Below are 144,179 nucleotides of genomic sequence, written 5' to 3'. Positions count from 1 at the left end.
AGGCTCCCCACATGGTGTCAACCGGAAATACATCTAGCTGACGACAGCACCAACATATTAGTAGTTAGTGTAGACGTTCAATGTTTTTCTTGTTGTAGTTTGTGTTTCTTTTCTTTCTTCTCTTGTGTTTCTTTTCTTCTGTTCCTCCATAACACCTTACTGTTCGCTGCTTTGTCATAATAAACGAGGTATGTTGAATGATCACAATGGGAGTATGTCAGACTCTCAATGTGAAACATTAAAACTGTTCAGACCATCCGGGCACTTAGACTTCCATTTCCCCGTGTCAAACAGCTGAACAGGACAGATTTAAAAAAACAACAACAAAAAAACAAATGGATTGGCCGTCTATCGCCATCAATGACGCTTAAACATGACAACCCCCGAACGGCGTCATGCTTATGTAACCTTTAGTCGCATACGTTATTGTCCAAACTAAGGTCAGACCTTACGGACCACTCTGTTGATTGACCCCGCTCCTATTGATTAGTTTGCCGATCAATCATTACATCACAGCGACGCGGCAACTAAACTGCATACATGTTCTTATGTCGGCAATCAGTCAGTCACGAGAATGATGTTTCATAAAATAGTCGGAAATTGTTTTTTTTTTGATGGTGCAAAAAGCTACAGCTTAATTGATATTGGGTTATGCATTATACTGTACTTTGATGAACGCACCATAAATAGTCAGGTTTTGTACAAAAATGCACTGGTATTAGTAGTATTGCAATGATTAATCGATTAATTTGATTAATTCTTTTAGAAAAAATATTATTATTAAATTTTGCTGCGTCGAGTATTCGTTTAATTAAAGTGGCGTTGTAATAGTTTGTTTTGAAAGTGTTTGCATTTGGTTTTATTGACTTTGGGTGGATACACTGCCCTCTAGTGGCAACAGTGAATATTACATAACTCATTTCACATGGCTGGATCCAGCTGCTCCTTGTTAAGACCAACATAAGCTAAGTTTTTGTTTGAACTAATGTTTTTTATTGCATTCGTAATTTAGTTTATAGGTATATTTTGCCGTTTTTTTTGTGGGAGTATGTGTTTGAACCATTTTTTTTAAAGAGCATTATAAAAAATTTTTTTTTTTGTATTTTATAGCATTTAAGCTAGCAGACTTTTGCTATGTAAGTTAGCTAATTGTTCTTTTGTTGTACTTGGATCTTCATTTATTTTTATTTTTTATAGCGTTTGTGGTTCACCTTAGGTATTTAAATTTTGCTAGTTCCTTTTCCGATTACTGGATTTTTCGGACTAACTAGTTCATCGATTAATCAACTACTAAAATTAATTGATAGCTGCAGCCCGAGTAAGTAGTGAAATTGTGCTTTCCCCCCTTTTTTGCACTAAAAGTACAAATGTTTTTAAATAATTATTATATGCCACAATTGCTGAATATAATCAAGCAGAATTTTGCACCAAAATGCCCTGTAATCAGTGCAAATGTAAGTTATTATTTATATTTGTATTTTTCCCAAAATGCACTCACAAGTAGAATAAAATTTTTAAAAAATTGTGACGTTTTCTCCAGTCTTTGACTGTATTTTTAATTAATAACACAGTGGCATGAAAAAGTATCTGAACCCTTTGGAATTTCTCACATTTCTGCATAAAATAACCATCAAATGTGATCTGATCTTTGTCAAAATCACACAGATGAAAAAACTGCTGAAGTAAAACCACCCAAACATTTATAGGTTTTCATATTTTAATGAGGATAGTATGCAAACAATGACAGAAGGAGGAAAAGTAAGTAAGTGAACCATCACATTTAATATTTTGTGCCCCAACCCCCCCCCCCCTTGGGCAGCAATAACTTCAACCAGAGGGTCCTGTAGCTGCAGATCAGTGTGGCACATCGATCAGGGCTAATCCTGGCCCATTCTTCTCTACAAAACTGATGTAGTTCAGTCCGATTTCTAGGATGTCTGGCATGAATCGCTGTTTTTAGGTTATGCCACAGCAGCTCAAAGTGGTTCAAGTTTGGACTTTGACCTGGCGGCTCCAGAACGTGTATTTTGTACTTCTGAAACCATTCTGAAGTTGATTTACTTCTGTGTTTTCAATCATTGTCTTGTTGTAGCATCTATCCTCTTTTTAGCTTCAACTGTTTGACAGACGGCCTCAGGTTTTCCTGCAAAACATCCTGATAAACTTTTGAATTCATTCTTCCATTAAAGATTGCAAGTTGTCCAGGCCCTGAGGTAGCAAAACAGTCCCAAATCATGATGCTCCCTCCACCATGCTTCACGGTGGGGATGAGTTGTTGATGTTGGTGAGCTGTTCCATTGTTCCTCCAACCATGACGATGTGTGTTACTCCCAAACAATTCAACTTTGGTTTCATCAGTCCACAAAATATTTCGCCAAAACTTCTGTGGCGTGACCAAGTGCCTTTTTGCAAATATTAAACGAGCAACAATGTTTTTTTTTAAACAGCAGTGGCTTCCTCCGTGGAGTACTCCCATGCACACCGGTATTGGCCATAGTTTTACTTATAGTTGATGTGTGCACAGAGATATTGGACTGTGCCAGTGATTTCTAAAAGTCTTTAGCAGACACTCTAGGGTTCCTTTTTACCTCTCTGGGTATTCTGCGCTAAATTCTTGGCGTCATCTTTGGTGGACGGCCGCTCCTTGGGAGAGAAGCAACAGTGCCAATCTCTCTACATTTGTAGACAACTTCTCTGACTGTTGATTAATCAACATCCAGACTTTTAGAGATGGTTTTGTATCCTTTCCCAGCTTTAAACAAATCAACAATCTTTGATCGCAGGTTTTCAGACAGCTGTTTTGACCGAGCCATGATGCACATCAGACAATGCTTCTCATCTAGACATTTCTTACCAGGTGTGTGTTTTATAGTGGGCAGGGCAGCTTTAAACCACTCATCAGTGATTGGGCACACACCTGACTTAAAATTTTTGGTAAAAATTAGTTTCAATTGCTCTTTAAGTCTCCTTCGGCAGAGGGTTCACTTACTAATTTTTCCCGCTTCTTTCATTGTTTGCATGCTGTCCTCATTAAAATATGAAAACCTATAAATGTTTGGGTGGTTTTAGTTAAAGCAGACACTTTTTTTCATCTGTGTGATTTTGACAAAGATCAGATCATATTTGATGTGGATTTTATGCAGAAATGTAAGAAATTCCAAAAGGTTTATATACTTTTTCATACCAATGTTCACTTGCTGAACATATTTAGGAATTTGCACAAAAATTCACTGTCAAAAAAAAGAAACAACATTCAGTTGCTGGGTTAAAAAAAAAGGAAAAAAAAAAAACTAATTCTAAAATTAGTCCCAAAAAAATGGTAAAGAGTAAGTCATTTTTAGTAATTGTATTTTTGATAAGATGAATTTGAGCTAAATTCATTCCTTCATTCCGTCCATTGAAGCAGACTCCCCCTGGCCGCTGGCGTCGTTGTTTGGGTAAAATATTAACCAGGCTTTGATGCTTATTAATTGCCCCCCCCATGGCCACCCCCCCACCGACGGAGTAATTGAGATGCTCTGTGAAGAGCGTCCCTATGGCGACGCTGACAGGCTGTCCCCTTGGTGACAGCCTCGCACCTACTGAGGAGGCCAAGAAGGAGCGGGGCGCAAAACAAAGTCTCACTGAAATCATTTCAAAGGCGCTCATGTTACAATGCAATTTTTGGGCATATGAAATTTCTTTTTTTTTAATGTTAGACGTCAACAACGTATTAAAAAAAAAAAATTAAAAAAAAAAAAGGAGGGGGGTGTATCAATAACCGTTTTATAATCGAATCGGAGCCTCTGAATCGTAATCATAATCGAATCGTTAGGTGCCCAAAGATTCCCAGCTCTAATAACCAGACAGTAACTAATAGTTTGGTAAAATTAAAAAATATAGATAGGTAAGTATGATATTTTTTCACGTGAACGTATCTCATAAGTATTACTTAACCTTAATTAACCATTACTGAATGTTTTTTGGACCCTTATTGTAAAGTGTAGCACATGTGTCCCTTAACTAAAAATTATAAATCCTAAATTAACAAACCCTAACTCTAAACCCTAAACCATAACCCTAACCCTATTTAGGCTTATATATATTTTTAATTTTACCAAACCATTAGTTACTGTCTGGTTATGCATTAACTAATGCATTTCCTAATGCATTAACTAATTCATTAGCTAATGCATTAACTCATGTTCATTAATATATTAATAAATGTTAGCTAAGCAATTAGATTAATTATTGTAATGTTCCTTAAACATTAGTTACTGTCTAAAAATGCATTAACAAATTAAGGGACCCTTATTGTAAAGTGTTACCAAATAAGTATTTGAACACTAAGCTCTTTTGCAAGTTCTCCCACTTAGAAATCGTAGAGGGGTCTGAAATTTTCATCGTAGGTGCATGTCCACTGTGAGACAGATAATCTTGCAGGAAAAATCCAGAAATCACAATGTATGATTTTTTTGGTGATGCAGCTGCAAATAAGTATTTGAACACCTGAGAAAACAAAAGTGGTACCTCGACAAACGATCGCTTCGACACACGATCTTTTCGACATCCGACGTAAAATTTGACTCGCCATTTGTTTCTACATCCGACGAAAAGCTCGAAATACGACGGCATGGCAGCACCGCAGACGAATGCACGACGGATTTTCTTGTATGACAAATCGACACAGGTTTCAAAAAAAGGTTGTTACAGGTGGTGAAACAAGGAAAAAGTTGACGCTTACCTTCTAAATGAAAATGCAAATGATTGAAAAATATGAGCGTGGGCTGGGCGTCCGTGAAATGGCTAAACAATAAATCTCCACAGTCCTCCTCCGACCATCGTTCGCCAGTCTTTATAAATTAAGCTGACAATTCTTATTGTGGTAACATCTCCATATAAATTGCCAGATTCGCCACGTTTTTATCATTTATTTCACAACTTATTCAAGACAAAACACCTACTGTGTGCTGCAATTGATGGTGTTCTCAAGAAAACATTAAAAGTGAAAGTGAAACTCTCAAGCTCACCGCTCTCTGTCTCTGGCACGTCAGCCCCGCGGTGCGTTCAGGTAGCACATAAAACGTCCGCCACATTATAACCCGATTCATTACATTTTTATTTATAATTTATTTGTTTTGCTATGTGTAATTGCAATTTGTAATAGTACCAGCAGTATTTATTAGGGATTTAATGTAGGTTTTTGAGCTATGGAACGAATTAATGGAATTATAATATATTCCTATTGGAAAATCCTGCTCGACATACGACCATTTCGACTTACAAACAAGGTCCTGGAACGGATTAACTTCGTATGTAGAGGTACCACTGTATTATTATTTTGTACAGTAGCTTTTGTTTGCAATTACAGAGGTCAAACGTTTCCTGTAGTTTTTCACCAGGTTTCTGGGCTGTCGCTGAGAAACGCGGAGTTTGAGCTTCCTCCAAAGGTGTTGTATGTGGTTTAGGTATATGAAGTAGCTTACACACTAAATGCTGCTCCTCATTTACCCACTAAAAGGCAGCAGCACTCTAAGCAACATTACCCCGTGTGACCCTTTACTCCCAATTTTCAAAAACGGCGACAATCAGCAACAACAACAAAACAGTGACTGCGACGGATCAGTGGATAAGGATAGGTGAAAATTGGACTATTTATTCACTAAAACAGGGGTTCCCAACCTATTCCACTAAGGCACACTGTGGGTGCAGGATTTCATTCTTACCAAACAAGATGACAACACTTTTTCCCCAATCTGGTGTTTTACAAGTGCAATCAGTTGATTGCAGTCAGGTGTGGCTTGTTTTAGCAGAAGCCTCATTGGTTCAACTGTCTCTGCTGGATCGGCTGGAACAAAAACCAGGACCCACAGTGTGCCTTGAGGACTGGGTTGAAAACCCCTGCACTAAAATACACAACAACTGTGTCTGCCTCATTTGCAAAGAGACAGTCGCTGTTTTTAAAGAGTTTAACGTGAGGCGATATTACCAAACAAGACACGCTGACATGTGCAACAAGATTACAGGGATAATGCGTAGCGAGAAATTGAAGCAACTAGAAGCTAGTTTAATTTTACAGCAGCAGTATTTCGCAAGAGCACAAGAGTCGAAGGAGCACGCCATAAAGGCTAGTTGCGAGATTGTTGAAATTATTAATTAAAAATAATAATAAAGCAAATGTGACACACAGAATGGCTTGCTAAAATTTGCTTAAATATATCGTTCTACGTAAAGGACGCCAGCCAAGGTCGGACCCCCAAATTTTTACCACACCAAATCTGGCCCCCTTTGCAAAAAGTTTGGACACCCCTGCCTTAGAGTCTCAACACAAACTCCCATTCAAACTGTAAATTGTCTTACAAGAGGGTGTGTTTTAAAATTGGACTTTTCCTTCATTGTTACTTACAACACGCCTCAAGTTAAACAATGAAGGTAATTGAAAAAGTGACATTTATCCGATTAATCGTTCTATTAATAGGGCGATTCATCGATTATAAAAATAAACGTTAGTTGTAGCCCTAAATCAGTCACTACTAAAACCAAATGCCAAATTAGAAAACATCACACGATGATATACTACAGGGGTGTCCAAACTTTTTGCAAAGGGGGCCAGATTTGGTGTGGTAAAAATGTGGAGAACCGACCTTGGCTGACGTCCTTTATGTAAAACAATGTATTTAAGGAATTGCTTGCAAGCCATTCTGTGTGTCACATTTGCTTTATTTATTTATTTTTTAGTGCTGAAACTTTTTAGTACTGAAACGATGAATCAATTAACTCCAGTATTCGATAAATGAAAAAAAAGATTCGAATTAAATTTTGCTGTTTCGAGTATTCGTTTAATTAAAGTGATACACTGCCCTCTAGCCTGCCTCATTTCTCATGGCTGAATCCAACTGCTCCATGTTAAAACCAACATAATTTTTTCATGCATTTTTTAAAAAATGCATTCGTAATTTAGTTTATTGGTATATTTAGCAGTTTTTTTTTTTTTTTTTGTCGGAATATGTGTCTGAACGATTTGTCAAGAGCATTGTAAAAAAAAAAAGAAAAAACGTTAGTGTTTTATAGCATTTAAGCTAGCAGACATTTGCTATGTAAGTTAGCCATTGTTCTTTTGTCAATCCTTAGTTATCTTTTATACAGTTTGAGGCTCAGCTCAGGTATTTTAATTTTTCATGTTCGATTATTCGAACTAACTAGTTCATCGATTAATCAACTACTAAAATAATCAATAGCTGCGGCCCTAATTTTTAAAAATTAATAATTTCAACAATCTCACAACTAGCCTTTGTGGCGTTCTTTCGACTCTCGGGCTCTTGCGAAATATTGCTGTTATATGTAATGTAATAATGCTGCTGTAAAATTAAACTAGCTTCAAGTTGCTTCAATTTCTCGTTTCTTCCCTGTAATCTTTTCGTACATGTCAGCGTGTCTTGTTTGGTAATATCGCCTAACATTGAACTATTTAAAAACAGCGCACTGTCTCTTTGCAAATGAAGCAGACACAGCTGTTGTGGATTTTAGTGAAGAAATAGTCCAATTTCCACCTATCCCTGAAGCATTGGCCGTCGCAGTCAACAGTTTTTGTTGATTGTCGCCATTTTAGGAAATTGGGAGTAAATGGTCACACGGGGTAATGAGCTTAGAGTGCTGCTTCCTTTTAGTGGGTAAATGAGGAGCAGCATTTAGTGTGTAAGCTACTTCATATGCTGGTAGCAGTAATGCTGACCAATATATTAAGTCTATGCGGGCCAGATGTTAATGATTATTATGACAGAGGCTGGGGGCCGGATGAAATTTGACCGAGGGCCGCATTTGGCCCCCGGGCCGGACTTTGGACATGTCTGATATACTAGGTACCAGGTACTAACAAAACCATGTATTACCAATGAAGGCACTACCAAAATCAGCTATCAAATGAAGTTATATTAAAATGCAACGAAAATACTTCATAAAATCAGATTTTAAATCCATTACTACAAGAACCCATTACCAATCCAGACACTACGTTCCAAAACAGGTGCTACCAAAATCAGGCGTCAAATTGGCTACTTACAAAACCAGCTACTATGGTTACTAAAACCAGATGCTTTAATTTCTTTAATTTTTTCCCCTCACTTTTTCCCCTGGCAACATCTTGCACCCACGTCTTGTGGTGTATTTGCTGTCATCGGGATTACACGGTAGCACTTAAAAGAGTGTGCGTGTGTGTAGGAGGCTGAAACCAGCCAAAAATCTTAGCATGTCCAAAAAACGGGGAATTGTGTTGCTGCCTCGTTCACAATTTTCTTGCAATATCGTCGTGGTTTGTAGTCACTTTAGTTGGAAAAGAAGAAGTAGCGCTTTACTCTGACTCGCAGGTGTTAACATATTGCGGCTTCATATGAGTATGTTGGTTCCGGGTGCTAGTTTCTTCCTCTTTACTATCATCGTGTCAACACTTGAACGCACCACTGTTTCCATCACAGTGTCTTGTTAACCTTGTCAGGGTGAACTGCTTGACTGCCACTGACAATATTGTATGTCCAAGTTATTTAAATTAAACGTCTCTGAAGACAATGCTTAAAATGGTTTATTTCTCTATGGGCACAGGTGTCAAACTGGCGGCTCAAGGGCCCAGAACTGGCCTCCCATATCATTTTGTGTAGCCGGCAAAAGTAATTCTTGTGCATCGACTTCCATTTTTTTCCGATAAATAAAAATTTATATACATTTTTTGTAGTGCAGAAATCGAAGAATATTGAAAGTTTTCTTCACAAAATATATTTAAAAAATAAATTTCAAAAATTAAAATATAAATGCCGTTTTCTTTTGTTTTATTTGGAAAATTCTTGTGCATCGACTTCCATTTTTTTCGATAAATAACAATTTATATGCATTTTTTGTAATGCAGAAATCGAAGAATATTGAAAGTTTTCTTCACAAAATATATTTAAAAAATAAATTTCAAAAATTAAAATATAAATGCCGTTTTCTTTTGTTTTATTTGGAAAATTCTTGTGCATCGACTTCCATTTTTTTCAATAAATAAAAATTTATATACATTTTTTGTAATGCAGAAATCGAAGAATATTGAAAGTTTTCTTCACAAAATATATTAAAAAAATAAATTTCAAAAATTAAAATATAAATGCCGTTTTCTTTTGTTTTATTTGGAAAATTCTTGTGCATCGACTTCCGTTTTTTTCGGTAAAATAAAATTTATAAAAAAAATTTTGTAGTGCAGAAATCGAAAAATATTGAAAGTTTTCTTCACAAAATATATTTACGATATAAATTTCAAAAATTAAAATATAAATGCCGTTTTCTTTTGTTTTATTTTGAAAATTCTTGTGCATTGACTTCCATTGTTTTTGGTAAAATAACATACATTTTTTGTACTGCAGAAATCGAAGAATATTGAAAGTTTTCTTCACAAAATATATTTAAAAAATACATTTCAAAAATTAAAAGATCAATGCCGTTTTCTTTTGTTTTATTTTTGAAAAAAAAAAGAAAGAAAAAAAAAAAAAATTAAATACCGTAATTTTCGGACTATAAGCCGCTACTTTTTTCCTTCATTTTGAATCCTGCACCTTATAGTCCGGTGCGACTTATTTGTTGATTTATTTGGTTAATAGGTCACACTATAATTGACAGCGGTGTCATATGACCGTCATAATTATGACATGACACTATCATGGGCATTACTGAATGCTTATGACAGATGTCATCAAGTGTCATCCGTCAAATTACGTCACTAATTCCATTTAAGTCCAGCTCGGATCTTTTATGTCCATTCAAAAGTGAGATAATTTGCCAGATAACTAGGGTTGTTCCGATCATGTTTTTTTGCTCCCGATCCGATTGTTTTAGTTTGAGTATCTGCCGATCCCGATATTTCCTGATCCGATTGCTTTTTTTTTGCTTCCGATTCAATTCCAATCATTCCCGATAATTTTTCCCGATCATATACATTTTGGCAATGCATTAAGAAAAAAATGAATAAAACTCGGACGAATATATACATTCAACATGCAGTCCATAAGTCCTGTATTTGTTTATTATGACAATAAATCCTCAAGATGGCTTTTACATCATTAACATTCTTTCTGTGAGAGGGATCCACGGATAGAACGACTTGTAATTCTTAAAGGATAAATGTGACTTTGTATATTGTGACTAAATATTGCCATCTAGTGTATTTGTTGAGCTTTCAGTAAATGATACTGCAGCCATTTAACTTCTGCCCAAATGCATGACTGGAAGTGCAACCATGACTGTGCGTAGGGGCACCAATTGATATATCTTCTCTGCGTTGGGAAAGAACATAGAGTGTTAAGAAAATGATCAACTATTACCTTTCTGCCCCACATTGCCTCCCACGTAATTTTTAATTGCTGAGAGAGGTATTGTAAGGCTTTAGCCACATAAAAATGGCTCCAAAGGCTGTCAAAATTCTCTCTACTCATTATACGCTGCCTTTTACCGCTATCTATAGGTAAAACGGCGTCCTTATAGATTGAACACGACAATGCGTGAATGGGTCGTGCAGCGCATGTGTTAATTATTTAACGTGATTAATTAAAAAAAAATTATTACCGCCGATAACGCAATAAATTTGATCGCCCTACTTTAAGCTAAAACTACTCTGGGTGAGTGTAAGACATTTTGTCTGGAAGGTTAAATATTATTAGAAAACGATTTAAATAAAAAAAATTTTTTTAAAAAGGCATGTCCGATATTTTTTTGCCTATTCCGATACTTTGAAAATGACGAGATCGGACCCGATCGATCGGCATCCCAATCGATCGGGACATCTTTACAGATAACACTAAATGACATCAGTTATAAGCATTCATTAACCCTCATGACAGTGCCATATCATAATTATGATGGTTTTATGACAGTTTTAAGGCACCACTGTCAAATAAAGTGTTACCAAATAGCATAACTAGCTATTAAAGAAACAGCTGGAACAGTAACTCAAGAAATAATTAGCACAAAACATGAATTTTGTTATTTACACCTGTAGCGTTGCAATGCATGCTAGGAGGCATGTTGGACGACAACAGTATTGACAGCAGGTGGCAGCAGAGGTTGAGTGCCTCCCCCAAGGGAGCAGTGATGGCGAAATGAAGCTTCTTGATGCAGTGAAGCTTTGCAGCCAGTTGGTTCAAAGCTTCATGGTGGTTCATTTGGTCTAATGACAGTCGTATGATGCCGCTGTCAAATAATGTTACCGGTTAATATTGTGACCGCACACGAGTTAGGCCTGGCCAGGAAGCAGCTTGAGACACCAATGTGTCCAACCAAACAGTTCTTTAATCAGCAAAACCAGCGGGTTTCCCCAAAAGAAAAAGGCCCAAATGTGGCACAAACAGTAACAAAGCAAACAATCAACTAAAATGTCTCAAAAATGGCAACTTAGGTCTGTTCTCATCAAAATACTCAAAATGTCTTACAAGTGGCAACTTAGGTCTTTTCTCAAAATACTTTCTTCCAAGTCTCTCTGTCAATCTCCTTACGCCTCCCCTTTTGCTTCATCTGGTCGTCTTTTATCTTGTCCTCCAGGCCAGCTGCAATTAGGTGGCTTAAGCAGCCACACCTGGCTGCGTTGTGCGGCATGCTGGGAATTGTAGTCTTTAGGCTGGCGGCCATTTTGACTTGATTCTTCTGCTCTGGAAAAGGAATGTAACGGCCCTCCACTACCTGTCCCCGCCTGATGTCACAATATCTTTTGGTGTAAATATCCCATAATACAGTGAGGACAGCTGCGGTTTATAGTCCAGTGGGCCTTATTGATGAACAAATGTCGTTTTCGTGTCAAATTTGTTGGGTGGTGGCCTATAGTCAGGTGCGGCTTATAGTGCGAAAATTACGGTAAGTAAAAAGTCAACAATCATCCCCATTTTTCCCCATTTTATTAAATCTAAAAATGCAAATATATAACATTATATATGAATATTTCTTTTTTAAATTAAAAATGCAAAAAAAAAAAAATCATTTTCACAAAATATATAAAAAAAAAAAAAAACATTTGAAAAATAAAAAAAAAATAGTTACCTGTTTTTCCTGTGTGTGCGTGTTTTTTTTAATGGCCCAATTTAAGAAACAAATGAAAATATAATTGTTACTGTTTTCCCTGTATTTGTTTTTTTTATTACAAAATGTAAATATGTAACAGATAAAAATATGAATTATGAATATGAAGTTTTACTGCGTCCATCATCGCTAACATGTACCGCATTGTAAAAGTTCACCGTAAGATATTCTTGTGATTTTCAAGCTAAGGTCAGTCGTATCACTCTCAACATTAAGGTGACCTCTTCTTCTCCTCGACGGTCATTTGAGCCGCGGCCTTATCTAGCACGCCTAATCAGAGCTCCCAAATGCGTCTCTGCTTCACTCTTGTTTAGCCACACTGCGCAGCTCCTATTACATTATTAGCCGTCTATGATGTTGCATTAAGAATGCATGAGGCTCATGCTGCCTCACAACACGTAGCTTCTCTGATGCGCTTGCATCAGAAAGTGTGGAAAGCATTGGAATGACCTGGATTTCACAATGTGGAATGTGGATTCTCACATTTGTGTGGTTTTAGTGTGCGTTGTGCACGTTAATTCTTGTTTATGTGTAATTTCATCTGTTCTTGTATGTTTGTATATATACTGTACGTATGTTTGTCGTCATCTAGTTTTTATCAATGAAAACTTAGACAAATTTTGTCTAATTTTAGTCGACAATTACTCAAAATGCGTCTATAAACTTCAAAGGTTTTAGGCAGTGAAAGAATAAACAAACAAACACAAGATTTCCAACAATTTTGAATGAACATTGACAGCTGAGCGTATAACTGTAGAGTCTAAAAGGATATCACCATCTTTGTGATGATAATATACACTCAGAAGGAAAACAGTACATTATTTTCATTTAATTAAACTCAGGAACGCAAACAATTTAAGACGACACTCGCCACGCTGAATGCTAACGCGAACACTATGCTAACACTACAAGTTACATTTAGTGTATGATGATCACTGAATACTAGGGCTGCAGCTATCGATTATTTTAGTAGTCGATTAATCGATGGACTAATTAGTTCGAATAATCGAGTAATCGGATAAGGAACATCTAAAATTGAGATACCTGAGCTGAGCCTCAAACGGTATAAAAAAAAATCAAATAAATAAATGAGGATCTAAGTACAACTAAAGAACAACTGGCTAACTTAATAGCAAAAGTCCGCTAGCTTAAATGCTATAAAATGCTAACTTAAATTTTTTTTTAACAGTGCTCTAAACCAGGGGTCCCCAACCTATTCCACAAAGTTCCACTGTGGGTGCAGGATTTCATTCCTACCAAACAAGATGACAACAATTTTTTTCCAATCCGGTGTTTTACAAGTGCAATCAGTTGATTGCAGTCAGGTGTGGCTTGTTTTAGCAGAAGCCTCATTGGTTCAACTGTCTCTGCTGGATCAGCTGGAACAAAAACCAGGACCCACAGTGGGCCTTGAGGACTGGGTTGGAGACCCCTGCTCTAAACGGTTGGTTCAAACACATATTCCCACAAAAAAACGACTTTATATACCTACAAACTAAATTATGAATGCATTAAAAAAAAAACATTAGCTCAAATGAAAACTTCGCTTATGTTGGTCTTAACAGGGAGCAGCTGGATTCAGCCATGTGAAATGAGTTATGTCATATTCAATGTTGCCACTAGAGGGCAGTGTATCCACCCAAATCAATAAAACTAAATGCAAACAATTTCAAAACAAACCATTACAACGCCACTTTAATTAAACGAATACTCGAAGCAGCAAAATTTTAATTCAAATCTTTTTTCTAATCGAATTACTTGAGTTAATTAATCGTTGGAGCACTACTCAATACAGACCTTCAAATTCTAAAGCAACATGGCATATCTAACCAAAATAATAAAACAAAACCTACCAAGTAGCACCTGATATGTGTTTCACAAAAGTCTGGAGCCTGGAGAGGACACGTGTTTATTCACCGGCCGGAAAGTAAGGGTGTGTGTATGGTGCAGCACGTCACATGAGTGACACGACCAAACACTGCTATGATGCGTGCTAACTAGACATACGATAAGAAAATCTCACACATTGTGAACGGAAACTATGGCCGAATTTCATCTCGTCAGACGAAATCTGGCATCTATCTCGTGATGTTTTAGTCTCCAAAGACATGTTTTTAGCTCGTCATCGTCATGAATAAAATTGGTCATTGATGAAAAATTTTCGTTATCGTCATCGTTGACGAAAACAACGCTGGTCAACATATACTAGCTAGCGCAGCCCTAAAAAGCTGGAGATGCTCATCAATTATGGCTGTGATGTGACAACCAGAATTACTGAAAAAAAGTGGGTGTTCCCTGTTGAATAACAATGAAATGGCAAAAAACAGCCAGATTTATTTGCAAAATTCATTCTATACAGTTGTTGTCAAAAGTTTACATACACTTGTGAAGAACATAATGTCATGGCTCTCTTGAGTTTCCAGTTATTTCTACAACTCTTGATTTTTCTCCGCTAGAGTGATTGGAACAGATACTTCTTTGTCACAAAAAACATTCATGAAGGTTGGTTCTTTTATGACTTTATTATGGGTTAACAGAAAAAGTGATCAAATCTGCTGGGTCAAAAATATACATACATTGATCTGAAAAAGCGAATCATTGACTTGAACAAGTCAAGAAAGTCACTTGGAGCCATTTCAAAGCAGCTGCAGGTCCCAAGAGCAACAGTGCAAACAATTTTTTGTAAGTATAAAGTGCATGGCACTGTTTTGTCACTGCCACGATCAGGAAGAAAACGCAAGCTATCACCTGCTGCTGAGAGAAAATTGGTCAGGAGGGTGAAGATTCAACCGAGAATCACCAAAAAGCAGATCTGCCAAGAATTAGAAGCTGCTGGAACACAGGTGTCAGTGTCCACAGTCAAGCATGTTTTGCATCTCCATGGACTGAGAGGCTGCCGTGCAAGAATGAAGCCCTTGCTCCAAAAGCGGCACCTTAAGGCTCGACTGAAGTTTGCTGCTAATCACATGGACAAAGATAAGACCTTCTGGAGGAAAGTTCTGTGGTCAGACGAAACAAAAATCGAGCTGTTTGGCCACAATGCCCAGCAATATGTTTGGAGGAGAAAAGGTGAGGCCTTTAACTCCAAGTACACCATGCCTACCGTCAAGCACGGTGGTGGTAGTATTATGCTGTGGGGCTGTTTTGCTGCCAATGGAACTGGTGCTTTACAGACAGTAAATGGGATAAGGAAGAAGGAGGATTACCTTCAAATTCTTCAAGATAACCTAACGTCATCAGCCCGAAGATTGGGTCTTGGGCGCAGTTGGGTGTTTCAACAGGACAATGACCCCAAACACACATCAAAAGTGGTAATGGAATGGCTAAATCAGGCTACAATTAAGGTTTTGGAATGGCCTTCCCAAAGTCCTGACTTAAACCCCATTGAGAACTTGTGGACAACGCTGAAGAAACAAGTCCATGTCAGAAAGCCATCAAATTTAACTGAACTGCACCAATTCTGTCAAGAGGAGTGGTCAAAGATTCGACCAGAAGCTTGCCAGAAGCTTGTGGATGGCTACCAAAAGCGCCTAATTGAAGTGAAAATGGCCAAGGGACATGTTACCAAATATTAGCGCTGCTGTATGTATATTTTTGACCCAGCAGATTTGATCACTTTTTTTCTGTTCACCCATAATAAAGTCATAAAAGAACCAAACTTCATGAATGTTTTTGTGACAAAGAAGTATCTGTTCCAATCACTCTATCAGAGAAAAATCAGAGTTGTAGAAATAACTGGAAACTCAAGAGAGCCATGACATTATGTTCTGTATGTAAACTTTTGACCACAACTGTACGTGTAAAATTACATTGGTGCAGTTGCATTTTTTGACATGGTCACCATTTTATAGCACCTTTAAGTACACAAAACCTATCCTCTCATGTTATTTTAGCTCAGAAATTTAAGCACGGCGCACAAACCTAATCATTCAAGCTAGATTGACTAATTTAATCAAGTTCACAATATTAACCTGATAAAATCATTTCGGAATATTCAAAACAAGTGATCTAAGAGAACTAAATAATTTGTGTTATGGCTATCTAAAAGCTTAACTAGCATGATTAATAGGATTTTTTTCTTGTGTTTTTTTTTTTTTTTACAGTGTCCATGTGTGTAGTCATGTGTGAATATATTCTCTATCCACGTGTGTATTTTCATGTCGGCGGTATTGTTAGTGTGTTTGTCGGCATCTCGCAAAACAAATACTAACTGGCTGGCACGCATACACGAGCAGGCGAGCGCGCCGGTCGCGGCCAAACGTGTCATGTGACAGATGGATGTGGGAGGCGGCTTGTCAACGAGACTAAACGTTCCTCCGGGGGCCGCCGTCTGAGTGGGGGGGCCAGCCGGCCAGCCACTAGCACACGATTGATACAATGCGCGCTTTGAGTGGCCTGTCTGCAGCGCATATGGCGCGTTTGTGTGTGTGTTGGTGTTTGCGTGACACAGTGTTAAAATGGAGAGGAAAAATCAAGCAATTCATGTATTTGCTACCATTGACGGCGATGGACGTCCAATCCTATGATGGCCTCCAGCCCCTTCCAGTTCAAAATGGATCGGACATCCATCGCCGGGATTTGTGGGGATTTTATGGGTAAAACACAGTAATATAACAAGGGTCGTAATGCAGAAATAGCAGACATCAAGGAGTGGTCGAGATTTTCTTTTTCAAATATTTACCCTTCTAAACTTCAATTTTTCTTTATTTGGATCAGTTATCTAAAATATCGGGGAAAATGCGACATCAACCAAAAAAAAAAAAAAAACAAAAAAAAAACTAAGCGATAGTTATGAGGTAGATTGCCATTTACAGACACTTTTTTTCATTGTGACGTAGTTTGTTTAAAAGTTTAAAATATGCGAGTCGATAATTTTATAAAGTCATTTTTTAACAACTAAATATTAGACTTCATTAATGATTGTTGGCTAAAAATGATACATTTTGAATAATAAATATAATTACCTTCTTTTTATGGCTGGGTTGAAGCAAAAGTGGTTGCAAGGTGTCAGTAAACGGGGGTCTCCAGGGTAAAACGGCCAAACTAAAAATAGTCCGGGGGCATAATGCACCATGAAACTGCTATTGCAGCATATAGACATATTGTTCTATCAAACACAACAGTTCTTTTGGCTTAAGATACAGCAGTTTATTTTAAAGAGTGGTGCAAGAGCAGAAAGTGCTTTTTCAGCCTTATCTGTGTTTTCCGCCGTATATAAACAAAAATTAATACGAATATTAACTCCCTCCCAGTTTAAACTGGATTCAACGTCAGTGGCAGCTAATCAGTTAATTTGAGTTCATAACTTAATTTATTTGTACATGCCCCCGAAAAAATAGTATTTTCATAAACATTTTCAATCATTTTTCAAGAAACGCCTAATACTGTATTGTAGAGATGTCCCGATCGATCGGGTCCGATCACGACATATGTCATAATATATATATATATATATTTTCATTAAATCGTTTTCTAATTGTATTTAACGTTACAGACATAATATGTTACACTCATACAGTCTTTAGGCTTAATGTAGGGATATCAAATTTATCCCGATAACGGCGGTAATAATTTTTTAAAAAAATGTATCATGTTAAAATATTTCACGCAATTAATGCATGCGTTGCACGACCCACTCACGCATTGTCACGCTCAATCTGTAATGGCGCTATTTTACCTGTATAGAGAGATAAAAGGCAGCGTAATATGAGTAGAGTGAATTTTGGCAGCCTTTGGAGCCTTTTTTTAATTGCCTAAAGTCTTACAATCCCTCTCCCTATTATTAGACATATCATGGGAAGCTATGTGGGGAAGCAAGGTGGCAATTGATCATTATCTTAACACCTTATGGTATTTCCCAACGCAGAGAAGATATATCAATTGGTAAGACTACGCACAGTCATGGTTCCACTTCCCATCATGCATTGGGGCATGGCTACAGTATCATTTACTGAAAGCTCAACAAATACACTAGATGGCAATATTTAGTCACAATATACAAAGTCACAAGTCTTTCTATCCGTGGATCCCTCTCACAGAAAGAATGTTAATAATGTAAACGCCATCTTGAGGATTTATTGTCATAATAAACAAATACAGTACTGTATGTTGAATGTACAGTATATATTCGTCCGAGTTTTATTCATTTTTTTCTTAATGCATTGCCAAAATGTAGTATATGATCGGGAAAAATTATCGGGAATGATTGGAATTTAATCGGGAGCAAAAAAAAGCAATCGGATCGGGAAATATCGGGATCAGCAGATACTCAAACTAAAACGATCGGGATCGGATCGGGAGCAAAAAAAAAACATGATCGGAACAACCCTACTGTATTGTGATCTGAGAAAAATGAATCTCCCAAATTTATCACACATTTGACTACTTTTTCCATTCTCGAGTAGAAAGCAGTTGAAAAGTGCTAGCTTTTACAAAATGAATCCACTTCTCCCTCGGAACCTCTCATGTCAAATCACACAGTGGGCGGAGCTCTAAAATGCTGCATCACTACCATCTGCTGGCAATTGTACAGCAGTAAAATTGTTTCCAAACTTGAAATTCGCAGTGAAGCAGCGTCAGACCCTCCATGTGAAAACATATAATTGTCCATTATACTTGTCAATGACAGTAAATGAGTGAAACAAGTAAAATATCACTGTTTTCTATTGTGCAACTGATAGACTCATGGGTTTGTGAAGGTCTCCTCCTGCTTGTATTTGCTTCCTAATTAGACTAAGAAGATTAATGAGGCCAACAAGATTCTTCAGGCCTCTCTTACCAACGTTTGTAGTCAGGCCAAGGACTGTGTTTCAATGTGTGTGAGTTTGTGTCTCAACTAAAGAACATGATGTCAGCTGAGGCCTCCAGCACCCTCACGTGCGACTTCTTCATAGCTGCTTAGCGTGAAAACTGGAGTCTTGTTTTCGTCTGTTGAAGATGATTGTGTACTCTTTGTGTGTGTAGCAGAGGTGGGTAGTAACGTGTTGCATGTACTCCATTACATTTACTTGAGTAACTTTTTGAGAAAAATTTACTTCTAAGAGTAGTTTTACTAAGACATACTTTTTACTTGAGTTGATGTGTGAAGAAAAAACGCCACTCTTACTCCGCGACTTTGGGCTACTCAAGAGTTGTTACATTTTTCCTCTCTATTCTACATATCAATTTTTTTTTCTTTGCCAGTGATGCCAAGAGTTGCTCAACCATAGACTTCATAATGATATTGACAGGACACTGGGTGCGGGGCCGATTAATAGAGCTTTTCCGGTGAAAATTCTTGTGAAAAATGCTTATATCCCTGAGTTCTTTACAGATATGGATGTAAAACAGTCTCGATTCTTGGTTAAAAGGAAAAACAAAACTTGCAGTTAGCATTTCTTTTACGTAAATATCTCGAAGTACGATGCTAGTCTGTGAGTCAATGTGGCGGCCGCCATTTGTAAACAGAGGTTTTCCGGTGAAAATTCTTGTGAATAAATGCTTAAATCCCTGAATTCTGTATTGATATTGACATAAAACAGTTTCGATTGTTGGTTAAAAGCAAAAAAATGTGCAGTTAGCATTTATGTTACGTAAATATGTCGAAGCATGATGCTAGCCTGTCACTCAATGTGGCGGCCGCCATTTGTAAACAGAGCTTTTCCGGTGAAAATTCTTATGAATAAATGCTTAAATCCCTGAATTCTTTATAGATGTGGACGTAAAACAGTCTCGATGCTTGGTTAAAAGCTAAAAAAAAAAAAAATGCAGTTAGCATTTATTTTACGTAAATATGTCGAAGTACCATGCTAGCCTGTCAGTCAATGTGGCGGCCGCCATATGTAAACAGAGCTTTTCCGGTAAAAGTTCTTGGGAAAAAATGCTTAAATCCCTGAATTCTTTATAGATATGGATATCAAACAGTCTAGATTCTTGGTTAAAAGCAAAAAAAAAAACAAAAAAAAAAAAAACGTGCAGTTAGCATTTATTTTACGTAAATATCTCAAAGAACGATGCTAGTCTGTCAGTCAATGTGGCGGCCGCCATTTGTAATCAGAGGTTTTCCGGTGAAAATTCTTTTGAATAAATGCTTAAATCCCTGAATTCTTTATAGATGTGGACGTAAAACAGTCTCGATGCTTGGTTAAAAGCAAAAAAAAAAAGTGCAGTTAGCATTTATTTTACGTAAATATGTCGAAGTACCATGCTAGTCTGTCAGTCAATGTGGCCCACCTTATCTAACCAGAGCTTTTCCGGTGAAAATTCTCGTGAATAAATGCTTAAATCCCTGAATTCTTAATAGATATGGATGTAAAACAGTCTTGATTCTTGGTGAAAAAAAAAATAAAAAATTGTGCAGTTAGCATTTATGTCACGTAAATATGTCAAAGAATAATGCATGGCTCATCCTTACCGTTAAGCATGGTGGAGGGAGCATCATGATTTGGGGCTGTTTTGCTGCCTCAGGGCCTGGACAACTTGCAATCATGATTGGAATAATGAATTCAAAAAGTTTTGCAGGAAAACCTAAGGCCTTCTGTCAGACAGTTGAAGCTAAAAACAGGATGGATGCTGCAACAAGACAATGATCCAAAACACAGAAGTAAATCAACTTCAGAATGGTTTCAGAAGAACAAAATACACTTTCTGGAGTGGCCAAGTCAAAGTCCAGACTTGAACCCTATTGAGATGCTTTGGCATGACCTCAAGACAGCGATTCATGCCAGACATCCCAGGAATCTGACTGAACTACAGCAGTTTTGTAGAGAAGAATGGGCCAAGATTAGTCCTGAGCGATGTTCCAGACTGATCTGCAGCTACAGGAAGCGTCTGGTTGAAGTTATTGCTGCCAAAGGGGGGGGCACAAAATATTAAATGTGACGACTCACATATTTTCACCCTTCTGTCGTTGTTTGCATCAAGACAATTCTTACCAGGTGTATGTTTTATAGTAGGCAGAGCAGCCTTAAACCACTCATCAGTGTTTGGACGCACACGTGACTGAAATCGTTTGGTAAAAATTGGTTTCAATTACTCTTTAAAGAGCATACGACAGGAGAAAAAAGTCTTAAATAGCATTATTATGTGAATTAGAATTATATTTTGAGACAATTCGACTATACACAACAATTTAGCAAAGCGCAGATAACAAGAAATTAGTCTTCTTAATCTGCCGGTTAGCCACGCTTACCATTATAGGGCTCTAGCATCCCCAACAGGTGGATGACGTCAGCGGAGTCACGATTTCATCTGATTTAGTATGCAGCCCATTGAGGGGGAATTATTCAGAACGAGGAACTCGCGACGAAGAGAGCCGCAAAATGTCATTGTTTCAGTTTCTGTACTCCAATATTTTTACAGGATATTCTTTTTATCCAAGTATTTTTCCCCAATAGCTAAATAAATGGCTTGAGAAGGACCAGTCAGCCCGTCGAGGAGGAGCTATTCATAACGAGGAAAACACGATGAAGACAGCTGCAAAATGTCATTGTTTCTGTCTCTTTACTTCAGTATTTTTACAGGATATTCTTTTTATCCAAGTATTTTCCCCAATTGCTAAATAAATGGCATGGTCATGACAAATAACAGTCTTGTGCTAAATGGAATATGAAATAATAAAAATGCACTTATTCAGGACTACATGGCAAAATTACTCCATAATGGTCAAAACTGTCGACTTCACCTTTACTGTCGCACCTCCCGAACGATATTTTATGACACCTAAATCGGTCATATGTCGTTTCCCTTCCCCGGATTCGGAGAATGTAAACAAACCAAGAGGCGTGACAGCTAGCCGACATGCTAACCCGAACCGAGTGATGTTTCAAAGTCTTTGAAGCGGAAAATCGCACATAACTAGCCCGGATTATTTGACATGATGACTGGGTTTGTCGAATGTCTTTGCGGATCGGCAAACCGCCCGGCGGAGAGCAATTTACAGTTCGTTCCCCGGAGGAGGGCGGCTGCAGTTGTTGTGCAGCTAACGTGCAGCTAATGTGCTTGAGGAGAGCTTTTTACATGCCTATCAATGATCAAACATAAGTAGTCCTTTATTTAAAGAAAGTTTGTAGTGTTTACTTTGTAATCGCTGTATTAATATTTGACATAATACAAAACAAGATGTTTACTCACTTCCTCGTAAGTCCAATGGTCCCACAGTAGAAGGTATAGATGTCGATCGATCGGGTCCGATCACGTCATTTTCAAAGTATCGGAATCGGCAAAAAAGTATCGGCCATACCTTTTTTAATATATATATATATATATATATATATATATATATATATATATATATATATATATATTTTAATTAAATCGTTTTCTAATTGTATTTAATGTCACAGACATAATATGTTACACTCATCCAGAGTCTTTAGTTTAGGCTTAAGGTAGGGTTATTAAATTTATCCTGATAACGGCGGCAATTAATTTGTTAAAAAATGTGTCACGTTAAAATATTTAACGCAGTTAATGCATGCGCTGCATGACCCTCTCACTCATTGTCGCGCTCAATCTGTAATGACGCCGTTTTACCTATATAGAGAGATAAAAGGCAGCGCAAAATGAATAGAGTTAACTTTGGCAGCCTTTGGAGCCTTTTATTCATTGGCTAAAGCCTTGCAATCCCTCTCTCTATGATTAGAAAAATCATGGGAAGCAATTTGGGGAAGCAATTTGGGGAAGCAAGGTGGCAATTAATCATTGTCTTAACGCCTTATGTTATTTCCCAAAGCAGAGAAGATCTAGCAATTGTTAGCACGTTGCACAGTCATGGTTCCACTTCCCATCATGCATTTGGGATGGCCACAGTATCATTTACTGAAAGCTCAACAAATACACTAGATGGCAATATTTAGTCACAATATACAAAGTCACAAGTCTTTCTATCCGTGGATCCCTCTCACAGAAAGAATGTTAATAATGTAAATGCCATCTTGAGGATTTATTGTCATAATAAACAAATACAGTACTTATGTACTGTATGTTGAATGTATATATCCGAGTTTTATTCATTTTTTTCTTAATGCATTGCCAAAATGTATATGATCGGGAAAAAGTATCTGGAATGATTGGAATTGAATCAGGAGCAAAAAAAAAAGCAATCGGATCGGGAAAAATCGGGATCGGCAGATACTCAAACTAAAACGATCGGGATCGGATCGGGGGCAAAAAAACATGATCGGAACAACCCTAGTAGTAGGGCTTGGCCAATATCCACGGTGAATGGGAACCTTTTGTAACTCTAAAAAGGCGCACACTTCTCTCCCTCATAAAGCAAGATTTTTCTGCAGCCGTTTGGCTGGCGTGATGCGAAAAATAAACGTATTAATCCGCAAAATCAGCTGAATCCTTCGTCCTCATACACAACAGTACACTGTATAGTGAAGAGGACGTCTTCTACCGTACACGTCAAAGCGCCCCCCTCCTTAATGCAAGACCGAAGCCGGAAGTCACTCATTTTCATGGCGCGGGATTAAAAAAAACTAAAAAAATATAGCGATCGCTTCCACACACACCCAAGCGGTCCATATCATTCAGGAGCATAAAATACCGCGTGTATTATGAAATAAACATGCTTTTTCGTGTCTCATGCACTTTAAGTAATTGAGGAATAATTGAAATCAATTTTTACCAAACGCAGAGGGCAGAGGGTTCACCTCCTTCTCTCATTTTTTGCACACTATCCTCATTAAAATATGAAAAAAAACTATAAATGTTTGGGTGTTTTTAGTTAAAACACAGATTTTTCATCTGTGTGATTTTGACGAAGAGCAGATCACATTTGATGCTGCTTTTATGCAAAAATGTGAGAAATTTCAAAAGGTTCAGATACTTTTTCATACCACTGTATATGTATATGGCAGAAAACACTCAGGTGACTTGAAGTTCCACTCTGAGACCCTCAATTTGGCCAACTTTCAAAATTGTCCGAAATGCATGTGTGATACATCATTGGAAAGCTTAAAATCTAAATTTTCTGGGGGAACAAAAATTTTGAACAGGAAGGCATTTAAAAAAAAAAAAAAAAAAATTAAACAGCAAAACCCTAATTGGAGGCGAGAACACGCGAGAGCAGAATTAAAGACGCCAGGATTTTAACGAGATATTATCGCGTACTTACCTTGTTTCGATCCAAAAACTCCATGTAGCATGTACAGTGCCTTGCAAAAGTATTCGGCCCCCTTGAACCTTGCAACCTTTCGCCACATTTCAGGCTTCAAACATAAAGATATAAAATTTTAATTTTTTTGTCAAGAATCAACAACAAGTGGGACACAATCGTGAAGTGGAACAAAATTTATTGGATAATTTAAACTTTTTTAACAAATAAAAAACTGAAAAGTGGGGCGTGCAATATTATTCGGCCCCCTTGCGTTAATACTTTGTAGCGCCACCTTTTGCTCCAAATACAGCTGCAAGTCGCTTGGGGTATGTTTCTATCAGTTTTGCACATCGAGAGACTGACATTCTTGCCCATTCTTCCTTGCAAAACAGCTCGAGCTCAGTGAGGTTGGATGGAGAGTGTTTGTGAACAGCGGTCTTCAGCTCTTTCCACAGATTCTCGATTGGATTCAGGTCTGGACTTTGACTTGGCCATTCTAACACCTGGATACGTTTATTTTTGAACCATTCCATTGTAGATTTGGCTTTATGTTTTGGATCATTGTCCTGTTGGAAGATAAATCTCCGTCCCAGTCTCAGGTCTTGTGCAGATACCAACAGGTTTTCTTCCAGAATGTTCCTGTATTTGGCTGCATCCATCTTCCCGTCAATTTTAACCATCTTCCCTGTCCCTGCTGAAGAAAAGCAGGCCCAAACCATGATGCTGCCACCACCATGTTTGACAGTGGGGATGGTGTGTTCAGGGTGATGAGCTGTGTTGCTTTTACGCCAAACATATCGTTTTGCATTGTGGCCAAAAAGTTCAATTTTGGTTTCATCTGACCAGAGCACCTTCTTCCACATGTTTGGTGTGTCTCCCAGGTGGCTTGTGGCAAACTTTAAACGAGACTTTTCATGGATATCTTTGAGAAATGGCTTTCTTCTTGCCACTCTTCCATAAAGGCCAGATTTGTGCAGTGTACGACTGATTGTTGTCCAATGGACAGACTCTCCCACCTCAGCTGTAGATCTCTGCAGTTCATCCAGAGTGATCATGGGCCTCTTGGCTGCATCTCTGATCAGTTTTCTCCTTGTTTGAGAAGAAGGTTTGGAAGCAGGACGGCCGGGTCTTGGTAGATTTGCAGTGGTCTGATGCTCCTTCCATTTCAATATGATGGCTTGCACAGTGCTCCTTGAGATGTTTAAAGCTTGGGAAATCTTTTTGTATCCAAAACCGGCTTTAAACTTCTCCACAACAGTATCTCGGACCTGCCTGGTGTGTTCCTTGGTTTTCATAATGCTCTCTGCACTTTAAACAGAACCCTGAGACTATCACAGAGCAGGTGCATTTATACGGAGACTTGATTACACACAGGTGGATTCTATTTATCATCATCGGTCATTTAGGACAACATTGGATCATTCAGAGATCCTCACTTAACTTCTGGAGTGAGTTTGCTGCACTGAAAGTAAAAGGGCCGAATAATATTGCACGCCCCACTTTTCAGTTTTTTATTTGTTAAAAAAGTTTAAATTATCCAATAAATGTTGTTCCACTTCACGATTGTGTCTCACTTGTTGTTGATTCTTGACAAAAAAATTAAATTTCATATCTTTATGTTTGAAGCCTGAAATGTGGCGAAAGGTTGCAAGATTCAAGGGGGCCGAATACTTTTGCAAGGCACTGTATCACTGAGAGTCAAGACACAGCTGTGAATGGCCACAGCCGGATTTTTTTTTTATTTTATGGGTGAAACATGGTGATATAACAAAGGGTCGCGATGCATAAATCGCAGACAACAAGGAGTGGTTTAGATTTTCTTTTTCATATAGTTACCCTTTTAAACATTTTTTTTTTTTTGTTTGGATCAATTATTTATCATCTAACATATCGGGGAAAATGCAACCGTAACAAAAAAAAATACAATTAAGCGATAGTAATGAGGTTGATATCCGTGACTTTTTTTACAGACGCCAAATTTTTCATTGTGACGTAATCCGTTTAAAAGTTTAAAATATGTGAGTGAATAATTCTTTAGTCTTTTCTTTTTTTTTTAAACTAAAATTTAGACATCAATTAATGATGCTAAGCTAAAAATGACAGACATTTTGAATAATAAATATAATTCTTTTTGTGGCTAGATTGAAACAAAAGCGGTTGCGCGACGTCTGTAAACGGGGGTTTTCAGGGTAAAACGGAAAAATTAAAAATAGTTCGGGGGCTTCATGCGCCATGAATGTGCTATTGCAGCATATAGACATATTTTTCTATCAAACGCAACAGTTGTTTTGGCTTAAAATACAGCAGTTTCTTTTACAGAGGGGTGCAAGAGCAGAAACTGCTTTTTCAGTCTTGTCTGTGTTTTCCGCCATATTTAAAAAACAAAACAGGGAAAAATAGTATTCTTTTTTTTAAATGCTCTAATTAAAATAAGCATTCATTAAAATCATAAATCATAAAAAAAATAAAAAAAAAAAAAAAAAACCTGCAGAATTAAAAAAAAAAAAAAAAAAAAAAAAAGTACACACACACGACACAAAATCATGTGATGGGCTGAATCTGTCCCTTTGGTTTGGCACCTGTGAAAATCTTCCACTACAAATTTGCTTTTGACCTGCCGTCTGTACAGATATTCAACATTTCATCGGCAAAAACACTTTCTTCGACGATTGGCGAGAATTCCCGAGCCAACAAGAACCTGAAGGCATCACACCAAATTCTGCTTGATACCCGCCGCGTTACGCAAGAAGCCGCGTTGAAGGATTAGCGTGTGGACGAAAAAAATCCCAATCCTAATAGTGTGGATGCTAATGTATAAAAATGAAATCTAAAAAAAAAACAAAACCTGATAATCGTATCGCTGATTTTTTTAAAAAAAAATTGCCACTAAAAATCGGGACGTACCATGGTGCGCCAGTGTGATATAAATATGAATTTTTTGCTGTCTCATATTTGTTCGCCTGTCGGATGCGCGAGTCGGCCCGCTTGCGTAAGAGGATCTGCGGCCGTTCCCGGAGCTTAACCAAAGATTTTTTTTTTTTTTTTTTAAATTCACCCTCTCGTTTCTCATGCCCCGCCCCCTCTCCCAACTCTAATCTGTGTAATTGCATGTGTATTGTAAGGGGATGATGTCATAAGGGCTTGAATAATTCGGTCAGATGCTGTCTTTTATAACGTTTGGGGTCTTAATCTCTCCTGTTAATCGCACACTCAAGCGCTCTGGCTTGATTTAGTGTTTTTAGATGAAAAGCTGTTTTGAAAGCAACCATTGACGGCGATAGACGTCCGATCTGTTTTGACTGGGAGGGCTGGCAGCGAATAATCGCTGCCAGCCTCTCCCAGTCAAAACAGATCGGACATCTATCGTTAATGGCAGCCAGTGTTAATGTTAACAAAGAGTCCTGTTCTACATCTATCTAAAATAACACATCTACTAATTTTTTTCCTCCTTCTTCTTTTGTCCAGATTGACTTAGAGCCTGAGGGGAAGGTCTACGTGGTGATCGATCTGTCTGGATCTTCCACTGAAGGTGAGACACTTAACACACACACACACAAAGGTGCACTATCTAGGAGGGAAGATGCTTTAAAAAACCTGAGAAAAATCTATTTTTCCTGTTTTTTTTCCCGTGAAATATTAGTTTCGCATCATTTTGTTAGTCAGCAAATTATTTACCGTATCGGCCCGAATATAAGACGGCCCTGATTATAAAACGACCCCTTCTTTTTCAAGACTCAAGTTTGGAAAAAAGACTTTTTGAACACCAAATTAATTTTTATACAGAAAATAATTACAGTACATCTGAAACAAATGATTATAACAGTATATTTGAGAGAAAAGCATGTTATTTTGCGTCAGTCAAATCCTAATATCTGAACATTTAGATATGTAAACTAAAGTGCAATCACAATGAAATGTAAATAAACCAATCTATTGTGATAAAACAACAAAATTGCAATAACTGCATTAACCATCAAAGTGAAGTCGAACTGTAGTCTTGAAACAAATCTGAATAAGGAAAAACATTGCAATAAAATAATGCAAACTGGTTAAACTTGAGAGTAGCTGAGCTCTGTCATGACAGAACATCGCTTTAATGATACAGTGCTCTCCGTAATTATTGGATTTATAAGAATTATGTGTTTTTTAGCTTCTAATATTTTTTTTCTAAATAATATGGGACCTTAATAGAAAAAAAGAGAAAAATCCAACCTTCAATACAAGTGCATATATTCAGTGGGGAAAAAATCCCACATAAAGAAATAATTATTTGACATCAAATAATGTGTGTCACAATTATTAGCACCCCTGGTGTTGATACTTTGTACAACCCCCTTTTGCCAACAAAACAGCACCTAATCTTGTCCTATTATGTTTCACAAGATTGGAAAAGACAGAAAGAGGGATCTTCAGCCATTCCTCTTTGCAGAATCTCTCTAAATCATCCAGAGACCTGGGTCCTCTCCTCTGTACTCTTCTCTTTAGCTCACCCCACAGGTTTTCAATGGGGTTGAGGTCTGGGGACTGAGATGGCCATGGGAGGAGCTTGATTTTGTGTCTGGTGAACCATTTCTGTGTAGATTTGGCCATATGTTTCGGGTCATTGTCTTGCTGAAATGCCCAGTGACGACCCAGCTTCAGCTTTCGGGCAGAGGGCAACAGATTTTGATTTTAAAATTCCTGGTATTTCAAAGCATTCATGATGTCATTCATGATGTCAGTCGGGAAAAAAATTGACATGTATATACAGTTTCATTGCAAATCAGTATTATGGTGATCATACGAAATGTTCTTTTTTTCTGTGCACCTATGAGGTAAATATCGCTGCCATGAAGCCTCCATACAATGACAGTTCTCTCCCCTCGCACTGCCGTCACGCGACCGTAGCTTAGCTTTTGCTTGCCTCGTAGCTACCCGCGAAAGTGTTTTAAACTACTGTAAATTTGATAGTATGTCATTATATGTAGTCCCGAGTCTGTTGAGAAAAGTAGTACACTAAACCATGCTCGCTAGGTTTGTGTGGTGTTTTTGTCTGTTTGAGCAGCATTTGATAGGCTCCACATTAACAAATATGTGACAAAGTCATTTCCTTTCATTTTTTGACTCGTTCACCGCGTTACTGCAAAGTCAAGTTAGCAGCAAGCTAGGTCAGGAACCGGAGGACCGAGTCACTGAGCGGGAAGTGACGTAACTCAGTCTTGCCCTCCTGCCTGCACGCTGGCTGCTTATTGGCTACACGTGGAAGTGAGTGACAGACGCCCTGATTCGGTTTCCGCTCCCCACCCTGCCCGCGATGAGGCTGGCGTCTGATTGGTTGTGTGCGATGTCAGAAGACGCTGCCGCTTGCTCAACGCCCTCCCACGCAGCGAACAAGCCCCAACTTCATAGAACGAATCAGTGCAGATGGTGATTAGTTCGGTCTCGTTCACCCAAACAATTCGTTCAAAAAGAACGAATCGGTCGCGACCGATACAACACTATTAGACACACACGACACACACGTCACGGCCGATGAAACCTTGATAAATGCGCTTTCTTGGAAGTTGGGACACTCGAAAAATGGGTCTCGCGCCTCCAATAGCTAAGCTAAATGAAATCTCGATGTACGTTTGTGTGGAACTGTGTTCACCACAACCACAAAAAAACGATTCCTTTCGCCGAAACTATTAAAGGGTATTACAATCTCTACTACTCCTTAAAACAAGACTTGGTGTTTCCTTGAGCAACTGGTGGAATCGATCGAGAGCCAGCCAAGTGGGCGGAGTTCTCGTGAAGACGAAGCCGAACGAAGTGGCTTCCAGCTGGGTTAAATTCGCGGGAAAAAAGTGACAAAAAGAGGCTGTGCTATAAACGTATTGTACTAAACCACAACAAATGGACATGTATGCATTTAAAGAGCATATGACACGAGAAAAAAAGTCTTAAATGGCATTATTATGTGAATTAGAATCATATTTTGAGACGATTCGACTATATACAACAATTTAGCAAAGCACAGATGACGAGAAATTAGTCTTTTAATCTGCCGGTTAGCCACGCCTACCATTATAGGGCTTTAGCGTCCCCAACAGGTGGATGACGTCAGCGGTAGACTGGGCTCATCAGTTTTACTATTTAGCCCATTGAGGGGGAATTATTCAGAACGAGGAAAACGCGACGAAGAGAGCCGCAAAATGTCATTGTTTCAGTCTCTCTACTCCAATATTTTTACAGGATATTCTGTTAATCCAAGTATTTTTCCCCAATAGCTATATAAATGGCTTGAGAAGGACCAGTCAGCCCGTCAAGGGGGAACTATTCACAACGAGGAAAACGCGACGAAAAGAGCGGCAAAATGTCAGTGTTTCTGTCTCTTTTCTTCAATATTTTACAGGATATTCTTTTTATCCAAGTATTTTCCCCAATTGCTAAATAAATGGCATGGTCATGACAAATAACAGTCTTGTGCTGAATGGAATATGAAATAATAAAAATGCATTTATTCAGGACGACATGGCAAAATTACTCCATAATGGTCAAAACTGTCGACTTCACCTTTACTGTCGCACCTCCCGAACGAAATTTTATGACACCTAAATCGGACATATGTCATTTCCCTTCCCCGGCTTCGGAGAATGTAAAAAGTGCAGCTAACGTGCTGCTGCTAATGAGCATTAGAAGAGCTTTTTACATGCCTATCAATGATCAAACATAAGTAGTCCTTTATTTAAAGAAAGTTTGTAGTGTTTACTTTGTAATCGCTGTATTCGTATTTGACATAATACAAAACAAGATGTTTACTCACTTCCTCGTAAGTCCAATGGTCCCACAGTAGCAGGGCTTGGCCAATATCCACGGTGAATGGGAACCTTTTGAAACTCCAAAAAGGCGCATACGCCTCTCCCTCATACAGAATGATTTTTCTGCAGCCGTTTGGCTGGCGTGATGCGAAAAATAAACGTATTAATCCGCAAAATCAGCTGAATCCTTCGTCCTCATACACAACAGTACACTGTAGCGTGAAGAGGACGTCTTCTACCGTACACGTCACAGCGCCCTCCTCCTCAATGCAAGACCGAAGGCGGAAGTCACTCATTTTCATGGCGCGGGATTCAAAAAACTAAATAAAAATAGCGATCGCTTCCACGCACATCCAAGCGGTCCATATCATTCAGGGGCATAAAATATCGCGTGTATTATGAAATAAACATGCTTTTTCGTGTCACAGGCACTTTAAATACTACTTTATTTGGAAACTGTTGGCTTGATCAAACTAAAATACTCGTGCATGGGCTCAAATGCGCTGCACTAGATGTGACGCTGGACATCAGTGGAAAGCAAATTAAGAACACGCGTTTAGCAGCAATGAAGAAAATTTATTTTATTTTCCTTCTTTTAATAATTTATTTATTTCTTCGATACTTTAATATACTTCTAAATTGTGGACATGTTGGCTGTAGGACAGTAGTGTTAGCGAGACAGAGTGTTTTAATTATGTCATTACAAGAGAACTATGGTTCCTTACACTATTCAGTGGTAAACTATTGGTCTTTTAACCGAATATCGAAAACGCAACTTTAGCTATTTTCGGCCAAAGGTTTTCTGCACCGAATTTTCTGTCACATCTCTAGTCATAACCTTTTACTTTTAATATATTTCCTACATTTTTTCCCCTTAAATTGTAGTTCAGCACTGTTTCGTCATACCTGGGCAAATAAAGTTTCATTTTACTTATTTTATTTACTGTATTTTTCGGACTTGAAGTCGCAACCGAGTATACAGTGCCTTGCAAAAGTATTCGGCCCCCTTGAATCTTGCAACCTTTCGCCACATTTCAGGCTTCAAACATAAAGATATGAAATTTAATTTTTTTGTCAAGAATCAACAACAAGTGGGACACAATCGTGAAGTGGAACAACATTTATTGGATAATTTAAAGTTTTTTAACAAATAAAAAACTGAAAAGTGGGGCGTGCAGTATTATTCGGCCCCTTTACTTTCAGTGCAGCAAACTCACTCCAGAAGTTCAGTGAGGATCTCTGAATGATCCAATGTTGTCCTAAATGACCGATGATGATAAATAGAATCCACCTGTGTGTAATCAAGTCTCCGTATAAATGCACCTGCTCTGTGATAGTCTCAGGGTTCTGTTTAAAGTGCAGAGAGCATTATGAAAACCAAGGAACACACCAGGCAGGTCCGAGATACTGTTGTGGAGAAGTTTAAAGCCGGATTTGGATACAAAAAGATTTCCCAAGCTTTAAACATCTCAAGGAGCACTGTGCAAGCCATCATATTGAAATGGAAGGAGCATCAGACCACTGCAACTCTACCAAGACCCGGCCGTCCTTCCAAACTTTCTTCTCAAACAAGGAGAAAACTGATCAGAGATGCAGCCAAGAGGCCCATGATCACTCTGGATGAACTTTAGAGATCTACAGCTGAGGTGGGAGAGTCTGTCCATAGGACAACAATCAGTCGTACACTGCACAAATCTGGCCTTTATGGAAGAGTGGCAAGAAGAAAGCCATTTCTCAAAGATATCCATAAAAAGTCTCGTTTAAAGTTTGCCACAAGCCACCTGGGAGACACACCAAACATGTGGAAGAAGGTGCTCTGGTCAGATGAAACCAAAATTGAACTTTTTGGCCACAATGCAAAACGATATGTTTGGCGTAAAAGCAACACAGCTCATCACCTTGAACACACCATCCCCACTGTCAAACATGGTGGTGGCAGCATCATGGTTTGGGCCTGCTTTTCTTCAGCAGGGACAGGGAAGATGGTTAAAATTGACGGGAAGATGGATGCAGCCAAATACAGGAACATTCTGGAAGAAAACCTGTTGGTATCTGCACAAGACCTGAGACTGGGACGGAGATTTATCTTCCAACAGGGCAATGATCCAAAACATAAAGCCAAATCTACAATGGAATGGTTCAAAAATAAACGTATCCAGGTGTTAGAATGGCCAAGTCAAAGTCCAGACCTGAATCCAATTGAGAATCTGTGGAAAGAGCTGAAGACCGCTGTTCACAAACACTCTCCATCCAACCTCACTGAGCTCGAACTGTTTTGCAAGGAAGAATGGGCAAGAATGTCAGTCTCTCGATGTGCAAAACTGATAGAAACATACCCCAAGCGACTTGCAGCTGTAATTGGAGCAAAAGGTGGCGCTACAAAGTATTAACGCAAGGGGGCCGAATAATATTGCACGCCCCACTTTTCAGTTTTTTTATTTGTTAAAAAAGTTTAAATTATCCAATAAATTTTGTTCCACTTCACGATTGTGTCCCACTTGTTGTTGATTCTTGACAAAAAATTAAAATTTTATATCTTTATGTTTGAAGCCTGAAATGTGGCGAAAGGTTGCAAGGTTCAAGGGGGCCGAATACTTTTGCAAGGCACTGTAAGTCGCACCAGCCAAAAAAATGCACAATGAAGTGGGAAAAAAACATAAGTCGCACTGGAGTATAACCCGAATTTTGGGGAGGTCATTTTATTTGATCAGAGACCAAGCACAAACATTAAAGTCGTAATAAATGGGAGAACAAAGTGCTAAATTGATATCTGTTGACATATGAAGAGTTATTCAGATAAAGACAATAGAGCTGTCCCGACTAGTCGACATAGTCGATGTCATCGATGACGTAAATCCGTCGACGAGCACAACATCCCGTCGGCGGTGAATGAAGGGTTAAAAAAATATAGGCGTGGAAAGTTCAGAATGTCGGACGCTCTGTATGCAAGCGGGGAAAGTGGTACAAAGCCAAAAAAGCGCACCAGAGTGTCCAAAACAATGACTTATTTCAAAGAAACAAAGGAGGGTACACTCTTGTGTCCTGTCTCTTCAATGCCAAGCTTGGCTGCACGTCGGCCGTGAATAAACACCTCAAGCGCCGTCACCCAGTTAGTAAGTCCATCTAACTAACGACATGTTTTATTGATGTTTCTAAGCCTGTCGCGATATGCAATGAGTCCATTTATCGCACGGCAAATAAAAATGAGGGCGGAAATTTTCATGGCTGCCTTTTATCGCTGCGCACTTGCGTGCATACATTGGTGCGTGCGTGCTGATGGCATATGAGACTCCAGTTCCTTTCTCTTATCAACACGTTGTAGAATTAAAGTTCAGACATACAAAATAAGAAAACATATCTACAGTGGGGAGAACAAGTATTTGATACACTTTCAATGGGTCAATGAATAATTATTATAAAACTATTATATATAGTATTATACTATAATATTAATGCTAGGTGTTTTTTAAGAATTGTTTTGAATCATGTTGGAAAGGCGAAGTCAGTGTTCTGAATCTCTTTACATTCCATTCTTTTGCACTAGTTAATTCCATCAGCATTTGTTCAACTCATTGTTTATTTGTGATTTATTATTGTTATTTACGTGTTTATTTGTACTTTAATAAATAATTTAAGTGTTCCAATATGTTTTTGTGAATTGATAAGCGTCAACAAAAATTTCATTGCTAAATTAGTAAAAAAAAAAAAATTTTTTTTAAATTATTGGATTAGTCGACTAATCGTAAAAATAGTCGGCTGACTAATCGGGAGAAAATTAGTCATTTGGGACAGCCCTAAAAGACAAAAAAAAAAAAAAACTCTCGATCTCACTCCAAATCACGACCGAATCCATTCAAATCTTCATCTTCAGTATCACTTTTGAGCAGCTGCACCAACTCGAAGTAGAACGTACGCCTCGAGTATAACTATCAAAATATAAATCGCAGACCCCGCCGAGGGGGGGGAAAGTGCGATTTATAGTCCGGAAAATACGGTAGTTGTTTTTTATTTAAATTTGGTGTTTGTTTTGTTTTGATATCAATGTATTTGATTATCTTATTTAGATGATTTCAAGAAATTTGCATTGAGTTTACCATTAAATGTTACAGTATCATTTCTTAAGAGTGCTCTCAATATTTTATCGAATATAATTACATTATTCCTACTTCTTTTAATTTGTAGCAAGTTCCGAATTTAGTAGCAGTAAAATGAGTTTAAAGTGTGGTGCGAGTACATAGAACATGGAAGTACTACAAAGTAGTCAGCGTTTTTTTTTAATGGAGGGTTGGACGTCTATTTCAGTCAACGACGCTCAAACGTGCTAACTCTGTAATGCAAGAAGAGTGCAGATGGTCAGATTAGGTCAGATTATTCTCTTCCCGCAAGAAAATGATGGAGACACTTGCGCACACATGAACTCTGGAAGTTCAAGGGTGGGCGTGGCGGAACAGCGAGGTCACGGTACGAGTGACCAATCAGCACTGAGACGCGTCGGTCCCTCAGACGCTTATCCTTAGCTCAATCTCACCTGCTATTTTAAGAAGCTCCTCCCTCTGTGTCCCGTCGTCACGGAGACTCTGCCATCCATACGCATGCACACGCTCCCGCTGGAAGGCAGCACGTCTATTTATAAGCGGGGGAGGGGGTGGAGGGCACACAGGTGCCGACGCCTCTTTTATCAAGAGGGGGTAAAAGGTGGCCGAGTGAAGGAAAGTTGCTTTTGTCCATGGAGGAAAGATGATACGTTTTAATTCGGGTTATGACAGCATGACGTGGAGTGCCACTTATGTCTACTTCATTTTTTATGGCCCGACTTCAATTAAACATACAGTAGGCTGACCTTTCCAGTATTTAATGTTGTCTATCTATAGTTCCTATCCTGTATTGCGTTCCTTTGTAGCAATCTTGGGTTGCCTGGTCTATAGGGATAGCACCAACTTTGTTAGTTTAATGGTTTATTTTTGACCGAAAGCTTGAAACTGAACACAACTACTGTAAACCGTAGCCAACGCCAACAAAAACGAAAACAAACTGCCTCCGTGCTCCAGCCGACTCGTCCACCCCTCCATCTCTCACCAGTCAGTCAGGTGTTGTGTTTACGGACAGCATTTAAAACACTACACATCAATATTCCTACCTGAATCATACATGCAACCTGATTCGTTAAAATTAGGGCTGTCAAATTTATCGCGTTAACGGGCGTTAATTAATTTTTAAAATTAATCACGTTGAAATATTTGACGCAATTAATGCATGCACGGAACAACCCCTTCATACGTTGCCTCAAACCGTTTACAATGACGCCATTTTAGCACTTTGGGAGCGAAAAGGCAGAGAAATGCGAGTGGACACAGGCATTCATTACCAACGTTTTTCTTAACATGCTTAATTGAACACAACGCAGAACATATTGTATACCATTTGCATCCACTTCTGACAGTCATGGTTCCCCAGCTTCCCATCATGCATTTGGGCGAAGTAGGAAACGATCTTTTTCTTAACACGCTTAATTGAACACAATGCAGAACATATTATATACAATTTGCAGCCACTATTGACAATCATGTTTGCACAACTTCCCAACCTGCATTTGGGTGTAGCAGGAGACAATCTTTTTCTTAACACGCTTAATTGAACATAACGCATAACGTACCGTATACCATTTGCAGCCACCACTGACAGTCATGGTTGCCCAACTTCCCATCATGCATTTGGGCAGAACAGTTAAGTCGCTACAGTATCATTTAGTGAAAGCACAACAAAAATAATATTCCTATCCTTCAAAAAAATAATGTTCACAATAAGGAAAGCGCTCAATGCAAAGAGAACTGGCATTCCCAATACACATAAAACTTACTCAGACTTTGCCTTGGCTAGATCTCTAATTAATTTAAAACTCGCCATTGACACCTTGTGGTGCATTTTCAATCACTACCTTACTTACTATCTTTCCATTCCAACAATAATTTACAGAAAAATATGGCATATTTTAGAGATGGTTTGAATTGCGATGAATTACGATTAATTTTTAAGCTGCAATTAACTCAATTAAAAATTTTAATCGTTTGACAGCCCTAGTTAAAATATTTTAGATTTTTTATTGACGTAAATTCGGACTTAACGGTGAACTCCGACTCGCGCAAAATTCGGGTTTCCTCGCCACGCTAGGAACGGAACTCATTCATCACTCAAGATCCCACTGTACTTCTAAGAATACTTGTTTTTAAATTAGCCCTAATATTATTTTAATAGTTATTATTTTAATAATAATGGTGGCAGCCCGAGTATACATATACGGTTGCTCTAAAGTGCGTCTGTCGCCAAGACGCTCCGTTTCCGCTGTTGTTAAGCCTCATCAACCTTTTTTGTCTTCACTTATGTGTGTCAGTGAGTGTGTGTCCCGGACAGATGGATGATGTATTATGTAAAACAAAAGTGATCCCACTGATGGCCTGTTTAGCTTGTTTAGCTGTCTCCACCCTCTCGCCAGCATCTCTCTCTCCCCCACACACATACAAACCAACTGCACCACAATGTAATCTTGTCTCTCCATTCTAGTGGATCAATTGGTTAACAACCTTGAAGTGATTACATTTCGGTACACATACATATAAAATTAAAGAATAATAAAAGAATGTTTTCATTTTTTTCTCCCAAAAAAATGTAAATAAAAAATGTGAAAGAAAATGAAAAGAGATTATTTACTGTTTCTTCCTTTTTAAATGAAAAAGAAACAAAAAAAAAATAATGGGAAAAAATGTGAATAGATAGAAATAAGAAAAACCAAAATGAACATTTAAAAAAAAAAATCCCCTTTTTAATGCTAAACGTATTTAAAGCAACACTAGGTAACTTTTCAAACTTTATAAAATCATTTTCAGTATTTTCGCGCAAATGTGGCAGAGCAACAAAAGAAAAAAAAAATTGTCTTAGGAAAAAAAAGGCAGGCTACCAGGATATACAGAATAAACATTGGCCCGTCTTTCACTCACTGTCGTGACGCTGACGAGTACGGGTGTGTGTGTGGGGGGGGGGTGTTAGCCACATTAAGCCACACGGCTGCTAACCGTCATATGCTATTATTTAGCCAGTAATGGATTCATTACCTTGTTACTAGGGTTGTTCCGATCATGTTTTTTTGCTCCCAATCCGATCCCGATCGTTTTAGTTTGAGTATCTGCCGATCCCGATATTCCCCGATCCGATTGCTTTTTTTTCTTCTCCCGATTCAATTCCAATCATTCCTGATAATTTTTCCCGATCATATACATTTTGGCAATGCATTCAGAAAAAAGTGAATAAAACTCGGACGAATATATACATTCAACATACAGTACATAATTGGTGGATAGACTGCCCTCTGGTCTTCCTCATTTTACATGGCCAAATCCAGATGCTCCTTGTTAAGACCAACATAAGCTAGGTTTTTGTTTGAGCTAGTTTTTTTCCGATGCATTCGTAATTTAGTTTAAAGGTATATTTTGTGGGAATATGTGTCTGAACCATTTGTTAAGAGCGTTGTTAAAAAAAAAAAAAAAAAAAAAAGTTAGTATTTTATAGTATTTAAACTAGCGGACTTTTGCTGTTTAAGTTTGGCAATTTTTCTTTTGTTGTACATAGATCTTTTTTTTTTTTTTTTTTTGATACCGTTTGAGGTTCAGGTATTTTAATTTTTTTATGTTCTGTATCCGATTACCGTAATTTCCCGAATATAAGGCGCACCTGTGTATAATGCGCACCCCAAATTTACTTGTAAAATCTAGGGAAAATTATTGTACCCGTTTATAACGCGCACCCTAATTTTAGCACCAATAAATAGAAGAATACAAGAAAACAGAGCTTGTGTACAGATACAGAGATGTCATTTTACTGACTGGTGAAACACAGCTCAAGCATAGCACATTGGTAGTTCAAAACATTAACGTGAACTGACAATATTTACGGTAATAATATGATTTGACAACTTCTCCAACTTACCAGAATCTAGGAGAAAACAAAACAGATATGACTTTTCTTATAAAGGCTGCTGTATAACTTGCTCGTTTCCTCATGATGAATAAATGTTTCTTCCATGGATTGATACGGTAAAATGAAAGTGAGAACGTAAGTCGGAAATCCGTGAGAGCTCATAGCTGTCAGCACGACACTAGTAACAAAAGGAACTATTGTTATTTGGGTTTGAGTTTCCCGAGGGACCGATATAGTTGACGGACACAGGAAGTGTGTGTCCTTACATTTGTTATAGTCCGAATTGCGGAGCTGCAATAAACGTCGACTCAAATGAGTTCAAGGTTAACACAGACGAAATCATTTGGCCGATTACTGTAGAGTGAAGTATTACCGAAACAAAACGGTGACGTCACGTACCGTAATGGTCGGCAACGGGTGGGCGCATACGTTTCTTCAACACAACGTGGCCGTGTCCATGAAAAAAATCGGTTTATATATATATGTAATACATATATATTTCTGTCTCCATCCATGTACCCGTTTATAATGCGCACCATGAGTTTACCAGTTGATTTTGGAGGGAAAAAAGTGCGTGTTATATTCGGGAAATTACGGTACTCGATTATTCGAACTAACTAGTTCATCGATTAATCGACGACTAAAATAATCGATAGCTGCAGCCCTAATCGCCTTATCGTGAGGTAATCCAGGGGTCCCCAAGCTTTTTTGCACCACGGACCAGTGTGATTTGGGTCTTTTTTTCACGGACCGGTGTCCTGTCAAATTTATAAAACCGTATAAAATTTTGCTCCCAAAGCTTTTGTGGCGGTGAAAAAAAACCCTCTTTTATATTCAGTTAGACTCTCAATGTTATCCAATGGTGCTAAAAAACTATTTACATCATAAACATACATGTGCAACACGGAAATGGCGTAAATGAATGCTTAACGACACAGCGAAGTCGTTAAGTTAGAGGGCTACTTGCAGTTGTTGTGTGCACCTAACATGGCAAACGTAAGTTAATATTCCTTTCTTTAAAGAAAGTTTGTAGTGTGTACTTTGGAATCGCTGCATTCGCGGTCCTTTTTAACGTTACACACATGCCAACTTTGTCAGAACACCGGCAATGTGCGGCAGAAAAATACAGCAAATATAAAATAGCATTTGTTTTTAGCCCCGTCGTGTTAAGTGCAGGGAAAAAATACAACTCACCCGCTGAAACAGGCCTGAGTTTGTTTCGGTGAGACGTCACGAGATGGTCCCGAGATAGGAGAGTGAGAGAAGCTAGCATCTCAAATACACGATTTTGGAAATTGTAGCACAGTTTTCAGCGCGCTCCTAGTGATGTCAGGATATTCCGAAATGACATTAATCCAGAACTTCGGGAGAGTTGTTGTCTCAAATGTACATTTAAGTCGCCGTGATTTGCGATCTCTACAAGCTGATATTCCTGTTCCGCAGACATGCTCGAATAACTCGGATTATTCACATACGGGTCACGAATTCACTCCTTCGCAGTTCGTGGGTCTTTAGTGATTGGGAAGTAGCATAAATTTTGTTTTCTTCGAGGTTGTAGGCACATCTTCTGGCTCGTCAGGTTCCCTTTTCCCCGTAAAAAGTCCAAATTGTCCAAAGACGTCCGTTATTCAGTCATTCTAGTGTGGGGGCTAATTATTTCCGGGAAGAAATGTGATTGGCGACGACCTACGTCATACGTTATTATCGAGTCCAAGCGCGCATAGATATACAAAACGAGATTTAGTGCTAACAGCCCAATCAATGCATTTCTATGACGACCGCCTATCCTGTAGTTGTATATCTAGAGTAGACATGGATATTGGTGTGTTAAGCGGCACAGGTCAAAGTCAATTGGCCAGAATGCAGTCGTTAATAAATTATTTATTAATTCTGCGTGGCCCGGTACCAAATGCGCCACGGACCGGTACCGGTCCGCGGCCCGGTCGTTGGGGACCCCTGAGGTAATCAATATCGTGAGTTGTATCGCAAATCTTATCGTGAGGTACCCAGAGGGTCCCACCTCGACTCCATACATGAATCATGTTGGAAGAAAGCGTAAAAACAGCGCAAAGCCTGAAGACTGAGCACGTCCCTCGATAGCTCTCCTGTAATTGAGCTCAGGAGGAGTAAGCACATCTCCACCTTACCCGCCGGAGAAGCAAAGAAGGACGCTGGGAATTGCGCGGCGTGTGTGGGAAGAGCGGGTGCGGAGGCGGTTTTCTCTCGTCTTAAGGTCGCCCTCCGAAAGCGCTCGCCTCTTCCGGGGAAGCCGAGCGGCCGCCCGGCTCGTGAGGAGGAGTCGTTTTTATTTCAACGCGCCGTCCTCGCTTGTGCCAGCGCCCACACGTCGAGGTATAAATAGCGGCCATCTTAAGCTAGCGGTGGGCTGCGCATTAGCGACTTGGGCCTTCAAAAACCTCTTGCTGTAAAATAATGTAGAAAGGATGCACATGACTAGAAGCTACACAAACTCGACTCAATTGAATGTCAGAAAAATAATTTTTCTGGAGGAATTGCATTTGATGCTTTGCTCCGTGGGTCACTTCTTTTTAATTTTTGGTCATTATTGGGCAGAGGTGGGTAGTAACAAGCTACATTTACTCGAGTAACTTTTTGAGAAAAATCTACTTCCTACATCATACTTTTTACTTGAGTAGATTTGTGAAACTCTACTCTTACTCTGCTACTTTGTGCTTCACTTAGAGTTGTTACTAGGGCTTTCAAACGATTAAAATTTTTAATCGAGTTAATTACAGCTTAAAAATTAATTAATCGTAATTAATTGCAATTCAAACCATCTCTAAAATATGCCATATTTTTCTGTAAATTATTGTTGGAATGGAAAGATAAGACACAAGATGGATATATACATTCAACATACGGTACATAAGGACTGTATTTGTTTATTATAACAATAAATCAACAAGATGGCATTAACATTATTAACATTCTGTTAAAGCGATCCATGGATAGAAAGACTTGTAGTTCTTAAAAGAAAAATGTTAGTACAAGTTATAGAAATTTTATATTAAAACCCTTGTTAATGTTTTCGTTTTAATAAAATTTGTAAAATTTTCAATCGAAAAATAAACTAGTAGCCCGCCATTGTTGATGTCAATAATTACTTACACAATGCTCATAGGTGCTGAAGCCTATAAAATCAGTCGCACCCAAGTGCCAGCAGAGCGTTTCACTGTACCGTCATTTAAATGTGTCTGAGCGGGGCATCTGCGTTAATTGCGTCAAATATTTTAACGTGATTAATTTAAAAAATTCATTAATGCCCGTTAACGCGATAATTTTGACAGCCCTAGTTGTTAATTTTTTTTCCTTTATTCTACATCTTAGATTTTACTATGTTTTGCCAGAGATGTTCACAGTGGCTCTACCAGTTTCACCAATGAGAGGTCGCAACAATAATCACATTACTGACTCCATTATACCAATCAGATGTAATAATACAGTCACATGACATATACAGTTGGAAGTCCTATGATCACGCTGGCCATTTCAATCACGTGGTGTCTTTAAAGTAGTGCTGCAACGATTAATCGATCAACTCGAGTATTCGATTAGGGAAAAAAAGGTTCGAATTAAATTTTGCTGCTTCGAGTACTCGTTTAATTAAAGTGGCGTTTGTAATGGTTTGTTTTGAAAGTGTTTGCATTTAGTTTTATTCATTTGATACACTGCCCTCCTTTCACATGGCTGAATCCAGCTGCTCCCTGTTAAGACCAACATAAGCTAAGTTTTTGTTTGAGCTCATTTAAAAAAAAATGCGTTCGTAAAATAGTTTCTAAGTATATTAAGCCGTTTTTTTTGGGGGGGGGGGGGAATATGTGTCTGAACCATTTGTTTAGAGCATTTAAAAAAAAAAGAGCGTTTTATAGCATTTAAGTTAGCGGATTTTTGCTATGTAAGATAGCCAATTGTTCTTTTGTTGTACATAAATCCTCATTTTTTATTTATTTTTTTTATACCGTTTGAGGCTCAGTTTAGGTATTTTAATTTATGTTCCTTATCCTATTACTCGATTAGTGGAACAAACTACTAAAATATTCAATAGCTGCAGCCCTACTTTAATGCACCACCCCCCCCCCAAAAAACCCCAACCTATTTTACTCGAAAGTGCAGATTTCGAGCTTTCTCCTAGTTTTTATTTGGCACCGAAAGACCACAGAAAACCGGAGAAAAGATCATTTTAATTTCATAAGAAATATGTTTTCTCAACGAGAGGGCACTCATGCTCTTTGGGTGATGTTTAATTTCTGTAGATTTTTGAAGTCATAATCCAATGATGTTTGTGTATTTTTGCAGTTATGTCATAGGTTATAGTACAGTATAATAATAGTTCATATACAGATAGTCCGTTAATGTTAGGTTACGACGGACCCGACTTGCGCGATTTCGACTTTAAGAAGCCTGCGTCTCGTTTTTTTTTAACTTTGGCTTTTGTTTTGAGATGCATGCTTTTATATTGGCGCAGGAAGTGTGGAGCAAGTTGTACTTCTGCACTAGAGCATTTAACCCGCCCACCCCACACACGGCAGTGACGGCACACGCACACATGAGGAAGCAGCCGAGTTAAGAGGTGACAGCCTGCGCGCACATTTGTTGCTTGTGAAGCATCAAGAGGCGATGGCTGTGTACAAACCCTTTTTGTACTGTTTAAATCGTTGACGAATATTAGGGGTGAGTTTATGTGACTTTAAAAATAAAACGTTTTATGACGTGCTGACGCTAACTGATACATGCTAATCGTTGTTAATGCTGTATCAGCAGCTACTTGTAAACAGAAATTTGAATTGCCTTTATTGAAGATAACACTGATTTAATTTGATTGTATTTTAGTTTCATTCTGCAAGTGTTGATGCCATGAGCAGCTGAATAAAGTCAGCAAACCATACGGACATCATTTCGTCATGACATCGTTAGCTCATTGTCTAGCTAGGACCTGGCTCCAACGTCTTAGCAAGGACAGTACAATGCTGTATGAAACATGCTTTTGGATAGTTTTTTTTTTTATATTTAGAGTGTGTTTTGAGGTATTTAAAGGGTTGATTCATATTTACACGGAAATCCGGATTACATCACCAGCGCAAGAACGGAACGTGTTCGTAAACCAGGGACTACTTGTACAGTATATGACGCGCTTAGAAAATAAATACAGTAAATATATGCAGTAACATAGAATCACTCAACAAGAAATTGTTAGAGGTCTTTGCCAGAAAACCAATGTCATTGCATGTTTTAATATAAGATTGCTCCTAGTGCAAATAGATTGGACGTCACTTGGTATCCCAGTCATTAAAAGATGATAATTTCCACTTTGCTGTTCTTTACGCAGCTTCAGGAGCCAACGACAATGAAGAGCGCGTCTTCCGGGAACGGATCGGGCCGCGTCGGCGCCAGGGCGCGGTACGCCGGCGTGTCCATCAAGTCAACGGACACAAGTTCATGGCCACCTACTTGCGGCAGCCCACGTATTGCTCACACTGCAGGGACTTCATATGGTACTTCCACACTTGGTTTTGTTTGTTTTGATGACATGACACTAATTTGAATGTCTTTGTGTGACCTTGTAGGGGTGTCCTGGGGAAGCAGGGCTACCAATGTCAAGGTGAGCGCATCACGAGCCAGAAAGTCGTAGCAGAAAGAAATTGGAGTGAATCATAATAGTCTTTTTTTTTTTTTTTTGAAGGGATAGTCACTTGAAATCCACGGTAATTTTCGCACTATAAGGCGCACCTGACTATAAGCCGCCACCCACTAAATGTAACACGAAAATGGCATTTGTTCATAGATAAGCCGCAGCTGTCCTCACTGTATTATAGGATATTTAAACCAAAAGATATTAACCAATAATGCTTTATTTGACAGCGACATCATACGACTGTCATAAGACCAAATGAACCACCATGAAGCTTTGAACCAATTGGCTGCAAAGCTTCATTTGGCCATCACTGCTCCCTTCGGGGAGACTGTTAACCTCTTCTGCCACCTGTTGTCAACACTGTTGTTGTCCAACATGCCTCCTAGCATGCATTAACTCATTGGCTGCCATCAACTATCCTAGATATCTAATCCAATTTGACCTGGAGGGGATGTATGAATGCCGTCAATGATACTAAAACATGACTATTCACAACAAGTCTTCCCAGTTTAAATGAATTGGATGTCTGCCCGCCCCTGTAAACTGCAGCCAATGACTTAGATATGTCTAAACAGTAGGAAGCTTGTAACGTGTTTAGAGTCCGGTGTTGTTTTCGGCAGCTCTTTTAATTTTTGTCTTAGTCTTTTGGATGAGTGTCTTGTGGTTCATTCTGACAGTCGTATGATGCCGCTGTCAAATAAAGTGTTATCGGTTCATATCTTTTGGTGTGAATATCCCATAATACAGTTTGGACAGCTGCGGCTTATTTATGAACAAATGTCGTTTTCGTGTCAAATTTGGTGGGTTGTGACTTATAGTCTGGTGCGTCTTATAATGCGAAAATTTTGGTAAATAAATACTGTAAATAAAGGTTTCCAACTATTTAGAATGAACATTGACAGATGAGCACATAATTGTAGAGTCTACAAGGACATCAACATGTTCATAACGATAATACACACTTAGTATGAAAACAGCACATTATTTTAATGAAACTCACCTAGATGCCACGAACTGTATGTAAAAAGTTTTCCAAGAGTTTAAGAAGACACTCACCGAGTCACCATGCAAAATGCTAACGCGAACGCTATGCTAACGCTACAAGTTAGTTTAGTGTGTGATGAGCACTCAGCACAGACCTTTAGAGGCTAAAGCAACATGGCATAGCCAAGATAAGAAAAAAACTTGCTAGGCAGCACCTGATACGTGTTTCATAAAAGGAGCCTGGAATGGGCACATGTTTAAGCCTGTGTGTGGGAGTGAGGGGAGGCGCAGCATATCACATGAGCGACACGACCAAACATTGCTAAAGCGCGTGCTAACTTCACATACGATAAGAAAATATCACACATTGTGAACGCATGACGGAAACTATGGCAAATTTTCGTTTCGTTCTCGTCTCGTTGGATGACAACTGCCATCTATCTTGTTATGTTGTCGTTTTCCAAGACACGTTTTTAGCTCGTCATTGTGACGTCATCGTCATGAAAAAATTGTTTGTTGACGGAAAATTTTCGTTATCATCACTGACAAAAACAACACTGCTAGGGTCATTTTGATCAATCGACACATCCAAATCCAAAATGTCATTTTTCCTTCTGTCAGTGTGCACGTGCGTCGTCCATAAGCGCTGCCACGAACTTATTATCACCAAATGCGCTGGCATGAAGAAGCAGGAGGACACCCCGGAGGAGGTGAGCTCGCATTTTTCAATCCTGAACATGTGCAAGGGATCTATGTGACCCTTGTTTTTTTGTTCGTCTCAACCGGTAGGTGGGTTCGCAGCGCTTCAGCGTGAACATGCCGCACAAGTTCAGCATCCACAACTACAAGGTGCCCACCTTCTGCGACCACTGCGGTTCGCTGCTGTGGGGTCTCTTGAGGCAGGGCTTGCAGTGCAAAGGTGCGTTTGGGATCGCTGCGGAACTATAACCGTTCGGCTAAACAAGGATGTCGAACGTTGTAGTTAGGGTTTCCTTCAGAGGGTCATTAAGGCTGCCAATAATAGTCAGTTAATCCATTATCAAATGAATTTTTGAAAGAATACTCTGATAGTCGATGAATAAATTAAGTAATTTATAGATTTTGTTGACCTAAATTTGTCAAAATCCCCTTTTTTCTTTTTTGCCTATTCCTAGCAAATATTTTCTTTATTTTTTTTGTTTTTATATTTACAATAGTTGAATAAAAAAGGAAAATACAAATATTGTGATTTTATTTTTTTCAAAAGTTAGAAATTTTAAATTTTTAGAATTTATTTTTCTTATATTTATTCGTCTTTCATGATAAAACAAAAGGGGGAAACGGTAAATATTATGTTTTTGGTTTTTATTTACAAAAGGGGGAAAACAGTATGCTCTTTATTTTTCTTTTAACTTTTTTCTGTATACATTTTCGTTTCTTTATTCATTTAAAAAACTACAAATTATTTTTTTTCACCCATTTTAAATTTTTTCTTTAACAAGTAAAGAAACGAGTAAATATTCTTTTTTTTTTTTAATTGAAAAATATCTATTTACACTTCTTTTTTTTTTTTTTTAAAGAGAAATAAATGATTCTGACCACCTTATCTTTCATGGATAATATAGAAATTTTGTAAAATTTTATTTATAAGGAAAAAACATGAAGTTGATTCACAGGATTTACTTTTGCGGGCCACAGAAAATGACTGGAGGTGCTGAATCTTGCCCCCGTTGCCTTGAGTTTGACACTTGTGGGCTAAAAACTTTTTCAAAAACATTTTTTTTTCAGTGTGTAAGATGAACGTGCACAGGCGTTGCGAGAAAAACGTAGCCCCCAACTGCGGCGTCGACGCCCGCGGCATCGCTAAAGTTCTATCCGACTTGGGGGTCACGCCCGACAAGATTTCCAACACGGCGCAACGTCGCAGGAAGGTAAAACATTCCATCTGGGAAAACACCGCCAGGCAACAATCCTCCCTTAAAAAGACTTCTTTTTACAGTTGACGCCAGGCCAGGACACTCCCCAATCTCCGCCAGAGCTCTCGCAGACGGAGAACAGCTTCAGCCAGCCGGCTGTACCCACCTCGCCCTCCCAGCAGGGTAAATAACCAAAAGAATAAACCCCAACCCCAGCAATTTCATCCAAAAAATTGAGCTCTGTTTTGTTGGCCGGAAAAAAAAACGCCCAAAAACTGATTGGACGTCTATCGCCTTTGATGAATTTAAGACAATTCACAGACTCTTAAACTTGAAAATACCTACTGGATTGTTTCGTATTAGTACCTAAATTAGTCGCCGTACCGTAACAACGCGACCAATGTCACTGCGCCTTCTAAAAGAAGTGCGAGCGACCCACCGCAGAGCCCAACGGAGGAATTCTAACACGACGCCTACTGCGCCATTTGCTAGTCACGGTTAGTCACCATCTCCTCACACTTGTTCTCGCACAAAAAAGTTGAATGTTTTCTTGGCTTAAGTGGAAAACTTGGTAGGAACAAAGAAGGGACAAAATTTAGCCTTTTTTTAATCCCCTAAAATTGGTTGCCTAATTACTAAATTAAACTGTATTTGTTTATTCATTTTTTTGTCAATTTAGATAGCTGATTTATCATAAACTAGCAGTATTGCATGGCGTCATTGGGGTTTGTGTAACATGAACACAATATCACCGGAATGGCAGATAAAACATACTTTCCTTAGAGATGCAGCTGGAATGTAGTAATAGTAAAAGGACACCATAAAAGGGTTGATGCAAAATGGCTTTTCCATCACTGTGTACAGTATTGTGGTGAGTGACGTGGAGAAGAATGCGAGAGACAGTTTTTATGTTTCACACTTGCATCTCTTGTGCCCCATAAACCACACAACCCCAAGAACGGGTGCCTCTATTGAACAGAAATCACCAGAACACAATGGCAACAACTACTCACAGTCGGGGTTGCCACAACTACCCATGAACCACTGCAGGCGTAACACATCTTAACAGTCACTACACTATGAATATCAAGCCCAGGGTCCCGTCCCCCCAGGATTGATAAATCTAAATTCAAGACTTTTAAGACCTTTTTTAATGCCATTTCAACAGAAAATTAATACTTTTCTCGCACCCATTATTTAGATAATATTGAATCATATTGAAAAAATAAAGCACTGAACATCAAATTTAACCTCAATTACTAAGGGTGTTTGACAAAAGAATGCACATTTACTGAAGATACAATTAAAACACATTTAAATATAAGGTCTTTCAGATTTTTTCCCCCAGGATAAAATGGATTTTACACTATTTTTGTAAAGCAACTTCAGAAATTATATTTGCAATACAACAGGTTTCCCTTTTAAGAGGGCCTAGTCAAGGTGGTAGGTTGGTGATTGTCAAGTTGGTCACCTTAACTGGTGATTGTCAAGTTGGTCAACTTAACTGTAAAGTGCTTGGGGAAAATCTTGCAATTGGCAGTGAAAGTTTAAAAAACAGCCACTAAATGGCAGTAGTTTACCATTAATTACCAAAAAATAAAAAAGCTACACATGACCATTTCCCTTGGTAATTGTTTTTTTCTAATCACACTACAAGAAGTATACAAAACACATGTTAATCCTTTGTTAGTTATTGAAGACATTTCTTTTAATTAGATAGAGAAAATCCATACTCTTATTCAATCAAGAAAAACATTTAAATATACCAGGAGGTGTTTTACTATCACCTACATTATAATTTGCCTATCACCATGCAATGTTATTCAGATCAACGTTACCCCACACTCCTTCCAATAATAGTGTCAGCCGTGTTGTGTATCTGAGGGTGATGGTGGATCTACGACTCCGGTTTATTCATGCTAAGGCTAGTGCACCTGCCAATACCCCATTGAACATGGCTAACTCTTGAGTTAAAACTACTAAATTCACATTCGTTCGAAAGGCAAACCGTGCAGAAATACATTATCGCATCTAACACATTTTAATTAGAGAAATTGGCAACTTACTTTGAAATGTTAAGCATGACCCATAAACTGCGACCCAAAGTTACTGGATGCGACTTGGTCGCCGATCCAATACCTCACATGCTGGTCCAACTGTTTGGACTTGGTTGTCTTGTTGAGGCTTTCGTCGAACATAACAACTAAGGCATCTGAGCAGTTCCTTACGTTAGCACACAGTAATGTGCGATTGCCTGCTGTTGTGATGTTGATGCTAATGATGCTAACAGCGCGCACGCACGAGGTGCATTATGATTTGTAAGTGCAGTGGATCGTAAAAATTCTACGCGTCATCTTCGTTATGGATTAAAAAAAAAAAAAAAAACTTTGTCACGGGTATAATTTAGGTTGTACTGAGATGTTCTTCACAATTAAAACCACGGTGAAAAAATTCCAGAGTTACGACAGCTAATTTAATACTTTTAATACCTTTAGTAATGGAAAGCTAAATTCAATACTTTTTAAATACTTTTAATAACCCGCGGGTACCCTGAAGCCGAAATGAATCCACAACGTATCATCACAGCACATTTAAATTTGTACATGAAACCGTAAAGTTTTGAAAGCCAACTGTGACATTGCAAACGTAAGAAACTCATCTTCAGGTTAAAAAAAAATGTTTTTTTTAAATGGCGCTGTTGCCTCCACAATCACGTCACATTTTCAATGCTAATTTTTGGTGTTTCGAATTCATTTATGGCACTAACGCTTTTAGAGAACAAACCCATCTAAGAACACTCCCAGATACATAAAGTACAACTGTGTAAAATTATGTCGAAATCCGTCCAACCATTTTGGAATCCAGAGGGAACGAACACACAGAAACCTACACACACAAAAAGTTCCCTATATACAGTGAAGATAAGAAGCAGGGGTGAAAGTGAGCCAGAACGTTCAGGAACGCAGTTCTGGTATAAGATTCAGGGCCGGAATGCTGTTCCGGTACACGGTGCTTTAATTCCGAAAATATGACGGCAACTGTCAAAAACGCTATGTAAAAAAAATAAAATAAAAATACGGTGGATCCGGTCGATTTTCAAACTATTATGCAATCGTAACCCACTTTTTGAGTCCATCAGATCTCTTGAGTGGTAGATCGGGGCACAGTTGACTTGTCTTTGTTGATTTACTGCTGTCTTCTCTGCTATAATAATAACCAACACGGCCCCGTGTTCAATACAAAACCCTCCTACCACAACAAAACAAGTTTGAATTAATATTCACATAGGAACTAAAGTTATGCAATATAAAATATACAATATAAATGGATACTACATCACATTTGTGAAATATAAACACATAATAAAATAAATAATAGCCCATTTAAATAAATTGAAATGAGCTAAAACACCTGTAATTAAATAATAAGTAGGGCTGTCAAACGATTAAAATTTTTAATCGAGTTAATCACAGCTTAAAACTTAATTAATCGTAATTAATCGCAATTCAAACCATCTATATAATATGCCATATTTTTCTGTAAATAATTGTTGGAATGGAAAGATAAGACACAAGACGGATATATTCATTCAACATACTGTACATAAGTACTGTATTTGTTTATTATAACAATAAATCAACAAGATGACATTACCATTCTGTTAAAGCGATCCATGGATAGAAATACTTCTTAAAGGATAAATGTTAGTACAAGTTATAGAAATTTTATATTAAAACCCTCTTAATGTTTTCGTTTTAATAAAATTTGTAAAATTTTCAATCAAAAAATAAAGCAGTAGCTCGCCATTGTTGATGTCAAAAATTACACAATGCTCAGTGTGCTTAAACCCATAAATTCAGTCGCACCAAAGCGCCAGCAGAGGGAGACAAAAAACACAAGTAACAAATGGACATGTCACTGTGCTGTCATTTTAATCTGTTTGAGCGGGACATGTGTGTTAATTGCGTCAAATATTTTAACGTGATTAATTTAAAAAATGAATTACCGCCCGTTAACGCGCTAATTTTGACAGCCCTAGTAATTATTGGAAACAAAAAAATAAAACTGCATATACAGTAAGATTGTCATGTGTTTATTTATGTGATTATTTTTCACTATGAATAATAAGAAAAAGAACATGTGCTTTCCTTGGCCCCAGACTTGGCAGAATTGGACCGTCTGCAGGACTCGCTGTCCCTGGACCAGCAAGGCCCCCAACACTCGTCCTCTTCGTCGTCGTCGTCATCTGCCACCTCCACCACCTCGTTGTCCACCGCCTCGTCGTCGGGGGGCCGTGAAAACGGGCAGAGTCAGAGGAGGACTCTCAAGGACTTTAACTTGATCAAAGTTCTCGGAAAAGGCAGCTTTGGCAAGGTTTGTTAAATTTTTTTTCCCTTGCAGGATAACATTTTAGGTCTATAATCTGGTCATTTGGACTTTGCGTCAGGTGATGTTGGCCGAGCTGAAGGGGACGGAGGAAGTTTACGCCGTCAAAGTCCTGAAGAAAGACGTGATCCTGCAGGACGACGACGTGGACTGCACCATGACGGAGAAGCGCATCCTGGCTCTGGCCCGCCGACACCCCTACCTCACCCAGCTCTACTGCTGCTTCCAGACCCGAGTAGGACGCCGTACGGCCTTCAAAAATCAATCCGTTGGCTTGAAATCTCGTCTTTCTTCCAGGACCGCTTGTTCTTTGTCATGGAGTATGTGAACGGAGGCGACTTGATGTTCCAAATTCAGCGTTCGCGCAAGTTCGACGAGCCACGCTCGCGCTTTTACGCCGCTGAAGTCACGTCAGCGCTCATGTTCCTGCACCGCAACGGCGTCATCTACAGGTGTGTTGGACACAAGAGGTGTGGACGTCTACTAGTGATAAACTCGGATCAGAAGGATGAAAATAGCTTGTTTTTCTGTTTGTTTCGTAGAATATCTAAAATGATTTCTAGAAGTTGAGTGACATCACTGTGAATAGGGCTTATTAAAGCACTGAAGGGGGAAAAAAATCTATCATAATTTGTGCATGAAAGGTTCATAAAAATCTGCGTATGCGACAGGGACTTGAAGCTGGACAACATTTTGCTGGACGCGGAAGGCCACTGCAAGTTGGCAGACTTCGGCATGTGCAAAGAGGGCATCGTGAACGGCGTGACCACCACCACCTTTTGCGGCACGCCCGATTACATCGCCCCGGAGGTGAGCGTGAAGGAAGCCAAGCCAAACTTAGACGAGGGTTACATTTTTGTCGGCGGCGGCAGATTCTGCAGGAGCTGGAGTACGGCGCATCGGTGGACTGGTGGGCGCTGGGGGTCCTGATGTACGAGATGATGGCCGGGCAACCGCCGTTTGAAGCCGACAATGAGGACGACCTGTTCGAGTCGATCCTCCACGACGACGTGCTTTACCCCGTGTGGCTCAGCAAGGAAGCCGTGTCCATCCTGCGAGCGGTATGTGCGCATCATCAATTTCATGTTTTTTTTTTTTTTTTTCAATTTAATTCATATTTTTAATTTTTGTTTTTTGTTGTTCATTTTTTAAAATGTTTTTTCAATCATTGCATTTACTTTTTTGTCCCTTTAATTATTTCAGCTGTTTGCGTTTTTTTTTTTAATTATTATTTTTTTTGTTTGAGTTTTTTTATTTAATATGTTTAATATAATTTTTTTTCAAATTTTATTTTTGCGTTATTTAAACATAAATTAATTTTATGATTTATTTATTGAGAAATGTAAAATATATAGTATTATTAATGTTAGCATGTTATTTTATGATTTTATGCATTTTTTTAAATATTATTTTTATTTTATCATTTGTTTTATTGGACATGATTTTTTTCCCATTTTGATTTTCGTCTAATTTTTTTAAATTGTTTGTATTTATATTGTTTTAAAATAGTTGATCAAATTCACATTTTTTTCATGTTCACATTGTGGATTTTTTTTTGTTTTTGCGAACGCATTACTGCAACGTGTTGTTTTTGCCAAACCTAACAATTTTTGTCTTTGTCTTTTGGATGAAAATACCGTATTGGCCCGAATATAAGACGGCCCTGATTATAAGACGACTCCCTCTTTTTCAAGACTCAAGTTTGAAAAAAGACTTTTCGAACACCAAATTTTTATACAGAAAACAATTACAGTACATCCGAAACAAATTGTAACAATGTATTTGAGAGAAATAGCATGTTATTTTGCTTCATTCAAATCTTAATATTTGAACATTTAAATATGTAAACTAAAGTGCAATCACATTCGTAAATGAATGGCTTCTGGTTTTTGAAATGTAAATAAACCAATCTATTGTGATAAAACAAAAAAATGGCAATAACTGCATTAACCATCAAAGTCAAGTCTAACTGTAACTGTCGTCTTCAATCAAATCTGAATAAGGAAAAACATTGCAATAAAATAATGCAAACTGGTTAAACTTGAGAGTAGCTGAGATCTGTCATGACAGAACATCGCTTCAATGAGATCTGGCGCCATCTAGCATCGTGAATGGGTATAATGTCTAGACCGCGAATATAAGACGAACCCCTCTTTTTCAGTCTTATTTCAATGCTAAAAACTTATATTCGGGCCAGTACGGTACTCGAGTTATTCGATTACTCGTTGCAGCACTAGTTGTATCATATTTTATCCTAAATTCAGCACGTTCCCAACAACACTGATAGTTATGAATATTTGGATCAGTAAGTCCTCCAACTAATGCAGCTCCCATTTTTGCCTTTTCACTGGCACCGTGCGACAGTCACACGTTTCATTCACATTTCCCCGCACTCAAAGCCTCCGAAAGTGCACTTGACCGCGTTTAGCGACGACGTGTCGCGAGTTGCTAAAAAAAAGTCGGTCAGAGGTTCCCCCGCGCTAACAACGTGATCATAGAGCTGCAAATTGCTGTTTCCCTAGCTAACAGGGAGGCGTGCTTTCAAAGGGGGCCTCCTGACTGACCCGCTTCATTAGACGCCTCTTCGCGCCATTATGGCCGCGAACGTAGCGATTAGCGGCGGCCCGTTCTGTCCCCGCCATTTAGCCGACGCAAGAGATAAAGAGCTGCTTCGACCGACAAACTCATCGAGTAAGTGAATCTGTGATGTAACCGTGTGTGTGTCTGTAGTTTATGACCAAAAACCCGGCCAAGCGTCTGGGCTGCGTGGTGAGCCAAGGCTGCGAGGAGGCCATCAAGACGCACCCCTTCTTCCGGGAAATCGACTGGCTGCTGCTGGAGCAGAGGAAAGTGCGACCCCCCTTCAAGCCACGCATTGTGAGTAGCACTTTACTAGCGTTTAACATGCAATGTCACGCAGCAAGAAATTGCATTAACCCTGACAGGGCACTCATTTAATTCATTGGCTACATTTGACAGCACAAGACATCCAATCCATTTTGACTGGTAGTTAACTAATTTGTGAGTAAATTCAAATAAGTTAACCCATTTTCAATTTAACTCAGAGTTAACACAAATTTGAGTTGTCGCTTTTGTAATTTATTGAGGTGGGTAGTAACATGTTGCATGTACCCTATTACATTTACTTCAGTAACTTTTTGAGAAAATTTTCCTTCCAAGAGTAGTTTTACTAAGATATGGCGGAAAACAAAGACAAGACTGAAAAAGCAGTTTCTGCTCTTGCACTCCTCTTTAAAAGAAACTGTTATATTTTAAGCCAAAACAACTGTTGTGTTTGATAGAACAATATGTCTATATGCTGCCATAGAAGATTCATGGCGCATTAAGCCCCTGAACTATTTTTAATATGCCCGTTTTACCCTGGAAACCCCCGTTTACAGATGTCGCGCGACCGTTTTTGTTTCAACCCAGCCATAAAACGAAGGTAATTAATTATATTTATTAGGGTTGTTCCGATCATGTTTTCTTGCTCCCGATCCGATCGTTTTAGTTTGAGTATCTGCCGATCCCGATTATTCCCGATCCGATTGCTTTTTTTTGCTCCCGATTCAATTCCAATCATTCCCGATATTTTTTCCCGATCATATACATTTTGGCAATGCATTAAGAAAAAAATGAATAAAACTCGGACGAATATATACATTCAACATACAGTACATAAGTACTGTATTTGTTTATTATGACAATAAATCCTCAAGATGGCATTTACATTATTAACATTCTTTCTGTGAGAGGGATCCACGGATAGAAAGACTTGTAATTCTTAAAGGATAAATGTGACTTTGTATATTGTGACTAAATATTGCCATCTAGTGTATTTGTTGAGCTTTCAGTAAATGATACTGTAGCCATGCCCAAATGCATGATGGGAAGTGGAACCATGACTGTGCGTAGTGCTACCAATTGATATATCTTCTCTGTGTTGGGAAATAAGATAAGGTGATATGGAAAAGATCAATTGCTACCGTGCTTCCCCACATTGCTTCCCATGATATTTCTAATCGTAGGGAGAGGGATTGTAAGGCTTTAGCCAATTAAAAAATTGCCCCAAAGGCTGCCGAAATTCACTCTACTCAATATACGCTGCCTTTTAGCTCTCTATATAGGTAAAACGGCGCCATTACAGATTGAGCGTGACGATGTGTGAGTGGGTCGTGCAGCGCATGCATTAATTGCGTTAAATATTTTAACGTGATACATTTTTAAAATAATTAATTACCGCTCTTATCGGGATAAATTTGATAACCCTACCTTAAACCTAAACTAAAGATTCTGGATGAGTGTAACATATTATGTCTGTAACGTTAAACACAATTAGAAAATGATTTAATAAAAAAATAAAAAATAAAAAAATTTAAAAAGGCATGGCCGATATTTTTTTGCCGATTCCGATACTTTGAAAATGACGTGATCGGACCCGATCTTCCGGACATCTCTAATATTTATTATTCAGAATGTCTGTCATTTTTAGCTTAGAATCATTAATTGATGTCTAATATTTTGTTTAAAAAAAAAACGACTTTAATAAATTATTCACTCGCATATTTTAAACTTTGAAACAAATGACGTCACAATGGAAAAAAATGGCGTCCGTAAAAAAGTCACTGATATCTATCTCATAACTATCGCTAAATTGTACTTTTTTGTTACTGTCGCATTTTCCCCGATATGTTAGATGATAAATAATCGATCCAAACAAAGAAAAATTGAAAAAAAAAAAAAAGGTTTATTAAAAGGGTAAATATATGAAAAAGAAAATCTCGACCACTCCTTGATGTCTGCGATTTCTGCATCGCGACCCTTGTTATATTACCATGTTCCACCCATAAAATCCCCCAAATCCAGCTGTGGCCATTCACAGCTGTGTCTTGACTCTCAGTGATACATGCAACATGTAGTTTTTGGATCGAAACAAGGAAAGTACGCGATAATATCTCGTTAAAGTCATGGCGTCTGTAATTCTGCTCTCGCGTGCTTTCACCTCCAGATAGGGTTTTGATGTTTAAAAAACTTTTTTTTCTTTTAAGAAAATGCCCTCCCGTCCAACATTTTTCTTCCCCCAGAAAATTGAGATTTTAAGCTTGCCAATAATGTATCACACATGAATATCGGACAATTTTAAAATTTGGCCAAATTGGGGGTCTCAGAGCGGAACTTCAAGTCACCTGAGTGTTTTCCGCCATATACTTGAGTAGATTTGTGAAGAAAAATCGCTACTCTTACTCCATTACTTTAGACGACACAACATTTGTTAAATTTTCCCTCTTGGTTCTACATATTAAATTTATTTATTTATTTTTTGCCAGCGATGCCAAGTAGCTGTAGCAGCTGTAGTAGTAGCAAGTAGCTCTACCGATTTCACCAATGAGACATCGCAACAAAAATCACATGACTCCATTATACCAATCAGATGCAGAGGTGGGTAGAGTTTGCCAAAGGTTTTACTGTTGTAGCATTACTTCAAAATAATATTACTCAAGTAAGAGTAAAAGTAGTCATCCAAAAAATAAAAGTAAAAAAGTATCCAGTGAAAAGAATACTCAAGTAATGAGTAACAATTTGAGTAACTGCTTTTTTTTGTTTGATTTTTTTTTTTTCTTAACAAGGGTATTATTTTTTTCTCTCAGCACAAACTTATCTATATGAACTGTTGTTATAATGATAACCCATTACATAACCACATTAAGACAAAGAAATAAAAAAAGTCATTAAAGACAAAAAAAAAAAAAAAAAAGAGTAATGAAGCATTATTCGTCCAAAGAGCATGAGTGCCCTGCCCTCTAGTGGAGACAATAGTTCCTAGTTTGAGCAGTGAATGCTGTAGTTCCTTCATAGCTACTTATGAAATTAAAAGGATCATATCTCCGGTTTTTTATACACTTCATATGACATGACACATTCCCCATTCACTGCGTCACGCCTGGTAATTATTATTATTATTTTTTATTTCTTTGGCTTAATGTGGTTATGTAATGGGTTATTGTACACTATCATTATAAGAACAGTTAATATAGATAATTCAGAAAAAAATATCATTGTTTAAAAAAATCCAACAAAATATAAGCAGTTACTCAACATGTTATTACTTGAGTATTCTTTTCGCCAAATACTTTTTTACTTGTACTTGAGTACATTTTTTTGGACGACTACTTTTACTTGAGTAATATTATTTTGAAGTAACGCTACTCTTGAGTAAAATCTTTGGCTACTCTAACCACATCTGGTAATTTAACTCTCAGTTAGCTCAAAGTTGAGTTGACACGTTTGCGAGTTAACCCAAAGTGAATGGATTGGACATCTAGCGGGGTAAATGGTGCTGAAACTTCAGCGTTAACAGCTAGTCCTCCCAGTTTAAATGAATTGGACGTCTCTTGTTTTCAATGGTTGGCAATGATTTAAATAATGTTGAAAAAATACAACTTTACAGTTTTACTTGGAGATGTAACCAGTGTGTTTTCTGTTTTTATTCATTTTACTTTCATTAATTTAGTTTTTAAAAAATATTTGATTGATTCAGCGATGCAGAACTATACAAAAAATTTACTTTGTTATTATATGTACTTCATTATACAATAATTATGAATAATTTTCCAAAAACCATACGGAAGATGAATGAATAAATGAATGAATGAAAAATAATAATTGCCTTTTTTTTTTTTTTTTTTTTTTTTTTTTAACTGACCAAAAATAGTCACTTGCCGTTTAACCCTAATTCACTAACTCGGCTTTAAGAGGGCCAAATTTATTTCAATTTGTAATGAAATAATGCCCCCTGGTGGCGGTGGACAAAACATTTCAGTTCATTGCAATGTGTGAAAGTGCTCACATAGTAGTGCTCTCGTATACTGTTTTAATATATCTCTAGATAATGCTTTTTTCTTTCTTTTTCCCCCAAAAATATTTTTCCTTTTGTATCTTTATTTTTTTTTTAATACAATGAGGAGCATAAGTATTTGGTCCCCTTGTCATTTTGCAAGTTCACCCACTTAGAAAATAGGTAGAGGTCTGAAATTTCAATCATAGATGCATTTCCACTTATAGAGACATAATAGACATAGACAAAAAAAAAAATAATCCAGAACTCACGTTGTATGATTTTTCAATAATTTATTTGTAATTTACTGTGGTTCATAAGTATTTGTATCCCTGAGAATCAGCAATAATTATGACACTCAGAGTTGTCAGTCTACCTTAAAAAAAGTCCACCTTTACCCCATGAGTAACACCCGTTTGAGCACATTATTGTCACCTCTGCACCCCACAGTCAGTCATAATCCAACTGCTACCATGGGCAAGACCAGAGAGCTTTTGAAAGACACCAGAAAAAAATTTGTTGAGCTCCACAAAGCTGGAAAAGGCTATGGGACAATTAGAAAGCAGCTGGGTGAGAATTAACCAACAGTTGCAGCAATTGTTAGAAAATGAAAAAGGCTAAACATGACTGATAATCTACTTCGGACTGGGGCTCCATGTAAAATGTCTCCTCGTGAGGCATCACTCATTATGAGAAAAGTGAGGGCTCAGCCTAAAAGTACACGGCAGGAGCTGGTCAATGACCTGAATAGAGCTGGATGCACAGTTTCACTACGGTGCAATGGTTTAAAATCATGCAATGCTCAGAAGGTTCCCCTGTTGAACCCAGTACATGTGAAGGCCCATCTGAAGTTTGCCAGGGACCATCTAAATGATGCAGAGGGGTTATGGGAGAAAGTCATGTGGTCAGATGCGACCAAAGTCGAACTTTTTGGTGCAAACTGTACTCGTTGTGTGTTGAGGAAAAAAAAGTACAAAACAACACCATCCCTACTGTGAAGTATGGGGGTGGAAACCTCATACTTTAGGGCTGCTTTTCGGCAAAGGGGACAGGACGACTGTACTGAACAAAGCAGAGGATGACTGGTCAAATGTATGGTCAGATTTTGAACCACAACCTCTTTCTTTCAATCAGAGACTTAAAGTTGAGTTGTGGCTGGATCTTCCATCATGACGATGATCTGAAGCACACAGCCAAGCTGACCAAGGAGTGGCTGCGTAAAAAGCATATCAAGGTTTTGGAGTGGCCTAGCCAGTTTCTAAACCTCAATCCAATAGAAAATCTTTGGATGGCCCTTAAACTTCATGTTTCTCAACGTCAGCCCCAAAACCTGACAGATCTAGAGAAAGATTTGTGTGGAGGAATGGGCCAAAACCCCCGTTTCCATATGTGAAAACCTGGTGAAGAACTACAAAAAGCGTCTCTGTAATTGCCCTCCAAATGTCCCCAAAAGACCTGATAGGACTATGACATGCCCCCCAAATGTCCCCAGATGACCTGACATGACCAGGACACGCCCCCCAAATGTTCCCAAATGACCTGATATGACCAGGCCATACCCCCCAAATGTCCCCAAATCAACAGAAAGTGACCTTATATGACCAGGACATGTCCCCCAAACGTCCCCAAATCACCAGGAACTGGCCTGATATGGTCCCTGAAATGTCAACAAACCAAGCTGGGCGGGGTTAAGATCTGTTCCTCCACACAGCAAACCCCAGAGTATTGAAATTGCAGTACCGGTAATTGCATTTTTTGGTTGCAAACAAAGGCTTCTGCACTAAATATTAGCACTAGTGTTGTTCCGATCATGTTTTTTTGCTCCCGATCGTTTTAGTTTGAGTATCTGCCGATCCCGATATTTCCCGATCCGATTGCTTTTTTTTTGCTCCCAATTCAATTCCAATCATTTCCGACAATTTTTCCGGATCATATACATTTTGGCAATGCATTAAGAAAAAAATGAATAAAACTCGGACGAATATATACATTCAACATACAGTACATAAGTACTGTATTTGTTTATTTATTGTTTGTTTATTTGTATATTGTGACTAAATATTGCCATCTAGTGTATTTGTTGAGCTTTCAGTAAATGATACTGTAGCTATGGCCAAATGCATGATGGGAAGTGGAACCATGACTGTGCGTAGTGCTACCAATTGATATATCATCTCTGCGTTGGGAAATAACTTAAGGTGTTAAGAAAAAGATCAATTGCCACCTTACTTCCCCACATTGCTTCCCATGATATTTCTAATTGTAGGGAGAGGGATTGTAAGGCTTTAGCCAATTAAAAAAAGGCTCCAAAGGCTGCCAAAATTCACTCTACTCATTATATGCTGCCTTTTATCTATCTATATAGGTAAAACGGCGCCATTACAAATTGAGCGTGACAAAGCGTGAGTGGGTCATGCAGCGCATGCCTTAGTTGCGTTAAATATTGTATTGTAATATTGTAAATATTGTTTTTTTAAAAAAATTATTACTACCGTTATCGGGATAAATTTGATAACCCTACCTTAAGCCTAAACTAAAGACTCTGGATGAGTGTAACATATTATGTTTGTAACGTTAAATACAATTAGAAAACGATTTAATTAAAAAAATATATATATTAAAGACAGGCCTAGCCGATATTTTTTTGCCGGTTCCGATACTTTGAAAATGACGTGATCGGACCCGATCGATCGGGACATCTCTAATTAGCGCTAATTTTCACAGGGGTACAAATACTTATGAACCCCAGTAAATTACAAATAAATTATTGAAAAATCATACGTTGCGAGTTCCAGATTTTTCTTTTCGATTATGTCTCTATAAGTGGAAATGCATCTATGATTGAAATTTCAGACCTCTACCTATTTTCTAAGTGTGTGAACTTGCAAAATCACAAGGGGTGCACATACTTCTGCTCCTCACTGTATTTAAATATTCTGTTATGTAAAATTTTTTCATATTATTATTTCAATTTTCACTCATTTTTGGGTAATTTTAAATAGACATTTATGTTGGATAATTTTTCATAAATTTTCGTTTCATTTTTTGCCAAAATTGTACAGTGACAAACTTTTCCGCTAGATGGCAGAAGACACCAAATTGACTTCTCCATTTTTGATGAAAAACCCTCGGTTTTGGTCCACAGAAAACCAAGCGGGACGTGAACAACTTTGACCAGGACTTCACCAAGGAGGACCCGGTGCTCACTCCCACTGACGAGACCATCATCCGGCAGATCAACCAGGAGGAGTTCAAGGACTTCTCCTATTGCGCTCCCGAGGAGACGCACACCTAACACACGCAAAGGCGCTGGCACTCCTTTACTTTTTGACGCTCTCCTTACTTTACGCGCGTCGTCGTCGTTGTTGTTCTCGTTATTGTTGCCTGGATTTGATGATGAATATGCACACCCGCTTTATGCACACACACGCACACGGCTTTCTCCTCTTGTATATATGATCTCTCAATCCATATATTAGCCTGTGTCGCGTGGCCGTATGGTGTCGATGTTGTCCGCGAGCTTGTGGCGCATGGACAAGCCCCCCCTAAATCAGCTCCATTTTCTTTTTCTTTTCTTTTCTTTTTAACTCATTGGCTGCCGTTAAAGGCGATAGACGTCCAATCCTTCTGAATTGGCATTTAACTCATTTTTGAGTTAATACAAATAAGTTAATGCTTTAACTCGGAGTGAACTCAAATTTTAGTTTACGCACATTTGAGTTAACTCAAAAACATTAACTGTCAAATTTGAGAAATCTCATGACTTAACTAATGTGTTGACTCCCAAATTTGAGTTAACTCACAAATTTCACTACTGAGTTAACTCCTTTGTGAGTGAACTAATGAGTTAACACTCAAAATTGAACTAACTCTCAAATTTGTTCATTTACATATTTACCTATTGAGGTAACCCATTTGTGAGTTACACAACTTTGAGTTGATTCTCAAATGTTAGCTGTCAAATTTGAGTTAACTCATGAGTTAATGCTCACATTTGAGTTAACTCACAAACATTATCTTTCAAATTTGAGAGATGACTTAACTAATGTGTTGACTCCCAAATTTGACTTAACTCATTTTTTAGTTAACTAATGAGTTAACACTCAAAATTGAACAAACTCTCAAATGTGTTTATTTACCTGTTGAGGTAACCATTTGTGAGTTACACAACTTCGAGTTAACTCATGAGTTAACGCTCACATTTGAGTAAACTCGTGAGTTAACGCTTACATTTGAGTTAACTCACAAACATTGTCAAATTTGAGATCTTAACTAATGTGTTAACTCCCAAACTTGAGTTAATTAAAAAAAAATCACTACTGAGTTAACTCATTTGGGAGTTAACTAATGAGTTTACACTCAAAATTTAACTCTCAAATGTGTTCATTCACACATTTACCTGTTGAGGAAGGCCATTTGTGAGTTACACAACTTTGAGTTAACTCATGAGTTAACGCTCACATTTGAGTAAACTCGTGAGTTAACGCTTACATTTGAGTTAACTCACAAACATTGTCAAATTTGAGATCTTAACTAATGTGTTAACTCCCAAACTTGAGTTAATTAAAAAAAAATCACTACTGAGTTAACTCATTTGGGAGTTAACTAATGAGTTTACACTCAAAATTTAACTCTCAAATGTGTTCATTCACACATTTACCTGTTGAGGAAGGCCATTTGTGAGTTACACAACTTTGAGTTAACTCATGAGTTAACGCTTACATTTGAGTTAACTCACAAACATTAACTGTCAAATTTGAGAAATCTCATGACTTAACTAATGTGTTGACTCCCAAATTTGAGTTAACTCACAAATTTCACTACTGAGTCAACTCACTTGTGAGTGAACTAATGAGTTAACACTCAAAATTGAACTAACTCTCAAATTTGTTCATTCACACATTGACCGATTGAGGTAACCCATTTGTGAGTTACGCAACTTTTAGTTGATTCTCAAATGTAGCTGTCAAATTTGAGTTAACTCACAAACATTTTCAAATTTGAGCGATGACTTAACTAATGTGTTGACTCCCAAATTTGACTAACTCATTTTTGAGTTAACTAAGGAGTTAACACTCAAAATTGAACAAGCTCTCAAATGTGTTTATTTACCTGTTGAGGTAACCATTTGTGAGTTACACAACTTCAAGTTAACTCATGAGTTAACACTCACATTTGAGTAAACTCGTGCATTAACGCTTACATTTGAGTTAACTCACAAACATTACCTGTCAAATTTGAGATCTTAACTAATGTGTTACCTCCCAAATTTGAGTTAATTTAAAATTTTCACTACTGACTTAACGCATTTGTGAGTTAACTAATAACGCTAAAGTTAGCTCTAAAATGAGTTAACTCACAAATTTACTGAAGTAACTGATTTGTGACTTAGCTCAAAATGGAACAAATTCAATTGTGTTCATCCACACATTTACTTATTGAGGTAACTCATTTGTGAGTTAACTAATGGGTTGACTAAAGTTTGAGTTGACTTTCAAATGAGTTAACTCACAAATTATCTATTGTGTTGACTATTCACATATTTTAGATTTTCATTTAACTCTTCTAAGGAATTAAGTTTTGTTACTTAATGAGTTAACTCTCAAGTTCAAGTTGACTTTCAAATGAGTTAGCTCTCAAAGTTACTCATTTGTGAGTTAACTAATAATGCTAGTTAGTGCTAAAATGAGGTAACTCACAAATTTACTGAATTAACTAATTCAATTGTGATCATTCACACATTTACTTATTGAGGTAACTCAATTGTGAGTTAATGAGTTAACACTCCAAATTTAACTCTCAAATGTGTTCATCCACACATTTACCTATGGAGGTCACTCAAATTTGAGATAATAAGTTAACCCTAAGTTTGAGTTGACTTTAAATGAGTTAGCTCACATATTCAACCACTGAGTTAACTCATTTGTGAGTTAACTAATAAGTTAACGCTAATGTTAGTGCTGAAATGAGTTAACTCACAAATTTACTGAATTAACTCATTTGTGAGTTAACGAGTTAACACTCAAAATAGAACAAATTGAGTTCATTCACACATTTACTTATTGAGGTAACTCATTTGTGAGTTAACTAATGAGTTAACTAAAGTTTGAGTTGACTTTCAAATGAGTTAACTCACAGATTTAACTATTGTGTCGACTATTCACGTATTTTAGATTTTCTATAAACTCTTCTATGAAATTAACAGTTTTGTGAGCGAAGTCATAAATTTCCACTTAAATGAATTAACTTATTAGGGTTAACTGCTAGCAGTGAGTGAAGACAGTCCCGTCAATGGCATCCAATGAGTTAACGGCCCTCATTGTGGAGCAGTTAGGGCGCTAACACCCCCGTTTTGTGCAATATACACCCCATCATATCTCTCTATATTGACCTGTTTTCTAGCTTCTTTTTTTTTTTTTCCTTAAATTAAATCATTCTCAATTGGTATGATCGCCGCTCATGTCCAACCAATGAATGTGCAGCTTACTCACAGGCTATTGAACTAATTACAACGAGACGCCATTTTGTCCTGAATGTACATTTTCGCGCGTTTCCACGGTTACCAGCAGTGTTCCCCCCTCCTCGCAGCCAAACTGCTTGCTTACTTTTTTCTTTTCATTTTCTTAAACTCTAATAATTATTATTATTGTAAAGTGTATTACCCAGACGACATGTTTGTGTATATTACTCTTAACTAACTATATGGTCGACCTGTTACAACCTGAGTGAGAGGACCAGCAGTTGAATTACCTCACATTTGCACCCCAAAATATTCACACATACACATACACACACCGATGAAAACACACTGGATGGTTGGGTGTGTGTGTGTGTAGTGAAGCTTCAGTCAATCCAGGGATTAGCCTGATCCTGTTCACACTATCTTACTTTGTGCCAAAAAGAAAAAAAAAGAAAACAAACCAATGTAGTTGGACGGCAGTCATGGTCCGTCTGCCGTCCGTCCATCTGCTCTGACTCCAATAAAACCAAAAGAAAAAGAGCTGGTTACAGTGTTTCCTTCCTCTTTTTAAGATGTAAGAGAGGGGGAGGGGCTGGGGATGCACTTATGATGACCTTTGAACTGCAGTTGAATCGCCGCTGTCAAAAGTGATGCCTGCATGATACGGGGACGTCCTTGGCGTGATGAGAGTCGACAAAGAGAGGAGAAGGTAAATTGTTTTTGTTTCTACTTGGTTCAACTTGGGGGGGAAAAAAAAAAAGATTTTCTCCCTTTTAGCTTTAGTTTAATAATTTGCTATTCAGACTCAAGAAAAAGTGTATCGTTCTTGTATGTACGATTCAAAATTTGATTATATTAAATTTCTATTCCATTCCAATTTAACTTAAGTTTGCAATATTTTTTTTGCATATTTAATTCTGGAAAACTAGATTTTCTATAATACTATAATAAATACTTATGAACCCCATTAAATTTCAAATTATTGAAAAATCATACAATGTGAGTTGCGGATTTAAAAAATTTTTTTTTTTAGATCGTCTCTATAAGTGGAAACTCATCTATGATTGAAATTTCAGACCTTTACCTAGTTTCTAAATGGTTGAACTTTCAAAATCACAAGGGGTGCAAATACTTCTGCTCCTCACTGTATGTTGAAATGATCTGTGGCTATTGTTGCCTATTAATGAAAATGATATTTGTCCAAATGTTGGTCTTTGTGTTAAAATTTTCAAAATGAACTCCATTGTTATTTTTTTTATAAGTTCTTTTTGGAAAAGCATTACATTTGATTTTAAAAGTCACAAAGTTAACTGCTCGTTAACCAACTTTTCATTAAAATTTTAATTCAATTTTTGATCAAATACGCACTGTTAAAACTGTATAAGAAACTATTATTTGCTGCCGACCTCTCCCAAACAAAATGGATTGGACGTTTATCACCGTCAAAGGCAGGCAAATTTAATTTATGAAATAGGTCTGGGCAATTGTTACTAATTGCGTGTGATTAATCACAATCACATTTTGTACAACAATTCAAATTTAGTAATTACTGAAATGTGAATCTGTTTTAACTCTGTTGGCTACTATTGACAGTGATCGACGTCTAATCCATTTGAACTGAGAAAGGTTGGCAGTGAATGATTGGTTTCAATGGCAGACAGTGAGTTAAATTCATATAAAGCATTGAAGGCAAATATTGAAATAAACATTGAAAAGATTTGTTGTAATACTAAAATTTAGTAGTTCATGTTTATTAATTACTTATATTTTTTTATATCCCCACCCCAAATATTTAACTTTTTATATATTTTATTTTTAATTTATCTTCAATATTTTCTTCTATTTTTCTTTTTTTCCCCTTATTTTTTCAATTTAGGATTTTCTAATTGTACTTTTCAACTGAATCTTCTACATTTGATTTTTCTAAAGATTATTATCAATATTTTCATTCACTTATGTATCCTTCCAAAGTTTTTTAAGTATGCTTGTCAAATTTAAAATCACAAATCAAGGGGTTAATATTCCAAAATTACTGAGTGCTTAATGTAAAATCAGTTCAATTTTTAAAGCAACTCTGGTTCATCTGTCACCATTGATAGCAGCTAATGGGCAGTGGTGGACGAAGTACTCTTTTTTTTTTTTTTTACTTAAGTAAAAGTACAAATACAGGTGCAAAAAAATACTTTCGTAAAATCTACTCAAGTAAAAGTACTTGCTTTAAAATTTATAGGTAAATAAAAAGTATTTTCTCCCGATGAAAAAATTTTAATACATAACCCCTAGCAAAAAGTATGGAATCATCAGTCTCGAACGAGCACTCAGACATTTTATCATGTAGAACAAACTCAGATAAAAAGCTTGAAAAAAAAAAAAAGAATTAGTTCAAAAGTAGTTCCTTGGCAAGAGTCAAGAATCTGCATGGGACAAGGTGTCAAGAGTCAAGAATCTGCATTGGACAAGGTGGTGATGCTGGAACTTTTGCTTTGTGCTGTTCCAGTGAGATTTACAAAGATGACTGCCTGAAGAAAACTTCAAAATTCCCTCAGTCCTTGATGATATGGGGGTGCATGTCACCCAAAGGCACTGGGGAGTTGGCTGTGGTTAAATCTTTAATGAATGCACAAGTTTACATTGAAATTTAAGACAGCTTTCTTATCCCTTCAATTGAAAATGCAGTATGTCATTTTCCAAGACGACAATGCATCATGCCACAGAGCTAAAACTGTTAAAGCATTCCTTGGAGAAAGACTTATCCAGTCAATGTTATGGCCTGCAAATAGCCCAGATCTCAACCCTATTGAAAACCTGTAGTGGAAATTGAAGAAGAAAAAAAAATAAATTAAAAAAAACGGTCCACAGCAAGGCTACGACCTGCAAGGATGATATGGCAACTGCAATCAAAGAGAGTTGGCACCAAATTGATAAAGAATACTCATCAAGTTCATGCCTCGGAGACTGCAAGCTGTCATTAAAGCCAGTGATGGTGCTACTAAATACTAGAGATGTGTTTTGATTGTTATTTCTTTGTTTGTCTCTCATGATTCCATATTTTTTTCCCTCAGAATGGAGTGATTCCATATATATTTCCCTGCACTTGCTCTATAAAAGTAACATTTACTGACCACCAGAATGTTTTTTATTAATTTCTTTTCGTGTTTCTGAATGCTAAAGAGTTGCGCTTTTGAAATAATTCTTTTTTTTTTTCCTCAGGCTTTTTCTACATGATAAAATGTCTGAGTGAGTGCTCGCCCGAGACTGGTGATTCCATACTTTTTGCTAGGGGTTGTACGTGTATATATGTGTACATATATATTAGATATACATACTGTACATACGTATAGATACTGTATATCGGAGTCAATATTCAAAGAAATAACCAGAAAATTAATTGACTGCTCAGTTTTATTTGAAACTGTGCAGATAGGGGAAAAAAAGCAATAAAAGCTTAAGAAGCTCAAAAACTCCAAAACTTAGTTTAATGCCGGATTGCAAGCAACTATCACGGACATACCGCCACCTACTGTACAAGAGTGTAGTAGTTTTATTGGTTAATATCTTCTTCACCTGCCTTATCTTGCTTTTACTCGTGTTGCTGTCTCTATAGACCCTACTCACATAACGTCACAACCACGCCTCCGCGCCATGTTGTCCGTCTACTCGTCATGTTAACGCATTACCGCTTCGTAAATTCCTCCTATTATGGTGTGTTTTTCTGCTTGTTAACATTAATAATCATAATGGTGAAGGCGTGTGTGGCGGTAACAGAGAAGATAGACGGAGAGACTTGAAGTTCTATCGGATTCCGAGAGACCCGGAGAGGAAAGTGAGATGGGCTGCTGCAATTCGACGAGAAAACTGGGCTCCAAACGATTACCACAGATTATGTAGTAGTCATTTTATATCTGGTAAGATGCATTTAATATGTATTTCGAGGGTTTTGGGCTGACAACCACAATTAAGATCATTGCTAGGCTAATCGCCGACAACATACACTCAGACGTTGTGAATGAACTACCTGAAAATATATAATTATAAGGGGATAATAAGATAGTTGTCATACAATTAATTTACAATTTCACTATTGAGGTCAAAAGCCAAAAAATAAATTCAACTAGGGACAATCTGGAGTAGTGCTATCGCACTTCATATTTATTACATATTATATATGTATGTAGTGAGAGTGCTATCGCTAAACCATATAAACATTAAAAGCCCTAGCTCCATTGACAAATGACATGAAATACATTAGACTTGACAGTGGATGTTAGCAAGAACAAAAGATTTTGAATTGAAAATTTCGTAACTCACCTTCCCGAGCACAAGATAGATTCCTGCCAAATTTTCGTTGACAAGGACCTGTTTCACCCAACCAGCAACGAAGTATTTATAAGCCTCCAAGCTCTTAAAGTTTTTCAAACTTTCGTGAGAGTAGGCTGATTTTGTTTGGACAAGATAGTTGTAAATATCAGGGTAGCAGATGTCAGGCAGAGACGGCGAAGACAGCGGGTTGAAAAACATCGATTTAGGCATCAAATATGGATCTGGCGAATGGATAAACTGAAGCTTTTCCACATAAAGCCTTTTATGCAACGCATCCAATGAGTTTACAGCGTCAGATAACACCGGGGCTTCCATGAATTGCTCTATAAATTGCACGACTAATTGAAACCATTGAGAATAGGGCTAAAAAATGACGGACAATATGCAGTGGCGCCACCAGGGGGTGGCCAGGGGTGGCCGTGGCCACCCTTATAAATTGGTTGGCCACCCCACTGGCCAGGATATCGTTAGATTGTTGTAGCATGAATTATGCATTTCATCCCAAATGAATGCATTTATATTGTTTTGTTAAATGTAGGGCTGTCAAATTTATTGCGTTAACAGGCGGTAATTTTTCTTTTTTTCTTTTTTTATTTTTCTTTTTTTATTTTTTATTTTTTAACCTGTCCTGTTCAGCTGTTTGACACAGAGAATGGAAGTCTAAGTGCCCGGATTCTGAACAGTTTTAATGTTTCACATGGAGAGTCTGACATACTCCCATTGTGATCCTTCAAAATACCTTTTTATTATGACAAAGCAGCGAACAGGAAGGGATTATGGGGGGACAGAAGAAAAGAAATACAAGAGAAGAAAGAAAAGAAACACATACACAAACAACAACAAGAAATACATTGAACATCTAAACTAGTTACTAATATGCTGGTACTATCGTCAGCGAGATGTATTTCCGGTTTACACCATGTGGGGGCCAATTGGCCAGTGAAAGAGGAGAATGGGGGTGGGGGTGTCTATAAGACTATAAGCTAAGTGATTGAAAGGGGTAGAGTGTACACAAATCAGTTCTGTGATCTAGAACCCAGTAATCGTGTGAATCTCTTATGAGTGTAAGCCAGTTGGCGACCAACCCTACGCCGCCGCATCGCCAATCCCGGCACCGGAACCCCCAACCCGAGCATGCCCTACCACATCCAGCAGCACGCAAGCCCCACCGGGCGCGCGACAGCCACGCAGACGGGCGGAGAAACCGCGCGGGCGCCAATTTTTCTTTTTTTAAATTAATCACGTGAAAATATTTATCGCAGTTAATGCATTCGCAGTACGACTCATTCACGCATTGCCGCAAACAGCCTTTTACTTCTATGCAGAGATAAGAGGCAGTGTCAAGTGAGTGGAGTAGATAAAAGCATTCATTGGGGCCATGCTTTTAATTGGCAGAAGCTTTGTCATCTCTCCCACATCAACTATAAATATTGTGGGAATCGACGTGGGGAAGCGACAGGAGTTGATGTTTTTCTTAACACCCTGTAGTTTACCCAACGCAGAGAAGTTATAGCATTTGCAGCCACCACACACAGTCATGGTTGCACCACTTTCCATCATGCATTTGGGCAGAACAGTTAAGTCGCTACAGTATCATTTACTGAAAGCTCAACAAATACACGAGATGGCAATATTTAGTCACAATATACAAACTAACATTTATCCTTTAAGAATTACAAGTCTTTCTATCCGTAGATCCCTTTCGCAGAAAGAATGTTAATAATGTTAATGCCATCTTGTGGATTTATTGTTATAATAAACAAATACAGTCCTTATGTACAGTATGTTGAATGTATATATCCATCTTGTCTTATTTTTCCATTACAACAATAATTTACAGAAAAATATGGCATATTTTAGAGATGGTTTGAATTGCGATTAATTACGACTAATTAATTTTTAAGCTGTGATTAACTCGATTAAAAAAATGTAATCGTTTGACAGCTCTAGTTAAATGTACACCTTATGCCTAATATATACATAACACAATAAAACAGAATTGTTGTGGAACTCAAAATTATGGACTATGCACATTAAATCATTAGTAACATCAAATATTACACAATACACCAAAGTATATCAGTAGCCGTGTCCTTAAGTCTTTCTGATAGTTTTCCCCTGACCTTTTTACTGCAATAATATAATGAAAACCTGAAATTATGGCTTTTTGTTTTGGCCACCCCAAGATTTTAAGTGGCCCCATCTGGCCACCCCTATGAAAAATTTCTGGAGGCGCCACTGACAATATGGCGGCCGGATACAGCGACACGACATTTTGTGACGTAGGTGAGTAGGGTCTATTGCTCAGTTACGGTATACCGTACACCTACGTCACAAAATGACGTGTCGCTGTATCCGGCCGCCATATTGTACCTATTTTTTAGACCTATTCTCATTGTTTTCAATTAGTCGTGCAAGTTATAGAGCAATTCATGGAAGTCCCAGTGTTATCTGACGCTGTAAACTCATTGGATGCGTTGCATAAAAGGCGTTACGTGGAAAAGCTTCTGTTTATCCATTCGCCAGATCCGTATTTGATGCCTAAATCGATGTTTTTCGACCCGCTGGCTTCGCCTGACCCTGATATTTACAACTATCTTGTCCACACAATCAGCCTATTCTCACGAAAGTTTGATAAACTTTAAGCGCTTGGAGGCTTATAAATGCTACGTTGCTGGTTGGGTGAAACAGGTCCTCGTACACGAAAATTCGGCAGGAATCTTGTGCTCGGAAGGTGAGTTACGAAATTTTCAATTCAAAATCTTTTGTTCTTGCTAACATCCACTGTCAAGTCTAATGTATTTCATGTCATTTGTCAATGGAGCTAGGGCTTTTAATGTTTATATGGTTTAGCGATAGCACTCTCACTACATACATATATAATATGTAAAAAATATGAAGTGCGATAGCACTACTCCAGATTGTCCCTAGTTGAATTTATTTTTTGGCTTTTGACCTCAATAGTGAAATTGTAAATTAATTGTATGACAACTGTCTTATTATCCCCTTATAATTATATATTTTCAGGTAGTTCATTCACAACGTCTGAGTGTATGTTGTCGGCGATTAGCCTAGCAATGATCTTAATTGTGGTTGTCAGCCCAAAACCCTCTAAATATATATTAAATGCATCTTACCAGATATAAAATGACTACTACATAATCTTTGGTAGTCGTTTGGAGCCCAGTTTTCTCGTCGAATTGCAGCAGTCAATCTCGGTCTCCTCTCCGGGTCTCTCGGAATACGGTAAAACTTCAAGTCTCTCCGTCTATCTTCTCTGTTTTTCCAACCGACCGCCACACACGACTTCACCATTTTGATTATTAATGTTAACGAGCAGAAAAACACGCCATAATAGGAGGAACTTACGAAGCGCTAATGCATTAACATGACGAGTATACGGACAACATGGCGCGGGGGCGTGGCTGTGACGTCACGTGAGTAGGGGTCTATAGTGGCACGGCTTCGCGATTGCGCCGGTGGTATTAAAACCAAACTATCAATTCACAATGAGAAAAAGTCAAAACGTTTAACGCAGGCGACAATTTCAAAAGTAGTAGTAGGAATAAAAAGTGCAGATACTTGCTTTTAAAATGTAGTGAAAGTAAAAAGTACCACTTCATGTTTTTACTCAAAGTACAGATACACAAAAAATGTGTTACATTCAAACCTTATTAATGATATGTGCTTTTTTTGACCAAATTTTTTGGGGCAACAAATATAACACTGCGTCAGGGCCCTTTATCGCGAGGCGGCCAGGAAGAGGCGACGAGTGGAGTCGGACACGTTTGCCGATTTATCTAGCCTCTTGCCCCTGCGAGCTTCTGTCCGAGCGCACCTGGACAAGCCTTCCGTCATCCGATTGGCTATCTGCTACATGCGACTCCAAGCATTGCTGCGAGGTAAAACTAACGTCAAAATCTGGTGTTGTGTCTGGGAACTTCTGTCATGTTTTTCTCCCGCAGATGAGATGGACATGTGGAAGTTTTCCGTGAAGGAAGAAAGGAAGGAGGTGACGGAGGAGAATGACGTCTACTTGAGGATCATGGAGGGATTCGTCATGGTGCTCTCCTCCGAGGGGAACATCATGTTCCTGTCGGAGAACGTCAGCTGCTACATTGGCCTTACGCAGGTACAGTGCACCAGAGAGACATGGATGTGACCCACGGCTCAAACTCGAGGCCTGGGGGTCACATCTGGGCCGCCACGTTATTTTGTGTGGCCGTTATGTTTTCACTATAATGAAATTTCAATAAAATATTTAGTTCTCAAGGAAAGATCAAGGACTTCAGAATATTTATTGTATTTTTGTTTTTACTAACTCATTGACTGGGAGGGGCAACTGTTCATTCACCCTTTCCTATCAAAATGACGTCTAGCACCGTTAAAGGCAGCCAATGAGTTTAAAAAAAATATATATATATGAATTGATTAAAAACGAGATTTTTTTAAGAATAAATGTAAAAAAATCAAGATAACATTAACTGTTTTATCCTTTTATATTTTACAGTTAAAACAAAACAAAAAACTATTTTTTTCAAATTTTTTCCTTTTTTTTTTTAATTAAAAATGATTTAAAAAAATAGTAAAAGTGAAAAAGTGTCTGAACCTTTTGGAATTTCTCACATTGCTACATAAAATCACCATCAAATGTGATCTGATATTTGCCAAAATCACACAGATGGAAAAACAGTGTCTGCTTTAACTAAAACCACCCAAACATTTATAGGTTTTAGTTTTATTATGAGGAAAGTATGCAAACAAAGACAGAACGGAGAAAAAAAAGTAAGTGAACCCTCACTTTTAATATTTTGTGTCCACCTCTTTGGCAGCAATAACTTCAACCAAACGCTTCCTATAGCTGTAGATCAGTCCGGCACATCGATCAGGACTAATCTCGGCCAATTCTTCTTTATAAAACTGCTGTAGTTTAGTCAGATTCCTGGGATATCTGGCATGAATCGCTGTCTTTAGGTCATGCCACAGCGTCTCAATGAGATTCAAGTCTGGACTTTGACCTTGCCGATCCAGAACGTGTATTTTGTTTTTCTGGAACAATTTTGAAGTTGATTTACTTTTTTGTTTTGGATCATTGTCTTGTTGTAGCATCCGTCCTCTTTTTAGCTTCAATTGTCTGACAGTCGGCCTCAGGTTTTCCTGCAAAACATTTGAATTCATTCTTCCATTGATGATTGCAAGTTGTCCAGGCCCTGAGGTAGCAAAACAGCCCGAAATCATGATGCTCCCTCCACCATGCTTCACGGTGGGGATGAAGTGTTGATGTTGGTGAGCTGTTTCATTTCTCTTCCACACATGACGCTGTGTGTTACTCTCAAACAATTCAACTTTGATTTCATCAGTCCACAAAATATTTTGCCAAAACTTCTGTGGAGTGTCCAAGTGCCTTTTTGCGAACATTAAACGAGCAACAATGTTTGTTTGTTTTTTTAAACAGCAGTGGCTCCCTCCGTGGATTCCTCCCATGAACACCATTCTTGGCCATAGTTTTACATATAGTTGATGTGTGCACAGAGATATTGGACTGTGCCAGTGATTTCTTTAAGTCTTTAGCAGACACTCTGGGGTTCTTTTTTACCTCGCTGTGTATTCTGCGCTGAACTCTTGGCGTCATCTTTGGTGGACGGCCACTCCTTGGAAGAGAAGCAACAGTGCCAAACTCACTCCATATGTAAACAACTTCTCTGACTGTCCACTGATGAACATCCAGACGATTAGAGATGGTTTTGTACCCTTTTCCAGCTTTATACAAATCAACAACCCTTGGCCGCAGGTCTTCAGACAGCTCTTTTGACCGAGCCATGATACACATCAAACAATGCTTCTCATCAAGACAATTCTTACCAGGTGTGTGTTTTATCGTGAGCAGGGCAGCTGTAGACCATTCATCAGTGATTTGGCACACACCTGACTTAAATTGTTAGGTAAAAATTGGTTTCAACGGCTCTTTAAGTCTCCTAAGGCAAAAGTTCACCTACTTATTTTCCCTCCTTGTGTTTGTTTGCATGCTGTCCTCATTAAAATATGATAACCTATAAATGTTTACATCTGTGTGATTTTGACAAAGATCAGATCACATGTGAAGGTGATTTTATGCAGAAATGTGATAAATTCCAAAAGGTTATGATACTTTTTCATACCACTGTACAAAGAGATACATAAAGACATGTTTTTCAGTTTTCCCAAAGTATGATTAAAAAAAAAAAACCTTATGTATCTTTGTATTTTAATAAAATGTTTTAAGCACTTCAAATGTAATAATTATGATAAGTTTTAAACATGTTACTGTCCCACTGAACTGTTTTAAACAAGAATAAAGTAGAAAAAAATGGTTGTCTTTATTAAATGCTTCATTGAGCGAGTCCACTCAAATCCGCTCAAGCTGCTCACTCACACACAATGAGTTGCCACAGCAACTGTTTAACAAGTTAAACGATGATTGCCGCATGCAGCGCTTTGAAGCTTAGGCTTCCAAGCATCTGTGGCAAGATCAAACATTAAACGTCTGTCAATTATCGTTATCTTAAATAGAAATCTGCAATGGACTGAGGGCGCAAAGTTTGAAGCACGAAGTAGCGAGGGATCACTGTAATTCAAAACAACAACAAAGAAGACTTACTCTTTTCCCCCATTAAAATTTAAACTAAATAAATTTAAAAAATATATAAATGAACAGAAATGACAAAATTAAGACAACAAATATTGAATAAAAAAAAAAAAAAAACAGATTCAGACAGTGTCTCTAAACAATTCATTGGCTGTCAAAATAGTTGCCGATTTTTTTGATAATCGATTAGTTGTTGACTAGTCGATCAATTACAGCGAAGAAACCATAACTATGTACCTTCCACACAGTGAAATGATGAGAATTTTGTTTGTTTTTCAGACTGAACTGATGGGCCACAACGTTTTTGAGTTCATGCACCCCTGTGACCACGAAGAAATCAGAAGTAACCTCCGCCTTTCGGCAGGTTTGTTACCATATGTGTTTTTGTGTGTAAGGCAAGCGCTTAATTTAAAAAAATTTTTTTTTGAAAGATGGGTTTTGGAGTGACACCAAGCGTGACTTTGTGGTGAGGATTAAAAGCACTCTAACCCTGCGAGGGCGAAGCACCAACCTCAAGTCGGCAACGTGGAAGGTGGGACAAAAATGAAATTGCAGATGTTCTTAGGCACACTTATTTGAGCACATCCAGCCCCGCCCAGTTCAAATGGACTGGACTTCTATTGCCATCAGTGGCAGCCAAATAGTTAAAGTTTATGAAGTCGCAAGAAATTTATAAAATAAAATAAAGAATAAATAAATAAATAAAATCCCCAGAGAAAAATAGATTTTTTTTCCCCCCAATTTTTTACAATTTAAGTTTTTTTTTTTTTTTTTTTTAAATTTTTAATTTAGAATTATTTATAATTTTATTACTCATGGCTTTTAAAATTTTTCAGTATTTTTTTAAAATTCATATTTATTACTGTTGAAACGTTTTTTTTATTTTTATTTTTTTTATCATGGATCCTTCAATTAATTCATTAGTTGTATTTAAAAAAAAGAAGTTTTTATTATATATAATATTATTTATAACACTAACACTACAATTGGAGGTCAAATGGGGCCACAAAATGTCATCCTGTGGGCTGCCAGTGGCCCCTGGTTTTACGATTACCATTCAAAGTGTCGTAATTTTTAACAATTTTTTTGACTTTGCTTTTGAATCGGAGGTGGTGCAGTGTCAAGGTAGAGTTCGCGCCTGCCCCGGCCCCTTCTCGTCCTCCTGCCTGCTGCTTACCTGTCGTCCCCTGCCAGTGTCTCACACGTGCCTCTGCACTCGCACCTTCAGTAGCCAGCACAGCATGGACATGAGGTTCACGCACTGCGACAGCAGGTCGGTCCAAACACATTTCAACCAGATTAAAATAAAAAAGTCTTCTGTGTTCAGACCGGCCACGTTTTTTTCTCATGGCGCGATGGGTTCCTATGCAAAATCAATGTAATCCCGTGTGAAAGGGCGACAGGCAACCAGCGGTATGCGTCAGCCGCAACTAGGATTACCAACAGTCCCGGATTGCGCGGGACATCCTGGCCGCTGGAGGTATCAATTAGAACTTCCAAAATTCCAGGATGTCCCGCGCAATTTGGGACTGTAAGCAACCCTAGCCGCAACATGATGTCGCCAATTTGACCAGATAGGCCAGGATTAGCATACCGCACGACCACTTTTTTTAGACTGTGACGTCGCCATCGCAACGCGGAAATGGGTCATTATAGACACGCCCTCACACACAATCCATGTTATTTCTGCTTGTTCTCTCCGGTAATCTTTCAAAAAAAAAGAACATGCCGATCAAACACTGCTGCTATGGAACTTGTAGAAACGACTCTAGATATTACGACATATGAAGGATGATTTCTTCATACGTTTCCCGAAACCAAACACTCAAACAGAAAAAATGTGAAGAATGGCTCAACTTGCGCGGACATCCAAAAGACCAGTTTAACGCCAGCAAGGTGAAGCCAGTCACGTCTCATATGCAGTAAACATTTTGTTGGAGGCCATGGTCCTACAGAGGACGAAGAGGTAAGCCATTTTGATATTTTTACTTATTTTTTACCATGGCGTTTTGCAGTGCTGCTTCTGTCTGACAATGAATGACCTGAAAAAAAATAAAATGGTATCTGACTGGCACTGTTATCTTTTCTGTTGTCAAAAAACAACTTTAGTAAGGGGGAATTGTAGATAAATTATAGAATTAAGATATGTTGTTAATGAAAAAATTAAAAGTGTTCATTGGCTGTCACTGAGTAGCATTTGTAGCATCGCTACACAAAAATAGCAAAGTAAATTGCCCCCTAGAACGGTCAAAGACGTAAGACAACCAGAGAATATAATATATAAGAAAGACAGGGCATATGGTGGTAAAGGATAGATAGCTGAAACAGGAGAATGTCATTGTCAGTGGCGTAAGGCAACGCACACAAGAAAAACGTGTCGATAACAAAGCTACTTCTGGATCAGGTCGGCTCAGTAACCATGAGCGGTTACCATGGAAACGAACGCGTAGTGGGAACCGTTCAAACATTTTCTATTCAAAATGCTCTTCGTACATGACTAGAATATTTTTTAGCCTACATACATTATGAGGCAATAACAAAATAGTGACGCACAGACAATACGGAAACTAACTTAAATCAGATTACTGGTTTGGAAAAATGAATGCTATTGACTACTCAGTTGTTGTATAGAGTTCATTTTGCCTACACTTAAAAATTCGTCAAACCTTTTCTTTTATCCCAATCACAACAAGAACATCACAAATCAGCCATCTCCGATCACTGCAAAAGGGAAAACCAAATCATGGACTGGGAAAAGGCCAGAGTCATCCGCACCGAAGAAAACAAACATCAGCGCTGGATCAGGTAGGCCATTGAGATCCGAGGACCATCAACAGGGACGAGGGGGCATGCATGCTCTCTACGACCTGGAACAGCATCTTGGAAAAGTGCATGGGCAGCAGAGGGCGTGACTCGCCTGTCATTCTGACAGGTGAGTCATGCCTTCATCCATTAGCTGACAAAGACGCGTCACACCAACATCAGTGACCCTCTGGCGAAGGCGGAAGTGCTCGCCAAAAACATGTCAGGTAAATAAAACCACCTACTATTGCCTGGGATAAAAGAAAAGGTTTGACGAAGCTATAGACCAGGGGTCCCCAACCTTTTTTGCACCACGGACCGGTGTTATTTGGGTCTTTTTTTCACGGACCGGCGTTCTGACAAATTTTGCAACCCATCAAAAATTGCAACGATGCGGTTCTGCGCATTCGCGTAACGTTAAACATAGCCGCAAAATGCAGCGATTCCTAAGTAAACACTTCTTGAAAGAAAGGATTATTAACTTACGTTTAATCATGGAAGGACTTGCAGAAAAGTTCTCCTCAGATACATCCTGCCATGTAAGCTGCACACAACAACTTCACACCGCTCTCACCATTAACGACTTCCCCCTTGTCGTTAAACATTAATTAAGAAGCCCGCTTCCCAAAGATACTATGTTGGAAATTGCAGCAAGGTTTTCAATGCTCTCGTAGCGATGTCAGGATATTCCGGAATGACTTTAATCCAGAACCTCGGTAGAGTTGTTGTCTCAAATGTACGTTTAATAAGGTCGCCGTCATGTGCGATCTCTACAAGTTGATCTTCCTGTTGCACAGACATGCTCGAATCACTCGGTTTATTTACAAACGGGTCACGAATCCACTCCTTCGCAGTTCGTGGGTCTTCGAGGTTGTAGGCTCGTCAGGTGCCCTTTTCGCCGTAAAAATATCTCCAAAGACGTCTGTTTTCCAGTCATCTTCGCTCGTGTGGGGGCTAATTATTTCCGGGAACAAGTGTGCTGCGCCCGCGGCCTAGCAACACGTTATTACCGAGGACAAGCACACATAGATGTATTATGTACACAAACAAGATGTACTGCGAACAGTCCAATCAATGGATTTCTATGACGACATTCGAATCTATCCTGTAGTATTATATCTAGAGTAGACAGGGATATTGGTGTGTTAAGCAGGGGCACAGGGTTAATTCAGCCAGAATGCGATCGTTATTAAATTATTATTTTTGTGCGGCCCGGTAGCAAATGCGCCACGGACCGGTACCGGCCCGCGGCCCGGCAGATGGGGACCCCTGCTATAGACTACTCGTTACTCAAAGACAGTAATCAGATTACAATAACGCGTTACTTAGTAACGTGTTGGTGACAACACTGCTTGTAAGACACCAGATTGGTGAAAATGTGATGATGTGTTGTGATGTGTTGCGACGAAAACCCGCACCCACTGCAGCCCTTTTTGGAATAGTTTGACCACCCCGTGTTAGACTTTTGGTTTAGCCCAGAAACATGCAGCACGCAGCCCTGGCCGAACAATTCAGGGTACGCGGACTTCAACTTTTGCCGACATTGTCAGGCCAACCACACGGTGTCCATGGCTAAATATAATTAGCTAATGATAGCACCACTAATGTATGTTCATAGATAGAATATGCATGTAACGATGTAATTCTTGTTGTTTGTTCTTCTTCTTTTCTGTCTGCTTCCTTCCTTTCTGTCCCCCCATAACCCCTTCCTGTTTGCTGCTTTCTTCTAAAAAAATTAAGCAAAATTAACAACCCCAACGGGAGTACAACAACAAAAAACATTTGGTTAAAGACACATCACCGAATTTTACAGTCCTTGAGACCTTAAAAATATGGAGACAATTCAGGGAACAGTTTGGTCTGCATACTGGATCAAGACTAGCTCCGCTTAACCAAAATCACTTATTTCTTCCGGTGTGTTCCGACCTAGCTTTCGAGTCATGGTCGAAAAAGGGCCTACAAATTCTTGACGATTTTTATGATGGCATATTCCCTTCATTTGCAGACTTGTCAAAGAGGTTTACTCTCCCAAGCTCTCATTTATTCCATTATTTTCAAATACGACATTTTATTCAAAAACTTTTTCCTCACTTTCCAAACCGACCACCTGAAACGCCGATGGATGCCTTTCTTGTACCCAAACCAACACAGAAAAGCCTACTGTCGACTTTATATGGTTTAATTTTTAAAATCAATTCAACTTCCTTAAACACTCTTAGAACAACTTGGAACTGTGACCTCAACATTAATATTTCAGATGAACAATGAAACAATATGCTTCATCTTGTTCACTTTTCATCAATTTGTTCTAGACATCAACTCTTACAGTGCAAAATTCTACACAGGAATCACCTTACAAATGCGAGGTTAGCCAGAATTTTCCCTGGAAGATCTGATGCATGTAATAGATGTAAACTTTCACCAGCTAATCACATACATATGTTTTGGTCATGCTCGAAACTATTTTTTTTTGGCAAACAGTGTTTGACACTTTGAGAAAAGTGCTGGGCACCAAGCTGAATCCCGACCCTCTAACTGCAATTTTTGGAATCTCTCCCTCACCCGCTTTGTCTAAACTATCAAGGAAAGTCATTGCTTTTACAACACTACTTGCTAGGAGGCTTATTCTCCTCAAGTGGACTCACAGTTCCATACCTTCACACAATAAATGGATCCAAGAAATCCTGCAAAACCTTAGACTTGAAAAAATTAGGTTTTCCCTAAAGGGTTCCCTGCAAACCTTTGACACAACCTGGCAACCCTTTTTACTCCACATAGACTCCATAACATTTGAAGCTGAAAAACATTGAGCTAGCAACACTCTCCCCATCCTTCTTTTTTTTTTTTTAATATTTATTTTATTTTATTAATTATTTTTTTTTCTATGTGTGTGTATATATATATATATATATATATATATATATATATATATATATATATATATATATATATATATATATTCTTTCCTTTTCCTCATTATATTTTATTTTTCTAATGTGTGTGAGTGGTGTGTAAGTTGTGAATGAGAATGTCTGTTGTCTTGATTGTGCTGGGAAGGTACCTTTATCTTGTGTATGTTGCCTTATTTTGACCTCTTCGGTGAGAGGCTCACTGAGTTGCATCGAAACCCCATCTATCATCAGATGTCATTTATGTGCTTCTATCTTTATTGTGTTTCGCCTGTACCTATCCCATTAATGTGTAAAAAAATCAATAAAAATTTTTTTTTTTAAAAAAAACAAAAACATTTGGTGACTGGTGTAGTATGAGCGACACGTTGTTGTGCAACAAAACGTGGCCGGTCTAAATACAGCATAAAATATGATATGGTAATATTACATACAATGTAAAAATCATTTTTATATGTCCAGAGTGCTGTCAATTTTAGGGTACACCCCAAATGAGCTGATGGGCCGTTCCATTTATGAGTTCTGTCACACGCTGGACACAATCAGTTTGACTAAATATCACACCAACTGTGAGTAGTGAAGGTGAAGCAGCTTTATCCACAAATTCTTTGCAAACATTTATGTATTTGTTCTAACTCACAGTATGCTCCAAAAGCCAGTCGGTCAGTGGTCGCTACCGAATGCTCGTAAGGGGCGGCGGGTACGTGTGGGTGGAGAGCCATAGCGCAGTGGTACCAGGGGCCAAAACGCCCAAATACAGAACCAGGCCACAGCCGCCACTCTTGATCCTCTGTGTCACCTACGTGCTCAGGTACTGCGTTTATTTTCAAAGTTATTGAAGTAATATCACAATTTTATATGTGTGTGTACAGCGGCGTGGAGGAGCCATTCCTGCAGCTCTCATTGGACCAATAAACTCAGCATCAGTACGTGAGCTGCAATTAAAGGACCGATCCTGCCCTTAAATCACTGCGTTTTTCAATGAAGTCCGTCATGGCCATTTGTGGTATTTTCATGTAAGCTACAATTAACGAACTAGTGTTTTCCCAGACATTTTTTGAACTCTGATAGGACACTCATTGAACTCATTGGCTGCCATTGTTGGCGTTAGACGTCCAAACCAATTTGACTGGGAGGGTGTGAATGAAAGTTCATTCGCCCCTCCTAGTCAAAATGGATTGGACGTCTATTGCCATCAATGACACGCAAAAAATTAAATACAGTAATATGAAAATCAACTGTGTTTTCCACACAATAAGGTGCACCTAAAAGCCTTCAATTTCCAACAGTACGCCTTATAATCCGATGCGCAATCAATATGGTTAATCATGGCTTGACACTCACTATAACGCAGCTCCATCTAGCGGATGCATAACCAGTGTTGTTAATTTTACTTTAAAAAAGTAATTAATTACAGTTACAAATTACTTCTCCCAAAAAGTAATTGCGTTACTAACTCAGTTACCTGAATTTAAGAGTAATTAGTTACTTGGCAAAGTAACTAGTGATAATTTTCATGTTTTTTTTTTTTTCCCCCCTCAAAAAAAAAAAAAAAAAAAAAAAGGTCACACAATGTGAAGTTTAAAGGGTTTTTGGGACAATTGGCCCTAGCCCAATTCTTTACCCTCCACTTAACTAGACACAAGGGTATTGCGATAACTAGATAGTAACCTTTGCTATGTGTGGAAGTCATTTAAAGTTGTGAATCAACCGTTAAAGTTGTTAAAATTGCTCCCGCTATTGCATTAGTTCCCTTTTGTCTACTTTCAACATGTGTACGTTTTAAAACTGTTTCATCATTTACAGATAAATTTAAGTCAAGATTTTGCCGATTTAGGACCATTTTAGGTTAAAAAAAAAAAAAAAAGTAGGTTCGCTAGGAAGGATCTCTACAACAGAGCCTTCCTGAGAGGTCTACTGCTTTAAGATGGCGGCTGTTTACTAACGCATGTAGTCCTTAAAACATGTTGCCAATGCAGCCGTGTCTATCATTTGCATCTAGTTCTATAATATGTGATATCTACCGTTTCATGTGGGCGTAGTTTGTGGGCTACAGTCAGGTATTATTGGAGCCACCTAGCATCGCGTTTGCAACGGCGTCTTCCCCACTCCTGCTCTGCTCTCTCGTCTCCGTGAGTCTGTCTCTCTGACTTTTTTTTTTATTCAACCAACTTAGTAACGCATAGTAACGCACGCCTTTCCCGCCTCAGTAACGGTAACATCGTTGCCAAGATGAGAAAAGTAATTAATTAGATTACTCACTACTGAAAAAAATAACGCCGTTAGTAACGCCGTTATATTGTAACGCCGTTATTAACAACACTGTGCATAACACAACCCAAACCACCACAACCACCACTACTACCACTACTACTAGTACTACTGCACCTAATAAGGTGGTGCACCCTACATACAAGTATATATAAACAGTTTTAAAAATAAGCCATTCATTAAAAATGTTAAGTGCTAAGTCCTGGGCTTCAAAGGGGTCTGGTGTGCTGGCGTACAGTGGGCGTAGTTCGATGAGGGGGAAAGGTCAAACAGAAAGACAAGATGATGTGTGGTGCTGTAATTTATAGATAGTCCCGGAAGTTCTGTTCCTACGCTGGTGACGTAACCCGAATTTCCACGTAAATCGGAATTAACCCTTTAAGTACCCCTAAATACCCCCTAAATGTCAAAATATCTATCCAAAACATGGATTATACGCTATAGTACTGTCCTCGCCAAAACGTTGGAGCTGAATCCTAGCTAGACAGCGAGCTAAACTGCAATTTTTCCCATCCCTCTCGGGTATGTGACTTCTTCGTGGAAGCAAATTTGCTCTTCACGTTCTTCGTCATGTGTACATGCGCTCTTACTCACGTGCTGAAGTATTACCTGCTCTATGGTTCCTGCGCCAAAATAAAAGCATGCACCACAAAACAAAAGTCAACATTATAATCAAATACACATTTTGCCAAAGGGCAAAACATTCATATTAATAAAATAAAGTAAAAATAAGATACTATGAGGTACAATAAGGTATTGTTTAGGTGACTTAAAAAAAAAAAAAAAAAAATGACGGGAGACAAAATGGTGGACGAGACTACAGCATCGTAAAGTCGAAATCACGTAAATCGGGTACGTCGTAACCCAGGGACTACCTGTTGTGTTAAGTGTTAAAATATCTCTGCTAACTAGTTGTCTGGAGGGGTCCGCAAAAAAAATTCCACTTGCATCCCACACACAAGAGTGGAAGGGCCTACGAGTAATTGTTCCCTAGCCCCGCACCTCCCGTTGGACGGTCCACTCAGTGGGTCCCATTTATGCTCTTTGCACCCTGGCCCTGTTCACAGTTGTTCCGCCACTGGTGTGCCTTATAGTGCAGAAAATACGGTATTTCAGAGTGTTACTTGGGGCCATGGCATGAGTGTGTTTGTGTTTTTATTCATTTTAATTGAATTAATACAGTTTTTATTAACATTTTATTAACATTGTTTATCCTAGCAAGGGGTAGGTTTGCATAGAGATGGTAGGGACAGAACACTAGCAACTTTTCAGGATGCTCAAACTGTCCCCACCAACTTTTAAGCAACCTTATTTGCATTATATAATTGTCTTCCCATATGTTGTAAGGACAGAATAGACCCTACTGTTATGAAGTGAATTATTTTTATTATGTTCAGACTTACATTTATCCATTTTCACTTTCTGAATATGCCGGTCCATTATTTTTCCCCCTCAAACGCATGTGTGATTGGCTGATGACTAGACCCCCCCCCCCCAACCCCCCACATACACACACGCTCACAGAACCCCGACAGAAATACATGTGTACGTGTGCCGCCTTCTCCGCCCTCTTCGAAGAGGAGGGATATTAGAAGTTTTTTTTTTTTTTTTTCCGGCCAGCAGCAACCACCGTAAGTGATGTAAAAAGATGTCAATGTTGTGGAGATGGGCGAAACACCACTAAAAAAGTCTGACAAAATGAAATCACACATCAGAATTTCATGAGAGTACTTTGGTCCGAGTCTTGGGGTAGTTTCGTGTGCCTCAGATGTTGACAGGTCCTTTGATATCTCAGGCTGATTTATTTCATTAATTTCACTTCAAAATGTTTTAGTAGTTTTTGAAAACAAATTTTTGAATTGAATGTTGTATCACCTGAACCAATACACATGAAAGTTAGTATAGGTCAATACTGATTTTTTAAAAAAAATTGATCTTTTAGCCTATCAATTAATTAGGTTCATATTCGTAAGAAATGTAGCCCTGACCCCCGTTCAATAATCTGTTTGGTCTTATTAATGTCCCGTCCCCAGCAAAAAGTGTACATGCAGGTTAAAGTCCCTACCAATGTCGAGACCAAAGCTCGTATCCTAGCATAATGAAATTTGGTCAGCCTGTCTAAACTACATCAAGAACCTGTGCAGTAAAATAAACAACAAATTTTGGGTTGAAGCTAACACTTCAAGCTCAGTTTCAGGCTTTGACAAAAGCTCTATTTGACTAAAATTGATTCTTCTGACCCGGTCATCAGACGGTTATCTGGCCGCAACGAGCGAGAGTGACGAAAGCCACCCTTTTGACATGTTTCTGACCTCTCTTTTGACTTCCTTTGGGGTTTCCTACTGGGTCACCTGATGTGAAGCAACCGTAAAGCCGTCAGACACACACACGTCGAGCGAGTGTAACGTGGTTCGATGGGGAGATGTGAGCAGACGCGAGGCCAAGCCGCAACTTCCTGAGTTGAAACGCTCGGTTGGGTAGTTCTCATGGGAACCTTTTCAACTTTTTACCTTTTGGCCTTCGCGCATGCAGTGTACACACCCAGTTTCGAGTCAACTGATTTTACAGCAATGAGTAGACATGTTGTGATTTAGTATATTTGGTTCAGTCTGAATTCTGTTTATTTTCATTCTCTAAACAAAATCCCCCTTCCATATTCTTTATCTTAGCTTTAATATAGTAGCAAGCTAGAGTGAGATTCGGACCTTAAAGCTCTGAGCTATGAGGCAACAACAACGTTAAAAATGCTGAACTTTTTAAAATGTATTCAAATAAATGTTTTGTTCAAACCGTTGTAGTTTCTGCATCAACTGTGACTTATGCAGCTTTGAACGAGTGGACGCAAGGTAATTCAGTGTGGGAAATGAAGTGAAAAAGGCGCCCTCTTGTGTTTGTTTGGCGAAAGTACAAATATTTAGAACAAAAAAAAAAAAACATTTATGAAAATGACAATACAATAAAAAAAAAAAAATCATAGTATTTGCATCATCGCCTGCCAATGACAATTACATACGTCCAATTCATTTAATTTTCCACTTCTATTGACAGTGATAGACATTAATTCATCGCTTGCTATCCCAGTTCAAATTGATTTATCGATAAATCAAAATGGATTGGACATATATCGCCGTCAATGGCAGCCAATGAGTTAAAATGTGAGCACTCATTTTTCAGCGAATGATCGCTATCGGTTAAAATGGGTTCATACGTGGAAATGAAGGGGGGGGGGGGGGCCCGGTGGCTGAAATTGTCATTGCATGTACTGTATTTGACTTTTCAATACATGAATTTAAAATTAAGACTACCGGTAAAATGTCTATAAAAGTTGTAAAGCAATAAAACAAACAACAAAAATGAATAAAATGATTTTTAAAAAATGTTTAAATAATGGGTCAAAATTAATTGTAAAAAATATCATGTGACTAGTACCTCAGAGATGGTCATTTGCTTTGCTTATCCAAAACCACCAGAGGACAGAAGAAACCAGATCGATATACGTAGTTTTTTTCTAAGCTTTCAAAAGCGACAACAACTACGGAGCGAAAACCAAGGATTGAAGATGTGGACCATGAAAGAAACGCCGGAATGCACTGCCAAAATGGTGAGTGGAGTTTGTTTGTCCACTAAAGACTAGAATAATATTACAGTGTATCACAAAAGTGAGTACACCCCTCGCATTTCTGCAGATATTTAAGTATATCTTTTCATGGGACAACACTGACAAAATGACACTTTGACACAATGAAAAGTAGTCTGTGTGCAGCTTATACTAGTATAATAGAGTTAATTTATTTCCCCCCTCAACTCAAAATATAGCCAGTAATATCCAAACCCCTGGCAACAAATGTGAGTACACCCCAATGAAAAAACGTACATCCCTAAATGTCCAAATTGAGTACTGCTTGTCATTTTCCCTCCAAAATGTCATGTGACTCGTTACGGGAGTGCTGTCAGCATTGCTGCAGAGATTGAAGAGGTGGGGGGGGGGGGGGGGTCAGCCTGTTAGTGCTCAGACCATACGCCGCACTCTACATCAAATTGGTGTGCATGGCTGTCACCCCAGGAGGAAGCCTCTTCTGAAGACGCTACACAAGAAAAACCGCAAACAGTTTGCTGATGACGTCAACAAAGCACATGGATTACTGGAACCATGTCCTATGGTCTGATGAGATGGGAGGGCTTTCTTGTGTACCCCCCCACCTCTTCAATCTCTGCAGCAATGCTGACAGCACTCCTGTAACGAGTCACATGACATTTTGGAGGGAAAATGACAAGCAGTACTCAATTTGGACATTTAGGAATGTACATTTTTCATAGGGGTGTACTCACTTTTGTTGCCAGGGGTTTAGATATTAATGGCTACATTTTTAGTTATTTTGAGGGGAAAATAAATTAATTGTATTATATAAGCTGCCCACAGACTACTTTTCATTGTGTCAAATTGTCAGTGTTGTCCCCTGTGTTGGGCACGTTACTTTAAAAAAGTAATTAGTTATAGTTACTCATTACTTCTTCCAAAAAGTAACTGAGTAACTGAATTACTCTATAGTAAAAGGAACTAGTTACCAGGGAAAGTAATTATTTCCGTTACTTTAAAAAGAAGTTGTTGTATGTCAAAGAATTTGAAATTTTCTTAGCAGTATTCGAGTCAGTTGAATAGAGAAGAACAGACAGGTAGTTGTGTTATAGAACCTTGTAATATTTATTGCACCTCACCACCAGCAACAGATTTATCCTACACTTGAAGTGCAACAAAAATAAACAGTAAACAATATAATAAAATAACAATCAGCAGTAAACAATATAAAGTGAGTTTAATCAATTAAATCTATCTCTCACAACCTGAGACAACTGGTCAAGTAGACATAGCCTACTGTACTTCAAGTATTTTAACTTGAAATAGTGTTTATATCTCCACCTCGTAAAGGACAAATTTTCCTCTGAATGCTCTGTCATCATATCCCTCTGCATCTGCTTTGCGTGTGTGTGTTTGCTGCACGCCCCGGTTTATGTGTGAAAACACCGGCTCTGATTGGCTTACCATGACACATGACTCTAACCCTCAGCCAATCACAATCACTTCCATCGCATCTATCCAGGTGGTGCATTCAGGTAGCCTCGTCCCCCTACTCCTCCCGTCACCCTCAAAGCGTCTGCCGTCCTCAAGATGGAAGGAGCATTCTTGCTGGCTGACAGTGGGGGATGGGAACGAGGCTAGCATTCAGGTGTAGCAAAAACAGAAACGTTAGCAAGCTTTGGAAAGCATTGTCTAATTGAATGAGCAGGGACAAACAGCCTGGAGTCATAATAAATACGTGCTGTAATATTCTGATACAGAATTATCCGAGGCACCCTCAAGTGCACAGGGCGCCAATATTGTTTTACTCACATGATGTGGGAGTGAGTTAGAGACACGGCCTGCCGAAAGCCGTACATTTATGTTAATGTCTAAGTTATATGTGCTATTAAAGAAACAGAATGCCAGCACGTCCTGTGTGGTATATCTTTGCTAAGAAAAAGCACAAAACAAAACACGTGCGCTATTCTCGAACCTCAACGCACCCCAAGTCTTGGATGACAAATAAACAGAGCAGAGTAGACTCCCTACAGCTGGTAGTTTCTTCAATTTATTCAGAGTAAGTAACGCACCACTTTTGACCGTCAGTAATGGTAACTGCGGAAAAAATAATTAGATTACCCCGTTACTGAAAAAAATAACGCCGTTATGTAACGGCGTTATTTATAACGGCGTTATTCCCAACACTGGTTGTCCCATAAAAAGATATACTTAAATATATGCAGAAATGCGAGGGGTGTACTCACTTTTGTGATACACTGTACTTAGAAAAATAATTCTACTCTTACTTGAGTAAAATATTGAGCTACTCTACCCAATTCTGATAAAGGGTTAAAAAATAAAATGGCAACAAAAACAACAAAATACCAACAGTAAAAATAATTTTACATATTTACTGTTCGCGTGACATGAAAAAATATCAGCCTTATAGGCAAACAGTCGAAAAACACATGGCCCTCATTTGCTTTGTAAGCAGGTTTGCAAGGTGACCCTGGCAGTTGCTTGTATGCGTATGCGTACGTGCATGTCCAGAGTGCATTCTGTCAGTGTGCCGTGAGCTTCCATTTTTGCTTTTAAGGAGGAGGTGTCCTCAGCTTGGCGAAGGGGGAGGAAGCGGCCCTTTCTCCTCGTCGATGCTGTTTCGTGTCAAAGCAGCATGTGACCACTTGAGTCAAACCCCTCATCGTGACCCCCCCACGGCCTACGTACAGTGGGTGTTGTCGGGCCGTTGGCCAATAATATGCCGGAGTTGCAGCCTTTGACACGCTGATAGTAAATGAAGGGGGAAAAAATGGTGGCGGTGATTGTAGATTAGTACCAGGGTATCTTTATGATCCTTTTATGATTTTGATGCTTATCTAATAAAAGAGGACAGGTTGAATGAGTGTAGTTTTTGTTTCATAGCCATTTATGTTGTGTAAATGTTTCTTACTTTATGGAGCCTAAACACATTCAAATGTTGTTTTTTTCCCTGTTTAATCATTTGGAAGAAGTGTGCTCTGAAAGATGTTCCAGGAAGTACATTGCGTTTCCCAAACTCACATACACTTGAGTTTTATGAATAGTCCTTGCAAAAGTATACCAAAACCCAACATTTCCTCCATGTTCATTTAAATAATATGTTCCAGGCATCCAGAAATATGAATCAAAATAGACTTTACTGGTGCCTTACATGAAGTGAAAGGAATTATGAACAGTCTAAAAAAGTCGTTGTGGAACAGAGGGAAGGAATTATAAACAATTCAAAATATATTTACAGTGTGAACAGGGGCCTTAGAGATCGTGGATGGAATTACAAAGAGAAAACAATGTCTGGTTTACTTGACTTTCCACTGCAGGATTACAAACATCATGCAACTTCAATCCTGTTTTTGCACTGACTGACTTTCCGTGATTGTTTGTTCGTCCCACACCGCCAAGTTCTTATCTTTCGTGCAGAGTCCACGGGTTTAAGTCCAGTCCATTATACACGAACTCAGCACACAATTTTGATCCTGCCTCCATATGGAGCCTAGTGGCATGTATATATGTGAAGGAAGATGCCACGGACATGCTCTTACATAAGGCTGCTTAGACAGATAAATAACAATGCAACCACTCCAGTGCCCAACAACTGTATACTCTGTGACCTGCATAAAGATTGAAACTCCAAGGGCTTCTACCCACAATGCTTTGCAAGCATGCCACTGACAGCTTAGTTGAGGACACTACTCCCACCAACCCCCCGACTCTCTCCCTGAAAGACCCTAGCTGGCCACCTCCCTGTTTCATCCAAGCCCCCTCCCAACCACCATTTAAAAGCCCCCATGACCTCCTGCACCTTTACACACTCGCTCAATTGCACTCTTTTGCTATGCCGCCATAATCCTATTATATTTGTATTGGATACTAGACATTTTTAACAAGAGGCATGAATAATCTGGTTAGAATTAACACTAAATAGGAGTTGGATATAACAATAACTTTAGGACAGTGAATCCCAACCTTTAGTTTTTTTTTTAATTTATACCCAATTGAACTTATTTTTTACGCGATTAACGGTGATAGGGCGGAGGGCTGGGGCGATTATTTGATGTCAGTCTCTCACAGTCCAAATAAATTGGAGGTCTATCACCATCAATGACAGTGGATGAGTTAAAAACTGCATTTGATGTCTACTTTATTACGCCGATTAACAAATACATATCGTCAATAGCAGTCAATGAGTTAATTTACTCCAAATAATATACAGTATAGTTGTCCATCTATGCCAGCAATGTTTAGTCACAGGTTTCATTGTCCACCACTAGAGGGCAGAGGTTTAAGTTATAGAAACAGTCTGCTTATTTGTGGTTCAGTGTCTAAAAATTTGCATATATATTTAAAATTTGCCGAATATCTCAATATTAACTGTTTTAAACTAATTCATGTTCAAGATACAAATTTTCTTTGGCGCCATCTTGTGGTATATATAGGAAATTATTATTATTTTTATTTTTTATTTTTTTTAATTTAAAAAACGTCACGTTCATGTGATTTCAATTAATTTCGACATGGAACATTTATTTGATATACGATTAGCTAGAGTGGGTCGTGCTCCATTGGATTTACGTCGCGTTGTCGTGAACGCGCGGAGGCAACTGCGGCGGCGCCGTCGTCGTGAGCGCGCATGGCCGGTCGGGTCCTCCTCCTTCCGCGTGCGCCCCCCGGAGCCCTCCTCGGCCGGGCCTCGGCCGCCTTTTAAAGCAAACCCGCCCATCATGTCACTCCCCAGTCGCTTTGAGCTCCAGAAGCTGTGAGCCAGGAGCACTCTCTCTCCGCCTTTGTCTGTCAGCCCTCCGGTCGTCCTAGTCGCTTTCCCCCCCTCGATTCACCGCGGCCATGTATCGCTACTTCGGGGAGCTGTTGAGCCGCTCGGCGGGCAGCGCGTTGGCCTCGGGCTGCTCGGACGCTGCTCTCCCAGCGTCCGCCTCCCTGCTGCGGGTACGCCGCTACGCCGACGCGGCGGTCGAGCAGCAGCCGGACGACCCCAACTTCTTCCGCATGGTGGAAGGTTTTTTCGACCGCGGCGCCGCCATCGTAGAGGACAAGCTAGTGGAGGACCTGCGCACCCGTGAGACCCCCGAGCAGAAGCGGCACCGCGTGAGAGGCATCCTGCGCATCATTAAGCCGTGCAACCACGTCTTGAGCGTGTCCTTCCCCATTAAGCGCGACAACGGGGAGTGGGAGGTGGTGGAGGGATACCGCGCCCAGCATAGCCAGCACCGGACACCCTGCAAGGGAGGTGAGCCAGGCCGGGGTTACGGGCGTGCGACAGTCGGTGGACCTCCCTTGACAGTTAGCGCTTAGCCTAGCATCCCATTAGCATTACTTAGCGGTTTTCGAGCAAGTTAACCAATAACCTCCAAGCTTGTCTATTACTCGACAACTCTGAGCAATTAATGGTTACGGGAGTACAACTTTCGCCTTTAAATGACATTTTTGTTTGAACTGTACGAAGTTTTTCAGCTGGTACCAGCAACTAACATCTGGTTATAGTTGAAGCTTGGCCTTTTTATGTCTTCCATGGAAAAATAGTTGAGTTGCTCCTTACACTCAGAGTCTCAGGATTTTTATAGTCCTAATAACAAAGGATATATGTACGGATAAAAGGCTTCACTTGCTTTTAAAGGTGTCTTTCTGTACATATTTGAGATTTGTCAGGTTTTGTTTTGCCTTTTATTTGCTGGGAAACTAACTAGCTAATCTTTGTTTTCAGGTTAAAGACTTTTGTGTTAAAGTTGTGCTTTAAAGTCCAACAACTTTGTTGAAGTGATTTGAAAAGCTTCATTGAGGTCTTTGCAGCCATTTTGTAGCATCTATTCTCAAGTATTGACCTTGTTTCTTTTGGAAGTGGGGAAAAATACTACTGCAATTGCAGCTAAATGTTCAAGCTGGACTATGGACATTCAATTTGGTAAATCCATTCAATTATTCCTATGTTTGCTATTCGCGACATTATTTTATACTGAGCGTAGTCATAGATATAAGGCAGTATTTTTAACGTTACAGGGAACTTAACTAATTTTTGTTTTTGTTTTTTTCTTTTAGCTTTGATTGATTTTCCTTTTCAAAGTTAGAATACATTTTTGGTTGAAACTTGAGCGACCAAGCTGCAGAGCTACTGAAGGGCCCCTCCTCCTCCCTGAGATAACTTTGGACACTTCAGTGTGTGCATTTGTCAACCTTTGACCCTGCAAAGTTCAAGGCCTCATCTATGTATGCACATGGTGCGTCCCCCCCCTGCAGTGCATTCTGGGGGTTTTTAACATGTCGTGATGTATGGCTGTGGGTGTGTTGACGGAGGGAGGGGCGGTTATTTTTCCAGGAGTTCCTATTTGTCAGTGGCTGTGGTGGGTGGGGGAAGGCGCCGTAGGAGGCAGACGCGCGCCGTCATGGCGGTTGTCGGCCGACCCTGCTGTTAACACTCCCACACCTGCTGGGATGAGGAGACTATTCTGGGGAAGCTGTGTTTCTTCTACGATCAGCTGCTTTTCTCCCTGAAGGCGGTTTAAAAAATGTTGTTATGTCACCGACGGTGAGCAAAATCTCCAATAGACTTAGCAAGAAAGTGTCAACGGTTTAATGATTCATGAGGCGAAAAAACACTCGACTTCTTGTGTTCCATAGCTGGTAACATTTACCAGTCAATATGCATCACTTTGGCATATTTCCTTGACACCAATTACGACTTTCCTATCAGCCACTACTTTGGTGCCATCTTCTAGTAAAATAACAACTATTCTAGGACAAAGTATAACACAAATGTCAGGGAACTCCTTTTTAAACTCCAAGACAAGTGTTACCTCGATAGCTCGATTAGAGAAATAAATACGACCCCAACCATGGATTGATTTTCTTCGAAGACTTTATAAACAAGAGCTCTTGGGTACAGAATGATGTGACCCAACCAGAAGCTGTGATCACGCAGAAAGTATGAAGCTGTACAATAGAGGCTGGACATTTATACTGTTAAAAAGGGCGGTGCTGAAGTGCACCGTGAAACTACCAAGAAACGAAACTCATCATCTCACAAGCCTTGGTATTTTTCCATACAAAAACATCTTTGAGCTGAGACCTTGAACACCGGTGCCGGCTGGAACGAAGATAAGAAAACAGTCCTCAGATTCATTCAGGGCATATTGGAAAACAGGAAGATAACAGTCCATATTTGGGCATATTGTGATGCAGTCTATGGGAAGGCACACTCAACAGATTAATGGTATAATGTTCTCATGCAAACATAACAAAAAGCATACAAAATATGATGTATAATGGTTGTTTTTTAAGCATGAATAAAATTCTCTCACAACAAATAAACCAGTCGTACTTGTTTTGACTAAATCTTCCCTGTGATTTGCGGCCTTGGTTGCTAGGATGATATCATTACTGCAGTGGATAATGTCTTGGTGGGGGCGGGGGGAGTTCCCTTTCCCAGCGGCTTGCTTTCCAATCTTTATAATTTGATCATAGAGCGCGGGATTGTCCTCCCGCCTGACTCGTGGTGGCTCAGCTGATGTTGGAAAAGCTTCAAAGATCAGACCTTCTTTCATTATTTTAATCATAACTGAATTCACTGTATTTCACAGAACCATAGACGTCTATTCCATTTTCCCAATAGATGGGACGTCTATCACATTTTGCTCGACAACAGCTTTACAGCCGCCGTAAAACTCCAGACAGCTGCGGCGAATAATGCTCGTAGGCGCTTGCCGGAATACGATTGGCCCGTTTTGAGCTATACGAAGGGCGTTCTTTGACCTGTAACTGATGTGGGAAAACACGCAGCGTGAAATTAATGACCCGTTTGCGGGATGTGTTCTTTTAGCTTGGCTGTGAATTGCTGCAGAAGCTTCTGGCATAACACATTTGCGCAAATTCACGATGGCGCTTTGAGTAACAATGGGGCTTTTTGTGTCTTTAAGGTATCCGTTACAGCACTGATGTATCAGTGGATGAGGTGAAAGCTCTGGCTTCCTTGATGACGTACAAATGCGCCGTCGTAGGTGAGTCCGAAGTGGGTGCTAGTTTCAGCAAAGTGCATTGAATTCATCTGAATTTTGTTGTCTTTTAGACGTGCCGTTCGGAGGAGCCAAAGCTGGGGTCAAGATCAACCCGAGGAATTACTCTGTGAGTCATGCTACACCGCAGGGAACATATCATTTGACAAAATGTGTAATTAAGGAAGGATTATTAGTCATGAAATTACTACACAACTCATATGTCCCTGAGTTTGCCCTGTGTTATGTCACTGAACTCATATTAGCATTTCTAGCGTTTGGTAAACAATGATTACACTTTTGTCCTTGCAGGACAATGAGTTGGAGAAGATCACAAGGAGATTCACCATCGAGCTAGCCAAGAAGGGCTTCATTGGTGAGACTTTTTATTCATAGAGTCTTAACATATGCACCGTAATTTTCGGACTATAAGGCACGCCTGACTATAAGCCGCCACCCGCCAAATTTGACACAAAAGCGGCATTTGTTCATTGATAAACCGCATCGGACTATAAGCCGCAGATGTTCTCACTCTATTAGGGGAAATGTACTCCAAAAGATAACACTTTCTGTTCCACTGTTCCACTCCGGTAACACTTTATTTGACTACGGCATCATAAGACTGTCACAAGACCAACTGAACCATCATGAAGCTTTGCAGCCAATTGGTTCATTGCTTCAAGAAGCTTCATTTGGCCATCAATGCACCCTTGAGGGAGACTGTCAACCTCTGGTGCCACCTGCTGTCTACACTGTTGTCCTCCAACATGCCTCCGAGCATGCATTGCAGCACAACAGATGTAAATAACAATTAAAATGTTCTGTGCTAATGATTTCTTCAGTTATCGTTCCAGTTTTTATAAATTGCTAGTTATGGTATTTGTTAACACTTTATTTGACAGTGGAACCATAAAACGGTCATAAGATCATCATAATTATGACATCACACTGCCATGAGTAGGGCTGCAGCTATCGAATCTTTTAGTAGTCGATTAATCGATGGACTAGATAGTTCGAATTAAAATACCTGAGCTGAGCCTAAAAGAGTGTAATTTCTTTTTTTAAATGAGGATCTATGTACAACAAAAGAACAATTGGCTAACTTACATAGTAAAAGTCTGCTAGCTTAAATACTATAAAAAGCTAAAGTTTTTTAAAATGCTCTTAACAAATGGTTCGAACACATATTCCCACAAAAAAACAGCTAAATATACCTATAAACTAAGTTATGAATGCATTAAAAAAACATTAGCTCAAACAAAAATGTAGCTTACGTTGGTCTTAACAGGGAGTTAGATTCAGCCATGTGAAAAGAGGTAGACCAGAGGGCAGTGTATCCGCCCTAATCAATAAAACTAAATGCGAACACTTTCAAAATAAACCATTACAACGCCACTTTAATTAAACGAATACTCGAAGCAACAAAATTTAATTCGAATATTTTTTTCTAATTGAATACTTGAGTTAATCGATTAATCTTTGCAGCACTAGCCATGAGCATAAATAAATGCTTATGACCGATATCATTTTGTGCCATCCGTCAAATTATCTCACTTTTGAATGGATGTAAAAGATCCGGGCTCAACATGAATGGAGTTAGTGACATAATTTGCTGTATGACAATGACATCTGCCATATGCATTCATGAATTCTCATGATAGTGTCATGTCATAATTATGACTGTCTTATGGCAGTCTAATGATGCCGCCGTCAAATAAAGTGTTACCTATAACCCGATAAATCAACAAATAACCCACACTGCACTATAAGCCGCAGGATTCAAAATGAAGGGAAAAAAAAAATAGGAACTTATAGTCTGAAAATTACGGTATGTTCCTAAACTGTACAACTCAAGAAAACAAAAGTAGTAGAACATTTGAAGACTTGTACCTCTTAAAGTTACAAAACACGATTTTTCTGGTCCAAAAAGAGCCTTTAGGAATACTCACGTTAGTTTCCCCTCATCTTAATACAGTAAGATTTCATAGTTACAGTAATTCTGTAGCTGTTCCACATCCCCCACTTGCTAAATGCTTCTTCCCTCTTTTTTTTCCCCCCTCTAAACACTGCATGCAAAACTCACCACACATATCCCACTTCAGACTGTACCCCTCCCCCTTCCTTAGTTTTGCCACCCCGCCCAACTTTTTGGAACAAGTTATGGAACATCTGAAACATCAGCCGAGATTGTTAACTTCAAAACATACCATCTAATTTCTTAAACGATTAAAACAATCCTGCTGTTGCATGTTGAAATAACTGTAATCTGTCCCGACTAGGACCCGGCATCGACGTTCCGGCTCCGGACATGAGCACCGGCGAGCGGGAAATGTCCTGGATCGCTGACACCTATGCCAACACTATTGCGCACACGGTCAGTTCCAAAGCAGTCGTCCCTCTTCAGACTCTGCTCTAGGCTACCATTCCCTTTTCAGTTCATTTTTTTAACATGAAGCAAAGTGGAAGGAGTGAGTCACTCCGAACCGCCGGCTTCCTGCCTCTCCCAACCCGCCAGAGCAAACATTCTCCTCTTGCTCTCCCTGTCAACAGTCAGAAAGCAGACTTGCAGGCAGTTTAGTATGCTTGTTGATCAACGTAATGATGCGTCAGTAATGAATTAACAAGGAGATGTTAATGGTGCAAGAAGTGTTTGAAAATGTCGTAAGAGGTGCCAACATTTTTTGCCACCATTTTTAGACAGTAAAAACAAGTCTTTCTCTATCTTTCACTATAGTCACAGTGAAGAAAAGTGCTACATACACTAATCTCTGAAAGCCTGACTACACTCACTACAGCAAAGAGTCCAACATTGATTGTTTTCAAGCAGTTTATTACATAACAGTTGAGCTAACGACAGATATAGAAAATTACACATACTGTGGATTAAGATACAAGATACACTTTGCATTCTTTTGTACATGTAACCCTTTTAGTCAAACAATATACAACGCTATTAACGCGCTAACAAATATTAGCGTTGCGGTATTTAACTGCCAAACGGTACACACAAGAATGCCTCGGGAACTTTCATAGAAAAGTTGTATAACAAGCCACAAACACAGCCAAAAGATGGTCATTGTACACTGATAAAAACACATTATGATTTAAGCTTAAACTCTTCTGCTTCCGTATGTTACTGATGGTATATACTAGGGATGTCACGATACCAGAAATTTAGTAGTTGATGCCGATACCATTGAAATTCCACGGTTCTCGATACCATTTCGATACCACGGTGAAAATGAAGAATATACAATAAATCCCATGTACTTATACGTGCACTCCTTTATCAGAAGTTTATGTGTGCTTTTACAGAACAATCAGCATGTAGCTTTAAAGTATTAGATAATAGAATAATCAGCATAAAATACTGTAGTCTTTGAGTATTAATAAAATACTTTGCATCACGGTTATTTAGCATTGAAGTATATAAAAAAAAATACTACCAACACACACGAACGCACACACAGTTTGATATCAGTAATTTAGAGACATGGTGTGGTGACCTCTGTGTAGTTAGCCCCCCAACAGATGCTAATTTATAGAAAAATTACGTCATTTGTTTGTGCTAAAAATGTTTTTGTTTGTGCTGCTATTGTTTTTGAGATATTAACAATGAACAATCCACTTTGCAGTAAATTGGGGGCTGCGAGTCACGTCATCACTCGAAATTAATATCTCAAGTCCCCTATTTACAGCACAATGGCCTGGAATAGCTGCGATTTGTTTGTTTCTACGTTTGGGTTAGTTGTTGGCACACCCCTCTTTAATTGAGAGAGTTGCTACGCTTCGTCAGCCGCAATGGAGATGCTGCGATTGACGTCAATAATCGTAATTAATATCTCAATATCTATAGAACGATAGCGGCACAAAGTTTTACAGCACAAACGTAGCTTAAACGAATACCACCATTTTGGGTCCATTTTGCAATAAATAAGAGGCTGCGTGATGTCATCACTCGAAACGCATATCTGAAAAATGATAGCAGCACAAACGAAAATTTTACAGCACAAACGAGCACAAACATGGCACATACGATCGACACCATTTTTTGTGAAATGGGGGTCTGGTTGACGTATAAAAGAATTGTTAAAATCTCAAAAACGATAGCAGCACAAACAAAAACATTTTCAGCACAAACAAATGACATAATTTTTCTATAAATTTGCGTCTGATGGGGGGCCAACTTCACAGAGTTGGTGTGGTGAAACCAATTTTTGTGATAGCCTATTTCAAACATTTTATTACAGAATGACAATGAATGATAGCCTCCTTGTAATGTCCGTAAATATGCGCGTTTCCTTTTAAGAAAGGCTCGGGGCATGTGAAGAGACACATACGGAAGCGAGTGAGTGAAGCGGGAGCTGAAAGCTGGCATGGGTTGAGGCCGACAGCAGCCCATTCTATTGTTGTGCATTTATTTTATTGCCACAATAATGAAGCAAATGAGGAAAACTTCATATCTGTGTGTATGTTTATATACAGTGGTACTTCTACAAATGAAGTTAATTCGTTCCAGGACCTTGATTGTAAGTCGAAATGGTCGTATGTCGAGCAGGAAAGAATACATTATAATTCCATTAATTCGTTCCGCAGCCCAAAAACCTGCACAAAATCCTTAATAAATACTGCTGGTACTATTTCAAATGGCAAATACACATAGCAAAACAACAAATTACAAATAAAATTGAAATAATAATACAATGATGATAATATTTCCTGTAATAATGTAACGAATCGGGTTCTAATGTGGCGGACGCGTTTTGTGTGCTGTACCTGAACTTGACTGAAGGAAAGGTGCGGTAGACTTTTACTTCCTCTTTTAACATTTTGTGTTGTTCTGAAATAAATTAAAAACCTGACGAAGCTGGCAGTTTCTTTGGCTATGTTACCACAATAATATTTGTCAACTTATAAAGACTGGCGGTCGGAGGAGGACCGTCGATCATAGACATTCTACGGCCGTATTGTCAAGCCAGTTCATGGATGCGCACACCACGTTCATATTTTTCTATATTTTCGGAATCAGGAGAAATTTAAGAACAGGCCTGTCCCTTACCTTTAAGTGGCACCAAAATATTGCAGAAGTTGAGGGCAGAGTCCGGCAAAAACAAACCTTCTTCTGAGACACACAGGGTCACCAATTGTTAGGTTTAAAAATATTATCTGTTGGGAGGGTCCGGGCCCCTATTAAGGGTAAAGACCCCGGACTACTCCTCTGTCCTAACTTTACTTGTGTTCGTTACTCAGAAGCGAGGTATTCTAATAATTGAGTGCTAATCTTATAAAAAGAGTCACAGACCTTGAGTTGCAATTTGATCCGAATGTATTGATTCCAGAGATAAAGCAATCAACAGTTACAGATAGAGGTGTGCAAAATTTCTGATTCTTAGATTATTCGCGATTCGGCCGTGGAAGATTCGAGAACGATTCACAAACATCCAAATTCCGATTATTGAAATATGCGAAGTAAAGCGGAAGTACACAACACTCAGCGCGCCGCGCGGTCTTCGGGACGGAACGGAGCGAGAGTAGCTAAACATCATGCTTCCCATTACCCGGCCCCTCGGGTAATGCCAATGCTCAACTCACGGCTCTAGCTCAACTCATGCAACGAGATAAAAAAACACAACAACATACCTGACTGCTGCCATAAAGCTGCTCCAAAGTACATCCATATAATGTTACGGTGGATATCATTTATATAGGACTAGATGCATTATAGATTCGGTAGACTTTGCAGCACATCTACAAAAAGCTAGATGTGGGCGTTATAAACGTCCGCCATCTTAAAGCAGTACACTTCCCTGCAAGGCTGTTGTAGCGAACCTTCCAAGCAAACCTAATTAACTTTTTATCTAAAATACTCTTAAATCGGTAAAATATTGACTTGAATCCATCTTTAAAATAGTTTTAAAACTTTCACATGTCGAAAGTAGACAAAAGGGAAATTATGGAATAACGGGAGCAATTTTAACAAATTCAATGGTTGATTCACAACATTAAATTAATTGAACGTAGTTTAAAGCTGCTGATACAGAATGGGGACTGGAGTTTTTTTATTTAATGTTATTTTTGTATATTTGTTTACTGCTATATGTTAACTTGATACTGAAATAGTAGTTTGGTTTAGCCTGAGAGTATTTTTGAACAATTTTGGAACTAATGTACAAAACTTTATTTAAAAAAAAAAAAAAAAAAAAAAAAAAAAAAAAAGGAGGGGGGTGCATCAATAATCGTTTTATAATCGAATCGGAGCCTCTGAATCGTAATTGAATCGTTAGGTGCCCAAAGATTCCCAGCTCTAGTTACAGATATCTGGCTGATAGTTCTCTAGTCTGAGCAATTACATAAAAGCAGAAGTATCAGTAAACCCACCTGCCAGGCACTTTCCTTACAGACTCCATTCGTAAGAAAATTAGCATACTAGGAACATGGGGTGATGTGATGTTGGGATGACGTGAAGAGCAGGTGTCCAGACGAAAAGGCCTCTTCAGCACCGTCGGCCTAGACTCTTTGGTCAGCCTTTGGCGCAACCTGTGGCCCCTTGTGACCCAAGCACCCTTGCTCTAAACAATGCGTACTTAACCTTGTGATATGTTTAACCGGGTGAGTGTCCCACTTACAAGGAAGTAAATAATGCTGAAGTATTGAAACTTCACTACACCTCAGTAATTTACGGTTTCCCTGTGTCTGCAAAACAGGGATGTGACTATTCTGCTGCGTTAACATTACCAGGAAAGGGCATTTAAGGTGCTTTTACTTGTAGATTAAAATATAACGTAATAAGAATGAATGCGAATACATGCAGTTATATATGGCGCAATTTTCCCAACCCTAACACATGTCCATCTTCATTCCAATAGTAAGCAAGCATCACATTTTTCCTTTTTTCGCCATCTGCACTAAACTTCTTGGAAACCGTGTGGATTTCTCCCACAAGAAAATCTTAAACTTAGACTCCTTTATTAGAAGTAATAATAATAATAATAATACCCCAAACTTGTATAGCACTTTTTTGGACACTCAAAGACGCTTTACATAACATAACACAAAGACAGAATTAAGAATTAAGAGGTGGGAAAAGCTAGTTTGAACAGGTGGGTTTTAAGGAGTGATTTGAAGTTTTGTAATGAGTCCGAGTTCCTGATGGGTTTTGGGAGTGAGTTCCAGAGTGAGGGAGCAGCAGCAGCGAAGGCTCGGCCCCCAAGGTTCGGAGCTTAGTGCGAGTGATGGGTGTGAGGAGATTGGAGTCGGCAGAACATAGGCGGCGGGAGGGACAGTGCTGTTGTAGAAGGTCAGTGAGGTAGGAAGGGGCCAGGTTATGGAGGGACTTGTAGGTGAGGAGGAGGAGTTTGTATTGAATCCGGTATGAGATTGGAAGCCAGTGAAGCTATTGGAGGGTGGGGGTGATGTGCTCTCTGGAGCGGGTGTGGGTGAGGAGGCGGGCGGCAGAGTTCTGGACGTATTGCAGCTTTGGAGATGAGAAAATGGAAGACCATAGAGGAGGCTATTGCAGTAGTCGAGTCTGGATGTGATGAAAGTAAACAACAATACTACTAATACACACGCACACACTGATTGCAGTCGGTAATTGACAGACATGTTATGGTGAAACCAATTTTTGTGATGGCATTCTGTCATAAAATGCTTTAAATAGGCTAAGTAATGATAGTCTATTGTAATGTCCGTAAATACGCGCGTCTCCTTTGAGAGTGGCTCAGGGGATGTGAAATGACATATACGGAACCGAGTGAGTGAAGCCCCATGGGTTGGGGCCAACAGCATTGACAGCTCGAGCTGTAAATGACCGGTTATCTGGCAACTTGTGTTGGCGTGTATGACACACAAGAAGCAGCCAGACCTGCCAGTTTAATCGGTACCGACGATACTTCGGGTATTGCAGAAAAGGCAGTACCGTAACATTTTCAGAATCTTGGTATCGACTTGGTACCAAAGTATCTGTTTTCTTTACAATCCTAGTATATACTTTGCTGCAAAACAGCAGTACTATCTAATTTACTTCATGTTCGGTCTGATGCGCTTGCTTTGCAGATTCTTTAAAACTACCAGTTACGTACAAAACAATTTCAATTCCCCCTAAACAGGACATCAACGCGCATGCCTGCGTGACAGGAAAACCAATCAGCCAAGGTGGCATCCACGGCCGTATCTCGGCGACCGGTCGGGGAGTCTTCCATGGCATTGAGAACTTCATTAACGAGGCTTCCTACATGAGCATGCTGGGATTGACTCCCGGATTCAAGGATAAGACTTTCATCGTGCAGGTAAGCGCGCGTCGCTATCAGGACGACGATTGATCCGTGTAACACTCTGATATTCGAGAGCAGATTAAGATGAGGGCAAGTGGGCGCAGCAGCCGATTTGATCAAAAAGTAATCCCTCTGAGTATTTGTGTGAGGATTGTGTCGGATTACATCATCTTGGAGATTTAGCCAGCTGAGAATTAAGCGTCACTGTTTCCACTAATTTGAAACAATGGCGACGATTCCTGCATGTTGTTTTTACAACTCTATTCGGGTAAAAGGGAGCCAATTAGTTAATTGTGAAAATTAATACACTGCCGTTGCAGAAATTGAAGAAAATTTGTTTATGCAACAGGGCTTCGGTAATGTGGGTCTGCACTCCATGCGCTACCTGCACCGGTACGGCGCCAAGTGCGTGGGCGTTGGCGAGATCGACGGCGCCATCTACAACCCAGAAGGCATCGACCCCAAGCAACTGGAGGACTACAAACTGGTAGCGAGCAGTTTTGTTATCACTTCTCAAAATACTCTGGTGTCACACTGTCACCATGACAACCTGATCTTTGCTCTCCATGACAGCAACACGGCACCATCGTGGGTTTCCCAGGGGCCAAACCCTATGAGGGGAACATTCTGGAAGCAGACTGCCACATCTTAATCCCAGCCGCTGGGGAGAAGCAGCTCAAGCGGGACAACGCCCCCAAAATCAAGGCCAAGGTAACCCCCCGACTTTTGCACAAAAGGTATTCCTCATAGGTACAAATTCTGTAATTCGAGCATTTTTGTTGTAATCCAGATCATTGCCGAGGGAGCCAACGGTCCCACCACCCCCGACGCCGACAAGGTCTTCCTGGCCAATAACGTCATGGTCATCCCTGTAAGTGCTAAACAGGAAAAACTAGCTGAAAAAAGGTGCTTGGTGCAGGAGTAGTATAACGGTGTCGACCCGCCCTTGACTCCGCCCCTACAGGATATGTACCTGAACGCAGGCGGTGTGACAGTGTCATATTTCGAGTGGCTGAAAAATCTCAACCACGTCAGCTATGGACGCCTGACCTTCAAATATGAGCGGGACTCCAACTACCATCTGCTCAGTGAGTCCAAGACGCCCATTGACGTCAAATTTATTCGTCTGTGAATCATAACTTTGACTGCTATGTTGTAAATGACTAATTAAATTCTTAACGCGTTGGTTGTGATTGATGGTGGTAGATGTCTAATCCATTTAAACAGAAAGGGCTCTGTAGTGAGTGATTGTTTCTGTGCCATTGACGGTAATAGACGTCTAATCCATTTGAACTAGGGAGTCCACCCTTCGAAATAAAATGGTTACAACTTTGTAACACTACTCATAGCCATGTACTTTTACTGCATGCTTAATGGCAGCCAGTGAGCTAATTAGGTGCTTCCCACAATCAAAAATTAAAAATCTTTTGTACGAAAATATTTAGTAGTAAATTTTAATCTTTTTTCAGGTCATTCATTGTCAGACAGAAGCAGCACGGCAAAACGTCACGCTAAAAAAATAAGTAAAAATATCAAAATGGCTTACTTCTTCTTGGCAGGCAATGGATCGGGATTGTCATCTGTAGGACCATTGCCCCCAACGAAATGTTTACCGCATATGAAGTTAAATTGCTTCACCTAGCTGATGTTAAACTGGTGTTTTGGACGTCCACACAAGTTGATCCATTGTTTACATTTTTCCCCCTCAGAGTTTTTGGCCTCGGGAAATGTATGAACAAAACTTTAATATGTGGACGGTTGTAATGTCTAGAGTCGTATGTACACGTTTCATAGCAGCAGTGTTTACTCGGCATGTTCTTTTTTGAAAGATTACTGGCAGAAAACAAGCAGTACTTGCATGGGTTGTATGCGAGCGCACTTCTATGTTGACCCCCTTCCGGTTTACGATGGTGATGTCACGCAGCCTTACGGTCTTTAAAAAAAAAAAGCCTGAGCATTTAACATCCTCTAGACCAGGGGTTTTCAACCCAGTCCTCAAGGCACACTGTGGGTCCTGGTTTTTGTTCCAGCCGATCCAGCAGAGACAGTTGAACCAATGAGGCTTCTGCTAAAACAAGCCACACCTGACTGCAATCAACTGATTGCACTTGTAAAACACCAGATTGGGGAAAAAGTGTTGTCATCTTGTTTGGTAAGAATGAAATCCTGCACCCACAGTGTGCCTTAGTGGAATAGGTTGGGAACCCCTGCTCTAGACTTACAAGAAGCCAAGTGGCTCTGCTTTAGACTGGCCAGTGTTGTAAGAGGACGCTCGCCATTCTGGAGCTAATGCTAACGTGACTGCTACGCTAACGCTAGGATTCACATTTAGAGTCTGATCATCACTCAGCCCAGATATTTAAAGGCTTAAGCAACATTGCATATTCTAAGATAAGAAAATAAATCATATTGTGTTTCCAAACAAGCAAGATGGAACACAGCTTAGCTTGAGATGCGTCCTAAACTCCGGTGAGGAAAGTGAGGGAAAGGAGCAGCACATCTCACAAGCGTGACACGACCCAAACACTACTACGATCCAAGTGGATGTACTCTACGTGCACTTGTCACTCATTGTGAACATATGACAGAAACGATGTCACATTTTCGTCTGTTTGTTGTCTCGTCAGATGAAAACGGGCATTCGTCTCGTTATGTTCTAGTCTCCCAAGCCACGTTTTTAGCTCGTCATCGTCATGAAAAAAATTGTTCGTTGTCGAAAACAACAGTGTTTCGTCGTACTGATGTTTTTGGTTAATTTGAATTCCCCTAAGCCAAAGAATTTGTACTCTAGTGTCCGTCCAAGAGAGTCTGGAGAGGAAATTTGGCAAGCAAGGAGGACCCATCCCTATTGTGCCCACTGCTGACTTCCAGGCCAGAGTTGCTGTGAGTAATTACACATCTACACCAGGATGTCAAAATCTGCTCTTTTCAGAGGCAAAATGTGTTGCTTGACGGCTTTTGTTCACAGGGTGCCTCCGAGAAGGACATCGTTCACTCCGGTTTGGCGTACACAATGGAGAGATCTGCCCGGGTAAGTCTTGGTACTTTCACATCAACAGCAAATATGAAGCTACCCACAAAAATGTGTGTAAAAAGTACCACTGTTTGATTTTCACTTCTCGTATTTACAGCAAATCATGCGCACGGCGAGCAAATACAACTTGGGTCTCGACTTGCGGACGGCCGCCTACGTCAATGCCATCGAGAAGGTGTTCAAGGTGTACAATGAGGCCGGGCTCACGTTCACATAAGCCCCCTACCCACTGTACTTTTTTTCACGCCGCCGTTGTCTTTCCGCCCCTCAGCCGTCAAAGTTTAAATAGCCTCGAGAACATATCAGCGTCTTTGCATACGTCGTCGTCGTTTACCCGCTTTTACGCGTAAGAAAACGCAGATAGTGAGACTTCTCCAAAGAACAAACCATCTTTGTGGTCCGTTTGGTCACTGTAGTTTAATGGCGTGCGCCACCCGCTGGCTGTGACCAGCACTGCAGATGCCTTAATGCTGGATTAAAGGGAGATCATAGAATCACAATGAAAGAAAGGTTATTAAGAGTTATAAACAATGTTTCCCCCTACTAGCAAGATATTTTTTTTTCTCTTTTGATTATGAAGGAGTTCATACAACCTGATTTTTTTTTTTTCTGCCTATCAAGTTCTGTAAAGCAGCTTTTCCTCAAGACGAGAAAATTGGGTCATATTTTAACCGTCCGCTTGCTCATTTTCATGTTATTTTAGAGGAAATATCTTTTTTATTTTTTTTTTAAACATTATTTTCTTTTTTGGGGGGGAAAACAATAAAATGTTGACACGTCCAAGAATTGTTTTTTTTTTTTTTCTTTTCCTAAGCTGGCTGGTAATTAAAAAAAAAAAAAAAAAACTGAATTAATAGTTAATTATTGAAGTATTTCATTTTAGTCATCTAGAACGATCCCTACACACTTTTAACTCGTTGGCTGCCATACACGGCACTAAATGTCCAGTCCATTTTGACTGGGAGTGCTGGCAATAATTGCAACCAGTCCTCCCTGGCGAAATGGATTGGACGTTGTGCGCCGTAAATGGCCGCTAAAGAGTTTGATATTATTAAATTAACAAAAAAATAAATTTAAAAAATTGGGTGTTATTGGGGGCCATAACCATTATATTTCTATTTTGTTTTTAGATTTTATTAATTTATGAATGTACATATTCATAAAATAGATTAATACTTCAAAATATAATAATACTCAATTTATGTAACTTGGCTGCACAACGTTACCCAAAATGTGAAGTTATATTTTTTTAGATTGCCAAACAATAGTCCCTTGCCCTTTAAGTCACATTTTTATATATTAAACTTTTAATGGCATAATTGACTTAAAGTTTAATTAAAAAAAAAAATCTTCTGTTACATTTTTTAAAATGTTTTTAACTAATGAAATGGCAAGCGTTATGCTGCATTTTGTAGCTACATTTAACTGATACAAATGGATCAAGTGTGTAGGTTTGGTCTCAACATTGGTAGGGACAAGATAACAGCATATCCTAAATATATATTCTTGTTTTCCTGGGGATGGGACATTAATAAAACCAAACAGATTGGGTGAATGGGGGTCAAAGCTACATTTCTCACGAACATGAACCTAATTAATTAATAGACTAAATGTAGCCTGGAACTCCCGGCTCCCCGCTGTTCCAGCAATAGTCTAGCGATCTTCCCGCAGATCAAAATCCCAGGGCGGAGCAAGCCACAGCAAACAGACAGCAGAGTGGACCAATCAGTCACGGGCAGACGTGACGTTGGTAAAGTGACAAGAAATTCCAGCGCGAGCGGAGAACAGAGAAATTTATTCAACATGGCTGGTGCGAGACCAACTGTTGTCAATGACCTGTGTCGATGTGTTTTTGGTCATTTAAAACTGAATTTACCGCGGATTGGAACATATTCTCTGCTCTCCCGTTAGCCATCTGGGTTGTTGTGGAGAATACTTCCAACGCGCAAGAGTGACGTTGCTCGTTAACACGTCACGCAAATAAACGAATCTGATTGCATGGATTTCATTCAGGCTCGAGAGGCCATTAAAGAGCTGGGTCCCAGACTATTCTCACTAACTTTTGGGTTGGGCATCGAGCATCGATGGGAACCGGTTCTAACACTCCAATGCTCCCGGAATCGTTCAAATTTTTAAATTTCGATTCCTTGTTTCGATGCCCTGACCGCCGAGCGGAAAAAAATTGCTCGAGTTTAAAGACTTGATATTTATATACAAGTTAAAATTACCCCTGTGAGAAATTCATTTAATTTAAAAAATTGTCGAGAAGTTAAGACTTTAATATAAATTATGCAATTTTGTTTGAGCCTGCATTTTTTTTTTTTGACCCTGCCTCTTAAAAAGAATCTGAATCGAGAATCTTTTAGAACCCGAATCGAAACGTGGAATCGGAATCGGAACTGGAATCGCAAAATTTCAAACGATGCCCAACCCTACTAACTTTCATGTGTATTGGTTCTGGTGATAAACTGTTCGATTCAAACCTTTGTATAAAAAAAAAAAAAAAACAAAAAAAAAAAACTAAAACACTTTGAAAACTTCCAGAATAAATGTCTGGATTTCATTAGCAAATTTAAATTGCAATATTTGAACATAAATTATATAACACACACTTGTGAATAATCTCAACTATCCAGGAATGCAAAGAAATTAACATTTTTCTTATTTTTCATAAGATCACTCAACGTTGTTTGTCTAGATAAAATGATTAAATATAGCGGAAAAAATGTAGTCAGGGAATAACAAAAAAGTATTAAGTATAATTAATGTTAACAGAAAACATAAAGGAGGACACGTTTCTCTAAGCAGCTTCCTACTCGAGTTTTGCAGCTTAGCAAATTCACACAGTTTAATGTTATGCTAACTCTGAGGTCACTTTCATTAGCAAAATTAGTGGTGTGTTCCCCACCACCAAAACATTAATGTCTTTTTACAATACTTACAGTGGCTGCTGCTGGTGGTCAAAACTCGAAGGGGGCGGAGGAGGCGGAATGTTGTTGACATGCTGTATTTCCTTCAGGGCTGTGAGTGCTTGTGTTGGGGGGGGATCAAGTCATCAGCTAATCAAATGTGCGTTTGAGAAAAAAAAAAAATGGACTGGCACATTCATCAAGTCAAAAGACGTAAATATAAGTCTGAACATAATGAAAATAATTCACTTAATAATGGTTGGGTCAATTCTATCCTTACAACATATGGGAAGACATTCTAAATTACCTACATAAATGAAGTCATTATATAATGCAAAAAAGGTCTCGTAAAAGTTGGTGGGGACAATTTAAGCATCCTGAAAATTTGGTAGTGTTGTGTCCCTACTGTCCCTATGCAAACCTATGCCCTTGAAATGGATGCCATGCTTAATATTTTTATTTTGAAATATATTTTGTTTGTAAAGTAGACAAAGTGACTCCAAAAAGTGGTCAAGTCAGACACAAAAAGTAGTTTCTCACAACAACAAAAAAGATTTTATTGAACTCGTACACATTTTATAAAATCAGCATTGATGCTAACTTAAACTGTGCATGTGCGCGTGTGTGTCAAATTGCTTGATAAGGCAACATGCAGTCATCTCATGTCTCATCAGACGAACACACATTTGTTCCACTTCTGCGCGCGCACACACTGCTGGGCAGGAGCACAGAAAACGATGATGCTAAACAACTACATTTCCCACAATTGCACCTGCGCACACGCAATGATCCACAATTTAAAGCTTCCTGTGTGACGATTGAATGATGCCATGCAACCAGGTAAGTACACAAAACATATTATGCATATAGTCGGACACTATTATGGTGTGGAAGAATTTATTGCTCTTGTCAATTTAAATTTATTTTTGTACTCTATTGCCAATTAGAGGATATTTTGCACTGTGTGTTACATGCATGTACGTCGTTTTCCAAGATGGGGGTGCGTAAAGGGGGAGACACTTGACACATTGGGAAGGGGGGGTTGCCGCATCCGGAAGAGTTCCACCCACATGGGTTCTCTTCCATTAAAAGTCACCAAAAAGAAAGAAAAACACCTGCACTCTTGTAGGCCGAGAGCGAGGGGCCGCTGAGGAGCAGGTCCTGACCAAAACTAGTAACCCTGAAGATGAAGAAAACGTAATAAAGTATGAATTTTTAAAATATGATTTCAATGTAGTCATTTACACATTTTTTTTTTTATGTTGGAATGATGGGAATTTTGTGACAATGAATTTGGTTAACTCATTTCTTCCAAGCTGATGGATATGTGTAGTATTCACAGTCTATGCTGTGGTTGGTAGAAAAAGAATTACATTAAAAACACTCATTGACAGCAATAGACGTCTTATCTATTGGATGTCTATTGAAATCAATGGGAAGAGCTGGCAGCGATCAAGTTTTCTAGTAGTAATTAAACTGACATAAAAATGTCATTTTACCAAAATACTGGATTTTTTGGGGACATTATGAAAAGTTATAATTCAGCAAGTATGAAGTTGGAATATAAAAATAAGTGCATATAAGTAAAAAAAAAAAAAAAAAAAATGCTCATCAATAGAACTTTTTTTTTGTAATCTGCCCAGGAAATTTCTTTGGAAACTGTGCCTTCATTTTTGTAGGATTTTCAGACAAACAGATTTGTTCTGGTATGTCCTCCCAAAATTTTGTAGAATTTCCATTGCAGTGATCCTTTGCTACTTCGCTCCCTCAGTTCATCGCGGATTTTTTTTCGATTAAAAAATTAAAAAATGTTAAGCTATAGGCACGTATACATGTACAAATATATATATATATATATATATATATATATATATATATATATATACTGTATATATATATATATAATTACATTTGCCGTGCTTAACCCCTTCAGACCTAAGCATGCTACAGTAGGACAAGACGCGTTAGCGTCTCTATACCAACAAATACACTGAATTTATTTGCTATTGCCAACTCTGAGAGATGATTGGATGAAAAATTACCCATCAAAATCAAATTATGAGGTTTGACGTGCCCTCTTAGCTTTTTTTTCCTGCTGTTTGAAAATGGCTGACCAAACGCAACTTCAAAAAGGATAACGTAGTACAGTGTTCATTTCTCCTCAAAAGCACATTCACATTAAAAATGACCAATAAAAGCATGAAATAACCCCGACCAAAAAAATTGCTCTTTGTTTGGGTGTTTGAGCAGAGTAAAAATCAGCGCAGATTTAAAAAATTTTTTGCCCAGCAGAAAAAATGCGGGTGTGAAGGGGTTAAAAAAAGTGCTTATAAAAATATACATATTTTTAAATTATGCTTTGGGGAAAAAAGGGAAAAACGTCTTATATGTATCTCTTTCCAATACTGATAAATCTGAATGAATACACTGAAAAAAAATTGTGTAATAATTTAATGTAAAGAAGCTCCGCCTCTACTTTGCAGACTTTCGATTTTCTTGGGGGGGGGTCACCATTAACCGCGAAAAACGAGGGATCACTGTATTAGCATAATTGTTCTTACCTGTCCTCCATCACCTCCTTGCTCCATCCCACCATATTCTCCCTATTTGAAACAAAAGACAGCATCCCATAAAAAACACAATACAAAATAAACACATTTTGCACTGACACTGCTGTTAGTTTTTTAGATATCCTGAAGCTGCGAGCTAAAAAAGCTGTTAGAACTATCAAGCAGTTAGTTAGAACGTGCCTGTACTCGATGTAATTCTGCTCCATGCCACGAGGGGGCTATATGAGTACCTCTGTAGGCTTGTTAATCGAAGACAGGTGTTGCGTCGGGAGGAGCGAATAGTTACGACTTTAACTCCCCAGTATTCCGGTTTGTTATTTTGATAATGTTATGAGTTAAAGTTATTAATGCCGTAATTACCTGGAAATGTAAATAAACCATAAATCACGCGACTCTGCTTATCGTTTGAACTCGTCTTTCGGTCAACAACCAGGTGAAGAAGAAGGTTTCGGGCTTAGGCAGTACAATTTAGCTTTAAAACTGATTGGAATTGGAATACCACTCATCTAGAAGACGCGGACATTGTGGCTTTACTAAAACTGTAAAGCACGGATGTGAGCTGAGTAAATGGAGTTGCTAATTGCTAATTAAATTAGAGATGGGCAGAGCTTGTTATCGGGCAAGCGGAAGACCAGCATCATAACACCGGAGCAGCATTGAGGTAAGTGCTAATCATCGTAACAAAGGTAACCCAAGTAGTGATAAAATGCAATTTTTAACTCGTTCACTTCAACTGACGGTCATTCGCGGAGACCCCCCCCCCCTCCCCGGGGGTGGCCGAAAATGTCAACGCATATAATTGACTTTCCAATTTATGAATTTACAAATAAGACTGCCGGCAAAATGTTGTCTATAAAAATAGTAAAGCAATAAAACAACAAAAATGAATGAAATGAACATTTTATAAATTTTATGTTTATAATAGGTCAAAATTATTTTTCAAACATCATGTGACTAGCACCTGAGAGACTGTCAGTTGCTTTGCTTAGCTGAAAAAAACCCACCTCAGGGCATAAGAGACAAGATGAATATGCTAGGGCTGTCAAAATGATCGCGTTAACGGGCGGTAATTAATTTTTGTACTTACCTTAAAATATTTGACGCAATTAACACACATGCCCCGCTCAAACAGATTAAAATGACAGCACAGTGTCATGTCCACTTGTTACCTGTGTTTTTTGTCTCCCTCTGCTGGCGCTTTGGTGCGACTGATTTTATGGGTTTAAGCACCATGAGAATTGTGTAATTATTGACATCAACAATGGTGAGCTACTAGCTTATTTTTTGATTGAAATTTTTACAAATTTTATTAAAACGAAAAAGTTAAGAGGGGTTTTAATATAAAATTTCTATAATTTGTACTAACATTTATCTTTTAAGAACTACAAGTCTTTCTATCCATGGATCGCTTTAACATAATGTTAATGTTAATGCCATCTTGTTGATTTATTGTTATAATAAACAAATACAGTACTTATTAGAGCTGGTAATCTTTGGGCACCTAACGATTCGATTACGATTACAATTCAGAGGCTCCGATTCGATTATAAAATGATTATTCATGCACCCCCCCTCCTTTTTTTTTTTTTTTAATCTTTTGTACATTAGTTCCAAAATTGTTCAAAAATCCTCTCAGGCTAAACCAAACTACTATTTCAGTATCAAGTTAACATATAACCGTAAACAAATATACAAAAATAACAGTAAATAAAAAAACTCCAGTCCCCATTCTGTATCAGCAGCTTTAAACTACATTCAATTAATTTAATGTTGTGAATCAACTGTTACAGTTGTTAAAATTGCTCCTGTTATTCCATAATTTCCCTTCTGTTTACTTTTTTCAAAGTTTTAACACTATTTCATCATTTAAAGATAGATTCAAAACAGGATTCTGCCGATTTAGGAGTATTTTAGATAAAAAGTTAATTAAGTTCGCTGCAACAGAGCCTTATAGAGAGGTCTACTGCTTTAAGATGGCGGCTGTTTACTTACGTCGGAAAGTCTGTCATTTCGCATCTCTGTTTAATAATACATCTTCTAACGCCGCCGTCGTCTGTCATTTTGCATCTAGTTCTACATATATATGATATCTACTGTAGCCGTATGTTTGTAGCAACTAGCAACTGGGCGTTGTTTGTAGCGACTGTCAGCTGCAGTCAGGTATGATTGTTTTTTTTTTATCTAGCGGCATGAGTTGAACATGATATTTACTCTCGGTCCGGTCCTCATTGCGTCCCAAAGACCGCGCTGACTGTGTTTTACTTCCGCTTTACCTGGTATAATTCAATAATCGGAATTTGGATATTTGTGAATCGTTCTCGAATCTTCCACGGCCGAATCGCGAATAAGAATCGGAAATTTCGCATGCCTCTAGTACTTACGTACCGTTTGTTGAATGTATACATCCGTCTTGCGTCTTATCTTTCCATTCCGACAATAATTTACAGAAAAATATGGCATATTTTATAGATGGTTTGAATTGGGATTAATTACGATGAATTAATTTTAAAGCTGTAATTAACTTGATTAAAATTTTTAATCGTTTGACAGCCCTAGAATATGCGTAATTTTCCAAACCTAAGCTTTCAAAAGTGACACGAGCTACTGAGCGAGAACTAAGGATTGAAGATATGGTGCATGTAATGCCAGAGAGCACGGGCAAAATGGTGAGCGGAGTTTCAGTTTGGTCCACCATAGACGTAAACCCTAAAAAATGATGGGAAACAAAAAAAAAAACTATCATTTTCAACATACTATTATAAATGTTTTTGGCTGGACTATTCTGTCAAAAAGGATTGGGCGTCTACTTCTCCACTAAGTAAGACAGAATAACACGCGCGCTCGCACACGTACGCACACAGCTGGGATGTCTATGTACGAGCATGGGCTAAGCTACTATCCGAGGATATATCTTGTAACCTTGTAACGCTGCGTTTCGGGGTTATCAACTTTTTTTACCCCCCCGGCACAAAAGTCAAACGAATGATCGCTTTCAGCCCCTCTCACTTCCAATGGATTGGACGTCTATCGCTGTCAATGGCAACTAATGAATTAAGACTGGCAATAGCAAAATACAAAATAAACTTGACTCTTGATAAAATGTCACTTTTCAGTTCCGACATAAGCCAAAGTAGTTCTTGAGCAATGCGGGATTGTGTTAGTGCAGGGGTCGGCAACCCAAAATGTTGAAAGAGCCATATTGGAGAAAAAAACAAAGAACAAATATGTCTGGAGCCATAAAAAACTGAAAATCCATGCTGTAATGTATCTATCTTAGCCATATTTGCCTACTTTCAACATGACTAGGTTGGCTACAACGTACTGTAAGGCGCCCCTGAAAGCCTTCAATTTTCTCAAAAGCCAACAGTGCGCCTTATAATCCAATGTGCTTTATTTATAGAGCAATATTAGTTCTATTGGCATGACATTCCATATAGCTCAGCTCCATCGTGTGGCTGTATAACACAACGCCAATCAGTACTACAACTACTACTGCGCCTTATTTTCCAGTTCACCCTATACATGAAAACTGTTTAAAAATAGGCCATTCATTTAAGGTGCGTCTTAATACTCCGATGTGCCTTATAGTGCAGAAAATACCGTAAATGTTTTCCCTGCAGTGCACCTTTAGAGAGTGATGCAACATCTGACTACTCTGTTGTACAATGCCGCCTCAAGCTTAACTTCATTACAATATTAATGAATTAGAAGAATGCTTTTGTCATAACCCTACAAAAACCATATTAAAACTAAAAATGAATTTCCCTCCCGCATCTTTTTCCATTTACATTTTTGAAAAAGCTCCTGGGAGCCACTAGCGCTGCGCTAAAGAGCCGCATGCGGCTGTAGAACCGCGGGTTGCTGACCCCCATGTTAGTGGAAGAAGCTTACATCAGCAGGAATATGCTTTGATTCAAGGAACGTGCTAGAAAAAGTTAATGTATTGTGAGCATGGCATGCTAGGTTGTTAGAGAACCTCATTAATAGATTCCTCCTATCGGGGAGACAGAGACACAAAAATTATGAACATTTAATAAACGGTTTCTAAATGCTTATCGGGGGGTTAGCCCCGGTAACCGACCTGGTTGAGGAGCCCGGTGGACGCGGCGATGTTCTCCACGCCCTCCGTGGTGGCCTGCGACACCTCGTTGGCGCCGCTGACTGCCGTGTCCGCCACGATGTTGGCCTGGTCTACGGTCCTGTTGGCTACTAGATGGGGTTGAAATTAAGAGGGGTCTTAAATCTTCTGAGAACTAGCGACTTTACTATCAGTTAACGAGACGGCTTCTGCAGACATTGCGCCATGGCTTCCCATAGGGGGCCGGGCCAGGTAGAGCGTCGTGGAGGCATTCACTGTGATAAACTCAAACACAAACTGCGTTCTAAGGCCGGATTTAGGTGGAAACGGGATGAAGGTTTTAGTGCATACAAGCAGGCAGGAGCGTCTCAAGAGTGATTTGGTCGAGGATTCAAGGTAATTATTATATAAAATAGCACCATACATGCACTTTGAAACGTGAAAAAAATTTAATGAATGGAAAAAATTTGCGTTATTTTAGCTTGAAATATTTACGTAATATGAACGATAACTGCACGTTTTTTTTTTTTTTTTGCTTGTAACCAAGAATCTAGACAGTTTTACGTTCGTATCTATAGAAAGTCTGGGATTTATGCATTCATTTACAAGAATTTTCAACTTAAAAAGCTCTTTGTTTTGTGATGGCCGCCATGTTGGTTTTTGTATCCATACACGCTTTACATTAAAATAATCAGGTAGTTTTCGGCCAACTGTCCATTTTTTTGGCAAAAAAACCTAGTAATTTAGACATTTCTGCTTGCATACAAAAAAATAGTCTTTTACGAGTTTCATTTTATATAATATTTCAATTTAAAAACGACGAGGGCCAGATAGCCAGCAAGACGTGCTGAGGTAATAGTGACATCGGAATACAACCCAAATAATTTGCTATTGTATATAGAAAAATGCAAAATTTGCTTTTGTTTGGTAAAAGTAAGATGATTCTGCATGCTTTCTTAATGTATTAAATTTCTAATGTGAAAATTGAGTGAATTTTGTAGCTGTTGAAAACTTGTCAAAATTGCACTAAATTGAAAAAATGAAGTCGCTATTTCGAGCTAAAACTTTTATGATATGTTAAATATGCTATGGATCCCGAAAATATAGGTGTTTATCTTTGCATTTGGTGATTTTTGTGCATCTAGTCTAAAATCTGTGAATTTTATAGCCATTTTAAATTTTGTTACACTTATATAAAAAATAATTAATCTGGATTTTAATAGGAAACGACTTTGAATTTTTTTATACCGTTTCTCAAGGAGACTCATAGATGCCTAAGGGCGGTGCCTGTCGCTAGCGGCTTTGGTTTTGAAAATATTTGAATTTTAAGTTTTTGAAAATAGGCCCTCTACGAAGCGGCCCCGCACCCCGTTTCTCGTCATCTGATAGTGAAGTCTATGCTGAGAACTTTACAACCTTCTTCATTAATACATGATGGGGTTCAATTTACTTACCAGTGTTTACTGATGACACAACACCCTCCTTTGTTTTGTTACCTGAAATAGAGAAACAGCCAAGGTTTCAGCCAAAGTGGTGGCATGGCAAAGTAGTCGTTCTCCAACCCAGAGGTTTTGGATTGGATTCTCCACCCTGGTGACCTCTTCTAAGTACAGGTAGTCCCCGGGTTACGACGTACCCGACTTACGTGCTTTCGACTTTATGCCACCGGATTCTAGTATTTTATTGATATAACTGTTCTGCCCTTTGGCGAAATGTGTATTTGATTATAATGTTGACATTTGTTTTGTGATGCATGCTTTTATTTTGGCGCAGGAAGCGTAAAGCAGATAGTACTTCTGCAAGCGAGTAAGAACGCGTGTACACACGAAGAACGTATTCGCGCACACAAAGAAGAGTGCACGCACACTCACGAGGTAAAGCACATTTGCTCCCTCGAAGAAGTCGCGCAGGCGAGTCAGAGAAGTGAAAGATTACAGCTTAGCTGGCTGTCTAGCTAGGACTTAGTGCCAACGTCTTGGCGAGGACAGTACAGTGACGTATAATACATGTTTTTTGATGGTTATTTTGAGATTTAGGGGATATTTATGGGTATTTAAAGGGTTAATTCCAACTTGCGCAGAAATTTGGGTTACGTCGTCATTGTAGGAACGGGACTCGTTCGTAACCCGGGGACTACCTGTATTCTTGATTAAGGTACTGAAGATACTGTTGCTCCTGGTGCTGCGTCATCAGTAGGTGTATTAGGATATAGTCTCAAAGCGCTTTGAGTGCCGTAAAAAGTGTAAAGGCGCTATACAAGTGTAACTCCATTTACCAATCAACTCCTTCTCTTGCTGGCTCCGTCCTTGTCAGTTCCTGAACTACTCTTGTTCGCAAACCAGTTCGAGTTCCTTTAACCACCCTTCTTTGCCTTTGTTTGTTTCCTAACCTACCGTACTTTGTTCCTGCTTTCAGCCAATGATTTCCTTAAACATCTGTCTGTCTTTGACTAAAACATCCCTCTTAGCCAAATAAGTATTACTGTAAATAAACATACCATGCTCTTCCCTCGTCTAATCAGTTCCTTATGCGCCTTCTTCTTCCTTACTGCTCTAAGGAGTAGTGCTGCAACGATTCATCGATTAACTCGAGTATTCGATTAGAAGAAAATATTCTAATAAATTTTGCTGCTTCGAGTATATTTTATTTTATTCGTTTAAAGGGGCTTTGTAATGGTTTATTTTGAAAGTGTTTGCACAGTTTTATTGATTTGGGTGGATATGCTGCCCTCCAGTCTGCCTCATTTGACATGGCTGAATCCAGCAGCTCCATGTTAAGACCAACATAAGCCAAGTTTTTGTTTGCGCTAATGTTTTTTTTAATGCATTCCTAATTTAGTTTATAGGTATATTTAGCCATTTTTTTGTGGGAATATGTGTCTGAACCATTTGCTGAGAGCATTGTTAAGAAAAAAAAAAAGTTAGCCTTTTATAGCATTTAAGCTAGCGGACTTTTGCTTTGTAAGTTAGCAAATTGTTCTTTAGTTGTACATAGATCCTTATTTATTATTATTTTTAATACCGTTTGAGGCTCAGGTATTTTTATTTTTCGTGTTTCTCATCCGATTACTCGATTATTCGAACTAACTAGTTCATCGATTAATCGACTACTAAAATAATCGATAGCTGCAGCCCTACAAAGGAGGTATTCTTCTTGCCAATCAACTCCAAAACTACCTTTGATTTTCTTTGCGCATCTTTAAGTTCCTTACCTACCTGCCTCCGTCCTTCAGCCAATCAATCCTGAACCACCGTTCCGCATCTGTATAAACCCATCTAAACTGTTGAAAACACCCCATAAACCTGAAAATACCTAATTTTACAAAATCTCACAAACCGAGAAGGCACCTACCGTGGAAGAAACACAGTTACTACACTAAAGGACATCAAGGGAGAAGCAGTAAAGATAAGGGAATGGCCAGGGTGGTGAGTTCACCATTAGTGCGTATTAAGTGTGTAACGGTACATGTATTTGTATTGAACCGTTTCGGTACGTGGTGCTCGGTTCGGAACGGAGGCGTACGGAACGAGTTTCTGACGTAATGTAACCCTTACTTTTCGCGGCTGTGAGCCAATCGGGTTAGTTTCTTTGTGTAGATTATATTTACTCCGTCTTCTCTACTATAATCAGGACCAACACGGTAGGACAGTATAACCCAGAAACGTCAACGGCGCGGGCGTTAAAGTCAGTCAGCCAATGCACACCAGTCGCAGTGCGGCCGCGTGTGTAGACGCGTCCCAGAAGCGGCTCAACACGACGCACACGAAAAGAACGGCAGAGTTTATTATTTGACGCGAGACGCCCGGTAGCTAGGATTGGGCAGACCGGAAGTCACTAGTGTAAAAATACGGTCGAGCCGATCGATTTTCAAACTAATATGCAATCGTAACCTACTTTTTGAGTCCATCAGATCTCTTGAGTGGTTGATCGGGGCAGAGATAAATGAATACTACATCGCATTTGTAAAATATAAACAAATCATAAAATAAATAATAGCCCATTTAAATAAAATAAATTGAAATGAGCTAAAACACCTGTAATTAAATAATAAGAATAATGCACAGATCCTGCTTACACAATTAAATTTATTAGTTTCTGTGTGGCGCTTTAACTTGAGAAAATCCACCAATAAAGCTTTTGAAAACCGTTCATAAGAAAAGATTCATTGAGGCATTTTATTTGTAAAATACATGTTAAAATCTTTGTCATTGTGATTGCTTTTCTCTTTAGCGTAGGACTTCTTTTTTCTTCTTTCTTTCAGAAAGAAAGCTGACCAATATGCGGGATCTAAAAGGCAAATTGTTGTTGGATTATCTTTAAATACCCGCTACTTTTTGAGCACAATTCTAGCTTTGTATAGGCTAATGTTCCTATTGTTGAAAGCCATTTGTATTTTGCATTTTATTTTCTTACTGTACCGAAAATAAACCGAACCATGACCTCAAAACCGAGATTTTTATGTACCGTTACACCCCTAGTGCATATGTTTATAAATAAACACAATCACGTTCCTAACTACCAAACCATTGCGTGTTAACCTGTTATCTCTTTCCCTATACTTCAGTTCCATTTTTGCCTCTTACCTTCAGCCAGTCTTCCTGACTTCTGTCTGTAGTCGCTGTATGATTAGTCTGGTCCCATTTATAATCTCTCTGTCTGGCCCGCCTCACCAAATCCCGACCAGAAAGTAACCTTTATGTTTCCGGCGCACTAGTTACGAGCAGATTAAACACGTTTCTTATATAATCTGTCACGGAGAGAGGGATGAATGTTGTGCGAACTGATGAATGTCAACCACAGTATCTTTGGTGCATTCTTGGCCCTTCTGTCTGTTTTTCCCCCCTCATGCCTGCGGACCGACACTGCTGCATCGCAGACACTGCATCAATGCAATGACACAGCTCGTTTTTCTTCCACTTGTGGGTTAACGCTAGGGTTTACCCCCCTTTTATGGTGCAGCACAAAGGACATCAAAGCGTGCAGAGTGAACGTTTTAAGCATATTATCTGTGCGTTTTGCGTATAATCCGACCCCCTCCTCCCTTGCTTTCCCTCCTCATCCTTTCAGGGAGGGAGGGGGCCTGAGTGGAAGGTGTTAAGTCATCCGAGCATCACGCAAGCGACACGAGAACGAGGTGACGCAGTGCTAGTCTCTCTCACCTTATATAATTATGATAACGCTCGGACACTCGTTTTTGTGAGGCTAATATCCCCCCTCCCTCCATCCCAAGGAGAAGGCCTGGGAAGCCTTGAAGTAACCTTGAAAGGTGACGCAGGCGTTCCAGGGTGGTATTTTGAATTTAAATACTCGGGTTTTATTAAAATCTTTCGCAAAGCGTTTTATAAGACTTTGCATTCCCTGACGCTTTCTTGTCATTCCTGACACCCCCCTTCCTTGCCCGATTCTCGCCAATGCCTTACCGACATACATCACCCCTTCCTTGGTCTTGGCCGCAGCCTCCTCCATGCCGGCTTTGGTCTTCTCGGCGGCCGCCACCACCCCCTCCTTGGCCATGGAGAAGCCCTTCATGAGTGCATCCATCTTGGGGCGACGACACGGCTGGGGCTCCCCTGCTGCAGTCGGGTCGGCTCGGGCTGGCTGCTTGACGGCGAGCGTGCGGCGAGTGCGGGATGCGAGATGTCGCTGAGCGTGTCGTGCGTGCGTGCGTGTGTCACGACTCCGCCTCCCTCGGCTGCTCCAGCTGGAAGAAGAAGGGAGGGAAGAGCCCGCACCAGGCGGAGAGATGCTGCAGCAATTTTCACGTCATCAATGCCGTTTCGCTGCCACTTTTTTTTTTTCTTGTTGGAAGAGTGTGGAAACACCTCCAAGAGATGCTGAGCTGGCAATTACATAACGAGAAGCTCTTAGGGGAGATGATGTCATTGTCGTCGTGTAATCCCCTCCTTTTTTCACTTTGGTGAAATTTATTGCATCCTTTGCTCCATTAAAAAATGCTGTGTCACGATCAGATGAAGTCCACCAAAAATGTCCCGATACAGTCATAAAGCAGCTGTAAATTTATTTATTTATTTTTTTTGCAGAGTCACACAGATTATTTTGGGGACGTATACCACGTTATTTGTTAAAAAACTGTACTTGGGCAAAACCAAAGCCCTGTCTAATAGTAAGTAACGTTTTAGTACCCTCTTGTGGCGCTTAGTAGCAATTATAGAATTTTTCAGCGGGTGAAATTTTCTCGTTGAACTGTCGTTAATGCGTGAATTAACCATTTCTATTCTGACCCTGAAAGGTTTTAATTTCAGTCATGTTGTGTGACTTTAGTTTTAGTAGTTATTTTTTTTTAAACCATTTTATTTCTAAATGATGCTGTGCTCGGTGATTTGGAAATAAATATAAATGAAATTATTCCATTCAAGCAACACTTTGTAACTTTTCAGTTTTACTCGATTTTAGTGACGCCGGTGGACAAAAGTGGAAGTGTTTTGCCTTAACAGACACTATTCTAGCAGAAGATTTTGGTAGAAACTTGTTGGTTCCTTTAAACAGTGACACCTTTTTGAAACGATATATCGATTCTTAGCAGGAGAATATCAATAACCTTTTGCGGTACAAGGTATCAGATTGTATCACCATTTCGATATTTTGACACACCCCTACCTAAACGCCACAATAAATTTTATAATCGGGATAAAACAACTGCCAAACACATTTGAATCATTCCAAATACCTAACCTAAGCATTAATGCCTGTAATTAACTAGATAATAGAACATTATGCAAAGAAAAATAGAAAAACATATTTTTCTCAGGATGCCGCCTATCGCCTATGTTCGTGACACAAAAACGCAGGGACACCTGCGTTCTATTGTAGTAAACTGTGTGTGGGCTTGGAAAAAAAAAAAAATCTTCGTGTAACAAAAACTTGAGGAGACTTGTACTCTTTTGGCGAAGACATCGAGCCCGCTACAGCAATAACAACACCATCATGCTTCGACCCCAAACTGAAATGCCATCAACAATAGGCCAATTAGACATGTGCCAGTTTCAAGGTATACTGTGGTATGAAAACGTCACTGTTTCAAAACCACTAAAATTTTCCATCATACCGTTCCTACGGTATTAGCTACTTTTTATGTCCCAAAGGTAGAAATCCCGAGCTTGCTGCTGCAGGGCTTACCTCTTCCCCTCTGGTTGTTGCTCAGTGAGTCAGAGAGTGCTACACAATGGCACAAAGAAAACAGTCGTTGGTATGGGAATACTTCAGCTACAGAAAAGTTACAGACGGCCACGGCTGAGAGGAAGGGAGCCAACCTACATGTAAAACATGTTTGCTGAGGGTGGCTGCCAGAAGAGGCAATACCTCCAGTATGATTTTGCATTTACGTGACCACCCGTGGCTTTTTACAAATATAAAGGTTACCAAACGCTGTCATAAAAGTTTCCCACCAGCTACGAGAGTTAACTCCAGCGTGTTTAGTAGAGGCGTGCGAAATTTCCGATTCTCAGATTGTTTGCGATTCTGCCGTGGAAGATTCGAGAACGATTCACAAACATCCATATTCCGATTCTTGAATTATACCAGGTAAAGTGGACATAAAACACAGTCAGCGCGGTGTTCGGGACGCAATGAAGAACGGACCGAAAGTAAATATAATGTTCAACTCATGCCTTTAGATTAAAAAAAAAACAATAATACCTGACTGCGGCTGTTAGCCGCTACAAACAGCACCCAGTTGCTAGTTACTACAAACCTACAGCAACATACGGCTATGGTAGATATCACATATACGTCGAACTAGATGTAAAATGACAGACGACTGCGGCGTTACAACATGTACCAAGAACTAGATGCGAAATGACAGACTTGCCTACGCTAGTAAACAGGTGCCATCTTAAAGCAGTAGACTTCTCCAGAAGGCTCTGTTGTAGCGAACCTAATCACTTTTAATCAAAAATACCCCTAAATCGGCAAAATCTTGACTTGAATCTATATTTAAATGATGAAACAATTTTGAAACTTTCACGTCGTAAATGGACAGAAGGGAAATTATGGAATGAGAGGAGCAATTTTAACAACTTTAACGGCTGATTCACAACATTAATTGAATGTGGTTTTAAGCTGCTGATACAGAATGGGGACTTGAGTATTTTATTTACTGTTTTTAAGTGTTAACTTGATGGTAAAATAGTAGTTTGGTTTAGCCTGAGAGGATTTTTGAACAATTTTGGAACCAATGTATCAATCATTAAAACATTAAAAGCGGGGGGGTTATAATCGAATGGGACCCTCTGAATCGTAATCGAATAGTTAGATGCCCAAAGATTCCCACCTCTAATGTTTAGTGTGTTTAGGGATGGTAAAACAAAGACGAAAATTGAACAATAATTCACTTATTTTTGTTCTGATGATTAAAATGTTAATCTGTGGATGAGGGTTTAGGCTCACCTGAAGGACTGCATTTATTTTAATTTTATTAAGAATATTTCGTTACACTTATGCTCCAATTTGCTAATGTTGTTTAAAAAAAAAAAAATCCTGTTCAATGGAAAAAAAGTTTTTTCTTTAACCCAGACATCTTAAAATAACACATTTTAGAGCTGTAATTGCAATACCGCAAAACCGTGATATTTTGCTTATGGTTATCATACTGTCCGAATCTCATAGCAGCACATGTCTAAGGCCCATAGTAAAGCGGAATCGCGTTACTGAAGCAAGATGGGAAAGATTATGACCAATAGGGCAGCAGGACCTTATGGCGCGACATTTAAAAGCAGGAAGTACATATGTATTGTTTAGAGTACTGTACTGTATTTTTTGCCTCTTGTATTCTGAAATTTCTTTTGTAACAATAAGCAATATTTTTCCCTGTTGATGTGTGTTTCAGGTTACGACCTGAAAACTCAGTTTGTAGAGATGTTCGTGAGTAGTGGTACCACTCACTATATGTATATTTATGTAGAGCAGAGTTTTTCAATCGGTGTGCCACGGCACACTAGTGTGCCGGGAGAGATCGTTAGGTGTCATATCTGTTTTTCAAAAAATGTATTTATTTATTTATTTATTTTATTTTTATGATGTTGGGCGGAGTTACAGTAGGAAGGAAAGAGTAGGTAGAACATTTTCGGTCGTGTGCAGATGACTGAGGTATTGCTCGTGTCGCGTTAAAACACTGCTCGGATTTCTAGCCATCAGCCACTTGCTGTCCGTGACAATGTGGACCCCAGCACGTCTACTGTACATCATTTGATTAGACTCGTCAAGTGTCGATATACACGAAAGTGTCCTTTCCATTTTATCCAAATGTGACGACTGTGAATCCTCCCCCTGTGTCCCCAACTAATTATCGAGGATAGCAAAGTGGCTGATGGCGAGAAATCCGAGCAGTTCTTGAATGTGACATGAGCAGCGCCATGGTGCCAAGAAAGTTCAAACACCATCTCCAAACGAAACACCCGTCGCTTCAAAACAAGTCGATGGACTATTTTGTTTAGTTTCGTGAAAACACAGAAAGACAGGCAACTTTTTTTATTTTTTAGAAAAACTACAAAGGTAAATGAGAAAGCCCTTAAAGCCAGTTACCTTTTTGCTGAACCCGTTGCTATCTTCAAAAAGTCCCACGCTGTGGCAGGGACATTAATACTACCTGCCTGCAAAGCCATTGTTCGCGAGATGTCAGCTCCGATGTGGTTAGACATTGCCTGTCTGATAATTCTCAGCTTTTCAAGCCTAGCTGCCTTTAAAAATAAAAACGGAGAGAGACTGAGAGCTGTTGAAGAAGATTCCTGCCAGTTCATCTAAACAGGCTCAAGTTTCACACTGAGTAATTATAAATACTGAGAAATTGTTTTATGATTAAATATACCGTACAGAAAGTAATTTTGGAACATTTTTGGTTTGTTGTGTGCCGCAAGATTTTTTTTCCAATGTAAAAACGTGCCGTGACTCAAAAAAGCTCGAAAAACACCGATGTAGAATATATTGCAATCATTAATCCTAATCTTGCTGTATTATCCCAAACTATATTCATGTTGCCACAACGCGACCATTTCGTTTTAGGAAAACATTTTATTCACATTGACATGAGTGTATTTTGAGTGCATTTTTACATACTATGTGTGCATGTGTGTGTGCATGTGTGTTTTCTAAACATATGCGTGTTATTTTTGTACACTTATGTAACTCGAGCACAGAGGAAACACAATACGAAGATCTAAGCTGCAGACACGACACGCAGAACTCATACATATACTGTACCTACTGTACGCACGCATATATAAATATGTATATGTGTGTATATAGTGAGGCATTGTCCCACTAACTGTTAGTCGAACACATTCTCATAGCTACGCTATCTCACATTCCTTATCTGCTTGCTTATGAATTTATTTCTTGTTTTGATATTGCTCCATGTCCCCTTCCTTCCTTCTTTGCTTGCGTGTGTGCGTCCGTCCTTGCTTGACTTTACTGTTGGACGTTGAGGATCTGTGCGGACAATCCGTGGTGCCATTTCCTCAGCTTGGCGAAGCGAGGACCTTTCATTTCCGACTCGAACTTCTCTCTGCGGCGTTTCGGACAAACACAAGATTACTTCGGCTTCGATGCAGGAAGGCCTGAAAGTAGAACGTACCTTGACTTCTGCAGAGCTTCTTCATCCGGGTCTTGCACTTGATAGAGAGACAAAAAGGAGTTGTGAAGTAGGGGTAAGAAATGAGAACCTCTGCGTATCTCACGATATGATTTGCGATACAATGCTCACGGCAGTAATGATCTCACGATATAGCGATACAACAGTTAGCAATACATGCGTCAGGAAATCATTGTACAATACAGCTAATAAAGAGAAAAACAAGCTATTTTCATCCCTTTGCTGTGAATTGGAAAGAGTTTATCACTAGCAGACGTCTAATCCGTTTGAAGTGGGAGGGATGGCATTCGCTACTATCCCTCCCACTTCAAACGGATTGGTCGTCTATGGCCGTCAGTGGCAGCCAATGCCAGGTCCTTTTGAGGTATTTATGGGTCACTTCCTGTTGATTTTAGGTTATTGAACAAGATGTGACTCAAGAATCTCCTTAAATAAATAGGAAGTGACTCAAAATCAACAGGAAGTAACCTGTAAATGCCCTAAGACAGGGGTCCCCATCTGCCGGGCCGCGGACCGATACCGGTCCGTGGCGCATTTGCTACCGGGCCGCACAGAAATAAATAAATAATTTAATAACGACCGCATTCTGGCAGAATTAACCCTGTGCCCCTGCTTAACACACCAATATCCCTGTCTACTCTAGATATAATACTACGGGATAGATTAGAATGTTGTCATAGAAATCCATTGATTGGACTGCTAGCAGTACATCTTGTCTGTGTATATAATATACAGGACTGTCTCAGATAATTAGAATATTGTGATAAAGTTCTTTACTTTCTGTAATGCAATTAAAAAAACAAAAATCTCATACATTCTGGATTCATTACACATCAACTGAACTATTTCAAGCCTTTTATTATTTTAATATTGCTGAATTTGGCTTACAGCTTAAGAAAACTCAAAAATCCTATCTCAAAATATTAGAATATCATGAAAAAGTATACAAGTAGGCTATTCAACTAATCACCTGAATCATCTAATTAACTCGAAACACCTGCGAGGGTTTCCTGAGCCTTAAAAACACTCAGCTTGGTTCAGTAAACTAAATCACAAGTATGGGGAAGACTGCTGATCTGACTGCTGTCCAGAGGACCATCATTGATACCCTCCATCAGGAGGGTAAGACACAAAAAGAAATTTCTCAAAGAGCAGGCTGTTCACAGAGTGCAGTTTCAAAGCATATCCACAAAAAGTCTGTTGGAAGGGAAAAATGTGGCCGGAAACGCTGCACAACCAAGAGAGATGACCGCAGCCTTAACAAAATTGTGAAGAAGAGCCGCTTCCAGAATTTGGGGGAGCTTCAAAGACAGTGGGCTGAAGCTGGAGTCCAGGTATCAAAAGCCACAGTTCACAGACGTGTCCGGGAAATGAGCTACAATAGCCGTATTCCCATGGTCAAGCCACTTCTGAACTCAAGACAACGGAAGAAGCGTCTGACTTGGGCTATGGAGAAGAAGCACTGGACAGTTGCAGAGTGGTCCAAAGTCCTCTTTTCAGACGAAAGCAAGTTTTGCATTTCATTTGGAAGTCAAGGCGCCAGAGTCTGGAGAAAGGCTGGAGAGGAGCAAAATCCAAGTTGCTTGAAATCCAGTGTGAAGTTCCCACAGTCAGCAATGGTTTGGGGAGCCATGTCAGCTGCTGGTGTTGGTCCACTGTGTTTCATCAAGTCCAGAGTAAATGCAACTGTGTACCAAGAGATTTTAGAGCACTACATGCTTCCATCTGCTGAAAAGCTCTATGGAGATGAGGATTTCATTTTCCAGCATGATCTGGCACCTGCCCACAGTGCCAAAACCACCAGTAACTGGTGCACTGACCATGGCATCACTGTCCTTGATTGGCCTGCTAATTCCCCTGACCTGAACCCCATCGAGAATTTGTGGGGTATAGTTAAGAAGAAGATGAAAGACACCAGACCTACAAATGCAAATGAGCTGAAGGCCGCTATCGAAGCATCCTGGGCATCAATAACACCTCAGCAATGCCACAGGCTGATTGCCTCCATGCCACGCCGGATTGATGCAGTAATCCGTGCAAAAGGATTCCCAACCAAGTACTGAGTGCATCAATGGACATTTTCAAATGTTTGATTTAGTTTTGCTGTTATAAAATTATTTTTTTACTTGGTCTGAGGAAGTATTCTAATTTTTTGATATAGGATTTTTGAGGTTTCTTAAGCTGTAAGCCAAAATCAGCAATATTCAAATAATAAAAGGCTTGAAATAGTTCAGTTGATGTGTAATGAATCCAGAATGTATGACATTTTTGTTTTTTTAATTGCATTACAGAGAGTAAAGAACTTTATCACAATATTCTAATTTCCTGAGACAGTCCTGTATCTATGTGCGCTTGTCCTCCATAATAACGTATTGCTAGGCCGCGGGCGCAGCACATTTGTTCCCGGAAATAATTAGCCCCCACACGAGCGAAGATGACTGGAAAACTGATGTCTTCGGAGATATTTTTACGGCGAAAAGGGCACCTGACTAGCCTACAACCTCGAAGACCCACAAACTGCGAAGGAGTGGATTCGTGACCCGTTTGTGAATAAACTGAGTGATTCGAGCATGTCTGTGCAACAGTAAGATCAAGTTGTAGAGATCGCAACTGACGGCGACCTTATTAAACGTACATTTGAGATAACAACTCTACTGAGGTTCTGGATTAAAGTCATTCTGGAATATCCTGACATCGCTGCAAGAGCATTGAAAACCTTGTTACAATTTCTGACATCGTATCTTTGTGAAGCGGGCTTCTTAATTAATGTTTAACGACAAGGCGAAGTCGTTAATGGCGAGAGCGGTGTGAAGTTGTTGTGTGCAGCTTACATGGCAGGATGTATCTGAGGAGAACTTTTCTACAAGTCCTTCCATGATCAAACGTAAGTTAATATTCCTTTCTTTCAAGAAAGTTTGTAGTGTTTACTTTGGAATCGCTGCATTTGCGCATTTTGCGGCTATATTTAACGTTACGCACATGCGCAGAACCGCACCGTTGCAATTTTTGATGGGTTGCAAAATTTGTCAGAACACCGGTCCGTGGAAAAAAAGACCCAAATAACACCGGTCCCTGGTGCAAAAAAGGTTGGGGACCCCTGCCCTAAGATTAACAGGAAGCGACCTGTAAACTGACTGACGTGCTGTAAATGCTCCGGTTTCAGTGCCATTGACGGCGCTAGACTTCCAATCTTGCGTAGACACTATTGCAATGGAAGATTTTTTTTCCCCTTTCTTTAAACAGTGACACATTTTAAAAAATGTATCGAGTCTCACGATATATCTCGTTTTTGATATATTGTCACAGCCTTATTTTGAAGAGGGCATGACATACAGTTGAGATTTTTTTTTTTAAGTGTCCTTAACGAGCAGATTAGAAATTAACACTAAAATACAGAAAAATAGAAAATGACTAGGTGATTTCATTTAAATTTCTAGTAAGCGTGACTTTTCTGATTCTAATAAAATTTAATTTTGTTCATAATATTTCACCCCCGAAAACTTTGGAAGAAAGTTTGAAACGCAGAGATAACTGCATCCTAACTCATTAGCTGTCATTGAGGGCATTGGATGTTATTCCATTGGAACTACGGTAATGAAATACCGTAATTTTCTGGCTATAAGGCGCACCTGAGTATAAGCCGCCGGTGCCCGCCACCCACCAAATTTGACACAAAAACGGCATTGTTCATAGATAAGCCGCACTGGACTATAAGCCGCAGCTGTCCTCACTGTATTATGGGGTATGTGCACCAAAAGATATTAACTGGTAACACTTTATTTGACAGCGGCATCATAAGACTGTCAAAAGACCAATTGAAGCTTTGAACCAATTGGCTGCAAAGCGTCATTGCTTAAAGAAGCTACATTTGGCCATCACTGCTCCCTTGAGGTAGACAGTTAACCTCTGCTTCCACCTGCTGTCAACATTGTTGCCGTACAACATGCCTCCTAGCGTGCATTGCAGCGCTACAGATGTAAATGACAATCAAAATTCATGTCCTGTGCCAATTATTTCTTCAGTTACTGATCCAGTTGTTTCATTAATGGCTAGTTATGGTATTTGGTGACATTTTATTTGACAGTGGTGCCATAAGAATGTCATAAGACCATCATAAGTATGACATGACACCGCTACAGTATGGTTATTAATCAATGCTTATGACAGATATCATTTTGTGTCATCCGGCAAATGATCTCATTGAATGAATGTAAAAGATCCGAGCAGGACATGAATGGAGTTAGTGACGTAATTTGCCAAATAACACTTAATTCATTAATTTATTAATGCCCATGATAGTGTCATGTCATAATTATGACGGTCTTAGGGCACTCTAATGACGCTGCTCAAATAAAGTGTTTTATTAAATAATAAATCAACTAATAAGCCACACTGGACTGTAAGCTGCAGGATTCAAATTGAGGGAAAAAAGTAGCAGCTTATAGTACGAAAATTACCGTACATTCATTCAAATGAGTTGACTCATTTTTAGAAGTAAACGCTAAGTTCAGCCTGTTAAATAAGAATTGGGCATGTCCAAATCGCATATTTTTGCACTCGAATCGGAGTCACCTGATTCAAAGAATCTGCCGATAACGAGTCCTGATGCGATATTGAGGGAAAAAAAAAAAGAAGCTTTGTTTGCATTTGAACAAAAGTTCAATGGTACTGTACTGTTTACAGTACTTCCGCTTTTTTCGCGAGTGTATATTTGTTTCCTCAGTTTTATTTTGTTAGTTTTTATCCCTTTTTTTAAAAATATGTATATTTGAAAAAAAAATTAAAAACCTAATGCTTTTCACCTGATTCCGATCCTCTGAAAAATGGTGCAATTGTCCCGATTTGCAGTTACGTGATTGGATCGGGGATATCCCTAGTCAGAATTTCTATAACTGGTGATCATTTGCTGCCAGCCCCTCCCAGCCAAAATGGATTAGACATCTACTGCCGTCGATGGCGGAGAAGGATTTACAGATATACAGCGCCCTCCATAATTATTGGCACCCCTGAAAAAGATGTTTTTTACCTTCTAATATTTTTTTTAATTCAAATAATATGGGATCTTAATGGAAAAAAAGAGAAAAATCCAACCTTCAATACCAGTGCATTCATACAGTGGGGAAAAAATCCCACATAAAGAAAAAATTATTTGACATCAAATAATGTGTGTCACAATTATTAGCACCCCTGGTGTTAATACTTTGTACAACCCCCTTTTGCCAACAAAACAAGGTCTGGGGACTGAGATGGCCATGGGAGGAGCTTGATTTTGTGTCTGGTGAACCATTTCTGTGTAGATTTGGCCATATGTTTAGGGTCATTGTCTTTCTGAAAGACCCAGTGATGACCCAACTTCAGCTTTCGGGCAGATGGCAACAGATTTTGATTTAAAATGTCCTGGTATTTCAAAGCATTCATGATGCCATGCACTCTAACAAGGTTCCCAGGGCCTTTGGAAGCGAGACAGCATCACTGACCCACCCCCATACTTCACAGTGGGTATGAGGTGCTTTTCAGCATGCGCATCTTTCGTGGCACGCCAGACCCACTTAGAGTGTTTGTTGCCAAAAAGCTCAATCTTGGTCTCTGACCAAAGCACATGGTCCCAGTTGAAGCCTGGGACCGTGTGTATTTTTGTGGTAGACCAAGATGGTTGAACAAAGGGTACATAACAAAGTATTGAGATGAACTTTTGGTATTGACCAAATACTTATTTTACACCAAGATTTGCAAATAAATTCTTTAAAAATCAAACAATGTGATTTTCTTTTTTTTGCACTTGTATTGAAGGTTGGATTTTTCTCTTTTTTTCCATTAAGGTCCCATATTATTTGAATTAAAAAAATATATTAGAAGCTAAAAAACACATCTTTTTCAGGGGTGCCACTAATTATGGAGGGCACTGAAAATGTGCGTGGTTTGTTGTGTGTAGTCACTGACTGTATTCAGTTCCGGTGATGTGGGCCAGCATTCTGAAGCTCTTTGACTGCAGGTTGGCGGCACGGCGGGCCCACTCAGACAAGTCTAGGGCGTTGTCGCTGGGCCGGATGACCGCCTGATAAACGGGCGAGGCGCAATCCACCACCGGGTCCTTCATAGGCAGTACCGCACTGTGGTAAAATACACAACGGGCCCAATAAATATCACTAGCGAGAGTAGGAAATAAATGCTAAAGTCTGGAATTGTATTCGAGGAGACGGGAAGCGCGGGAATGATGCGGGCCAGTACTCACGCCAAAGGGGAGCCCGCCTCCTCTCTGAGGTTGCCGGCAAGCGGATGAGGATGAGGAGGGAGGGATGGAAGATGGAATGAGCGAGAGCAATGTGGGCCACGCGAAACGGCGCGAACGTTCTGGCCTCACCCCTCGTGACCTTTGGCCTGCGACTGGCCGGCGATGGCGTCCATGATGGCGTCCTGCGAGTACATGCTGATGGGCGTGTTGTACTGCGCGTGCACGATAGTGGCCTTGCCGCCGGGGCCGCGCACTTCGATGGGCTTGTGGGTGGACAGGGCTGAGTCCTTCAGGGCTATGGGGTTGAAGCTAGGCGTGTACTCCACGCTGTGAAATCCAAACATGAACTTTGTGTGGCGCCGATATTTGGTGTGTTCGTGTGGGTGATCATGCATGATTAGTTACTAGTGTCAGTGCTACCATGTGAAGCTCAAAATAACATCAGACTAGTTTTAAAAGGAAAAAAAAAGTTTCTATTTAGGGGAGTTTTGTTTTCAAGGAAGATTTTTTTTTAATTAAAAAAATGAATATACAATTAGACTTCATTTCGCTTCTAATACAAACCATGTAGCTAAAGAAAGTTTTTTTTTTTTTTGTCACCATATCAATTCGCTTTTTTTCTTTTAATGTTAACCTCGGACTTAAAGACTTGTTGCCTCTAATAAGCCACAATTGTTCTCTTTTACTAAAATATGTTATTAGAAACACATAAAATATTGCAATTGATTTAAAAATCTATAATATTTAGTTCATATTTTGACCTATGGAGGGCGCCATTTTTTATGCGAGCAATGGACGCTCGGGGTGATGATGTAGTTGGCCTGGACTGGGAGAATAGCTGTGCTAGCTAGCAAGCGAAGCTAGTATAATGACTGGCATGATTTTGTCATATTCCGTTGTTGGTCAGATTGTTTTGTTAGAGTTGTGGGATGAGTTCCCGTCGTCATACCTGCATCCAATTCCTGCTCATCAGCAGTGTTTTTTAACCGATCCTAGGCAGATTGCCGAGATATTGACTTGCTACCATTTGACAGTTTGTATTCTCGATCCTGTTATTGCTTGCCGTGGTTTTTTTATGCAGCGAGAAGTCCAACGCATGCGCACATTTAAAAGGTTAAAAGCGGTGAGTACTTACTATTTGTATTTTTATTGAATCTTTTATTACCTTTTCATTGCCTCAAAGTACTTGGTTACGTACATGGTATATACGTGGTTCCCTCTCATACTTTTAAACATTGTGTCATCTTGTGATAGCTTTAAAGCAGATTATTGATCTGTTGACCACATTAGTCACGTAGCCTGTTTAAACCACATTTGATATTACTACGTTTAAGTATTTTCTTAAGGCATCTTTAGTATGTTCTGCCCGTATGCATCTAAACAAAACAAGGTGAAAGCGCACGGTAGTACTTTGGGTGTCAAATTTACCATTTGTAGGAGGTTTGCCCAGTGTTGCATATTTTGGCAGAAGTTTTTTTCCTACTCTCGTCCCGTTTCATCCCATCTTTCCTGTTCATTTTGCTTTTGCTGCTCGTTTTGTGAAATATCGACTGTGCTGTCATGCTCATTAATATTCATTTTGGGTTCAAAGCCAAAGGGCTAAAAAGATCACATGTTTATTTTGCTAGTCATACTCTGGAAGCCCGGCAGTGTAGTCTAGTGACTTTACCGCCCTCCGACGTCAGCAACAAATGGCGACCTACTAGTTAAACTAATTTTACAAATTGTATAAAAATGAAAGGATCAAAAGGGGTTTTTGAATATCAAATTATTTTAACTCATACTAAAGTTTATCTTTTAAGAACGACAAGTCTTTCTATCCTTGGTTCCCTTTAAAGAACATAATCTATATATATGGATTTTTATAGAATTGAAAAATATTTTTTTTGCAACACTGCATTAGAAAGAAAATTTTCTCCAGCACAGCCGCGACCCTCGTGAGGATATGCGGCTCTGAAAATGAATGAATGACTGAAAAAAACAAAACAAAAAAAAAACTTCGTTTTCTAGACATTGCTTCAACATTAGTTCTGATAACATTAGTTCTCTGATAACATGACACATACAAACACTAGTGTCACATTCTCAATCCGGGTTTGAAATTTTTCCTCATAATCACTTCAAGGCTCACTCGCACTGCACACTTCATGCACGTGCAGTCATGTTGTGACTGTATACTGACTTGGCTGGTGTGTTGGCGATGACCTACAACGCACACAAATAAAGAGAAATGAGAGACAACAATGGGCCAATGTACGCTGCTCGGAAACTATCCACTACACTGTAATCCTCCTCCTCCATCATTGTCATTGTCATCATCATCGTCACCCCTCCCCATTTCACCCGCCAGTATCCCTGAAGTGAGTGACAAGCGCAGGGGGGTCTCAATCACATGACACAAACGGATGGGGGGGGGCATAAAAAGCTTAGAATAGCTTCAAATACCTGCAGCAATACACACCACCTGATCTACTGATGTCATACGTGGAGCCATAACACACACACACACGTACAGGGACACCCTATCTGCAAGTGAAAATGATGATGTGTGACAGGCCCTGAACATTCCGCCCGCCGACAGCTGCTCTGGCATCGTCCAGTCAGGCGTCGGCGACACGTGCGCCCGACACCTGACTTACCAACGAAGGTTGCCGTGGCGACAGACAACTTCCAGATGTCATCATCGGTTTCCTAGAGTGACCCTAATCTCAATTACTCGAACTCTAACCCCACTGTACGTTTGACCTTTGCTCACAAAGGGGTTAATCAGAAAAGCCGCGCCCTCCTGTGGCCGTAGCAGAAAACTGCGTTTTTAGCTTTTTTTTTTTTTTTTTTTTTGCATTCACAAAAAATTAATTCATCTTCAGTTAATACCGCTTAAGAAATACAAGTATCGAAAAGAAAAAAAGCTAAACTAAGAATAAAGCAAAAAATTAAAAAAAAAAGAAAATAAAAATATAATATGTAAAGCAGTAAAATAAAAGAATAAAGTAAAATAATAGTGAAAAGTAACAGAATAAAGTAACAATTAAAAAAAAAAAAAAAGAGTACAAACATTTTGTGAATTGAAAAATTAAGAGTAAAGTGAAAAAAGTAAATCAAAATGTTTTTCCACATCACTACGATACACATTGAAATATTTTCATAATAAATATACCTTTTGGTGGGGGATGACAGGCATGGGGGAGTCCATCCTGGGGGTTGCCGTCGGAACAGGCGCAGGACGTCTTGACCTGCGTTCAACAATACACTTGGGTCATTTGCATATATTTTGAACAAAACCTCTGTAGATCAGTAAATAGGAAAACATGTCACTTTGTTATCATTTAATAATTGGCAGTTTTAACGAGGGCTGCAGCCATCGATTATTTTAGTAGTCAATTAATCGATGAACTAGTTTGTTCGAATAATCGAGTAATTGGATAAGTAACATAAAAAAATTAAAATACCTGAGCTGAGCCTCAGCAGGTATAAAAAAAAATAATAATAATAAATGAGGCCATAAATACAAAAGAAACAATTGGCTAACTTGCATAGCAAAAGTCCGCTAGCTTAAATGCTATAAAATGCTAACGTTTTTTTATTTTTTTAAACAATGTCCTGAACAAATGGTTCAAACACATATTCCCACAAAACACAGCTAAATATACCTTATGAATGCATTAAAAAAAACATTAGCTCAAACAAAAACTTGTGAAATGAGTTAGTTCATATTCACTGTTGCCACTAGTGGGTAATGTATCCATTCAAATCAGTAAAACTAAATGCAAACACTTTCAAAACAAACCATTACAACGCCACTTTATTTAAAGCGAATACTCAAAGCAGCAAAATTTAATTCAAATGTTTTTTCTAATCGAATTACTCTAGTTAATCAATTAATTGCTGCAGCACTAGTTTTAACCATTTTATTATTTTTACATAGAAAAAAACAGGTGTTACTGCTTTCAACTCGATGGCTGGGACTGAAAGACTTAAGTGAATTTTTGACCAGATGTATTTTGCCGAACTTATCGTTTACTTCTGCATGCTGAGCACGAGTCTGGTAGTGGCCAACTTGATCTTGTTCTGAGCCTCCAAATGCGTCAGGCCGTCAGTGCTGAGGCCGTCGATGGCCGTGATAATGTCGCCCTGCGCCAGGCTGCCGCCCGACGCCTTGCTCCCAGGGGTTATCTGACAAATACGAGAAAAAAGTGAGCAACTTTCTCATTAAATCGTAGTAATTGTTTTGGATTTGTTTCCGTGCGTGCTGGCCCTTTAACACAAGTGCGCCACATACAATATGAGGTTTAAATTTACAGCCAACTCGTTAAAGAGTTAAAAATAAGCCGCGCTGTGAGGCCTGCGGAGTGACCCTCTGCAGAACCGCACCTGCCACTGACATTCACTCTGGTCGGAATCTTGTATTTACATTCAGAAATGGGAATTCCTTCGAGCATCAACATTTAGAAGTCCCATTTCAATAGTATGGCATTTTTCTTCGCATAATTCGCCATTTTTTTGTCACGAAATTCTTGCTGGAAAAGATTTGTTGACCTTTGCACACATGCAGGGTGACCTCTGACCTCTCATGTTTACTGTATGTTTAAGGTGAACTCCCAGCTTTGTGAGAGTTATGATTTTTGAAAATTTGTTTTTACAAGTCTTAACAATTTATCAGAAATCTGTATTTATTTGAAGAAAATGTATTTTGGTTACAAATTTTTGCGTCGCTTACAGCCATCTGAAAGTGTTACAAACTTGTTACAAATTCATGGTATGTTTTGATTTTTCTAGATGATCGTGATTTTCAGTTTAAAATTTTTTTAAAGGATTCTTTTATAAAGTAAAAGGTAGGTGTGCTTTAGAAAATTGATTTAACAAAAAAAGTTTGTAATAAATATGGATTTTTAGGTGAAAAAAAGTCATACCAAGAGAATTAAAGATAATATAAGAAAAAAAGCTGGATTTTCTTAGTTTTCTCATCATAACAAAAAGGATTTATCAAGTTTTTGTTTTTTAATGGAAATGACAAAAAGTGTTTTGAGTTGTAGGTCTCCAAATAAATTCCAGTTAAAATGTAGATTTTGTTTTAGGAATAATGTTAGAAAAATGTCATAAAGTTGTTCCGGGATAAAGTTAATCTTTGAATGGACAAAAAGTGAACTTTATCCAAAATAAAGATACGGATTTGAAAAAAAAAATCTGAAACGACAGTTTCTGGAAAATAGATCGTTTTTAAATGAGGAAGGATATTTTTTTTGGGGTGGGGGGTAATTATTACAAGGAGAAGTTGTACTGTCATTAAAGAAGAATATATTTGCTTATTTTTTAAAATTTAATCAGGCCAATCATATTGGTGATTGCTGTTTGAAGTTCTCTAAAAAAAGACTGAGCATGCAGCAAAATGTTCCCAGCATGTTTTGGTCCTGCCCTTGGCAAACAAGATGTGAACAAGGTCTTCTTGGCCTTCTTCTTTTCCGACTTGTTAGCAAAAGCCATCGGAAAGGGGAGCCGTGTCACTTCAGTAAGTGACTCCAAACAAAATACAGAAAGGCTGCGCCTCCCGCCTGCCTCGCCAGGATTAGAGAACAATATCAATGGCGACAATCGGGGAATTTACGTGGCAAATTTTTCCACTAGTTTGCGAGCCAAAGCGCTTCGGCTGGTCTGCGATGACCCCGGAATAGGTGAGCCTCTTGCTCGCCACTTCGTCTTCTCTCAGCCATTCCAACGCTATTTAAAGGGAAAGCTGTAAATATACCAAAGGGCCTGCCAGACTCCCCCCAACCCCCAAATCACAACCGCCCTTTTGAAAACGCTCTAATGAGTTGGTAGCCATCTTTACAAGTCAACTATTACCACCATTTACTGTAACTAATAATAATTTCCATGTGATTTTCCCCGAACATGAATTACAGTGAAGTAGTGTAGTAGTGAGTATTTCTTCATATGTAAATTTGCACAAAAAAATTAATTTTCCTTCCAGGAATGGATGAATGTTCTGTGGGGGCTCACGTGAGCTTTGTTATGTTACATAATGCAAGGATGTGAGGTGTACATGACACTTTGTTGTCAACCCTCAAGTAACTTTTAACTCCACTGATTACCCGATTTTAACAACATGGCTGTTGTTCAATTATCATCAAATAAACACTTAGAATGCTTCTTCAATTTTTATACAAACGGGCTTTTTTAAGTAGGGCTGCAGCTATCGAATATTTTAGTAATCGAGTATTCTACTAAAAATTCCATCAATTAATCGACTAATTGGATAAAGCATTCTTTTTTTTGGTTTGATTCAGCCATGTGAAATTATTTATTATATTCACTGTTGCCACTAGAGGGCAGTGGATCCACCCAAATCAATCAAACTAAATGCAAACACTTTCAAAACAAACAATTACAGCGCCACTTTAATTAAACGAAAACTGGCAGCAAAATTCAATTGGAATCTCTTTTTCAAATCGAATTACTTGAGTTAATTCATCGTTGCAGCACTAAAATATACATGAGAAAACAAGACATTTCACCTAATATTGAACCATTTTTAGACAATGTCTTAATTTTTTATGTACATTGTTGAAAACAACCAACAATTGCATCTGATGCGACTACAAAAAATAACCAACAAATTCACTGCGCTCACACACCTAAAAATGTATTACGCTTGCACAAATCACTTAAAAGTTAAGTGTTTTTCCCACGTGTTTCAATTCAATTTCCATTTATGTTAAGCTATTTTTAAGTTCTTGTTTTTAGTTTGTCTAAATTGTAAGTCCTAATAGGATTTAGAGTTTTTGCAGTGTTCAAAATAAACGTATGATACCTGCTGTATTAGAGCATATTAGGCATGAGTGCTACTCGGTGTTTTATCCATCAAAGACTACTGAGCTAAAATTGACAGTTAGCTTTATTATTTTTTTTATTTTACACCCTCATCACTCTATAGTGCTGTGTTTTTACAGATTAAATAAAGCCTGTATGAAAGACACGCATCAACAGTAGTCATAATTATTGGAAACCTAGCCCTCCGCAGGGCTAACGTTACGTTAGCAAAGTACAGTAATGTCCATCTTATTTATTAGCGCTATGTTAACTTAATTTTACCTTGTCCCGAGTATCGCTCCTCCGCTTTCGGACTAAATGTGGTGCCTTCGGTAAAGCGGGGGCTAGGTGGGCGGGTGGCGCCCGGCCCGAGTTTCGGGGGTGGTCATCGGTGGCGGCGTCCAGCCGGGGGTGCGAAAGCTTCTGCTGGGTCGCGGGTAGCTGGGGCCAGGCGGGGGTAGTATTATGCGAACGCTTTCTTACAGTGAATACATGGAACAGTGTTCGCCTGGGTCTCCAGCTTGAAATGCTCCCACACTTTTGACATATTCTGCTTTTTCTTGTTGCCTTTCTCTTTGCTTTCGTCGGCTTCTTCGTTACCTTTATATTCATGCGTAGTTGAAATCAAATATATCCGTCAACTCTCCCTTCTTCCTCTATGCACATGACGTCAGCGTGTTATGCTGCATTAAAAGTAGTTCGGGCAAAACGTCATGCTTAGAGCTGGCAAAATGAAACGATTCCTCGAGGCGGAGAAAATGCCTCGATCAATTTTTAAAATCGAGTTACTCGAATCATTCGAGTAATCATTTCAGCTCTAGTTTTAACTCATGTTTTTTTGTGTTAAAATCACAATATGGATTAAAGAAGCCAGGATGTCCTCTGTTGGCCATGCTTAAGAAGTACACTTTCACTTAGGAAGTGCAAGAATGGTAAATGGTGTTATACTTGTATAGCGCTTTTCCACCTTTCAAGGCGCTCAAAGCGCTTTACACTATCTCGAAGAGCAAGTTACCCTAAAATTAGCTAATTGAAAACAAATATTTTTGTTTACTACCTACGCATTATGCAAACAAACTGTAATTTGAAGCGTCAGAAAATAAAAATGATTTGATATTTGAGCCACAGCTACAGTGGGCTAACTCCCTTGTTATTCTGAATGCACCAAAAAACCCTTAAAATTTTTGAATTAAGCTACTGAAAATGAAGTGGGTTAATTTAGTTTTACAGAAACTTTTCTAAATAAAGCTTCAATCCCAATTTTGACATATGGGGCCTTCTATCATCGGCATTTGTGAGTGCAAGCACTAGGCTAGCTCCCATTTCCAAGATGTAACCGGGCTTCGCTTCCCGCAAAAACATCCCGGGAGATCAATTTCAAACATACAGAAAGTCGGTATCACCTCACTTTGGGTGCCAGTATTAATGACATATTAGTAGATTTAATAAAATTGTACCAAAATGAGGTTAGCTCTCCATACGCAGCTGCCATACACCAAAAATCTTAAACATTTAGTGGCATTCTTTTTCACCGTTTATGACATATTAGTAGATTTTATGGATTAAGGACTTAAACCACTAGTTTACCAAAATGGAATAGCCAACATTAGTCGTCATACTCCAAAACCAACATTTTAATTTATTGTTTGACATTCTTTTTTTTGTCATTCGTGACATATTAGTAGATTTGATTAACTTTGGACTTAGACCAGTATTGGACTAAAAATGGAATTAGTCCTCTTTAGTTTTCATACCCCAAAAACAAACATTTTTATCTTTGTCATTCTTTTTTATCAAGCGTGACATTTGATGACTTGATGGAAGTTTGCATTTAGACCACTATCACACTAAAATTGACTTAGCCCAATTTAGTTCTTAAAATACCTAAAAAAATCATCGTAAAAACCAACAGGCGCACACAAATGCACACTGCACTTTCACTTTAAAGGAACTTAGTATAATTTTCGTCCCAATTTTTTTGGGGCGATATGTTTTTTTTTTTTCCGCGTCCTACCCTGGAGATGGTGAGGGGCATGTTGAAATCCTTTCCGCCCTGCAGCCGGAAACCCCACGGCGCCGGTCCGTTCAGCGTCACCGTGTACGTGCTCATGGTTGGCTGGCTTTTGGTGTCCGCTCGTTCCTGGCTCTCCGCGTTGGCCTAGGTATCCTGGTGGTGTGCTCTGCAGCGCCCCCCGCTCACACCTCTGCTGCCGCTGCTCTTCACGTCAGGGGCCTGAGCGCACAGAACCTCGGGGGGGACCAACACCCACAAGTGGGGCGGTGCAGAACTGGGGGCCGGCCGTGGGTGGGTTCAGGCGATGTCACCGCACGCAAATACCCCCAGGAAGCCCGAAATAGCCTCTAAACATCAATTTTCCTCATGAAAAGCGACACAATTGAAATGTTTAGATGCACGATTATAATCATTGAACATTTTATATACTGTATATACATTTGTGGCCTGTTAAAAATAGTTGTAGCCTAAGAATAGCAACGGGCACACGGGGGTGGCCCCTTATAAGGCGTGTAACCAGAAGCCCCAGAATGCTTCAGTGCACATGCACATACAGCCAATATAGACACGTCTTACTGATACACATTCTCTCCCGCCACCTCAAACCTATCATGGCTGCCTGTTTTCCTTTTTACATAAATATATTCTGCTCTGAAGCAGAAAAAAAGTAGGTGTTTACCTCTTCAGAGTGAGGGTGACTATTTTTGCTAATTTATGCAATTACTTCAATATTATAAATTATATATTTTCAATATTTCATTACTTTTTCATTATTTTTTTATTATTAAAAAAAATAACCAATAAAATGTTTATAGATACAGCAATAAAATAGTAATGGATAAAAACGCTCTGGTTACTGTTAACTTTTTTGTACGCTTTTTTTTTTCTCTTCAGGACTAGAGTTGTCCGATAATGACATTCTAACATACTGTACAGTATATCCCAATATTGTCCAAGTCCAAAAATCTGATACCGATATATGGGGTCATGGTCTTAACATATTATGGCTAATTGTATTGTGATGCCCCACTGGATGCTTTCAAAGTTTTCACATAGCAAATCCAAAGCATCTTAGTTTGGTGACGTCTAATGGTCAATAAGCATGACTGCTGTGCTAAGCTGTGACCAGCCTTTGTACAAGGGCTGAATGCATCTACATTCACTTTGTAGGCAACATCAGTGGTGGATTGGAACAAAGTAAAAGTACTTCTTTATTATACTTAAGTACATTTTTGTATATCTGTACTTTACTTGAGTACAAATACAGTGGGGCAAATAAGTATTTATTCAACCACCAATTGTGCAAGTTCTCCTACTTGAAAAGATTAGAGAGGCCTGTAATTGTCAACATGGGTCAAAAAACAAGCAAGATTTCTGGCTGTCAAAGAGGTCTAACTTCTTCTAACGAAGTCTAACGAGGTTCCACTCGTTACCTGTATTAATGGCACCTGTTTTAAGTCATTATCGGTATAAAAGACACCTGTCCACAACCTCAGTCAGTCACACTCCAAACTCCACTATGGCCAAGACCAAAGAGCTGTCGAAGGACACCAGAGACAAAATTGTAGACCTGCACCAGACTGGGAAGACTGAATCTGGAATAGGTAAAACGCTTGGTGTAAATAAATCAACCGTGGGAGCAATTACTAGAAAATTAAGGACATACAAGACCACTGATAATCTCCCTCGATCTGGGGCTCCGTGCAAGATCTCAACCCCGTGGCGTCAAAATGATAACAAGAACGGTGAGCAAAAATCCCAGAACCACACGGGGGGACCTAGTGAATGACCTACAGAGAGCTGGGACCACAGTAACAAAGGCTACTATCAGTAACACAATGCGCCGCCAGGGACTCAAATCCTACACTGCCAGACGTGTCCTCCTGCTGAAGCCAGTACACGTCCAGGCCCGTCTGTGGTTCGCTAGAGAGCATTTGGATGATCCAGAAGAGGACTGGGAGAATGTGTTATGCTCAGATGAAACCAAAATAGAACTTTTTGGTAGAAACACAGGTTCTCGTGTTTG

General features: G+C 39.0%; 5 protein-coding genes across 8 annotated transcripts in view; 3 read left to right on the top strand and 2 right to left on the bottom strand.

The window, feature by feature from the left end:
- Positions 1-62,899, top strand: part of prkcea (protein kinase C, epsilon a) — a 73,035-nt gene extending 10,136 nt beyond the window's left edge. Inside the window, exons 2-15 of the mRNA XM_057825601.1 lie at positions 27,614-27,677; positions 44,243-44,408; positions 44,481-44,515; positions 46,154-46,242; positions 46,322-46,451; positions 47,300-47,442; positions 47,511-47,610; positions 51,587-51,801; positions 51,875-52,048; positions 52,111-52,265; positions 52,485-52,623; positions 52,686-52,874; positions 54,544-54,690; positions 61,794-62,899. Coding sequence (XP_057681584.1) covers positions 27,614-27,677; positions 44,243-44,408; positions 44,481-44,515; positions 46,154-46,242; positions 46,322-46,451; positions 47,300-47,442; positions 47,511-47,610; positions 51,587-51,801; positions 51,875-52,048; positions 52,111-52,265; positions 52,485-52,623; positions 52,686-52,874; positions 54,544-54,690; positions 61,794-61,943 — 1,896 coding nt within the window. The 3' untranslated portion in view covers positions 61,944-62,899. The remainder of the gene's footprint in view (positions 1-27,613; positions 27,678-44,242; positions 44,409-44,480; positions 44,516-46,153; positions 46,243-46,321; positions 46,452-47,299; positions 47,443-47,510; positions 47,611-51,586; positions 51,802-51,874; positions 52,049-52,110; positions 52,266-52,484; positions 52,624-52,685; positions 52,875-54,543; positions 54,691-61,793) is intronic.
- Positions 62,900-65,791: 2,892 nt separating this feature from the next.
- Positions 65,792-83,145, top strand: LOC130909312 (endothelial PAS domain-containing protein 1-like). The gene is made up of 8 exons (XM_057825602.1): positions 65,792-65,817; positions 73,164-73,560; positions 76,333-76,417; positions 76,485-76,585; positions 77,163-77,326; positions 82,227-82,333; positions 82,407-82,575; positions 82,637-83,145. The coding sequence occupies exons 1-8, from the start codon at positions 65,792-65,794 to the stop codon at positions 82,677-82,679; spliced, it is 1,092 nt and encodes a 363-aa protein (XP_057681585.1). The 3' UTR covers positions 82,680-83,145.
- Positions 83,146-92,276: 9,131 nt separating this feature from the next.
- On the top strand, positions 92,277-108,638 carry glud1b (glutamate dehydrogenase 1b). Of its 2 annotated transcripts, XR_009061818.1 has the most exons (14): positions 92,277-92,875; positions 95,556-95,636; positions 95,705-95,760; positions 95,943-96,006; positions 97,910-98,004; positions 103,739-103,918; positions 104,253-104,390; positions 104,477-104,614; positions 104,694-104,774; positions 104,868-104,991; positions 106,695-106,786; positions 106,872-106,934; positions 107,035-107,257; positions 107,379-108,638. XR_009061818.1 is itself a non-coding variant. In XM_057827046.1 (13 exons), exons 1-13 carry the CDS (start codon positions 92,473-92,475, stop codon positions 107,152-107,154), a joined length of 1,635 nt encoding a protein of 544 aa, XP_057683029.1. In that variant the 5' UTR covers positions 92,278-92,472; the 3' UTR covers positions 107,155-108,638. The 2 variants fall into 2 exon arrangements, 1 of the variants encoding a protein (XP_057683029.1); XM_057827046.1 differs by having other exon boundaries at positions 92,278-92,875; positions 107,035-108,638.
- Positions 108,639-110,378: 1,740 nt separating this feature from the next.
- On the bottom strand, positions 110,379-122,260 carry sncgb (synuclein, gamma b (breast cancer-specific protein 1)). Of its 2 annotated transcripts, XM_057827059.1 has the most exons (6): positions 121,915-122,260; positions 117,949-117,990; positions 116,498-116,625; positions 116,393-116,410; positions 112,408-112,449; positions 110,379-111,026 (listed from the first exon to the last, which is right to left on the bottom strand). In XM_057827059.1, exons 1-6 carry the CDS (start codon positions 122,033-122,035, stop codon positions 111,018-111,020), a joined length of 360 nt encoding a protein of 119 aa, XP_057683042.1. In that variant the 5' UTR covers positions 122,036-122,260; the 3' UTR covers positions 110,379-111,017. The 2 variants fall into 2 exon arrangements, with proteins under 2 accessions (XP_057683042.1, XP_057683043.1); XM_057827060.1 differs by lacking the exon at positions 116,393-116,410 and having other exon boundaries at positions 121,915-122,215.
- Positions 122,261-125,659: 3,399 nt separating this feature from the next.
- On the bottom strand, positions 125,660-142,362 carry ldb3b (LIM domain binding 3b). Of its 2 annotated transcripts, XM_057827056.1 has the most exons (9): positions 142,154-142,362; positions 137,354-137,505; positions 136,490-136,565; positions 135,515-135,537; positions 133,462-133,659; positions 133,333-133,356; positions 133,041-133,210; positions 127,083-127,119; positions 125,726-127,013 (listed from the first exon to the last, which is right to left on the bottom strand). In XM_057827056.1, exons 1-9 carry the CDS (start codon positions 142,247-142,249, stop codon positions 126,917-126,919), a joined length of 873 nt encoding a protein of 290 aa, XP_057683039.1. In that variant the 5' UTR covers positions 142,250-142,362; the 3' UTR covers positions 125,726-126,916. The 2 variants fall into 2 exon arrangements, with proteins under 2 accessions (XP_057683040.1, XP_057683039.1); XM_057827057.1 differs by lacking the exon at positions 133,333-133,356 and having other exon boundaries at positions 125,660-127,013.
- Between the last annotated feature and the right edge of the window lie 1,817 nt (positions 142,363-144,179).

Source organism: Corythoichthys intestinalis, chromosome 21, assembly GCF_030265065.1.
Source record: "Corythoichthys intestinalis isolate RoL2023-P3 chromosome 21, ASM3026506v1, whole genome shotgun sequence".
In the NCBI taxonomy this organism is placed as follows: domain Eukaryota; kingdom Metazoa; phylum Chordata; class Actinopteri; order Syngnathiformes; family Syngnathidae; genus Corythoichthys; species Corythoichthys intestinalis.
Note: the sequence above shows the minus strand (reverse complement) of the source record. Positions and strands in the feature narration are given on the sequence as shown.

What these genes read in the sequence shown, in the direction of transcription:
- sncgb (XM_057827059.1), bottom strand. Translation starts at nt 122,035, where the DNA reads ATGGATGCACTCATGAAGGGCTTCTCCATGGCCAAGGAGGGGGTGGTG. An exon ending in GGAAGGGGTGATGTATGTCG is followed by an intron (nt 117,991 to 121,914) that starts GTAAGGCATTGG and finishes TCTCTATTTCAG; the next exon opens with GTAACAAAACAAAGGAGGGT. An exon ending in TGTGTCATCAGTAAACACTG is followed by an intron (nt 116,626 to 117,948) that starts GTAAGTAAATTG and finishes AACCCCATCTAG; the next exon opens with TAGCCAACAGGACCGTAGAC.
- ldb3b (XM_057827056.1), bottom strand. Translation starts at nt 142,249, where the DNA reads ATGAGCACGTACACGGTGACGCTGAACGGACCGGCGCCGTGGGGTTTC. An exon ending in TGCCCCTCACCATCTCCAGG is followed by an intron (nt 137,506 to 142,153) that starts GTAGGACGCGGA and finishes CGTATTTGTCAG; the next exon opens with ATAACCCCTGGGAGCAAGGC. An exon ending in CATCACCGGAACTGAATACA is followed by an intron (nt 127,120 to 133,040) that starts GTCAGTGACTAC and finishes CTCTCTATCAAG; the next exon opens with TGCAAGACCCGGATGAAGAA.
- glud1b (XM_057827046.1), top strand. Translation starts at nt 92,473, where the DNA reads ATGTATCGCTACTTCGGGGAGCTGTTGAGCCGCTCGGCGGGCAGCGCG. An exon ending in CCCCCAAAATCAAGGCCAAG is followed by an intron (nt 104,615 to 104,693) that starts GTAACCCCCCGA and finishes GTTGTAATCCAG; the next exon opens with ATCATTGCCGAGGGAGCCAA. An exon ending in ATAACGTCATGGTCATCCCT is followed by an intron (nt 104,775 to 104,867) that starts GTAAGTGCTAAA and finishes CCGCCCCTACAG; the next exon opens with GATATGTACCTGAACGCAGG.
- LOC130909312 (XM_057825602.1), top strand. Translation starts at nt 65,792, where the DNA reads ATGAGAGTCGACAAAGAGAGGAGAAG. An exon ending in GTCGACAAAGAGAGGAGAAG is followed by an intron (nt 65,818 to 73,163) that starts GTAAATTGTTTT and finishes ACACTGCGTCAG; the next exon opens with GGCCCTTTATCGCGAGGCGG. An exon ending in TGTGTCACCTACGTGCTCAG is followed by an intron (nt 82,576 to 82,636) that starts GTACTGCGTTTA and finishes GTGTGTGTACAG; the next exon opens with CGGCGTGGAGGAGCCATTCC.